We start from the raw sequence: 135,938 nt of genomic DNA, 5'->3' as shown, positions 1-135,938 counted from the left end.
CTGCTATAAATGCTAGCTTGCACATCAGTAGCTGTTGAACTATCAGGAAACATACAGCAGAGTAAGGACCCAATTTGGGCTGCTAAGGCAATCCTTCCCAACCCCAAGCAGCTCTTTTTCTGCGCAGGTAGGTTAGCGGGGAGAGCAGGGCAACAGAGAGACTTGTGATGGCAAAATAAGGAATATTTTGACTCTAGTGGATTATTACTTTTTGTTTCAAAGGATATTAAACAAGATTAAAGTCCAAATAAGGTAAGCGAGGCATGGAATGAAATCAGTGCAGTACAATAAATGTACTGGGCACAAGGGAAGTGAATAGAGAGAAATGTATTACAACATATAGGAATCTAAAAACAAAAAACAAACAAACAAACAAAAAAACAGAGAGCTCTTGCTCTTTAATTCTTGTGCCCTTTGCTGCTGTGAACTAGAATGGGGCCTGCAGTGCAGGCCGCAGCGGAGGCCGCAGCGCCCGCGCCGAGCCGCCGCTGACGCCCACGTGCCCTCCCCATACACAGGGCTGCTCTGCCATAAAACACCGGCCTACTGCACAAGTCTGGAACGAAAGGGTCTGTCTCAGAGCCACAGAATGGTTGAGGCTGGAAGGGACCTCTAGGGATCATCTAGTCCAACCCCCCTGCACACGCAGGATCACCCAGAGCACGTGGCACAGGGTGGCATCCAGGCGAGGTTTGAAGATCTCCAGAGAAGGAGACTCCACAGCCTCTCTGGGCAGCCCAGTCCAGGGCTCTGTCACCCTCACAGTCAAGAAGTTCTTCCGCACATGGGGGTGGAACTTCCTATGTTTCAAGAATTTCAAATAATAATCTTTAACTGTTGCTTGATGTGCTGTGGTGGTCATTGTGTTAGAAATGTAGAAGTTGTCTGGGGTTAATTTTGTTACTAGTCCCTTATTAATAATGCCTATATTTTATTCCCACACCTAGTGGAGAAAAAAACAAAAATCCATTTTTCAGAGTACCAGCATTATCCATCAGAGGTCACCCTATTCAGTGACAGTCTCAGCTGCAACAGCTCCAGGATCATGGTCTTCAACGTGAACTGGCTGTTTACAGGTTAGATTCTGTACATCTGAGGCTTTTAGAAATGGAGAAAAAAGATTTATGATAATTGTTCATATGAATCCCTATTCTTAAATGGCTGTTCAGCATAATGCAGCAAACAGGAGGAAAATGTACTTCAAGCATGGTCCAAAATATTTTTTTCATATTTTTTACATGTTCTTTATATTTTTGCACTAGAAATAAATTGAAAGTTTGTACAATTTCTATCAGGGCAGAGAAAGCATCTTGCCAAACCAGGTGAGCAGCATTTAAAATTCCTTGCTTTTTAATACCAGAAAAAAAAAATCCATGATAGATTGCAAGGCCATGCCAGAGCGACCACTGGCATGCTCAAATCATAATGAAACAGAGAGAGATGCTGAAAAATTGACTTTGAATTAGGCCGTGTTTATGAAATTCAAAAAGCTTTGAGGTAGTAAGCAGCTTTGTTACAAGGATCTAGAATGACAGAAGTCTGTGGTATCATTTTTGACATTTAATTCTGGTTTATTCAATGATTTCAGTAAAGCAGATGAAATTATTCTCAGAGAAGAGCTTTGCACCTACAAGTACTGCAATTTAGACCACTTTAATCAAGTGAAAGTTTGCAAAAGAGGGGGTATGTACAGCAGAATTTTATTTTACAGCAAAACAGAGGCACGCTTTCTGTGCCTTTGGTTAGGCAGCAGTGACTACCAGCAACATGAAGCAGATACCCTAATGAGCGGAATGCTCAAGTTTCTGTATTCATCAATAAGGGGGTTTCTCCACAGTTTGGCTGAAGAGCAGGACAAAGGGAGGGGAGACTGAGTGGAGCCATGAGCCGAGAAGGACAAAAAGAGCCATCTGCAAGGAGATGGGGGCCTTTACAAAGGAGGGAAATAGGGCAATTCCCCCACATTCTTCAGCAAGGGGGACAAAGGAGTTGGTGAGCTCAGGTGAGAACAGATGGCGGGAGGCCGGAGTTCGGTGTAGGCGGGCCGGGAAGGCTGTAACTTCTGAGTACCTTGGCCAATGGGGAAAAGGAGAGGGCTTCCCTTGGTCGGGAAATTAGGATAAAAGGGGGGGCTGCGTCCCCCAGCAATTTGAGAGACCCCACAGGGATATGCCTGGTGGACTCTCCCTTTACTCGAATAAAGTTTTAGGACTCCTCTGTCTCCTTTTGGACATTCAGTTCTTGACAGCGAGATTTTCCGCACAAATGGGGGCTCGTCCGGGATCCTTCCACCTTCTGGGAACGGCAGACGGCGATTGGAGTCAACGGCGCGCCTCACCATAGCTCTTGGTGATTGACTCCCTTCGACGGCAGCCTGCACCGGACGACTGATTGGGTTCCCGAGACTGTCCGGAGACAGACGAGAAGCGGATCGGGGGATCCGCAGGTAGGACCGGGAGGGGGTCCTCAAGGGGTCTGACGGAAGGGACTAGGTGTGACAGAAAGGACTAGATCTGAAGGAAAGGACCTCTGGGTAGCGCTAAGCCCGACGGAAAGGGCTAGGTCTGACGGAAAGGACCTCCGCGTAGCGCTAAGCCCGACGGAAAGGGCTAGGTCTGACGGAAAGGACCTCCGCGTAGCGCTATAGTCTGACGGATAAGACCAGGTTTGATGGAAAGGACCATTGAAATCTCACTGGTGAGTACTATGGGACAGTGGGGAACAAAAGGGGTGGCGACCCCGACATGGGAGTCCAGGGAGAGCAGCGAAGGGAAGGCAAAAGAGGGGGCTGGGGAAAGGAATGATGTCCTCAACTTATCCCCATATAGTCCCTTGGGGAGACTTTTGGGGGTTTGGGATAACTTGTGCATTCCCCCAGAAATAACCAAGGAACTAATGATAAAATATTGTTGTTTTGTTTGGCCAGAATATAAATTACCAGAGGGATTTAGGTGGCCCCCTGTAGGGTCGGACGACGACCCTAGTCTTTGTCCGGTTTTGTGCCAGTATCTCAGTGATACTGAGAAGGGTCTCATCAAGAAAGAATGTGTGTCAATACGGTTAAGGGCAACATCAAGAGGAAACTATGTAACAAAAGAGAGGCAATCTGCTGAGGGGTTGGAGTTGATGGCTGGATTGGGAATGTCAATTGATATTGTGGGGGATGATAAAGAAGTTAGCACTACTGTAACTTTGTGCAAAATGTCTGATAAAGCTAGGCTGAAGTGAACTTAGAAGTGTGGGCAGTTACAGTCGTCCCGCAAGGATACACCAAGGCACCGGTCCTATTTGGACAAGCCTTGCAGAAAATACTGAAGGAATTTATCCCAGCCCCAGGAGCCAGGTTATTGCAGTATGACTTGCCCCTATCAGGTGAACAAGAGAGGGTGGTGAAGGAAACTGCTGTGAAGTTACTCAATTTCTTGGCCCAAAAAGGGTTTAGGGTGTTGGGAATATAAATATATATATATATATATATATATATATATATGCATATTATATATATATATGGGGCATATTTTGGCTGGAGGTTTAACCCAAAACAGCCCCAATGTTGTGGTATGGACATGAGAAGAACAGAGCTTTAGAAAATTAAAAGATAAATTGACCAAGGCTCCGGCCTTAGCTCTTCTGGACACAGAGAAAGAATTTGAATTATATGCAGACGTCAAACAGAGCCATAGCAAGGGGATTTGAGTGCAAAAGCATGGAGGCATGAGAATACCAATAGCTTATTTTTCTAAAATGTTAGACCCAGTGGCTAAGGGGTGGCCTTATTGTCTGCAAAATTGTGCAGGTACGGTCCTAATGGTAACTGAGGTCCGAAAACTGACCACAGGGGGATCCCATGTTGTCAAGGTCCCATACCTGGTCAGGGCCTTGCTACCTGAAGGGGCTTCTGAAGCGAGGGAGGGTTTAACCCAGCTTCTTGTCTAACTGGTCCTGAGGGAGAAGAACCAAAGGAAATCCATGACTGTATTATATTTAAAGCAATATGTGGCCAGAATACTTTTTCTTGTGAAGTCTCTTCGACAGGAAGCCCAGCTCGCACAGCGCCTCCCCTTGGATTTTGCAGTCCAACCACGGGATTGGGTCTTGGTCAAAGAATGGAAAAAAGCACCACTGCTAGCAAAGTGGTGTGGACCTTATCAGGTATTACTAACCACAGAAACATCAACCAAGACAGCTGAGCATGGATGGACTCATCATACCAGCGTTAAGATTTCCAAGACTCCAGAAGTCTGGACTTCTCAGTTGAAGGAAGAGGATGGAAAGCCCCGGCTGACTCTCCGTAGATCTGTACCGCTGGCTGGGAGTGGGTCTGGAAAATGAACTCTGGGTTGCTGGGTCTGTGGGAGTCCAGGAGGATATGAAGACTACTCATGGGTACTAGACATACTGAACATAGGTTGCAGGTTGTTAGTTAATAACCTAGTTTGTAAAAACAAATATTGTCCAAAGGAGGGAAAAAAAAAAAAAGGAAAAAAAAGAAAAAAGAGGAGGGATTGAGCGGAATGCTCAAGTTTCTGTATTCATCAATAAGGGGGTTTCTCCAGAGTTTGGCTGAAGAGCAGGACAAAGGGAGGGGAAATTGAGTGGAGCCATGAGCCGAGAAGGACAAAAAGAGCCATCTGCAAGGAGATGGGGGCCTTTACAAAGGAGGGGAATAGGGCAATTCCCCCACATTCTTCAGCAAGGGGGACAAAGGAGTTGCTGAGCTCAGGTGAGAACAGATGGCGGGAGGCCGGAGTTCGGTGTAGGCGGGCCGGGAAGGCTGTAACTTCTGAGTACCTTGGCCAATGGGGAAAAGGAGAGGGCTTCCCTTGGTCGGGAAATTAGGATAAAAGGGGGGGCTGCGTCCCCCAGCAATTTGAGAGACCCCACAGGGATATGCCTGGTGGACTCTCCCTTTATTCGAATAAAGTTTTAGGACTCCTCTGTCTCCTTTTGGACATTCAGTTCTTGACAGCGAGATTTTCCGCACAAATGGGGGCTCGTCCGGGATCCTTCCACCTTCTGGGAACGGCAGACGGCGATTGGAGTCAACGGCGCGCCTCACCATAGCTCTTGGTGATTGACTCCCTTCGACGGCAGCCTGCACCGGACGACTGATTGGGTTCCCGAGACTGTCCGGAGACAGACGAGAAGCGGATCGGGGGATCCGCAGGTAGGACCGGGAGGGGGTCCTCAAGGGGTCTGACGGAAGGGACTAGGTGTGACAGAAAGGACTAGATCTGAAGGAAAGGACCTCTGGGTAGCGCTAAGCCCGACGGAAAGGGCTAGGTCTGACGGAAAGGACCTCCGCGTAGCGCTAAGCCCGACGGAAAGGGCTAGGTCTGACGGAAAGGACCTCCGCGTAGCGCTATAGTCTGACGGATAAGACCAGGTTTGATGGAAAGGACCATTGAAATCTCACTGGTGAGTACTATGGGACAGTGGGGAACAAAAGGGGTGGCGACCCCGACATGGGAGTCCAGGGAGAGCAGCGAAGGGAAGGCAAAAGAGGGGGCTGGGGAAAGGAATGATGTCCTCAACTTATCCCCATATAGTCCCTTGGGGAGACTTTTGGGGGTTTGGGATAACTTGTGCATTCCCCCAGAAATAACCAAGGAACTAATGATAAAATATTGTTGTTTTGTTTGGCCAGAATATAAATTACCAGAGGGATTTAGGTGGCCCCCTGTAGGGTCGGACGACGATCCTAGTCTTTGTCCGGTTTTGTGCCAGTATCTCAGTGATACTGAGAAGGGTCTCATCAAGAAAGAATGTGTGTCAATACGGTTAAGGGCAACATCAAGAGGAAACTATGTAACAAAAGAGAGGCAATCTGCTGAGGGGTTGGAGTTGATGGCTGGATTGGGAATGTCAATTGATATTGTGGGGGATGATAAAGAAGTTAGCACTACTGTAACTTTGTGCAAAATGTCTGATAAAGCTAGGCTGAAGTGAACTTAGAAGTGTGGGCAGTTACAGTCGTCCCGCAAGGATACACCAAGGCACCGGTCCTATTTGGACAAGCCTTGCAGAAAATACTGAAGGAATTTATCCCAGCCCCAGGAGCCAGGTTATTGCAGTATGACTTGCCCCTATCAGGTGAACAAGAGAGGGTGGTGAAGGAAACTGCTGTGAAGTTACTCAATTTCTTGGCCCAAAAAGGGTTTAGGGTGTTGGGAATATATATATATATATATATATATATATATATATATATATATATGCATATTATATATATATATGGGGCATATTTTGGCTGGAGGTTTAACCCAAAACAGCCCCAATGTTGTGGTATGGACATGAGAAGAACAGAGCTTTAGAAAATTAAAAGATAAATTGACCAAGGCTCCGGCCTTAGCTCTTCTGGACACAGAGAAAGAATTTGAATTATATGCAGACGTCAAACAGAGCCATAGCAAGGGGATTTGAGTGCAAAAGCATGGAGGCATGAGAATACCAATAGCTTATTTTTCTAAAATGTTAGACCCAGTGGCTAAGGGGTGGCCTTATTGTCTGCAAAATTGTGCAGGTACGGTCCTAATGGTAACTGAGGTCCGAAAACTGACCACAGGGGGATCCCATGTTGTCAAGGTCCCATACCTGGTCAGGGCCTTGCTACCTGAAGGGGCTTCTGAAGCGAGGGAGGGTTTAACCCAGCTTCTTGTCTAACTGGTCCTGAGGGAGAAGAACCAAAGGAAATCCATGACTGTATTATATTTAAAGCAATATGTGGCCAGAATACTTTTTCTTGTGAAGTCTCTTCGACAGGAAGCCCAGCTCGCACAGCGCCTCCCCTTGGATTTTGCAGTCCAACCACGGGATTGGGTCTTGGTCAAAGAATGGAAAAAAGCACCACTGCTAGCAAAGTGGTGTGGACCTTATCAGGTATTACTAACCACAGAAACATCAACCAAGACAGCTGAGCATGGATGGACTCATCATACCAGCGTTAAGATTTCCAAGACTCCAGAAGTCTGGACTTCTCAGTTGAAGGAAGAGGATGGAAAGCCCCGGCTGACTCTCCGTAGATCTGTACCGCTGGCTGGGAGTGGGTCTGGAAAATGAACTCTGGGTTGCTGGGTCTGTGGGAGTCCAGGAGGATATGAAGACTACTCATGGGTACTAGACATACTGAACATAGGTTGCAGGTTGTTAGTTAATAACCTAGTTTGTAAAAACAAATATTGTCCAAAGGAGGGAAAAAAAAAAAAAGGAAAAAAAAGAAAAAAGAGGAGGGATTGAGCGGAATGCTCAAGTTTCTGTATTCATCAATAAGGGGGTTTCTCCAGAGTTTGGCTGAAGAGCAGGACAAAGGGAGGGGAAATTGAGTGGAGCCATGAGCCGAGAAGGACAAAAAGAGCCATCTGCAAGGAGATGGGGGCCTTTACAAAGGAGGGGAATAGGGCAATTCCCCCACATTCTTCAGCAAGGGGGACAAAGGAGTTGGTGAGCTCAGGTGAGAACAGATGGCGGGAGGCCGGAGTTCGGTGTAGGCGGGCCGGGAAGGCTGTAACTTCTGAGTACCTTGGCCAATGGGGAAAAGGAGAGGGCGTCCCTCGGTCGGGAAATTAGGATAAAAGGGGGGCTGCGTCCCCCAGCAATTTGAGAGACTCCACAGGGATATGCCCGGTGGACTCTCCCTTTATTCGAATAAAGTTTTAGGACTCCTCTGTCTCCTTTTGGACATTCAGTTCTTGACAGCGAAATTTTCCGCACACTAAATAAAGGCACGAGGTTCACTTTGCTTTCAACTCACACTCCTCCTGGTACTGCAAGGCACCAAAAACCCTGCTGTTCAGTTCTGCTGGTTCATTTCTTTATTTTAAAGTGCAGAAGCAACAGGGAAAGATGACCCAAATTGTACAATCCTAGCTGTGGGATAGATGAAAGAAGCAAAGGAAATATATACTGTATTTTCTCTGGTTCTACAGACCACATGTAGCCTGGAACCAGACTATATTGTCTTTTCCACAGAGAGCGTTGTCTTTGAAGCCCAGTCATTCTTTCCACACCCTTGTGGTCAGTAAAAGGCAAGGTAAACTATCCTAGCAATTGTCTTCGGTACAAAACTGTGGGAAAAGCTTGCAAAAGGCCATCTGCAAGAGAATGAAGAGCTGCATGAAAGTTCTTTGACTTGGAAAAAGAAAACTCAGATTTTAAAATGATTATGGAAAATGGTGACAATTAAGATTTGAAAGAATGTGTAATGTCTGAGTTTCAGAAGTGAGCTGGCTTCACATTTGAGAGTGGAGAAGGCTGCTGGCTTTTTCTACCCTATCCTATTTTTTTTTTCCTTCTTCTAGTGCTATCTGAGGCCAGATCCTAGGCTCAGCATTTAATCAATGCAAATCAGTATTTCCACCCATGAGAAACAGCAGCTTAGATCCAATTCCCCAGTTATTATTTTGTAGTTAAATTGTAAAATCACTGAGATGCATCAATCCGGATTGGATTAATGTAATGCCAGGCAACAAACAGAACTAGATCAAAATTCCTGCCTTTGATCCCTCCCCAGCCTCCAATCTCCAAGTTCTCATGGGTCTTACATAATTTCAAAAATTATTTACAGCTCAAATATTACTCATTTTGAAAGACCAATTAATAAGCATTTTTGGTGCTTCAGCTGAACATTCGTCCATAAAAAATAGGAGTTATAAAATTGTGCTTTGTGTGGCAAAGATCTAGGACACAACACAGACGTTTCTGCGAGGCAAAACCTCAGTGTTCATTGTTAATCTCAGCTCTTAGGTACACACAGAGCGGGCAGAGTAAATCACAGAGATTGGAGATAATTTGAAAAGTGGTGCTTATTAGTATGCTTTAAAAAAGAAACAAGCAGCAACAGTGAATGCCTCCCTGGAAACACTGCAAGAACCACATGAAGGGCTGCATTCAATGCTTAATTGCTTTATTGGCTGGGCAGAGAGCTTCAAAATATTGCGTTCTTAAGCTTTTATTAAGATTGCAACACATTAGGGAAACAAAGACATCTATCATCTGAAAAATAATACGTAACTCCTGATGCCTCACAAATAGTTTGTCTTTATGTTTGAGGGGAAAAGTACTGGCCGTGGGGTGTATGCCCCAGGGTAGACTGACAGGCTGCCTGCCCAAAATGAGGAGAACAAATGGTTGCTATTACAAAATATTGTATATCTTTTCATTATGTTCTTAAATATATTTCCAAGTATTTATTTTTATGAGAGTTAAGTTGGAAACACATTCAGATCATTCTTTTGGAACATGAATGCCCCTTTTCGCTGAGGTTCCAGATCTGTCTTCTTTTGCATTTGTCCCTCTCAGTCTTCCTCAGATTTGTGACATGGAAAATTTCTAAATCTCAGGTGTATGCATTAGAGGTGCTAGTCTAAAACTAAGCTAGTTTTATTAGGCCTCTGTATCAAGAATTCAGTTCATTTTTTACAGTATTAGGAATAAAGAGAAAGCATGAAAGAGGCAATGATATTTAATGCTATACTGACAACGAACAGTAGGTTGCAGTACTGAGGAAACTTTTTAGCAACATGATATATCCTAACAAAATAATATTCTATTTTTTAAAAATTCTGTGTTTAAAAAAATAATAATAATAATCCCTCACTATGAAAAGGCAATTTATGCACCTCCAAAATTGTTTTTCACAAAGTTAACACAGATCCTAGAAAAACAAGTGACACAGAACTCGTAGTTTCACGTTTCACTTTAAGGTTTCCTTACAGGTTTTTGGGGATGTTGGTTCATGTACTTAGTTGCTACAGCATTAATGTGATTTATAACGAGTCATCTTTTCAAAAAGTGAGGGCATGCTGTTTAGTAAAAAATGCGCACTGCTTAATACTGCCGCACGTTACCAATATTAAATATCACAAGAAAAGAAAATGCCAGCATTTTACTGAAGGCTGAAATACCAAGATCAGCTTGGTCATTGCTTCTCACAGGAAGGGGACAGCCATGAACCACAGACCTGAAATCATTTCATATTTTGTTTGTCCTTGCTGAGCAGGTGGAGAGCTACTCTTCATTGGCAAAGCTGTATAGTTACAGGTAGTTCAGCTTTTGGGAGACCTGTGAGTAGAAAGACAACTGGTAATTGTCAAGAACAAACCAAGTGACAATGCTGTGCTTTAAGAACAGAAAAATAACGGACAATGCCACAGGTAACAACATATTACACTTAAGACCGTTTTCTTAAACTATTTATCTAAAATGCAAATACTTTTTCCTAATTACAATGCAGCTAAACCTTTTGACATTCTGTGATAGTATATCACTTTATTATTACTAATCCTAGAAATCTTTCCAGACAACCATTATTGGTGCCAGATTTCGTGCTCATTATTAAACTATTTGCTCCTAAAGGAAGAAGCATAGCTTGTTTATTCTGGGACAATAAAAGGTATTTCTGAAAACAAATGCTGTAACAATAACATATGACTATCTTAAATCCTTAAGACTTTGTGTTAAAAATTAAATAAAAATTTAATTATTTTATACTCATTTGCTATATAGCTAGCTTAGGGGATGGGGGGAGAAGAGTTGATTTAACAATTAGCAATTTCTTAAGAAGTGGAATTTTCAAAGTCCCCAAGTTGATTTAGTCAAATGAATGGGGGGTAGACACAAAGGCCTTCATGAAAAATGCTACACTCTGTATGTATTTGAAATGCTTCAAATGGCTTTTAAGACCACTCAAGTTATATGCAGAACAGACTTGACCAGAGGTTAGAGTGCCATTGACAGTGTTAAAAGACTTTGCAAGCACATTCCCCAAGGACCACTGAAATGGAAGCTATTTTACACCATACATGTAGTCCTGAAGATGTGGCACGTTACCAAAGGGAACTGAATTGCGGAGGCAAGGAGCCGTGCTACGACAGCTCAGGGGCCTTTTCTGGAAAGTTCCATTGTAGAAACTGGAAGCAGGAGAGTCCCAAAGAGCTGCGCACAGTGGCCACTCATTTCTTGGCCAGTCTGTGCATTAGCTGCCTCTCCGTGTATTCACACAGTCTTGAAGCTTGTTGAGAAGTATGCTTCAGAAATCCCAAATGAGGCAGCTTTACAGCTTTTCCAATGTTCCTTTTTTTTCCCTCCAGAAATTTTAGCCTCCAGCAAAAACCTATCTGCTGCTGTCTGTTTTCAGCTATGATTCCTTTTGAAATAGGCTTTTGCGGTAACTGAGTGCTTGGTAACAACAAACAATCACTTTAATGGCCTTATACATTTGGACAAAGCAAGAGATGTATTTTGGTGTGTGGCTGCTGAAACGATTTGACAGGTAGCTGCTGCCAACAAAACTGAACGCAGTGCAAAGGGTGACTGTGAAGAAATGATCAGTTAAGGCAGCCCTACTGTCATTTTTCTGAATTATTGGGAAAACTTTGGATAGGAAAGTGAATTGGAGAAGCAGAAAGGTAATTTTTATGACGTGAAAGGTGCTTTTTTGTTGTTTTCTTTTTGTTTGTTTCTTTGGAAAGAAATGCTCCTCCTTCCTGAAATAAAGGAGCAATTCTTGAATCCTGACCATCCTGTTCTCCTCCCTGCAGGCCCTTCTCCAACCATCTGAGGTGATGGTTCGCTGGCAATTACTCTATGCTCCTGGATCATCAACTTAACCCCGGGCAAAGACCTGCAAGAGCCACAAAGCCCCTCATTTGTGGCCTCTTCAAGAAGCAAGTATAGACGCCCCTTTTTTGGGACACTTAACTGGTATGAGTGGCCTAGTGAGCCGCTGCGGCATCTGAAGGAAGGATGGGTTTGTCCCAGGACATGTCTCTTTTTCAGATTGCTGAATATGTATCTTACGTAAGATAACCCACAACAGGATTATAAAGTTGAAAACAAGTGAGCAGAATGCTAAAGTTTCTGTATTCATCAATAATTGATTTGAGAGATATTCCTTGGCCAGATGGGGACAATGTGTTTATTGATGGGTCTTCAAGAGTAATAGAAGGGAAACGGGCTACAGGATATGTTATCATTAAGGGGAGGGAGCTGCTAGAAAGAGGAAAGCTGCCGTCTACCTGGTCAGCCCAAACTGCAGAACTGTATTCTCTAATAAGAGCCTGTGAATTACATCAAGGCAAGCTATTGAATATCTTTACAGATTTTTAAATATTCATATGGGGTGGCACATATGTTTGGAAAACTGTGGGAAGAAAAAGGTTTATTAACTTGCTGAGGAAAGGCATTGGTGCATAAGGATCTGATTGCTCGCCTGCTGGAGGTGGTGAACCTTCCTAAAAAGGTCTCAATAATTCATATCAGGGGACATCAGACAGGACACTCGGAGCAGGAGGTAGGCAATCGATTGGCTGATGAGGAAGCTCAAAAAGCAGCACTCCTACCAGAAGTATCTAAGATCCTCCCTCTCCTACCGGTAGTCCAGCCATTACCAGAAAATATGTCTTTTCCACCAGAAGAATTAGAAATAATTAAAAATAGTGGAGCAAAAGAAAAAGAACATGACTGGTTTACAAAGGAGGGCAAACAATGAGTGCCCAAAGCCCTAGCCCTACAAATACTGAAAGAGCTTCACGAAGGAAGCCATTGGGGCTCTAGAGGGCTGGCGGAAGCCTTCCTTAAAACGTATGCTGCCCTTGGTCTTTTTGTTCTGGCAAAATGGGCCATGGAGGGCTGTCTGATTTGTGCTAAGGCCAACGGCCGAGCCGAGCCGCAAGAGAAGTTGCAAGGGGAGGACGACCCTGGGCTGTATGCCCATTCCAATGATGCCAAGCAGACTTTACTGAGATAGATGCCCCGTGTAGGGAGACTTAAGTATCTTCTGGTAATAGTATGTCAGTTGACAGGATGGCCCGAGGCATTTCCAACTGCCTCAGCAACAACTGGATCTGTAATTAAGGTGTTCTTAGAACAAGTAATTCCAAGATATGGGTTGGTAGAGGCAATAGATTCAGACAGAGGCACTCATTTTACAGGAAAGGTCCTTCAAGGTGTCATGACTGCCCTAGGGATTCAATGGGACTTGCATACCCCTTGGCATCCTCAGAGTTCTGATAGAGTGGAAAGGATGAACGGGAACATTAAAAAGCATCTTTTAACATTGGTGTTAGAAACTAAGATGCCGTGGACATGACTTCTCCCATTAGCTTTAGCAAGAATAAGAGCAAAACCAAGGGGAGACATTCAGCTGTCCCCCTTTGAAACAATGTTTGGGATTCCCTATCCTGCTAACACCCAAACTGGCCGGGAGGTGGAGATAAGTGATATATATATTTAAAGCAATATGTGGCCAGAATACTTTTTCTTGTGAAGTCTCTTCGACAGGAAGCCCAGCTCGCACAGCGCCTCCCCTTGGATTTTGCAGTCCATGATATCCAACCAGGGGATTCGGTCTTGGTCAAAGAATGGAAAGAAGCACCACTGCTAGCAAAGTGGCGAGGACCTTATCAGGTATTACTAACCACAGAAACATCAATCAAGACAGCTGAGCATGGATGGACTCATCATACCAGAGTTAAGATTTCCAAGACTCCAGAAGTCTGGACTTCTCAGTTGAAGGAAGAGGATGGAAAGCCCCGGCTGACTCTCCGTAGATCTGTACTGCTGGCTGGGAGTGGGTCTGGAAAATGAACTCTGGGTTGCTGGGTCTGTGGGAGTCCAGGAGGATATGAAGACTACTCATGGGTACTAGACATACTGAACGCAGGTTGTTAGTTAATAACCTAGTTTGTAAAAACAAATATTGTCCAAAGGAGGGAAAAAAAAAAAAGAAAAAAAAAAAAAAGAAAAAGAGGAGGGATTGAGCGGAATGCTCAAGTTTCTGTATTCATCAATAAGGGGTTTTCTCCAGAGTTTGGCTGAAGAGCAGGACAAAGGGAGGGGAGATTGAGTGGAGCCATGAGCCGAGAAGGACAAAAAGAGCCATCTACAAGGAGATGGGGCCTTTACAAAGGAGGGGAATAGGGCAATTCCCCCACATTCTTCAGCAAGGGGGACAAAGGAGTTGGTGAGCTCAGGTGAGAACAGATGGCGGGAGGCCGGAGTTCGGTGTAGGCGGGCCGGGAAGGCTGTAACTTCTGAGTACCTTGGCCAATGGGGAAAAGGAGAGGGCGTCCCTCGATCGGGAAATTAGGATAAAAGGGGGGGCTGCGTCCCCCAGCAATTTGAGAGACTCCACAGGGATATGCCCGGTGGACTCTCCCTTTATTCGAATAAAGTTTTAGGACTCCTCTGTCTCCTTTTTGGACATTCAGTTCTTGACAGCGAGATTTTCCGCACGCAAGACACCTGAGTCCCTAACACACAGCAAATTATTGGAGAAAGTTGTGGTTATACTACATTTCATATGAACGTAGTATTAAACACGAATATGATGCATAGGAGTTTATATATTTGGGATACTTGGCCTTCCTAGTCCTTTTTTTCCCTCGTAATACAGAAACAGCCTCTAAACATTTCCTTTCCCCTTCTCTCCATTCACTATATTTCAGCCCTGTGCAAGGCAAGGTTTCCATACGGGCATACCACCCAGCGCAGGAAACACCTGAGGCTACCGACAGCAAAGCTCCCTGGAGATGAGGATGCCCGTCTATCCGTGATTTCCAGGCCCAATCCGGGCAGAGAGATGGGATTGCGGACATGCCTAAGAGCACAGACTGGAATTCGCGGTCGCGCCCCGCGCGCTCCCGCCTCCCTCCCTCCTTGGCCGGGCGCGCTCCTCAGCCCCCGCCGCAGCGCCGTCCCCACGGCAACAGCCCCTCCGCGGCGGCGCGCGGCATGCTGGGAGTTGTAGTCCCGCTCCGCGTGCGACCCGCGGGCTGCGCGGCCGCCGGAACTCGCCTGCCCATGAGGCGCCGCGGGCGCGGGGGGGGGGGGGATGGCGGGCGCCGCCGTTGCCAGGCGAGCTCGGGCACGTCTCTCCTCGCCCCCGCCGAGCGCGGCCGGCTCTGTGGGGAAAGGTGAACGGCTCAGCCTGCCCCTCTGGGCAGTTCGTTTGTCCTTCTCCTCCGTTGTCTCTGAGGACAAGTGTGATCTTCTTCTCCTCGGATCTAGCCGCCTCCTCGCTGCGTCTGCAGCCACGTTTCTCTGCAGGGGCTGCTCTCCTGCTGAGGGATGGGTGCTGAGAAGTGGTGGGTGTCTTGCAGCAGCCGACGCGCAGCAACTGCTCTTGACGGCTGGTGATGCAAGTGGTGCTTCAGGAGAAGGAGAGGAGAGATAGGGAAATGTGCTTTATTGGGGGTGTCATTCGAAAGGATGACTGTAAATAAAAAGAAATAAATACAAGCTCCCTAACTTCACAGGGAATTGGAGGTGTTTTTTGTGACCACAATAAGGGAGCGTAACCTTGTTTGAATTGGACAGTTCCTCTAGGTTCCACAAAGATACAGTTTTGGGCACTCGGGAAGGAGGGGAGATGGGGTAATATTACCAGATTTATGTTGGATGTTGTGTGTGAATCGTCTTTCCCTCAGTAGCATCTCATATGTGACTGATGATGGCACTGGATCTTGCTGGAAAGGCTTGGAGGACTTGGACCACTCGGAGCATCACAGCACTGATTCAGATAGTGCTGGGACCCCCCCTCCCCTTTTCTCCCCTCCCCCCATGCTTTGCATTTTAAATATACATGCATCCGGCAACTCCAATACACGTTTGTTTGCTTTTCTTTCAGTTCCGACCCTGTAACAAGTATCTTGGGAAGAACAGCGTTCCCTTGTGCGAGGAGAGAAGACGGTGCGGTGCAGGGCGTGCGGCAGGGCGGCTTTGGCAGGTGGTGGTGACGCACGGAAGTTACTTTGCCTTTGGAGAGAAAAGGCCTGCCTGCTGTTTATGTAGGTGTGTTTTTGTTATCTCCCCTCTCCCGCAAGAAGTTGCCTGGGCTGCGCGGCAGCGGGGAAGCAGCAGCTCTTCCTCCTGGGCAGCAGCAGATTATGGTGGCAGCAGAGCAGTGAGAGCGGCAGCAGCGGCAGCAAGAGTGGACCCGATCTGCGACCGTGTTTTCCACTCAAGACCATCACTGGAAAGTGCAACCTGAAGATTCGGCGGCTTGGCGGCAATCGATCGCTACCGTTTTAAAGGGGAGAACCCTTAAGGAGGAAGAAGCAAAGGGAGGAGGGGCAGCGCTGGATTTTGTGCGTGCTGGTGGGGAGAGGGGATTGGTTATCATGGCGGATCGGACAGCTCCTAGATGTCAGCTCCGTCTGGAGTGGGTTTACGGGTACAGGGGTCACCAGTGCCGCAACAACCTGTACTACACGGCAGGCAAGGAGGTGGTGTACTTTGTGGCTGGAGTCGGAGTGGTTTACAACACCCGGGAACACAGCCAGAAATTCTTCCTGGGACACAACGATGATATTATCAGGTAAGGGGGCACACTTGTGGTGGGGTGGGGTTTAAAGGGAAAGGAGGAGAATGTCGAGCTGCAAAAATACCCCCTCCTTGCTTCAAACACCTCAGCTTGCTGCTGTCGTTTTAAAGAAGCACAGATTTGTTATCAAGGGTCTGTGGTGAAGCTCGATATCTTGTTGATTATTATTTCTGTAGCAATGCTTCAAAATGTTTTAAGACAGAAGACAGTGTACAGCCAACTACACAGCAGAAAGGCAGGGGGAAGATCGTAGTGCAACAGTGCTGCAAAATTGTGGATCCAGCACCTGAATCTTGTCGGTGCTGGGAGCCAAGTTCATTAATTCTGATGTCTAAAAGAAGACAACTGTAGCTTTCCTTACAACCAATAAAGCCCAGCACAAGAGAACACTCAATCTGGCATATAGCTCTAGCCAATCCTGAAAATTTCACTTAAAATTTAGCTGTTCATACTCCAAACAGAAATTACAAGCATGCTAGTGCAAGATGGCTACAGAAGCACAGATTTTGCTCCTGATCTGTCCATTTTTTTGTCTTTCAAATACCATCTAGGGAGTGAGTTCAGTCCCTGTTATTGCACTACAGATACCAATTCCACTATACCCAATGTGATAACCTTACAGAAACATGGTTACTGACTTAAGCTCGCATTTTAACAACTCCATCCAAAATTCAGAAATGACAGCAGTAAAATAGAGAATTTATGTTGGCCCTGCTACTTCACGGCCGAAATCTGAAGCTAGAATATCCTAGTAAAGCAAGTTGAGCGGCAGTGACCCTGCTCGGAGGCGAGCCGAGCGCTGCCCTCGCCACTCACCTGCGCTCAGAGTGAACGAAGGGTTTTCATGGTGATGTGAAAGCAGAAGAGTCCCAGGTGACTCATAGTGCTGCAGCACTGGGGAAACATCTGCTGAAGTCGCCTCGTATTCTGACAACCCGCAACAGAATCACGGAGTGGTCGTAGCATCATCCTGGAGTCTTGCTTAAAGAAAACTTTTGTCAGGCAGAGCTTTTGGCTGCTACGCACACTGGTAGCATTATTGTCCTCCCCTTTATAGCCTGTGTTAAGGCAATAGCATTTCATGAAATGCTGTGGAAGCACATAGAAGTTTATTACGGCTCTTATCAGTTGCAGAAGGGTATTAAAACAGACACCTCAGATACTCAGTCTGCTTGCAGGTGTTTTAGGTGCATCCACAGTATCTCGAGAAATGCAATTGTACGTATGTACATGTAGTACATATAACAATTTGTGTATTTGTCAGCTTATATGAATGCTTATTCAAAAATAGCAAGGTAATTTGTCAAGACATACCTACATATATCTACTGTTTTTTGGTTGGACACTGATGCCTTTTTTTTTTTTTTTTTAATGTTCCATCTGCTGAGGAAAAAGTGGTTATTTTACTTCATACCCCCTCCCTCAGCCCCAAACCCATCCATATTGTATAACTGCTTTGCCTTGTCCATGTTAGGAGATTGCTTTTGGCAATGTCATATTTAAAATGTAGAATGGGAACAGAAGCAACATGAGTGCTTGATATGTGTGCCTTGACACTGTCTATGCCTGTTTCTATTCTCTTAAGGAAACTAGCAGTCATCTTGTCAAATTAGCAGATGTTTTGAGGGCTGATTAGGTTCAGGTGTTGTTCAAATAATACTTCTGAAAGGTGAATTTCATTTTTGATCCATAACAAGCTCAGTGTTCTGTAGACTGAACGTAATTTCAATTGTGGATGAAACGTTTTGGCCCAAGAAGCATTAACAGTGCCTAAGTAGGAGTTTTCTTCAGCTCTCAGTGGACAAGAAAAGTTAATGCCACGTGATTTTGAAGGAAGGGGAGATCTGTTGTTTGAGTCCCCAAAACGTTGCTAGAATGTTCTGCTGCTTACTTTCATTAATGGTTAATGTTTTTATGCCTTTCGTGTGTCCTGTAGTAGTCCTTACTGATGGAATTGCTGTAATGATTTTAAATTAGATGGTTCCTTGTATGATTATCCCTGATGTGGCTACCAGGCATCTAAGTTGTTATATTGCAGGCATAACTGCTAGCATCTAACATTGGCTGTTTCTATATAGAAGGCTTTCAGTGAAAGCTGCTTTATGGGAAGGAATTGATGAACCCATGATTCAGAGAATTGAGAGTCTGTACATTACCCCGAAGGGTTGATTAAAATCATGATTGTGGAGGATTTTCCTTGGATAAAAGGTCATGTGTTTAAAAATACTTTTCCTGTGTTTTCACAAGTGTAATGGTCCTGCCTGTTGCTTCATGTTAAGCTAATGCATTGGACACAATCGAGTTCTGTGTATAATAGGTTGTATCAGATACAATTGGGAATTAGAGTTTTCAAGAATCATACCTGAATAATTAAGTTCTGTTTGTCTGAAGGAACTTAACTTACTGGACTCATCTAGATCAGGTAGATGTTCAAAGTATCAACAAGCGAGTTCTGTAGCATATTACTTTTGTGGGAGGAAACTGGATGGTGCTGAGTTTCCAAGCTTGGTCTCATTTTAGCTTGATGATGAGATGCTGAACTGACTCATCTAGCTCTGAAAGTGGCCCTGCTCTATTCAGGGCTTGGACTATGTGACCTCCAGAGTCCCCGATTCAAAATAAAGATTTTTCCCCCCCTCTTTTTTTTTAGGCAGTCACTTCCAGTTACATAGTACAGTTAGTTTTGCATGTTATTTAGTTATAAAGTAGTTAAAGCAATATCAAATAGTTAATTATCAAAGTATTGATTAGTTAGATTAGTTAGTATTGATTATTGATTGTTATCATTGTAAAACAGAATCAACACATGGCTGAAGTTAATAGAGTTGGTTCTGATCTTTCAAGACTGCTGATGTATTTTACCTGGAAACATAGTTCCAGATAAAGATGTTATTTATAAAGTTTTCTTTTTTTTCCCTTCTCCCCCCCTTTTTAATAAAAGCTTTGATTGTTGAACACAATGTAGCAGCTCAGGGGTGATGGAGTTAAGAATATTCCTTTTTTCTCTCCCTTAGTCTAAACTGTAAAGTATGTCTATACTGCAGACCACAAAACAAACACATGCTGCTTGCATGTTAGCTCTTTGGTGCCTTTGATTATTCTTGAAATGTGGTCTAGATGAGGTAAAGTTAGCACAGCTATTCTAACATTTTAGTGTAGGAAACCTGGAGTAGATGTATCCTTATGCGTGTGACGTTCTCCTTGAATTCAGTCATTTGTGCTTTGCAGGTTTAGGCTTCTGAATGTGTAATAACAACATATGGGGATGGTTTTCCTTCTTGACGAATTTAAGTGTGCATTTGCAGCAGCTCATTATATTGCCTGTAGATTAATGTGTTAATGAAAACCTTGCAATTCATGCAGTGCCAGTTACTTCAGTGAAAGATGTTTAAGTGTTGAATGCATGTTTAGTGTAATCACTTGCAATGCTGCATTATTAGTTTTGACAGTAATTAAACAATTTAAACAACAATTTAAATAGAATCATTTGCAATATTTCTCATTATCATTTAATATACATTTGACATTCTTTTTCTTTTTTAATGGTGATTTGTAAACACAGGTTTCTAATCTTGGGAAATGTGTGCAATAGGGCTAAGGTAGTTATTGCTTCTACCTGTTGTCTGTTTGTGAGATTTCCTGTGGTATTGATCAGTTTTGAAATAGTCAAGAAAACTGAACTCGGAGAATATCTTTGACATTTTCTCAAAGACTACATCTGCACTTTTCATATGCTGCAGTTTGTTATAATGACATGTGATTTCTGAGTTACCTTGACAAATGTTTTGTATCTGGGATAATGTAGTATTTTACATTTATAAAAACTTATTTTTGTATTCTATCTAGCTTAAAAGGAATCACCTGTGAGGCAGGGTGCCACAAAAGATTGCCCAGTTTCTCTGCAGTCTTCGCTGCCTAGAGATGTTAACCAGAAGGAAAGACTATTATCTGTGTATAATAAAGCATGTTATTTATGTAAGTCTGGTTACAATGTAGTAATAATATAGGATTTATCAGAGTATCACTTAAGTAGGCTGGTGTGTGTGTATTCTACTGTGCTGGCAGATTGAGATTAAAAAATGTGGATGTGCCAGTGGTGGCGGTGGGATTTACTGGGCTGGGCAGCCTGATTTGTTCTGCAACTGATCATTTCGGGGGACAGGCTGTGTATTAGGACATGAAAATGTGTTTTCTTGTCTCAATGCAGCCTGAAGAAGAAATGTAATAGTTGAAGTAATGTCATAAACTGTGGAGTATAGTAAATACAATTCTGGAATAAATAATGCGATGGCAGAGGGATACCAATAAAAAAACTTGGTGTTAAAATATCTTAATTTTACTTAATACAGATCATACACTTATATCCTCCTATTATAATATTTGTGTTTATGTAATGATGTTTATGTTGAAGGGATGTAAGATCCTATAAACTTACGTACAGTTCCCCCATTTTAATGGTAAATGCAAGTACTGTAATGTTTGATATAGAGTGGTACCGGAGGTGCTGTGGTGGTTTTGTCTGATAAGTGCATGGAAGATGATACTGTCTGTCACTTGTGATAAAGCTCGGCGTCAGCGCCAGCAGGTGCACGTGCAGGACTGCCGAGATCTAGGGAGAGACTGAAGGGTGGCAACCGAGCCATGCAGGATAGAGAAATCCCAGCCCTGCTCCTGGCGTGGTGGCTGGCCATTACAGTTCGAAAGAGGGGACTTTGGAACAGCCAGGCTGAGACAGTGTTTAAAAGTTTGCTTTTTTTTTTTCTCCTTTTTTCTCTTTTGTGTGTGTGTGCTTCTCTTATCTTGTCACTCAGGGTGACATTTTTATTTCCCAGAGCTTGTGAACTTTCACTTTAATTGGATAATTCAAGCTCTCTTTGCAGCCTGTATTAGCTTTTTAATAATTCATTTAGATGAAGTTAATTTGAGCAACTTCAGTCTAAATTCTCTTAAAGTGTCAGCTGAACAGATCAATCAGTTTACTACCCTGATACTTGTGTACAGTTGCTGAGCATGTTACACTTCTATATTTCATTCCATGTTTACAAGCTAAATTTTACTGCGGATGAAGTATTTCCTTAGTATAACTTTTGACAAAGCACATGTGAGCCTCCGTGGTTAAACATGATGCAGTTTTACCTGTTACTGAAGTGAGAATGGACTAAACATTGAATTCATGAAACAAAAAACTTCGTATATGCAAAAAAATGTATTGGATAATTGAATACTTTTTCTACATAACTTTAAATGTTGTAATTGATATCTGTGTATACTTGCATGCACTTGAGACAGTAGTTAAAGGAGTTTCATATTACGGAAATTATTTCCCATTCATAGTTCCCCTAATCAGTTTACTGCATCTCTTGCAGTAAGCAAAATGGCATTTATTTAATGAATTTCTCATTTCATTCATTTCTCCCTTATATTTGCTCTGCTCCATTGCTGTGTTGTATTTAGGTTTGTAGTTTTTACTGGGACATAAGTTTCCATAAAATACTAGTTTCTTAAATGCACTGATTAATGTCTCAGACATGCTGAAAATATAGTTACAATATATATATATTTAATATATAGTTCATTTAAAAAGGCAACAAGCCTTAGCAGACCTTTGTGGCAATACATCTATGTCATTTGACTACATTTTCTGAACAGACTAGTGCCCATACATCCCAGGGATATGTTGGTAGCTAGACTTTATTGCCTGCTTATTTGTAAAGGAAAAGTGAAAAGATGTTTGTTAAAATCCAGGCATGTTTTTGAGCATTTAAACCCTCAATTTGACTTAACTCCATATCAAACAAAACCCTCTCATCTAGCGAAGGGGGAGATATTTTTCTGTCTTTCCAGAAATTCCTAGGATCTTTATCATGTTTTTTTATCTTGCAAAAATTCAAAAATAGTAAGCATTTAAGCCTATATCAGTTAGCATATTAAATTTTTATTAGATACATGTGAAGCAGCTCATTATCATCCAGAACTGAATGCCTTGTGTATTAAATATGAAGTCTTTGATATTCTTACATTAGAATCTTACAGTTAGAGTTCTCTGCCATATTATTTTACAGTTTTTGCCATTGCTTGCAACATTTTGAATTTTAAAATTTAAATTAAGCCTTTTTTTTAATTAAGCATGCCTTGAATTAACTCTTGCAACTCATTAATTTGATTTTCATTGCTTTATTTCAATTTGATTAAGATGGCAAACTCTGTCAAAGGGAAGAATGTTATGCTACAGTGGGTCTAATGATAATCATATAGGAGACTATAATATATTTTAAATACTGTGTGTATGTGTGTAATACACTCATTTCACATACATATGCACACACCACATTATATGGATAGACAGCATAAAATGTTGGGCTTTTTTGTAACTTTCATTGTAAAATTTTTATAAATACTTACTGGCCCAGAATCTCTTTTCTTTACAGTCATCAGTAGTTTTTGCTACACCCAGGAAAGAGATTAAGTCAGTTTTTGTCGGAAGAGTGTTAACTGTCTTGCAAGAAGTCACAAAAATTACTCTAAATTCATTTGATTCCTGAGAATGCTATTGCTTAATAAATAAGAATTTATTTTTCTTCTAACCATATGCAATAACATTATCATGGTTAGTTATGAATGCAACAATTGCATATACTTCTTCTTTTTATTGGATTAAGTAATTTTATTTAGGTTTGCAGCTAGTTCAGTTTAACTAGCTAATTCCCAGGAAATCATCAGTTCAGAAGATGAGGGAGAAGTTGCGGGACAGTTTTGTTTTACCAAATTCTATTGTAAAAAGCATACAATAAACTGCATCATGGATCAACTTCCATGAATAGTTCTTCCCATCTTTTTCCATTGTCAAAATGGATGTTAGATTTATCTAGGCAACTTTCAGATATTTCTTTTCTTCTAAGCCTTGATAAGGGTTTTCCAGGAAAAATCACATAATCTTTTGGCATGTAATGGAAAAAATAAGAATGTGTATCTCAGCAGATAGCACAAAGTAAAATTAAAAATTCAAACTTTTGCTTTCTGGGACTTGACAAGTTTTTTTGCCTGCTTAATATTGTTATATAGTATTGTTAAAGAAATACCATCATGCCTTCTATTATGCATGGCTCTTTCCTCCCCTTTTACATTTTCCATGCTTCTCTGTTTAAGAATTGCCTTCTATACCACCTGGAATGCCATTCAGAATTAAATTAAACTTTTTTTTTTGTTTGTTTCTTTTCAATCTGCAAATCTTCTATGTATAGAATTTCGGATATAAATTGCATCAAAGATTTCAAGTGAAAATAACTATTTAAAATGAATTTCAAATGAAAATGTATTTGTGACATATTGTGACTGTAGTAAAGAAGAACAACAGGTTTTGACAAAGAATAGATTCTGCTTAGGAAGGCTAGTTCTCTTAATTTGCCCTCTTCAGCAGAGAGAGAAGAGCTTTTTGAGAATTCTGAGCATTTGTGTTAGGCTCAGTTTTCTTCCTACTTCTTCAGAGGAGCCTCTTTTTCTCCGCCAGAGAGGAGCTTCCAGACAGTAAGGCTCCTTAGCCCAAAGTGGGCTTGTGTGAGTATTGCTGGAATCCAATGGTAGTTAAAAAGCCTTTGGCTTCCTGCTTTCTTCTTAGTACATACGCTACAAATTTTGCAATAATGATTTTAGAATTGAGTGATGGCAAAGCCTGAGTAGTCTGACAATCCGTGAGAGCAAATAAAATTAAACAAACATAAGCGGTCTGTGTGACATACTGTTTGAGACATGAGCACTGCACGAATGATGTTGGGATAAAAGGAAAATGGGCTAGGAGCTCTGGAAGTTTTGCCAGAGATTTATTACGAGGATAGGCTGGTAGCAAAGTGACTGTTGACCAGTCGACAAAAGAAAGAGGCAGCAGCTGCAAAGTATGTTGAAGAGCAGCCTGCTGGCAAAAGACTTCTGGAAAACCTGATTTCACAGAATGGTTAAGGCTGGAAGGGACCTCTAGAGGTCATCTAGTCCAACCCCCCTGCTCCAGCAGGGACACCCAGAGCACATGGCACAGGGTGGCATCCAGGCGGGTTTTGAAGATCTCCAGAGAAGGAGACTCCACAACCTCTCTGGGCAGCCTGTTCCAGGGCTCTGTCACCCTCACAGGAAATAAGTTCTTCCTCACATGGAGGTGGAAATTCTGTGTTTCAAGTAGCACCCGTTACCCCTTGTCCTCTCACTGGCCACCATGGAGAAGAGTTTGGCCCCATCCTCCCTACATTCTCCCCTCAAATACTTACACGTATTGATCAGATCTCCTCTCAGCCCTCTTTCCTCCAGGCTAAACAGGCCCATCTCGCTTAGCCTTTCCTCATGCAATAGATGCTCCAGTCCCTAAATTGTCTTTGTCGCTTGACGCTGGACCCTTTCTAGAAGCTCCATTTCCCTCTTGTCCTGGAGAGCCCAGACCTGCACCCAATACTCCTGGTGCAGCCTCGACAGAGCTGAGCAGAGGGCAGGATCCCCTCTCTCGACCTGCTGGCAACACTCCTCCTGATGCAGCCAGGATCCCACTGGCCTTCTTGGCCACGAGGGTGCATTGCTGCCTCATGGCAACCAGGACTCCCTAATCCCTCTCTGCGGAGCTGCTTTCCAGCAGGCCGGGCCCCAGCCTGTGCTGGTGCCTGGGGTTATTCCTCCCCAGCTGCAGGACCCTGCATTTGGCCCTGTTGAGCCTCATGAGGTTCCTCTCTGCTCAACTCTCCAGCTGTAATTAAGCTGTAATTGCCACCTGTGAAAGTTGCATTATTTTGTAACGTGAGGCAGAAGCGCGTAGGTAAAGATGCCTGAATGGGTGGTTGTCAACTGTTACTTTGAGTCGAGCTAAGCGTATGGAAGCTTTTACATTTCTGCTATAAAATATTTTGAGAAATAGTTGAAAACGAAGGTAGTTCATTGCTATTCATGGTATCTAACTGCTTTTGTACAATACTGGTTGCATTAATTGTATTTTAGCTGCAGAGATGACTGCTAATGAAAGCACCTTGAATACTGAAATGACTGATGTCCCAGCCTGCATAGCAGCCTAAAATGATTTGTATCCTTTCCATTTTTATCATCTTTTAAATTACCTATCATTTCTTAAGTATTCTTTCATTAATTTATTTTCTTAGTTACAGAACATTTTAAGCAAAGGAACAATTGTATAACTAATTATGCTGAGAAAATAAGTAGCTTCTCCCTTTGAGATAGGACTTTGTTTAGAACTTAGAGTTTGAAAGGGGTTACATTTTTTGTTGTTTTCATATTTCTCTTGGCTTATATCAGATTTACAGGTTTCCTTGTTTTTTCCCTTGTAAATAAATTCATTTTTTGGCATGAGGAATAACTTACTGGATGCAAGTAAATTAGTTTAATATAATTTGCAGAGTGAGCGAGGTATGAAGATACCAGCTTTGCAAAATACCTGTCTAACACATGCTGAATTTTGGCAGCTTTCTCTCAGACATCACTGTTGCATAACAAGATCAGGAAGGGGCAAGAAAGTGTTCAAAGAATCATAAGTAGACAGTAGTGTCACAGAAGATTCAAAGGAAAATAATTCCTTTTTTTAAGGCAACAGCAAACACAAAAGTTTCTAGTGTTGGTGCTTTCTTAAGGCTCTTAGCAGTATATGACCTATTTTTTTAACATTTGCAGTGTAGGTACAGGCAAAAATTTGTAAAATATTATTTCTTAAAGTATGGCAAAAGGCCACAGTTTTCAACCCGTGCTCCAAGAGTTGTAGTTATTTCAGTGTACTTTTAAGTGAACATTTTAACAATTTTTATCACAGTGCCGCTTACTGTATTGTCAGAGGAATCATAAATAATATAAGTTGTACAGAAAATGTGTGGCTCACTTTAGCAATAAATGCCAAGAACAGGACAAGTTTTGGAGAAGTGATCTGATTTTTATTTTTTTTTTAAGGTTGATACTGAAAAAATAGGTAAGGTGCTGCTTTTTGTAATATGCATGTAGCATAGGTGCAGTTCCACTGTCATACTTTCATGGAAAGAGGATTTTTTTCAGGAAAACTTTATTAAGTAGAGTGACAGCGAGAGAGAATAGGAGAGCAAGTGTGTGCCTGAACTGCACTGTGTCTGCACTGGGTCTTCTGTAAAAGCCTGTATTTTTTTTTTTCATGCTCTGAAATGAGTTAATATCTTAAGTCAATAAAGCAGAGGCTTCTATCCTTAGGACCCTTGCAGACAGTTAAATCTGTTCCTGCTTCCCACACCAGGTATAATCTAGTGCTCTCATCTCTCATCATGTTGTCAGATTTGGAAGCCTGCCAGGATGAACGCAGGTGATTAGCTCAGTTTATTGAAATGGGAGCCTAATAGTCCTAATTTGGGTTTGTGCTTGAATATCCTGCTCGGGTGGAGCCCCCAACTATCGCATGGACTATTAGTAAAAGCCACTCCTCCATATAAGGGTAGAGTATAATACTTTTATCTACTGAGATAGAAGTAGATAGAAAAGATGGTATAACAAGGAAAATACACAATGTTCTTCATAAGAACCTGGCATTTGGGGAATGAAAGCTGCTTTCTTTCCAGATGTAGTGCAGAAGGTGGAAAAAAACTACACCATCCATAATACCCTAAGTCAGAGAGAAAACAGAGTATCAGAAAATGGGCAGTGAAACATAATTTGGCAGACTGCACCTACATGCTGCTATGCAGGAATATAAGTGTGTGAAACTCTTCAGCCTCACTATAATATAAAAACCTGAAATACAGCAAAAAAGCTTTTGTTGAGGCTATAACAACTGCTCTCTCAAATTTTATACAAGCTAGAATTCCAGATTCTGCTTTGAATCATTCACCTGTATAAAACGCCCATGGAAAAGAATGCAGTAGAGTATGTCAGGCTTCACTGGCTCTCACAAGACGAGCATTCCTGGAGCCCAAGGCAGTGGAGTAGCAAGTGGCCTGCTCCCACAGCTGGTACCTAAACTGCCCCTGAAACACGTGGGGGATTCCTTTGGCAGTGCGCGCTAAGACTTGCCAGGAGCACAGCTGCTTGTGCAGCAAGCAGGCTTGGGTCTCGTCCTCTCCACCGGGATGCTTCAGGAGAGTGAAAACTGAATTTGCTAAAATGCTCAAGAAGTGGCTTTAAGCACCTGGAAGCATATCTCCTAAGATGCTTTGATGCAAGAATAAACTTGGGGGGGGGATTTTCAAAGAATGTTATTCCCACTAAAATCAGTGGGAACTAGTTAATCCCTTTCAAACTACCACAAACCCCAGCTGCCCAAGTTACTTTTGAAAGTGGAGTTTGTTCTTCAAAGTCATCTAAAGAGTTTTCAAGCCTTAATTCTTTGTTAGTATTTCATATAAAGAGCAAATGTGGGATAATTCAAAATTCAAATGCAATGTATCAGGATATATTTTATTCATAAGGCTCATTAGATTTGAAATTATTTCAGTTGAAAAATATAGAGCAGAGCCAAGTACTTGAAGGTGTTCATTCAGTGACGTGAGGGCAGAAAAGGCTTAGTCAGGAGTCTGAAAGGGAGAAGTAACATAAAACACTACAACAGAGAAGTAAAAAAAGTCCTAGAGACTTAAAGGTCAAACTTGGCAAATCCAAACTGACCACAGTATAAACTTGGTCAGGCAAATGCTAATTTGATTACAGGGGATTGCTTTTTATTTGCAACTTACTCTATTTATATTGTATAGCAATTTATTTTAAGGCAGCTGGTTTACAAAATCCTGTCAGAATTGCCTGCCTCAAGATAGGCTAACATTAACTCAGATTGTCCAGGTAGCCTTGGAACAGCCTGGCAGGAATTAGGAGGTTTCTTCCCACTACCTAACCGAGCTGCTGCTCAGGACACCGAAGGCAGGAGCAGAGGTTCGGTAGGTCTCCAAGGAGGGCTCTTGCAGGAGGCAGTTTCCACCTCTCCCAAGTTAGCTGCCTAAAATAACCTTGAGTAGAGGTACTAAACTTTTACTTCATAGGTTTTTTTCCAACTATCTGTTTTGCAACCAGCACAGTAGGAGGGTTATCTGATTCAAAGAGCAGGCTAAATTTGCAAACCTTCATCTTTTTTTTTTTCCTTTGCTATTTTTCTTCTCTTTCTGAAGAGTTATCATAGTTTTCAGCCATCCCTGTGGCTCTGTCGGCACGGCCTTATGTGCTAACAGATGAATTGCTCTGTTAACGCAGATGGCTCATTTAAAAACTTTAGAGTAAGTTAACCTTCAATTTGTATAATTTCTAGAAATACTTTATAGAGCTTATCTATATGCTGTGATTAGTCATAATGTTAAGACTACTAAGGCATAGATCTTTAAATGTAAAATGCTTGACTGTGAAATCTGAAAATTCTTTACATTTTCTTCATTTTTTTTACAATTTATTAATGTAACTGCCGAAAAATTAAATTGCCGTGGTTCAGTGGATATGGAACCTAACTCTGAATTGCGTATGATTTTCATGCTGACAGTGGAGCTCCTCTACTTTCAAATATCAGCATTAGATGTCATTCAAATTAGACTGTCAGTGCTTTTCAGCATGTTTGTGAAAGATGCTGAAAAATCCTGGTGTGTGTAAAAATTTCAGTTTTAATTATGTATATGTTATATAGCTCTTCATGGGTGTGCATTAGTAGTGCTAGCACTGACTGAATAATCTGAGGAATGCATCTGGCTGGAAGCTGTGGCACTGGCAGAAGGAAAAAATCTGCCATATTAGGAAAAATGCAGGAGAAAGATTTATGCCTCCTCCACTGTTCCCAGAGTAGACTGGTTGGGCTCCGTTCAAAGCAAGTGAAAGAGATTTCAAATTGTGTAAGTCTAAATAGTAGATTTGGGGAGAGAGGAAGAGATTGACTTTGAGCTCATAACTGGAGCTGGTTATGTCAGGAAACGTGAGGTCTATCAAAATTTGTGTGACCACTATTTAATTGTGTAAAAGTCTATCTGGAGACAATATTTTAAATGTAAACAAACACTATTTTTTGTACAAGAGAGCTGGTATAATGTGAGATAAAATATGATTTTTCTCTGAGAGAGAAAAGCAGTGGATAGAGCAGTGTCCAGTTATCTGAGCAAGGAATATTTTGGCAAGCTTTATCAGAATGTCTGTGTAAGTGCTTGTGTCTGCATTCGTGTAGTTTTAGAATTATGTTTCAGTTAGCTATTAGACATGGAGATGGCTCACAGGATAATTTAAGTTATGAATAACCATGGTATATTACTTTTCAACAGCAGATATAGAGTAAATCAAGTATGAATATACTGCTGCTAAAGAAGACAGCTCTTTGGAGTGCACTATTTCTTGCTGTATTGAATAGTTATTTGATGGAATTATTGTGCATGTGGTGTGTACAGTGGATTGCATATCACATTTTTCCTGTGGTTTTCTCTACTTTCCTTTCTGAAACTGTGGGACTCCCCACTGCCTCGAGGTAAATGTTCTTTTACCTTGTCATTTAGTTTGGCATGAATAACTTTATCCATGATGACAGTTAAGTGGACTGCCCATGCTCCTTCTGCCTTCTCTTTCCCTATTGGCTATAACTATTCAATCATCTAAGCCCCTGAAAACTAAGCATTTCCTACAGCTGTCACAGTTTATTACCAGGTGAGCTATGCCTATAGCTATACCTGTAGCTCACGTGGAACACTGATCCTTCTTAGTCTTTTGTCAGGATTCTGCTATTCTCTGTGTGTTTTTGAATGAAATGTTTTGACTAAACTTTTTGCATTAAATAGCTCTAGTTCCATGTTTCAGCAATCTGCATGGATAACTGACCTAATTACAGCCACAATCTATGCAATTACGTGCTATTTCTAGTAAACAGGAATATGACTATCCTAGAAATATATCAGTTCGTAAGGTAATGAATTTGTCTAGGAACCTACTCTTTTTTTACTGAGCCTCCCTTCAGCTTGTGATTTACTTCCAAAAATCCTATTTCTCCCTAATTTTGGCTCACTAGTATCAGAACTGTTGACAACAAAACTCCATTCTCCCTCTTCTCTCACTGTTTTGTTTCTATTCAGGGAAGCTTTTTGTGACTGAAACTTTAGGCACTTTAGCACAGGAAGTAGTTACTGTGTCAATGAAAGGTAAGAATCTTGTTCTAGATTTCAGAAAACTGAATGTTTATGGCAGGAAAATGAGCTTCATTACAGTATCTCTAAGTATTGTTACCAGATCTGCAAGACTGGAATGTTTTTCTTCTTGACTCATGTCTCCTTTTGTTTTGTGCATAGATCCTTCCTGAGATCAAAGCAGCAGCAATCACAGTGCCCGGCCCCTCGCATCTCTTGGGCTCTGCAGCTCCGAGGAGGTGCTCAAAGTGCCCCTTGGTGTGAGCTGCCCGTCTGGGTGGAACAGCTGTCTGCCTCTGTCCTCGAGTGACGGGGTAATACAAGCCAAGGACTGGGAAAAGCAGTTGTACACGACCCTCAGTCATCACTGTGTTCCTCAGGCCTGGTAGTTCAGGAGAAAAAGGCAATTTTGAACCTTGTGCATAGTGTTGTGCAGAGGCTGTTCTGTATCCTACTGCTTGAAAGGATTATTCTGCTTCCTTGTGAGCCCAGCCTTTGCTGAACATGTGTTCCCACCTACAAATTCACACAATTATATCTGGCAAAGTATCCAATAGGCTTCATGGCATCATACGCTTTTGGAAAGACTTTGTGTTTGCTGCTTGCCTACTTAGCAAAGCAGACCTGCTGCACAGATGTGCAGCCTACCAAGAGACCTACACAGGGAGTGCAAGGGCTTGCAGTTCAGTCTTGCTTCACCATCCAAGATCACATCTATAATATATGCCTGTAAAGGCTGGTAAGGAACTGAAAGATTAAACTGTCATTTTTTTTTCTGTAAATAGAAAAAACTTTTTGCATTAAAACTCACAACTACAGTAGATTTGATTCTGGTAGATTTTTTGCCTTTGTTCACTGTGACCTGAAAATGACCAAACGCAGATTCTAAGAGACTAAGAGACTTCAATGTATAGACTTCTTATTACATTCCTAAACGAAGCCTATGACATTTATCAAGGTTTGCACTTTTACTAGAATTATGAAGATTATATTCTAGTCATTGGAACTAAATATATTTTCGAAGCCTGTCCACTCCCAGAATGTGTATCAAAGCATTTATTTTTAATTTTAGTACTACCTGAATTAAGTGGAGTAATAGCACATTTTGAAAAAGTCATTTACAAAAATACTGATGTCATTTTAGCTTGCTTTAAGGAAGGTTTCAGGAGAAACATGAAGCAATGAGAAAGCTTTGTGTTGGCTTATCAGAAGTTGGGATACTTCTTAACAATGAAGATTTTATTTTTAGTTCTGTCTGAGTTACAAACTGGATTAACAGTATCTTTATGTAATGTCTGTCCTACTATTGGGTGATAGAGTATTTTGCATTAAATAATACTGGATAAATGCCTAAACATTTCTTAGTACAGGGACAAGGACTTGTGTCCTGAGTGAGTATCCTAAATGGCTGTCTATAGATTTTTTTTTCACTTTGATTTTCATGCTCTCTTATCTATGGATCAGTATATTTTAAAAGAGAAAATTGATCATGACCACACTCAGATAACTCCTTAGCCTCTGCGCACTTTCTCTTCTCTCCTGAGGGTAGTAGTCATCACTACTACTGGGTTACAGTGTCCCTTCGTTCAGTTTATGAGGGTACTAGACTCAAAGCGTAAATTGCTAAATAGTTGGAACTAAGTAGAGATATTCAATACTGGAAAACCAGAGGTTTTTCTGAATGGTGGCAGAGTAGAATTTTAGGCTGCTAGGAATCATCAAAAGTTAAAAGAAAACATCTATTGGACTGGCAAGTAGGATTCTCTTTCCCCTCTTGTGTGATAGAAAAAGAATTTCAGGTATGTGATGGGGAAGCAATAGTCACAGGCATGGCTTCTGCTCTGGGATTCGCTCTGCTGGCTTTATAATAAAGAGCATAGCGTATTCATCCTCTCTGAACCACAGACAAAACAGCTTCCCAGCAGAAAACGTTACATGCTGCTCAGATGTGGATGTTTGCGGCTCCTCATTCTTTTTTCTGAAGAAAGACTGTGGCATTTTGCATGGCCTTTCCACTCACAGCTGCTGTGGTGATTATTCCTCTGGGAATATTAGCATCCTTTTTCTGGCGTATTACATTTCATTGTTCTTGTGGCTCCCTTAAATCAATTAGGTAGAGCTGGTTTGCAGTTAATTTTTGGAATACACCAAACCAAACAGAAGAGCTTTAATGGAACTAAAAGCAAAGCATGTATGTCTCTTTCCAGTTTTGTTCCTGGAATGATCATTGATGTGGCACTTTCCAGCTCAATTGTTCATAAAATATGCCAATATATGTTAACTTATTTTGAATTTTTTTGCATATGCCTTGGTTCAGCTGATTCAGAATCCAGCAAGAAAACCCTGAGGTGCTTTGTAGAAAAACTGGCACGAGATCCTAACAAGATTTAAACATCATTCATTGTGAGATATTTAATCTTTATTTTTTTGTAATTAGAATTATCATCATCTTAAAGTATACTTCTTGTCTTGATTTTAGTGTTTTTAAGTATTTGTCCATTGTGCTTAGAGTTTAACTGCTTACATTGTTGTAAAAAGCAGGCTGAGCTGACACAGTGAATAAAAATGAGTGTTTTTGGCCACCCTAAGGGAGATGACTTCCTGGTTATCAATCAGCTCCCATGCAGCTGCAGCAATCTGCTCTGACTGATGACCCCGTGGTCACCTCCCTAAAGGCTGCCTCCAGGTCCCTCCTCTCTATACGGTCGCAAGAGACATTCTCTGCCTAATGTATGGAAACTTTTCTTGCTTGCTTGTTTCCTCTTAATTCTGTTCAACTTGCTGTTGTAGTTTCTTCCAATTAACATGAAATAATATCCCTTGGATAGAACAATTACCGGGTATGAATCTGCATTGTTCCACCAAATCTGTATGAATCAGGTGCCGATTTGCCTAGCTAAATATGTATATTTCTTAAAATGAGATTTGGTTGATTGTAGCCTTTCAATGTGAGCAAAGCACCATTGTGCCAAGGGGTTACTGACTTCTTTACTACCAAATAAAACCAGGAAAGGCACCATTCTCCAACCTTGAGACTGAGTGGCATGGCACAGGTTGCCTCTACATCCTGGCATGTTTTCTTCCCTAAAAGAGGGTGACAGCATGCAGGCTACAGGAACACACTAGCCTGAAAAACATTTTTTAAAGCTTAATTGGGGGGGGGGAGGGGGCGGTTTATACCCTGTTTGTCCGGTGAAATTCTAAGAGGCAAAAAAAATATACTTTATGTTGGCTTGTGTGGTTAAAGTTTTTGAAAGGGCTTCTTTCTTTTACTTGGTTAGAGAGTGGGGTTTATAGAGTACTGTACAGAGCAGCCTCTCTCCTCATGGAGAACTCCCCAGGCAAGCTGCCACTGAATGGACCTCTGCACCGGAGTAAACTGGAGGAGATAACAAAGCCTTTTTTTTTTTTTTTTTTTTTTACCTTTTTTTTTTGTTTGCTTCATTCATTTTTTTAAGCAAAGCATAAAACCCAACTTACATAACACTGCAGTAAATGACTTACAGGAAATATTCAGTAATATCACAGCAAAAGGTTAAGGGTTCAAAGGCAACTCATAAAAAGAAAGTTCAATTCATAGAGTTTTGTGGTTTTATCTCTATGGTGTAGGGAAGGCTACATCAAACTAATTTCTATACACTTCACTGGTGATTTGTGAAGAAAAATTGAAGATGAGCTCAAGAACATTTATACTTCTTGAAGGAAGGAAGGTTTTTAAGTGTTCTCAACTTTTTTATGTAGTTTTTAGTATTTTTAGACCTTTTAGTAGCAAATGTGGGTCTCTGAATACTTAGGATTGCATTTGTTATCCAGTATACTAAAATACAGCAAATACAATAGTTTGGCTGAATTTGACTCAATTCTGGAAGAATGACTTTTTTTTGAAATACTTTGAATCACTTTTTCAAATTGACAAAAGCTACAGATTGTATTACACAGATATAGTCATAACTTGCCTACAGTTTGTAAAGGCTAACTCTAGAAGAAAGGAATTTCATGGGCAGATTTGGCACCTGCCATTGTTTGTAATAGAAATACTTACATAAACTGCTCTTAGAAAGAATGTGTATTTCCTTTATTGTCATGGTAAAGAGGGAGACTCTAAGCTTATTGTACATATGTCATTATCTTTTAGTTAGGTTTTTACAGGCCTTTAGAATTTGTGGTACTGCAGTAAATAACAGCTGGAGGGAGGAGGGTAAAAGGCTTTGTTAATAAACTTCCAGCTGTTTGATAGTAATAATGTGGAATTGCACAAATTTTGGGTTCTCTCTCAAGTTCTGAGAATACAGGAGCCTTGGCAGTCCCAAGGACTTCTGTGCCTGCTCTAACCAAGAAATAAGGTGTCATTAGACCTTTTTACTTCTGGACTCCATGTTTATCAGTCCCTGAACTCTCTGCAATAGTTGTTTCTGAATGCACAAATTCAGAAGTCGTAAGCTGTTCAGATGAATGGACAGTTAAAATACCTGAGCTTGGACGATCTGTAACACGTCTGGATCAGCTGGAAGAGGGAGTGGAAAGACGTTCTAGGTTGGGTGCAGAATTCCACTGTTAGTCTGGGCTCAGAGAAGCTGCTATGGAGCGTTTGTGTCTGGATTCCAGAGACTCTGGAAACATTAATTAAGCTTATTTATGCTTTTTCAAGCAAAAACAAAACCTAACATATTTCCCATTTTTGTTTGGTGCAGAAATTGCAAAATCATTCCTTGAACTTTATTTTTTTTCCATTAAAAAGTAGGTCTTTCCCTACTTAGTAGTTCTAATCTAACGTGGTTAAATTGTAATTAAAGAAAACATCCTATTTTGTTTAGAATCAGAAGTAAATCAGCTGATGCAATGACTGACAAAACCTATGGTAGAAAGGAGAAAAGACTAAAGATACGCAGTGGAAAATGCAGAGCAGCACTAATTTCTAGATATGTTCCTTTGGTATTTTACTGTTTATGCTTCTGGACTTAGCATATATAGTAAAAATGCATTTCTGGTGAACAAATCTGTTAACTTTACCATGATGTTGCAGAAACTCATCATAAGAAGTATAGCAGAGTGTGGTGAAATCATGTCCTATTTTTTAGAAATTAATTGGTATTCTCTTTTGGTACGAACTTTTTTGTTTGAAATAATACTGAGGCAGCTGCTTTTTGTTCATTAATAAGCTATAGCTGGATGGCATTCCTTTATGTAAAGCAGCTAGAATAGGTTCTATGAAACTAGATGAATTCCATTACATAAGAAATTTAGCTTGTAAATCTCCTGCAAGATATGTACTAGCAGCATCTTTTCACAGTATAAGCTCTCCCATAAGCAATAGATATTTGCTACTTACAATTTTCAGCTTGTGTCAGGCAACATAAATCAAGCTACCAGCCATGACACTTGTATCAGTAACTGAACTTCAGAAATGAAATTGTTTTATGGTAGTGTTGTATTTAAAACTTTTTACATTTGCATTGGTAGAAAAACTGAAAATTTCTACCAATGGAAATTGGTAGAAAAAGGGATAATGTCTTTGTTAAGACAATCTCTGTCATTATTTGTTCAGCATTCCGCACAGGGAACAGCAGTTCCCTACGCTCATTCTCCTTCTGTTTCTACTGTTGTTCAACCTCCAAAATACAAACAGACAAAAAAAGGTAATTAGCTCAAAAAACAAAGAGAGCATGAGCTTTCAACCAACTACATCTGCCACTCTAGTAATTTTGTGTCTTTGCGGTTCTTGTGGAGCAAAGTGCCTTGTGGAGCAAAGAGAGTTTTTATAATGCATGGGCCATCCCAGACAATTAACCATGCTGATTTAATAGAGGTTGACCAAATTTTAATTCTCCTTAGCTGGGCTACATCCGCAAAAGTAACCAGTGCTTCATGGCAGCAGAATATGGACTGTTGGCATGCGGAAAGTACAAAGTAAACCTGAATCTAATCATTCTTCTAACACAGTAAAACTCTTTTAACGCCCTCAGTGAGATCTGAGGATTATTCCATGTGCAATAGCTTGTTTTTTAAGAATAACAAGATTGCTGTTCTTGGCTTTGAATTTCTGTGAGCTGATGAGAAATGCCAGCTGACAGCATTCAAAGGAGAATAAAAGCATTCTTAGTAGCAGTGAAAACTACATAGTCAAGGATGTCTAAAAAATAATGTTGTTTTCCAGTCGCATTTAGATTTATCACATTTATGATTTCTGTAGACATCTATTAGAGACTCCTTTCTGCATAAACAAGAATTATCACCTGCTTCTTACAGCTGAAATGCAGCTCAGGATTTGTTGATTTGATATACTACGGAATCAAACCCTGCTTTTTTCCATTAAACTGCTTAAAGAAAATGTTTAATGACAGGATTATCATGATGCTATCTGAGCAGGACATGGCTATAATAATATGCTTTCATCACATTTAAAATAAGAACACTTTTCTTAGGCCTAGAAGCTCTATTTCTGCTGATCAGTTGAATGCAAACCTATGCAAAGTTATTATGAACCCAATGTGAATTTTGAAACAACAGCCTTTGATTTCTCTTAGATCACATGACTCGTTGTAGATCTGAGTATACCTAGGAATTTTCAACAGGATGAGGAGAAATCTCTTAGACTAGCAATTAAAGTAGGAATGATCCAGAAAGGTTACGATGAAGCCTTTTTTTTCTTGATCGGTGTTGTATCCCTTGTTTCTTCTCGAGTTTTTTCTTTTCTCTGGGTTTTTTTTTACTGCTTCTTGTCACATCTTCTCCTATGTTTTATTCACTTTTTGTCTCCCTCCCTCTTTGATCCCTTTTTCTGTTAGCTCTAGCTATTACCTTTCCTATTTCCAAAATTTCATTCCTGCGTCTTCTTTGTCGGCTGTATCTGCAAATGTTTTGACTCACATTGTGTCTTGAGTGATCTGCAGAGCTATATTGCTGCTGGCTGGTAACTATGCAGAAAGCAGAGGAGATCCAGGAAATCCCTAAGCAGATAATTACGGAATGAGCCTTAGGAAGGAATACCTTCCGCTGTGCTGTCAAGCATAGACCGCATCTGCAGCCGCGGTCGTGCAGCATGACTGGCACCATCGCGCTGTGGGCATTAATTAGTGCGCAGATATTCGCTGTTCCTTGTGACCACTAGCTTTAGAGCTGGTTGGCTTAATTCTTGCCTGATTTACAACCATGTTTGTACATTTGGGAGAAAAGGCACAGCTGCATTTAGTCCATTCCTTTTTGTTTTAGCCCTAGAGTGTGATGAAATCAGGAAAAATAGTTTGATTACTAGCAGCAATGCACAGCTGGTATCATCTGTTCTGGCTGCAGTTTGAATCTAGCATTTCAACAGAGTCTGTCTAATAAGATGAAGAGACGCAACAATAAAGCTACAATATATGTTAGCGAACACAATTTCTTAACCAACAGATTATATCTTCTGTCTGAAGTCAACAGAAGCATGGTTCTGATGTGGAAATTGCATTTTTAGTCGGAGCGTTCAGACTGGCCTTAAAATTATTTATGCTGTCAGGATGTTGAAAGTTTAGTTTCCACTGGACAATGCTAAGTGTATGGCCTTGTATAATTGGTATTTCATTTATTGAAAAAAATGAACAAATTAAGCCAATATAATTGCTCTGTCAGCTGTTTTTACCTTAGCATCACGTGACATCCGTGATATTTTACTATTAATTTTATCTCCAAACATTTTATATTGGCCATGTAACTATGATAAACATAAAATAGTGAAGAATGGAGTGGCAAATGTAATGAACTAAACTTTTCTTTCCTGTCCCTCTGTTTTCAGCCTACAACTCCTGCATACTTTTCTTAACAACTGATTGATTCCCATCTTACTGATTTTGCCAAATCACAGTGTTTACTTCGAGATGTAATAGATACCATGTACATCTCTCCTGGGTATCTACTACACAGCACTTAGTCTGTTGTCTCTCTCTTTTTTCAGTAGATGCTAGCTAGCATTTTCAGATTTACGTATTCATAATGGATAATGATTATGTATTGATACAGAGAGCAATGAATGAGACAACACGGCAGGAGGTTATCCCGAAATCCTGCAGGTATCTGTAAAACCTCTTCCCTCTCATTTCTAATTTGCAATAGGGTTGCTTACTGCTCTGTCTCTGCACACACACGAAAAAAAAAATCAGACCAGAAAAGTACTATAGCTGTTTTCACTAAGTCCCACGTATGTATGAAACCATATCTGACTCATGTTTGTCTAGCAACATCTCCCAGCTTATCACAGCTTGCACCAAGTCCTCTCTTTACAGTGTATCTTTTGCTCTTTACTCAAAACAAGTCATATTACCATGTGACATGTGAAAAGCTGGGCTGCTATGTTCTATATTTACCATTTTCCTCTTCTTAACTGTCATGCTTTTATATTTGTGTAATTTGTGGGGGTCATTTCAAGTATTTGCATCAGGCTGAAGTCATCAGCATGGGTACAATTTTATTACACTTAGATGGAAACTCTATACATGTCTGTGAAAGATAAGTAAGATAAATAAATAAGATAAAGATAAAGATAAATAAGATAAATAAGATAAGTAAGTAGTATGTGCTAGCTGAATCTGAGAACTGCACAGCAGTGTGCACTTGGTCTGGTTCAGCTAATAGGAAAGACTGCATGATTTTCCCTGACTGCTTGATATTCAAAGCAGTTCATCCGTGAGGATAGTGACAGTTGTTTCTACTGAACTTTCAATATCTTTCAATGTACTTTAGATACTTTAACCTTTTTCTTGTCCTTCTTCTCTTCCCTGGCAGATACTCAGGGTTGCAAAATATTTGAGATGTATAAAAGATAAATAGACATGAGAGAAAAATATTTTATCAGAGCACGGTGTGGCCTTTGTGTTACTGTGTGGCGAGGAAGCAGCACTAGGACTGTACTGCAGTGCCGTTCCCTTGCATTAAATCTGCCAAAATTTTCTTTTTGTACAAAGGCCTGTAACTATAAATCACAGCTGGCTGCAGTTGAAGTGCAGAACATTTTTCCTGAAAATACTACATTTAAAAAGAAATTGTATTGTTTTCTTTATTGTATTTCTTTTCCCTTCCGTTTTTGTGATAATAATTTTGTGAGAATTCTAATCTCCAGGTTAGCCCTTAAGTCTGGCCTGTGTGTCCCCTCTGTAACTCAGCAGCACTGCTGCAAATTCCCTGTTCTGCTGGGTTACGTCTGCAACCTTATGGGCCTGAGCTGTCAGGTCTTGAAAAAATATGAGCTGCTAAACAAACCGTATTGAAATGTGATGGAATGAATCCATAGGCTTGAATATCAAATGCTGGCGCAGGGGGCATGTCAGCAACGTTTGTCAGAGGACAAAGAGGAGTGGTAGGAATGGCTGTGACTTTGCGTGTCGCTGCCACCATTACACCCCATGTTAGTTCAGAAAATGAGAGGGAAAGTCCCTATAAAAATGCCTCCTGCATTCCCAGGCTGCTTTCAGCATGCTTTGGTGTAAACTGAGCTATTAATGCGCGTGCTTCAAGGAGCTTTACTAGGTCCAGTTTAGCTGCATATACATGTTAAAAAGGATGAAACTTAGGTTCAGTTTAATGGCCAGACTGACTCCGGAGTGGCAAGCTGACTGCAGCGATCGTGAGTGCCGGAGCGCGCGGCCTTCAGTCCTGATGGAAGTAGTCTCCTTCCTCGGGGAAGCAGATGGGAGCTGTCTGAGGCAGGAAGCACGGTGGAGAAAGGTGCCTTCCATAACTCACCCTGTGCGGGGAGCCAGGGCAGAATTATAAATAAATCCTAGAACCTCTAACCGCATCACAGCTCTTCCTACACATGCAATACATAGGGGGAAGGCAAGCAGTAAAGCAGTACTAGACTTCAAAAATGCCTTACTTTCGAGTGATCTCAAACGTGTAACTGTCTATACATCTGCTGCTCTGTGTTCTGAATGAGCAAGAATCTGTAGGGTTTTGGGGTTCGAGGAGACTTCCTAGGATTTTCTGTGAACTCCCATGCAGGGCATCCTGTGATTTCCACTCCAGTAGGAAAGGATCCTCATGATTCTTTGTTTTATTCCTGTGGAGCTTTTCTGCAGAAGGAGGAAAAAGTCTTGGAATTCCTTCATATGTGATTTCTTATATTGCTGTAAGTCATTTTTTTCAGGTTTTGGCATTAAAACATAAATAAACATGTTCTGATTTGAGATGGTAACTTAATAGTGTGTGTCTGTACTTACTACATAGTCAACTGCTCAGTTCCTTAATTCCCTCTACCGACTAGTAATAGATTTTGATATAAAAAGGGAGGATTTATATACCGTTCCTGTTAAGCGAAGCCTTTATGTCTAAACCAAAAGGAGGTCTAGTCCAGTTGTGCATTGCAGAGAAGAAGGTGAAGAAGTGACCAGAATGGATACATGGATACATGAAGAGTAGTCGCTTTCTCCACCAATGAAGTACAGCTACGTGTGAGATGAAATGAATCAGCTTTGGGCAGTTCACAGCACTCTTTTTAAGTAAAAATGTTCAAAACTGTAAAAAATGTATTATTGGAAGGGTGAAGTAAAATTGAGTAGTTTGCTTACAAAGCCACACTCTACTTATTTCTCTTAAGATATTTTCCATATATCCTATAAAAAAGTACTGTTTGAAACTCTTTTTGGGAAGGCATATTTTATATAAATAGACCATTGTATCTGCGAGGAAGACAATTAAATCACAGTTCTAGATCCAGTCTGTGCTCAAATATGAGAAATACAGAATTAAGAAATTATAATGCATTTGTAACTAAAGTTACTTCCAGAAATGGTTTAGAATTTAACACACTAGAACTGAAAGAATTTTAAGTCAGTTCCAGTAAGAGATTTTGTATTTCTCATATGTGGTAGAAAAGGACAGATGGAGAATGCGCTGCCACCCAGAGGGACCTGGACAGACTGGATAACTGGGCAGTGAGAAATCTTATGAAATTCAACAAGGCCAAGTGCAAGGTCCTGCACCTGGGGAGGAATAACCCCAGACATCAGTACAAGCTGGGGACCATGAGGCAGCAATGCGCCCTCGTGGCCAAGAAGGCCAATGGGATCCTGGGGTGCATTAAGAAGAGCGTCTCCAGCAGGTCGAGGGAGGTGATCCTGCCCCTCTACTCAGCCCTGGTGAGGCCACATCTGGAGTATTGTGTCCAGTTCTGGGCCCCACAGTACAAGAGGGATGTGGAGCTGCTGGAGAGAGTCCAGCGCAGGGCCACAAGGATGATCAGGGGCCTGGAACATCTGCCCTATGAGGAGAGGCTGAGGGAGCTGGGCCTGTTCAGCCTGGAGAAGAGAAGGCTGAGAGGGGATCTGATCAGTGTCTATAAGTACCTCAAGGGAGGCAGTGAAGAGGATGGTGCTGGCCTCTTTTCAGTGGTGGCCACTAATAGGACTAGAGGAAACAGCCACAAACTGAAGCACCAAAAGTTCCACAGGAACTTAAGGAAAAATTTCTTAACAGTGAGGGTGACAGAGCCCTGGAACAGGCTGCCCAGAGAGGTTGTGGAATCTCCTTCTCTGGAGATCTTCAAAACCCGCTTGGACGCAGTCCTGTGCCACGTGCTCTAGGTGACCCTGCGTGTGCAGGGGGGTTGGACTAGATGACCTCTAGAGGTCCCTTCCAACCTTAAGCATTCTGTGATTCTATGATTTCTGCTTGAGTCGGTGCTGATCTGCCCTGTTCTGGTAATCAGGCCCCCAGTCAACCTTTCTTCAGTATTATTTGGTTTTAAAAAGGTGTTTACCTTTTACTTCTACAGAAAATATATGAAAATTGTTGTGTTGCTGTTATCATCATCATAGAAACATATTTGTTATATTGGATATTAATGCTGTGCTTTTTTATTGTAGTGATTTGTGTAAAACATCTTGGAGAAAGATATTTGATTTGATTTCCATGCTGCTTTGTATTTAGACTGAAGACACTGGGCTCACTTTCTATGTTGCGGATTTGTTCCAAAATGCTACTATACAAAAATCAAGTCAGTTAAATTATTTCATTGTTCTTACTCAGTAGGTAAGAATATTTCACAAACATTTATATTCTTATTTTTCAGGACAAGTATGTACTGTACTTGAGTCTCTCACAATAAGCAGGTGACATTATTTTGTGCATTTACAAGAATTAATTATGCATTCACATGTGTAAAAAGTAATAAAGTTGCGTAAGTTTGTGCATTTACTCTGACCACAGGATCATTCAGCAGGCTCGATCTGACTGAGCCATGCACGTACATGAGTAGCAATATCTTTCATTGTCAAGAGACTGATGTTCATCAAGTGGTGGTTGTGTTGTTTATGATTCAGAAGGAATTTGGTCAGAAGAAAACTCTTCAAATTCCTGCTGAATTTTCTTTGTGCCATTGCTCTCCCTTTCCACAGTATGATCTGGTAGGGCTTGTACAGTTTCTTCTGTTGCTCCATGTATTTTTTCCCAGATGAGACTCCTAGATCCTTTCCTTCTCATTGTTCCCTCATTCCAGCAGGTCCCCACATTTGTTTCTATTTAATTGATGATCTTTTTTGTTCTCTCCATCTCTGTATTTCTTTGCTCCTCTTAATTAGGTAGGTTCTTACTATTTGTTTTCTGTGGAGAGATGGGTGTCAGGCTGCAGCTTGCCTTTTTTTGCTAATATTATAGGTCTCTGTGTCCAGTGAGTTACAGTCTTCCCTTTCGATCCTCCGTCTGAGCAGAAAAAAATCGTTTTGCTCTGTGCAATGAGGAATTCCTAAAAACATGTTCATTTTCCTTGCTGTCACATAGAGACAGCTCTGTCCTTAGCACTGTGTGAGCAGCAAAATGAGGCTGAAAGGATCCCCAGTCTTCAAACGTGCCTGCTGGCCTGTCAGAATCTTGAAAGTGTCGCCTCATTCTGCACTGAACCAACAAGAAAATACCTACTGGCACGTAGTGGCCTATTTCAGTATAAGCTTGGAGCTTCCTAAAGCATTTAAAAATGTGTTTTTTCCAGAGATATTTTTGCTATAGAGCAAAAGTCTAAGAAAAACCAGAGCTGCTTTATTTATCTGCCCATCTTGCAAGAGATGGATGGCAACTCTAACCATCTTTGAAAAAGAGATTGTTTGTCAGGTGGGACCTTCAGAAAAGTAATTTTGGTTTGCATGAAAAGTGCATTTGCTTAATTCAAGCATGTTCATCAGAATTCTTAATAGAATTTTAATAGTTTCTATTGATATCTATTGTGTAAATAATTTTCATTTTTAAGACACTTTTTAGATGAGCAGATAATTCATGGATCTTACAGATGTTACAGTAATGTACATTTCTAGCAGCAAGATCTAAACATCTGATATAAACACTCTCTGACTGGCTTATATGGAATTTACGCTTGGAAAGTTTTGTCCTGATACATTTTGTCATAACAGGAAATCAAATGCTTTTAGAGAGACCATAGACAAAAATCAGTTTATTTGGAAAATAAGTAATAATAATTAGTTTATTTGGGAGATATCTGAGTACTTAGGTTTGTGTTTCATACTTACTTACTGATACCATTGTGTAGACTAAATGTTTATAAGAAGCCTATGTGATTTGAGTTTAAGACCAATTGGATTTCTCCTACAGTACTGTAAAGCATCCCATGCTGCTAAGACAAGGTGACAAACTTGTGTGCGGTCATTAAACCACGGCTAGGTGTGAAGGAGCCCTGTACAACTGAGAGGGTTCTCTGGAGGGAAAAGGGTTTTATTGCACAGCCCAAACATGATATTTTCTGATTTATCTGTTGTCATCTTATGTGTAATTTCTGGCATCTGTGTGATAGTGAGGATGAACTGAACTATAAACTTTAGCTGTAAGATGTATTTTTTGTGCTGATATGGTTAAATTGGTTATGGTTAACCATGACTATAGCCTGCTGAATGAACCTGTGACCGTAGTAAATGCACAGTAAACAGCATTGGAGGAGCTGGAGGAGCTGCTACGTAAGCAAGTACAGAGGAGAGCTCCTGCGTCATTCCCTCTCCTTCTTGCATGCTCCGTGGCTTTGCTTTCTGGGCTTCCCCTTTCATTTTTTCCTCCGCTCTATCCCACCCTACCCCCAAAACCTATTGCTGAGGAGCCCTCGTATATGATTTTTAAAAAAGACAACAGATTTAACAATGTCATACATGTAGTTTGTATACTTCCTGGATAATTCTTCCTGGATAATGCTTGGATAAGCTTTTAGTGCTGCCTGCCTCTGTGTGAGACGAGGAGGAGAGGTATGTGTCAGGTGGAGCTGTTCCCAGACCTGTAAGCAAATCCGTGCTAGAGAATTCACACCCAATCTACTCCTCTTTTGCAGGAAGTCAGACAGTGTTAGGTTTGCTGTTTCACAGACATGTGGACCTGTAGGCTAGGGCATCTTTGAATCAAGAGTGGAGAGAAGGAGGAGTAAGATACTAAGATCTATTTTTGAGCCAGTTACCTAGAGTTTTCTTATAAGATGTTTCCAGGGAAAAAATCAGTTTCCATGAAGTGACATCCAGGGACTGGACACGATCCCCCCGCAGCAGATGCAGTCTGTGTGCCTTCATCGGCAGCAAGAGTGAGGGAAATAGGATGGGCAGACAACCTATGACTTTAAGGGTACTAACACAGATGACAATAGGTGGTCTTTTATTCCACTTTTGTGTAAAGGTTAAAGTCTTTCTCCCCTCTAGCAACACAGTTCTTCACAGAGGTTTCTGTGGTTTCAGGTACTCTGGAAGATTCAGATAATTTTGATGAAATGGTCAGTGAATCAGCTTGAGACCTGAAATGACCAGATAGTTGGTTACAGAAATAGTCAATTTATTATGACACTCATAAATAGAAAATATGCTTTGAAAGGTGATTTGTATGGTTATAAAAGCAAATGTTCAGCCTTTGGTGGCATCAAGGATTAATTAGCTAATGCAAGTATATTACTGCGAGCCAAAAGGCATTTTTTACTTTGGTTACCTTAAGCTTTCTTGATGTATTTCAGTATTTAGGCTCATGGAAAAGTCAAGGTTGGAAGGTGTCTCTGGGGATCAGCTGGTTCAACTTTCTGTTGGGAGTCTCCGGAGAACATTTGGTCCAACCTTCTGTTGAGAATAGGGCCTTAGATTAGATTGTCCAGGGACCTGTCAAGCCAAGCCTTGAATATTTTCAATGAGGTGAATTCCAGCATTCTCTTCACATTTAATCTCATCACCCAAATTTTTTACAAAGATATTTAATGGCGCAGGATCCAGCATCAATCCCTGAGGAATTCCGCTCATTACTAGCTGCCAATTTGATTTGGAGCCGTTAATCACCGCCCTCGGAGCCCTGAAGTTTAGTCAGTTTTCCTCCCTTCTTGTGGTCCATCTGTCCAGACCATATCGTACCAGTTTGTCAACAGGATATTAGGGATCTCTTACAATGATGTAGAAACTGTGGATATAATTTATGAAGATATAATAGGAAATATTTGAAAGAAGACACTTTACGTAGTAAAATATACCTTTTGAATAAAAATAATGGTAATTATTTTTATGTGTGGAAAATGTCTTCCATTGGATACATTTTCAGGGAGTTATGCTAAGAACCACATGCAAAACAGAATATTTCCTTTATAGCTTCTTGGATGTATCTGCAGTCCACTTATCAGTGCAGCTTTTGGGACAGCACATCAACGGTAGGGAGATGCCATGCAGATTCTCCAAAGGAAGGTGAAAAAAATACATGCTGTAGTGTTTCTTTCACTGTTGCTTGGAAGAATTAGTCAGTAGATGGGAAGCAGTTTTTGCACCTAGAATTTCGGTGGCCGACTTTCTGAAGTTTCACTTCCTGAACCATGGCAAAATCGCTCATGTCTTTTTTGTTCTTATAAGTCATTCATTGTCTATAATTCTCTGCTTGCATGACCGTATGCTTTATGAAGTAAAAAAAAAAAAGTAACCTTATCTGCAGTTTAGGAACAATTTAATACAAATTGCACAGTTCAATACTCAGTGTAGAGATGTTGTTGAAGTAGCTTGCATTCCAAATCTAAACTATTTAATATAGTTCCATCTCAGTTTTTAAACATGAGATTTGTATTTATACATATATAAATGTATAGATACTATTACAGACTCCCAACCCACGTCACCCCTCCAAAAAAAACCCCATCCATGTAGACAAGAAATAAACACTTTAAGTCTCTTGAAATTTGAAAGTGGTTAAAAAGAAAGGAGAATCTTGGAGTGGGGATATTGTTGCAACAGGAATTGTGGAGGTAGTAAGAGTTTACCATCTGGCAAGGCCCTCAGACCAGATGGGTTCACTAATGACTTTCAGAGAGCGTTTTATCAGATTCTACCGGAACACATGACTGGCATGCTTAATTATCCTAAATGAAAAGGGTTCCAGCCTTGGACACGAGATTCATAATGGTTGATGAGGGAAGGAAAAGGACATGTTCCCTAAAATGCCTTTTTCCAAGTAGTTCTTTGTATTGGTAAAATGTAATGCTAATACTGCCCTTTAGTATTTCATCTTAAATGGATTGTATGTTTTAAAAAAGTGCCTGTCAAACAATTTTATTAATAACATTTTTTTGGAAACATGTCTGAGTGCTTCTGGAATTCCCAGTTTATGTGCTACACAAGTACTCGGCTGCTTGGGACAGCAGGCTGCCAGAAATGTCCCTGCTTTTTTGCCTTCCTGGTAGGAAGGGGACAGCATGCACTTCCCAAGCAGTTGATCCCTGCCCTGTACCTTACATGTGCATCTGCTCTGGGTATGTCCTTATGGAGGTTAAGACGTGTGGGGAAGTGATTGCTTGCTACCAACAAGCAGGATCAGCGGCAATAGTTGCTACTTTTAGGCTGTTTTCTGCCCGAACTCTTTAGCAAGACGTTGTCTGCTTCCTTTTCACACAGACTGGGGAATGGAAAATGTTTCATGGATAATTTCCTCTTCTCACCCTGCTGAGATCCTGAAGGATACACTGTGGTCAGTGACAGCACTGTTATGCCATGGTCATCCTTGGGTCATCTTCCCTTGTGGAGCAATTCTCTGATCTCGCTGCTCCATGATAGCAGAGCCTTTCCTAGTACAGTTTGTATCACGCGCTTGTGGGAAAAACATTGAAATTACCTGCATTGATTTTGAGATAAATGTTTGTGATTTTAAGAGAAATGTCTTATTTTCATACTTTTCTGTTAAGTGCTGGAACAGTTATGTACACCTAGTTCTGAGAGTAAGCCTGCAAATGTACATCCAGCGATAGCAGATAGGAGTGTGCAAACTCTTCCGTGTGAGTTGAGCATGGGAAAAACAGTTTGGGGAAGCAAAGTTGTGTGGTAGGAGGTGCTGGAGTGAAGAAAATTATGATTTGGTCAAAGCTGTTGTGTCTCCAGGGGCCCATCCTTGAACAGCTCTGACATACCCTACTGAGTCTCAGGCAAATATCCATAAACAAGTTGACTGGGATTTGCAGAAAATTGTCTGGTTGCATAATAAGGACTTTTGTATTTCTAGCCGTTCTTCTCATTGAGAGGAATGAAAAAATCCCCAATAATGTGTCTTCTATATCACATATTGCTGTAATTTGAATATATAATATATTCTAATTATGTTTTCATGTTCCACGAATTGTCATAGTGTTTCAGTATGTTCTGGTGATGCAGCTGGTGATATGATAGCATTGTGAAGGGTTTAGATATAGGTAGGGTATGTGCTTAGAAGGGTTGAAGACTTGTAAACAGAAGCAGTGAAGGATATACTGCTTTTTAAAAGCTGGGGAAGGGCACAAAACATATGCCAGCAGGAAATAAGATACTCTTAAGACATAAACATATTGGGTATGGATATGTTACCCATAGTGGAAAAAAGTGATACAGTTGCACATGTGATTTTATATTTTGATTGGCATGGAGACCATATATACAGATATTCAAACAGTCACTGCCATTAGTTCTTGAAAGTAGACTCCATTTCCTTGCTCTGTTCTGCTTGCCAAAAATAAATACATGGTTATCTAACAGCCAGACTGAACGTGGGCCGTTAGATTGCATTTTTAAGGCTGTTAGAGCTGAATGTGCTTAGAAATTCTGAAAAAATCTGACTGCTTATTGATATGCCAAAAATTGATATTTGTTCCTAAGTTTAGATACCCCATTATTTCAGTTCATTTTCAAAAAAAGGTAAAAAAAAAACAAGAGTTATGTTCAGTATGGACTCATTTATCTTGTAAGAAATGTGTCTTGTAAGGAATGGAAATAGGAAATGTTAGATACGAGGTTCTAGTATATGAAACCAATCCACACAGAACAGTGGCAAATGTAATTAAGCTGCAATTCCCATTCATTCTAGTGACATAGATTAACTCAGCTAATCTTTTCCACCTGTTTTCTACATTCTTACCATTAAAGAGAAGTGTTCTGATGTAATTACAGGTATCACAGGTTAAATACGGTAGTCACCCTTTATTCCCCCTAAAGGTTTTAATTTGAGGTGAATTATCTTACCCACAGTCAGAAATTGAATCCAAACTTGCAAAGGAAGTAAAACATGTGAGGACTTGCAGGAGCACAGTTTTGGTTCTCTATATCCACACTTAAATCTTGTTCTTACAAGCATTTAAGTAGTACAAGCCAATGAAGCTACATTTTTGTGTAGTCTAAGTGTGGAAAATAATAACAATTAAAATTTTGATTAATCAAGAGAAAAAATCTAAAATTATAAAACATTTTAAAGTTGGCTACTGTTTATTTCATAGAAATTCATAATCTAGTCATTTATCCAATGTACATTTTTCTAATATTTGAGATAGAATGGTATTATTGGGCACTGTGTTGTAATTGTTCTTATTGACTGAATTGTTATTTAATATAAAAAAATTGGAATACTTAAAATTCATTAAGTTTCTTGATGAATTTGATGAAGTCTTCTTAATAATTAGCATTAGCTACTCCTGGGGTAGATGAAACCTGTAGTTGCTCTAAGCCATCTGTTGAATGTCAGTTTATTAATAGCATAATTTGCCTTACTCCATATGTAGTTCACATTTTCAGGCATCGCTAATTGGTTGTTAGAAAATGAGATGAACTCAGTAAATTTTAGTTTTCCTTTGGAAGGAGGTGGAAATCTGAGCAGATCTGTATAAATATGTATGACACTGTTTTTCAAACATAGGAGTTTGGTTGTTTGCTCCTCTGAGGTCACGGTCTTTAAATATATAACAATGAGAAAATTTCTTGCATATGGTTTTTATTCATTGAGAAAAATACACTTTACTCAGGCCCTGATCTGTATTTTCGGAAGACAGATTCAGCATATTGATGGTTGGTGTGTAAAAGAGGAATAAATTGCTGAAAATTAGCCTGTGAGATGTTAAATGTTAAAAATCTATGAAAGATTAAGGTGAAAGTCTATGTGAGCTTTTGGTTTATCAATCCAACAAAAATACCTAAAAATTCTCTGGGTGTTATATTTTCCTTACGTTTTCTGATTCAATGTTATTATTTGATAAATTGTACTGTGCTGCTCATTTATTTACTTTCACTATAAACTAATATATTTAACTGAGAAATACAGTGATGTGATAGACTGAATTTTGAATAAAGTTGGTCTGATCAGTCCAATAAATCTGAAGGAGCTGAAGTGAAAAATGAATGTTCAGTTTCATTTTTACATTTTGGACTGTTTTATTGATTCAGAAAGTGAATTGCAATTTGAACTGTGCTCTCTTTCAGCCTTGCAGTTCACCCGGATAAAACGTTAGTAGCCACAGGGCAGGTTGGGAAGGACCCTTACATCTGCATCTGGGATTCCTACCGGGTACAGACTGTGTCTGTTCTTAAGGACGCGCATACCCATGGAGTTGCCTGCTTAGCTTTTGATTCAGATGGCCAGGTTTGTGCATCTTCTTCTTCTGTGTTTTGAGTTTTGTTTGATTCCTGACTCTAGGAGACATGCACATTAAAGTATTCTATATGTTTAGGTATCTACATGACTGTAGTATTGAAACTCCTACTACAGTTAATTTTTTAATGCCAGTGTGGATTTTAAGTACTGCAAATACCTGTCTTTCAAGGAAAATATGTTTTAAATTCAAAATCAAAGCCTTTCACTGAAGTAAAATAGAATCACTAGGTATTAGACAAATATTCATAGTAGAAATGGCCCTTCATGGCTCGGATATAATAGTTTCACCATCCACTTATCATCTGCTGTTCAAAAAGATCGATTCCTGGCAGAATCCTTGCAATCCTGTGGCTTTTTTGGCCGAGGGACTCTACTAATCTCCCTGCTAACTCATTGGGTAGGGTGCCCAGTCAATTTAATGGAATGAGGGGGTTAGTAAGCAGATTGTGTGGCTTTTACTATATGATTATATGGTATTTTGAGACAGAATTAAAATAAGAATAAATAGTGGACTATTCACACCTAACCACATTGATTTTTTTTTCTAGAGGAGAACTAGTAGGGTAAAAACATTTGAATGTGAATGAAGTAGGAGGAAAGTATGTGTAGGATTCACATAAAAGAGAAACATTTCACATTCATAGTTCTGTGAAAATTAGTTGTGAAATGTTGTCATTATTGATACCTGAATGTGTATTCTTGTATAACACTGTGGTCACACTTTACTGTTGGTTGTAAAATATCTTTAAGAACACTCATAAGATTAGCTAATTCTTACCCAGGTCCTTCACCGTACAGTGTGGTTCTCGTCTTGATTCTCATGTCTTTGTGTACTTCAAAATTAAATCTCTATGGGACAGAACTGCATTTAGATGGTTTGCTTAAAATCATGCGGTGGACAGTTACCTCTGCTTCTGTTGGGAAGCGTTTTGCCATCAGATGCCTTGGTACACTTCCACTGAGCAAATGGTGATTATATTGCACTTTCTGAGATCAGAATTGGATGCATGAGGTATAAAATAAATTTTCATATGAAACAAAGTTTTGTTTAAGAAGCATTGGCTAACCTGAATCACTTTACATGTCAGGGTTACATTTCCTCATGAAAAATTGGAAACAGCTTTCTATTTTGAGCCTAGTTTTCAACCATCTCCCCCTACATTTCTTAAAACAATTCCTTTGAAATCTCATGTGCCACTTCTAATTAAAGGCAAGGTGTTCCTGGGGAGCATAGAGTAAAAAATCAAATTAGAAACCCCCCAAATCAACAGACCAGAATTTCTAATGCAGTATTCTAAGATATTGTTCATTCAGAAATACTTGCTCTTTTTTTTTTCTGAATTTTAATTTTAAAAGGCCTATGGGTAGACTTTTTTAACCTATTTAAGCACCAATTGAGAATAAAGAGTCACCAAAGAGACCAATTGTATTAGACAAAGGTGCAGGCTCTTCTGAAAATCCTGTAAGTACCTAGCTTTAGTTAAAAATTGAACTTACTGCTGTGTTGACCTTGCAGAACAGTCACATTCTGTTTATGTACATGTTGGAGAAATTGCAGCTCACTCTGGAAATGAAAAGTCGCCCAGAACACTTCCATATCTGGAGAAAGGCCAGTGCTGGAAAACATAAATATTGATAATGCATGTTGACTTTTATCTGCTCTTCCTGGCTTTGCAGGAGATGCTGCCGTGCTGAGCCAAAATTGAAGGGCACAGTAGAGAAGATGCCAGCAGGGATGTGGACTTTGAGTACGTGGAGTTCAGGGTGTCTGGTAGTGCCACTGTATTTAGACAGCACAGCCACCCTAGGAGACTGACAGCTTGTGGCACGACTAAACACACTTCCCATAAATTGCTCACACCTTAAGCTCAAATGCATATTTTTCATACTTCTCTGTTGAATGTGTAGCAATATCTAAGTTGAGTTCCAAAACATAAGTAAATTCAGCAAGAATTTATCATACAGATGCACCGGAAAATACATTATCTCTCTCTTACTTCTGCCAGCTGTCTACTTTCTAAATTAACAGGGACTAGGGAAGAGCATAGGTAATTCTCTTACTTTTGACCTGAGCTGGAGTGCCATGAAGTTTATTTGCCATTGAGCAGTCTATGCCTACTCATGGCTTTGTATGTACTGATGAGAATGTAAGATGTTTTTCATGGAACCTTCACTGATTCTAATAAATTCAGCATAGACTGATTTTCCCTTCCATTTTATTTTGGTGCTTTTCTTTCCTTTTGAAGAATTACAGTTATTATTTCAATTGGTGATGTGATAGGCTAAGGTATTTAAAATAATTATTTAAAGTATATCCAATTCTGCTTCTGAAACAAAATGAGTACAAACCAAGAATGGTAAACAAAACTATTTGGAAAAAAAGTGAGTGCTTTTATTTTACATTCACTCTTATTATCAGGTTAGTAGTTGAAAGTGCCAGAGTGCTGTGCACCTGAAAGAAGCACCTTAGTGCTTTTCCTGGTAAAAAGCGTGTTTGGTAACCTGAGATCAACAGCCTGTGTGTTTAGAAAAAAATCAGACATTTCAGTGCTTACTCTAATGAATAAATGATTAACATGAATATCTTGATGGTGCCTTAGCAATGTAGTTCAAATACAAGCATATGCAGTAAACTGAGCTGCAATAAATTGATTTTTGAGTTGATTTTTTGTTAACTGGATTATTGTTTCTTTTTAGCGTTTAGCTTCAGTGGGACTGGATGCCAAAAATACAGTGTGTATTTGGGACTGGAAGAAAGGAAAACTACTGGCAACAGCTACAGGCCATTCAGACAGGGTAATTGTATAAAAGGTTTATCTGAATTCTGTCTGGGAGTTATAAACATATTTTTTAATAACTTTTGTTTATATCAAATTAAAGATAACTTTAATTCTACTAGCTTTTAAAATATTGAACAAGCTTTTTTTTAAATAATGCCAGATGTAGCAGAAAGCACTGTGTTGGTAAACAAAATACATGATGGATCCTTCAGCTGGCTGTCTAGCAAGCCTAGGGAGGAAATACTTTGTAACTGTACACTGATTAGGATGATTTATAGCTCTTTATACGAGATGTGAAATGCTAGCTCACTGGACAAAGATAATGTTCTTTTTGAATACATCAAAAGGACAGTTTATCCTCAAGGAAAGCTTAATTACCTCCCTTTTATATTTTCTTAAGATAGTTACCTGTAGGGGAAATGCAGTTCAGAAAAATACTCCTTGTATGTCAATTATCTTCAAGTAAATGATCCTAATAAACAAAAAATAGACACAAGAAGTGGGCAGGTCTGGGTTTAAAATGCTTCTCAGAATTAGAAAATGTTTGAACAGTTTTCACATAGGCAACAAACTCTCCACCATATATTATCACAAACATCCATATGTTAAAATATATTATGAGTACAATCTTACAACTCTTTTTCTATGCATGTTATAATATACTATAATATGTTTAAAATGTTGCAATATTCACTACATATTTTGGAGGATATGTATATGATAGAATATGCATAAGCAGGTCTGCAGGCTAAACCTAAACTTATCTCTCTATCTGCATCTTATACATCATCTGGCTAAATTTGTTTTTTTGTAGGAAAGCAGCGTACTCTAACATACCAAATGAATAATGGGCAAGTTTAAGATAATATGTTCCCTTAAATTGTTTGAAATCATTGAATCATCCTTGTATGCTGGTATAGATGTAAATGTAACTTTAAAGAAAATGACAATTTTAATTCTGTAAATTAGTTTAGATGGATGATATTCATCTATCATGTCACTGAGGTCTTTTTGCATTCAAACTGAATTAGGTACGGTACCTTTTACCTAACATGGTGAGTAAGGACAAATGTAGAAGTGTTTCATTTTTAAACCTGAGATCACATTAGCTTACACTGTAACTCCCATTTCATTTGAGACAGTAAGTTTTATTTATACAAAAATAGCTTGGCAATCTGAAGTTAGGAATGAAGTGTGGTGGCAGAACTATGTGAGGAACCCAACAAATTTGCCTTAATTCATGATCTTTTTTCATGAAGAAAGTTCCAAGTTTACATATCGTGCTTTCATTTTTAGTAATCTACTCTGCAACATAAATGATGCTTAAAAATGAGTCTGAGTCTAGATACAGTTACTATATAATTCAAGATATCAGTTTATCATATTTCTTAACAGATATTTGATATATCCTGGGATCAATATCAGCCGAACAGAGTTGTTAGCTGTGGAGTAAAACACATAAAGGTAAATAGCTTTTACTGCTTTTTATTTGTTATTTGTCTTGAAAATAATTTGTCCTCTTTTATAAGAGGGCTTTAAATGTAATAAGATTTCCCTAATCTACAAACCATTTATCAGAACTTTCTGTTTGCAGCCAATTTAGAAATTCAGTGGTGACTGGGATGCAGAACAATGTAGGAAGCAAAGTTGAAAGGCATTTGGTTCAAGTCTTGTCATTACATACACCTAATTTTGGGAGGCCCTTCCACTGCAAGTCTTCAGTGATTTCTGTCTTTAAGCTTCCCAAAGGGTCACTGAATAGTTGCAGGAGAAACTGTAGAAGTTAACATTATGAGTTGTAACAGCTGCTGCTTGGTCTATAATGCCACCAGTGTTTAAAGAAATACCACAGAGGAAGTATGTAATACCTGTAGAATTGAGATGAAGAGGGGAAAACTCCAGGGCCCCACTGTTCGCTTCCTTTAAGTGCTTTTCTAGAGATGACTTAAGGATAGACTTGGATAGATACTGCAAGTCTAGGATAAAGCAATCTCATGCCTGTTAAACACTTAGAGAGAAATAGATCTGTTTGCCAGTATTCCCTCCAGGTTTCTATTTTCCTCCTGCTTTAATCAAAAATAGTCCTAACAGATGGCAGTTATTTCACATGGCCGAGATGGAAGACCTTTAACTAGAAGTTCAGGAAACAAGCTAACATCTCTAGTTCTGGCTAATGAGAAGCTTGTGCCCTTAAAACTACCACAGCTTTCAAACCGTAGGTGGTTTTGGCAGAAGTGATACCATCTGCTGTATTTCATAAGCTGTTTTCCAAAACCTGTCTTTGTTTGGCACCTGTTTTATGTTTAAAATGGCCGTAATTACTCTGAACATACATAATGCCAAGCAAACTGGTATGTACATATAGATAAAGATGTGCCTTTAGATAGATAAGTAGATCTGGGCATGTCCCCTCCTAGAAGAGGGAGGGTGAGTTGGATTGCTTCATGATGAGATATTCCCCTGCAGCGATGCTCAAGCAATAGCCTACATACTTGCCTTCCATTATAAAACTGGGGGAATGTGACAATTGCTTTAACTTACAAATAACGAAAAGAGCAGTTTTTGCCTAAAATAATTGTAATTTTGTCCAGACTTTTGCCTGGTCACTCTTACATGCTTCTTTGCAGGATGTCACTGTGTCTGAGTAGAAGTGAAGCAAGCCACACCAGGCGTCCTGCTGCTTGGTAGTCAGCTCGAGTTCAGGCTGTGGAAGGCCTGGAAGTTCAGTCTCAGGTGGAGCAGGTGCTATTGCGTGAAGCAGAGAGCTGCCACCATCATGTTTTCAGTATGAATCCAGGAGAGGAATTCAAGTGGAACAGAGCTGAATCTGTGCTGTCCAGAGTTAGGCAATTTGGCTTCCAAGACAAGCAGGATTTGAATTTTTTGTTCTTTCTCACATACAAGTCTATGCAGCTCTCCATCCAACAGATGGTTTCTCCATGAGTGTAGCTTTGAGGGACATATCCCTGCTAGTGCATTAGAAAAAGGTAGAAGTGTCTACTCAGATCATCTGAGCAATTAAGTTATTTTAAAATCCACTATGTTACTATGCCAGGACTGTAGCTGTATTTGTAGTTTTGCAGACAAGTAAAATGGGATGTTCGTGACTTTAAGTATGCATTTTAGTAGACACCACACACCAAAACATGATAAAATATAGTGAGAGAATGAGAAGGGGGAATGTATCAAAAGTGAATCAGGAGTGTGCCTCACTTTCACACACAATTTGATCTTTTTGCTTTGTGCTTAAACTCACTTCATCTGCCTGGAATTTCCCATTCTCTGCAAGCAGGCACGTTTTTGATAAAGAGCAATCTGATAGTACACCTGATGTACAGCTGTGACTAACATGAATAAGTTGAAATGCCGCAGAAATTTTATTCTAATTTTTTCTAAACCTTTTACGTTTCACAGTTCTGGACACTATGTGGAAATGCACTAACAGCAAAAAGAGGAATATTTGGTAAAACAGGGGATCTCCAAACTATCCTTTGTTTAGCATGTGCAAAAGAAGATATCACATACTCTGGTGCTTTAAATGGAGACATCTATGTTTGGAAAGGGCTAAACTTAGTCCGCACAATCCAAGGAGCACATAGTGTAAGTTGTGTTTCAGGGTTAATTTCTGAAATGAACTATTCATTGAATTGAAAAAGAGCTTGAAGGAGCTTGAGTATCTGTGTAGATTCTGTTCTGTTTCAGGTTTTAAGAATGGCTAAGAGTGTTCAGCAATTGAGAACTTAGGAAATTCTACACTTTGTTTACATGTTGTGAGCAGATGCTGAGCTGATACTGACAGAACTGTTGATGTTCATTTACGGCACTGATTTTATCAAGCAAACTAAATCTGAAGTATCATTTTAACACGTTAAATAGCTTCAGATAGGAACTTGACCATCATTGGTAACCAGATGTTTTTAAAGACTTTCTCTACTAAAATTCCCAATGTTCAAGAGTGATCCTTCATCAAAGCCTCAGTGTGTTTTATCTCTGAATTGCACATGGACTCTCACAGTTATTCTGACCATAATTAACTCCAGTGAGCTTCCGGCATTGGTTTTTGGACAGAGGGGAACAAGAGTTTTTCCTCCAGGGACTGATGTGAACGAGTTATCTCAATAGCTTTTTTCTAGAATCTTACCAGAAACAACACTGTGACCTTGACTGTTTTTGCTGACATGCCAGTATTTTAATATTGGCAGTGCATCAAGAATCACAGTAACTCCTCAGATAGGTATGAGGATCTGTGAGAGTAATCCCTAGCTCATGAAAGTGGTGAAATTGAAGTCAGTGGGATATACTATTTGCACAACTATAGTATCATGGCCAAGTTGAGATTTCATGCAAAAGCAATAACACAGAAATCTCTGAGGCAAACAATAAGCCCCTGTAGCTTTTCTGCAGACTTTTGTTTAGATTCATTAGAATGATTAAATTCAAGCTCTTACAATACAATGCAAAGGCGACTCTGAAAACAGGGGGGTTCTTTTCGTTGTGTTGATTTTCAAACAGTTCAACTTCTCTCTTTTCATGAGTGGCATTTCATGAAATAGTCCCATGTGGTACATCACTGTCATCCACAGTGAGGCACTGTCAAAAGTGAGGAAGAAATTCAAACTGTAACAAAAACTTTTCTTTCAACAAAGAGAATGAATTAACAATCTTTCAGTTCCTGTTAGATTCCAAATGAAGCCTGAACTGAATTCGTGAAACAATGTCTCAGTCATCTCCGTACCTGTAAGAATATTTGTATTGCTTGTTTATTTGTTACTGTTTACTCTGGGTAACTATTTAAGTGTTCTATTATTTAATTAATAGTTCTTTCAGTAATATTAACTAAACAGAATTCAAATCACAAAAATATGCTATATCACTGATGTTTGTACAAAACTTCCTGTATGTATCACTACAACGGAGAGCACTTCAAATAAAAGTGTCCCCCCAGCTAGTTTGTTTGCTTACTCAATGGATGATATTTTTCTGCATAGCAGTTTCTAGCCTTTAACAAGAGTCTGTTCAAAAACATTTGCTTTGTGTTTGTAAATCAATCATAAAGAACTTTAAAAGTTGTTATCCTGTTGGTTAACAGGCTGGAATTTTTAGTATGTATGCTTGTGAGGAAGGTTTTGCCACTGGAGGGAGAGATGGTTGCATTCGTTTATGGGACACCGATTTCAAACCAATTACTAAAATTGATCTCAGGGAGACTGAACAAGGATATAAAGGTAATGAGCTTATCACTTTAATAGGTTTTGACACAACTAGATAATGGATTATGATATAATTTCATTTAAAGTGTAAACGTGTCTGCATATTGCTGACGTTTTACTTAATGACTATATCTATATTTTAGATCTGCATTCCTTTTTTCCTTTTTCTCTGTCAATGATGTAGTCGGATATAGCCTGAAGAGATTTCCATGGTTCAGAGTATAAACAGACAGATGATTGTATTTGCTTTTCCACACCATGCAAATACAAGATGATAAGTAAAACACAGTTAATCACAAAAAGATAGGTGAAGGAAGTTAAGCATGCTTTAATTAATTTAATTAATTGCAATTCATTTAATTAATTGAGATTTCTGTAACCTGCTGCTAAGCATCTGAGCACTCCATTAGGTTCATTTGGTATGGTAGCATTTGGCATATTAAATAGAGGTTAATGGTATAGCCTTGGCCATCATATTTGTAGTACCTAATCAGATTTCCTATAGGCTTGGTTATCACTCTGTTCCACTTTCAAAGCACTTCTAATCTCTCTCGAGATTACCTCTATTAAGCTCTACTAACAGTGTAGTCTTTCAGGAGTTTTGCAAACCGGTTAGACTGAGAGTAGAGCAGTCTGTCTGCTGGCCTGCAGTTGGTGTTACATGCTTTTGGAAGCAGACTTTTTTTATAGCTATCTTGATTTCCTCTGCTTCTTAAGATGTATTTGTTGGCAGTTTTTCTGTCAAAACTGCCATTGGAATAGTCAACAGGCCACTAAAAAGGACTTTTTTTCCTCAGTTACTTGTATTCCGACATGTAATCTAGTAACAAGATCATTATGTTTTATTTTATTTTCGTCTTACTTAAATCAGATTGGCTCATAATTGTAATGATTGCAAACATGTACATAGGATGTACATTTTGGGTGTAGGCATATCCAAAAAGCAAACTGCCAGTAGCCTTAGCCAAACAATTCCTCTACTCGTTTGCCTGCAGCAGTTTACCTGAGTATTGTCCTTCAGAACTGGAATTTAGTCCCCCAAATAGACCCAGCTAGTTGACCACTCACTGTATAATTCTGGTTTAATGTATGTTTTTACAACCAGTGTCGTAATGCTTAACATTCATTTCTAGAAAAAAACAGTAGTAGTTGCTTATGAGCATTTACAGTAGTTTAGAAATAACAGCTAAAAATTAGGGGAAATAAGTTTGTGTATGTGGGAGAGATGGATCCTGACTCTCTTTGAAACTCCCGAGGCCAAGTTCTGCCCCCAAAATGGAAACAATCACTGATGTAAATGAAACAAGACCGCTAAAAACGTGGTTAATGATGACTCTAATCTGGATGAGTATGAACAGATGAACAGTCTGTTCGTAACAGAGTAATTTGTAGGCAGAACCACACAAAGACGACAGTGCTAGGGCAGGACACTTGTGCGTGTTCCACCTCCATAGTTCCTTGTGAGTGATTCTGGAGGGAGCTTTATACCCCTGTTTGGGAGGAACAGAGGAAGAACAGCTCTAACTCTTCCTGGAATGTGACCACATTTAGTACAAAACTGATCTTAGTGGACTTCATTTCGTTCTAATTGACTTTTGCTACCAGAACTTTGATGGAAAATTATTGCTTCATTACTTCAAAGTAATGACTTACATTAAAAAGCCGTAATTTAGTCATAAAGAGCATCTACTCCTAGCATGCTCTCTGCAAAAAGAATGTAGCTATTCTACAGATTGTCTAAAGAAAAAATTGTGGTCTTGATGGAAGTTAAGCTAAATGAAGGAAGTGCTAACTGAAAGAAAATTCTCATTAGAGACGCTAGTTAATAACATGGAGTTAATAACATTTGAGCTACTTGGACACCTTCTTTTTTGCTATCTACGGTCTTTTTTCTTTTCTTTTTTAGTCCTGTTTTTTTTTTCTCTCTCTCACTGTGTTTGTCAATGTAATGCACCTCTTACCTGCCTAATACATTCCTATTATACCTCTATTTTTTCTGCTGTCGTGAGTGTCATGCAGTGGTCATCACTTCTATTTAGTGCTTGTGTATTAACAGATTTTGGAAAATCTGTTTCATCATCAGCTATATCAATGGCACTGATTACTTTAAGCATTTATTAACTTCAGGCAGTGGGGGTAACCCCCTAACTGTTAACCTATGGCCTTCTGTCCCTCCATTCCAATTGTTTCTTTCCAAAGCAGTTGACAAGGGCAGTGGCTTTCAAACTCACAGTGTCTTTGGACATGGAGTGCCATGGAGGGTTTTCTTCTGTAAATACTAATTCATTGGTCATCTTTACCGAGGAATGCAAAATCACTTTTAAAAATAGATCCATCCCCAGGAACAATTTGATCATAGGCATGGCTTTTTGAGTTAAATATGCATGCATATTAGTAAACATCTGTTAATGGAATACTTGCATGTGTGCAATACTTCATAGAAAACATTTAATCTATTTTGTATGCTGAGGCTAACCAATACCTGTCTTCTACTTAAGATGAGAACTTCATTCTTTTGTGTCCCTCATTCCTTTGGTGTTTTTGAAAAGAAGACCAGTAGGAATTTAGAAGAGTCCCAAAAGGACACTGTCAAAGTGAAAATGATACTGGAAATTAGCAAGATGGTAAATGAAGATTAATTAATCCTTCTTAGGAGACAATTTTTACAATATATTTTATTTATGTGACCAAGATTTAATTGCATTGTCTTCTGTTCCAAAAGATATTAAAAGCATGACATGGTTGACCTTGACTACATGACAAATGGATTTTTTATTCACTAATTTTTCACAGAATCTAACCCTATTACCCAAAGTTTAAAATGTTAATGTAATGGAACAGAAAATACAAAATACTGTAGGCAGTCAACCAGTGAATGCTGTAAATTCATTATTGTTTTGCTTAAAGTGTTCTTCCTTTTCCTCCTTATATAGGAGGAATGAGTTAGGTTTTTTATTAGTGATAGCCTTGTGTTAAAGCTCTAAGGACGATATATAGAAATAAAGAGCAGAACTAAAGGATAGTAAATCTTCTACCTTCTATCATAAATGCCCTGCACATTCTAGTAAGCTATTTAATTTTTTTTTTCTGGTCAATATGTAGCCCGAGCTATTTCTAGTGGTAGAACCACTTAAATTTGAAATGCATTTAATAAATAAATATCCTAAAAATGTAAAGTACCATAAAGAGGAGTAAAAGCAGCTTCAGTCAGAAACCTTATGTAATCTGAAATTAGACTATGTTTAAGTCATGTCAAGTAATTCCCAAGTTGTACGCAAAGCACAAGAATTTGATCCCTTGAGATGCCAGGCAACAGGAATGATTGCAACAGGAAACCAGGATTGAGTCTTCTGTCTCTTGGCATTTCTTTTTCTGTATAATGGAGGTAATTCAACAGAACCATGTTGAGATTAAATCAGCAGCAACGCATCTTAGACCTTTAAATCCAAAGCGTGACAGTTGTTATGAATTAACTCCTGAAGTCAATTTGATCTTCACTGTATTGAGTATCACGTTGTCTCATCATTGCCATTAATCTGTCTCCTGTCAGGTTTGTCCATCCGAAGTGTCTGTTGGAAAGCGGACAGACTTTTAGCAGGGACACAGGACAGTGAAATATTTGAGGTGCTAGTAAGAGAGAGAGATAAACCCATGCTGATTATGCAGGGTCATTGTGAAGGGGAGCTCTGGGCCCTGGCGGTCCATCCAAAGAAGCCTTTAGCTGTCACCGGCAGTGATGATCGGTCTGTACGGTAAGGCTAAAACTTGTTTTCCTATATTCATTCATGTACGTAACATTTTAACCAATACTGATTTGACATATTTGTAATTTATTTAAAGGCTGGTGTCACAATGAATAAGGATTTGCAGAAATTTCATTACAAATGTTCTTACCTTCTGTTATGATTACATTAAGTCAGTTCCTTTTTCTTTGTATTCCTTGACATCATTGGCCCTCAGATGCATGCTCCACACATCATATAAAACTAATCAGAATTTGTGGTTCAATTACTTAGGTTTAAAACCCATGCTGGATTTCCGTACCCCACTTTCAGTATTTATTCATGATTGTTCTGAACACCAAGGGTAGGTATTTAAATGGAGAACGGTGTTTCTTTTCCATTATCACTGTACAACAAATCTAAAACCTTAAAACATTTGGCCAAAGATTTACACAGCAGCTATTTGACTCAGCCAGAAGTGTTTAGATATTTTCACCAAAAAAAAAATTCATTCAAAGTGCAAGAAAATAAAATGAATGAAAATGCACTTTTACCGCTCTAAAAGATCTTCCAGATGTTTAGTGGTAGGACATGTCCAGCCTTTGCAGTAGAAATTCGAATTTTGTATATGTATTGCAGAAGTTGTCACAGTGTCAAGGATGTTTCTTTTCCTATCCCTGTTAAAATTTGGCCAATTGATAAACCTCTGAAAATGTTTAGTATTTCCATATGCTTGGGAAAATTTGAAGGTTACATTCTTCTAAGATTCTGCCTCTGCTGAACGTACTCCATACCCACACAGTGACTGTGAATCATCTCAGCCAAGCATGGACACTGCCTGTTGCAACTAATGATTTACCTGAGGTTCAAGACACTGAGCAAAACTTTTCTCAGCATTGCTTTTCCTGTCTGCTAGAGGCACCGATAGGGCCTGGGGAGTCTTTTGGAAAACCATTTGTCCACAATGGTCATCTTATCTCCCTGTTTCCTACACCTTACTATTATTTCTTTCAATTTGTGAGCCCTTGAAGACAGCGGTGTCTCTTCTCTTTGGGGTTGTCTTCACTGTCTTGCAGGCAGACACAACTCTTGCTGCCTGCGTTCTGCTAGGTGAGCCAGTTCTTGCTGCAAAGCTGCCATTAACTTGCTGGTGCCCTCAAGGTAATAAGCCAGTCTCAGGATTTGGGCTTAGTGTCATGGAGCTCTTGGGCAGCCTGTGGTAATACAGCTCTTGTCTTAGTATAGCTGAGGGAAGACTCTAGCCAAATCTATTAGGGTGGTGATCAGCGGTGCCCAGTCTAGTTGGAGGCCTGTAGCTAGCGGGGTCCCCCAGGGGTCAGTCCTCAGTCCAGTCCTGTTCAGTTTATTCATCAATGACCTGGATGAAGGCACAGAGTGCTCCCTCAGCAAGTTTGCTGATGATACCAAACTGGAAGGAGTATCTGATGCCCCAGAGGGCTGCGCTGCCATCCAGAGGGACCTGGATAGACTGGACAACTGGTTGGTGAAAAACTTTATGCAATTCAACAAGGCCAAGTGTAAGGTCCTGCATCTGGGGAGGAATGACCCCAGACACCAGTACAGACTGGGGACTGACCTTCTGGAGAGCAGCTCTGCAGAGAAAGACCTGGGTGTCATGGGGGACGAGAAGTTGACCATGAGGCAGCAGTGTGCCCTCGTGGCCAAGGAGGCCAATGGGATCCTGGGGTGCATTAAGAAGAGTGTCTCCAGCAGGTCGAGGGAGGTGATCCTGCCCCTCTACTCAGCCCTGGTGAGGCCACATCTGGAATATTGTGTCCAGTTCTGGGCCCCACAGTACAAGAGGGATGTGGAGCTGCTGGAGAGAGTCCAGCGCAGGGCTACAAGGATGATCAGGGGCCTGGAACATCTGCCCTATGAGGAGAGGCTGAGGGAGCTGGGCCTGTTCAGCCTGGAGAAGAGAAGGCTGAGAGGGGATCTGATCAGTGTCTATAAGTACCTCAAGGGAGGCAGTGAGGAGGATGGTGCTGGCCTCTTTTCAGTGGTGGCCACTAATAGGACTAGAGGAAACAGCTACAAACTGTAGCACCAAAAGTTCCACAGGAACTTAAGGAAAAATTTCTTAACAGTGAGGGTGACAGAGCCCTGGAACAGACTGCCCAGAGAGGTTGTGGAGTCTCCTTCTCTGGAGATCTTCAAAACTCGCTTGGACGCAGTCCTGTGCCACGTGCTCTAGGTGACCCTGCGTGTGCAGGGGGGTTGGACCAGATGACCTCTAGAGGTCCCTTCCAACCTTAAGCAATCTATGATTCTATGATTGTATAATTACATGTGTTCTGTGGTCATCATGCATGTCCAGCTGTAATGTAGTGGTATATTGTGTAGCTGCAGGACCACTGAGTACTTCTGTTCTGGCAGAAGATCCCTGCTCTCCTTGTCTGTCTTTCTTGAATAATCTGTTTCTGTTCCCTGCATTCATAAGATTTATATAGAATCCTATTTTTGTATGAATCAATCTGAATATTTATAGGCTGTTTTTCTTCTGCAGCACTGTTGTGCCAGTGAGAGGAATAAGCCAGCAGTAAAGTTTATGTCAGCAGAAACTCTGGCTTTTTCTGTGTGTGAAGTGGTTGCTAAATAAGCCTCTTGGGAGACTGGAATCAGTATGTGCTCCAATAAATAAAATAATCTGTCAGGTGTATGACAGAAAAGGCTGGAATATTTACTAAGAAAACAATGACCCTATTAGGTTATTTTTTTTAATGAATCATTTAAGTACATAAGCAAAATTGCCAAAGAGTGGTAAAAATAGTCTTTACCTTAGAAAATACACACACTGTTTTGTACAATAAAAGTTTATTAGATTAACTTTTTCAGAAGCAATGTGCAGAAAAATTGCCAGACAAGCTACATTTTCACTTTTCATAAGCAAAACCAAATATTGTGTCAGTTTTGTGCACAAATGCCTGCACATGTGTAAAATGTGCTTTTTTGGTGCAAAACATAAGGCTGTTATTTGGAGTTATTCTTCTATTCATTCATAACTTTAATTTACAAAGCGGATTATTCGGCTCACACTTGCCTGTGTAGCAGTTACTCTTTGACATATTGGACAGTGTGATCTGTGGCGAAGCAACTGTTTTGGAGGCAAACTTTAGCTTGACATTTCTATTGCAGTTATTTCCAAATCCTTTCTGCTTCACTCCCTGTTGTCCTGGGTACTCCTAGCCTCTCTGTTGCCAGGCTGCTGAGAGTCTTAAATCTGAACCCTCCTTATGTTTTGTCTCTGAAAACATTTCTAGCATCCCACTTTTTCTTTTTTTTTTTTTTTTCACTTCAACCATTTTTTTTCACAGAGAAGCCTTTTTTTTCCAGGTCATTTATGATCCTTGCGTAGTCTCAGCTGCAAGCCAGCATCTTGCAGGAATTCTTATTCTAGACTGACCCTACTAATACGTTCCTGGCAACGCCCAAAGGTATTCTGCTTGAAAAGAAGTTCCTAGGTCATAGAGTAGCATCCTTTCTCAATACAGGCAATCAAATAACCTAATACTTTTACTAAATTTATCAAACTCTCTCTCTGCTTCCTTGAAGGCTGCATCAAAATGTTACTCCTGCAGTGGCAGAAATGTTGCTCTTCTTTTCTGGCTATATTCATGTTCTATATGTGCTATTTGTTCTAGTGCTAGTATGGCTCTTCAGTATAACTTGTTCTTTTTCGAGGATTATCCTACTGATGTATTTTTAGATGCAATATTATCCCTTCCCAGCCTTTATTTCACCGAAGTATAAAAGTTAAACTGTTTTGTTTTTTAATGTGATACGATCTTCCTTCTCTTGAACATCATAGTAATCTTTCCCTGTATCTGTTCCTGGTTTTATTTGTTTTTCGTGAGAGATTTTGTAAAGAACATGCCAGCTGAGGTCTCACTTTGTGTGCTATTGTTTTTTTTGTACCTACAGAAATAACTCCCAGGATGTATTTTAGGATCAAAATTCCTTTTTCCTGTCTGCAACTCATTCATGGAGCATAGACATTCTGTGATGGAAAGATAGTGTGAAATCTTGTTCCCTTTTGCTGATTGCACTTTGGTACCTCAAACTTACAGTGCAGGTCTAGACCTAAGAATCTGAAAGAATGTGCTTTGGAATTCACATGCTTAAGTTCCATTCCATTTCTTATCCTCAAGAAATATCCGTTTCTTACAGTATGATAAATCAAGATCTGGGTTCCTCTGAGCTTGCTGTCAATAGCAAATTTAATGAACATTCTCATCTTTTGTGCCAGTGTCTTTAGTACAAATATTAAATGTTATTCCAAACACTGTACCTAGAAATTCCAGCAGAATCTTCCATCTAGACTAATTGTTCCTTTTCTGCAAAGCTTGCTATAAAATTTTATCCAGCACTGTATTACAGTTTTGTACTAATCACCATTTTCTTGAATTTAACAAATAATCTACTATTTAATAAATATTATTTTATTAATTTTTTAGAAATACAGTAGATTTACCACAATACCATCAAATAAAGTTAATTGGGTAGTGCTGACTTAACCTGATGTGAAAAAACAGTTTGTAGTGATATGGAAAACTCCCTTCAGTCCCTAAATATAGGTGAAATATTTGATTTTCCCCATTTGGGGCAATTGGTTTTTATTGATTCTATTTATTTAAAATATTGCAAATATTGCAGCATTGTCTACTAGTTCATTCATGGTTATGGCAAGGAAATTTTCCCCATGATTTGAATGTTTACACTCTTTGAGTATTCCTTTCACTTCCAATGAAAATTTCAGACTGATCTGCATTGATCCTCTCTGTCTACAGAAAACTGCATTTTTTAATTATGCACCTAGGGAATTGAATTATATCAGATAAGTAGAGTCTGAAGATGATACATAATCATTGTGTCATTTAGCTTCGGGGTCTTCCTTCCGCTATCATAGATATGTGTTCAGATCTAATATTAAACCCCTGCTACAACTGGGAGCAGTAAATATTCCTTTATTTTGAAAGAAATCTGGAAGTTCACCTGAAGGTGTCTGAAAGCTTACTTCAGTATCATAGTATTATAAGAACAATACTATATATATTGATTGAGGCAGCCATTGTATACCCTCTTTCTTTTCTAGGTTGATAAGCAGTTTTCAGGTTTTGCAAGTAAGTGTCTGTGTGTCCCTTGACTCACAGATTTCTCAATAGTCGGACATTTCATTTTTACTCTTTATGATACTGAAATATTGTGTAGTCAGAAATAAATCTGCTACTGCTCTCAATTCCCTTTAATGCAGATTATGGAGTCTTGCTGACCATGCCTTGATAGCTCGTTGTAATATGGAAGAAGCCGTGCGCAGTGTGTCTTTCAGTCCGGATGGATCCCAGTTGGCACTTGGAATGAAAGATGGCTCCTTCATTGTTCTTAGAGTAAGGTAAGATGGCGGAACTTGAACACGTAGGTTTTTTACACCTAGGTGAATAGAATGAAGAGAGTCATTGACAGATACCAGTTCTTTTTCTAGCTTTTGCTTTAAATGTATTTATAACCAATGAAAGCAGAAGGAGCTTTAAAAATATTCTGATTTTTTTCATATAAAGTCTTCAGTGTATATATATTCTGTCTTCATATTTGTCTGAAATATTTGTGGATTGTGTGTTCCCAAGTCTACAGCTTACATTTTCACTATTGCTTCTTGCAGAGACATGACAGAGGTAGTTCATATTAAAGACCGAAAAGAAGTAATCCATGAAATGAAATTTTCACCAGATGGGTCTTACCTTGCTGTGGGTTCTAATGATGGCCCGGTAGATATCTATGCGGTTGCTCAGCGGTACAAAAAGATCGGAGAATGCAACAAATCCTCTAGTTTTATCACTCATATTGACTGGTCTGTGGATAGTAAATATTTGCAAACCAATGATGGTGCAGGACAGAGACTGTTCTACAAGATGCCTTGTAAGTAGCTCATGATATGGACAAGAGAACTATGGTGTGAATTTGAAGAGAGCAATATGATATAAATAGTAAATCCAGAAGCAGTTTCTTGAATGGAGCTTACGTAAATAACTACTGCTTATTTCTAAAATCTGTATCCACCTTCATTTTTGGTTAAGTAAAAGCTCCTTCTGCATTTCTATTCATGTGAAATTGTATGTTTTTACCTACCAATTAACTCTTTTACAGACTGACTCACTTGAGAACTAGATTCCAGTTCATAAATGACTGCCAAATGATGTCTGGCCCGGTAGCATTTCCTTCAAATGATGAATTAGGGTTAGCGATAAAAACATTTTTGAAGGATTTAATTACTGGAAGTGGGAGAATGGCTTAGGTAAAATTAAAGCGTTGATGTTTTCTGTGTTAAGATTCACTCATAGAAATGATATGCTACTGATACTACTAAACTCTGACAGTCCAAATGCAAGCCCTGAAATCGCGGCCAAGATGCAGTTCAAAAAGAACAGAAGTCCAGAACAGTTGTGACTGCAGCAACACAGCCAAAACCACAAGAAAGAATTTAGAAAGTTTGACGTGATTTGGAGATGCCACAATGTGGTATCATCCATCTTATCTCAGTACCTTTTCCACCACTGGAACTCAGTGTCAAATGGAATTAGAATAAGAATATAAAATTCATAATCTCTTGTGATCTACAATAACATTTATTTTCACATCATAAATGTAAAGAAGAAAAAGGAAAAAAAAAAAAAGAATCTGTACCAAACGTATAATATTGAGGATTTTTCATATATTTATATGAAAAGGCATGTTTCCTTAGTTGTTCTGGACCTCAGCTGCAGTAATATATATGCCCTGTACTTGACACCTGGTGCCTGAAATCCTGCTTGTCACCTCTGAGAAATAAGAACCCTGTAAAAACATTTTTAATTCATATGTAACAACATGATAAATAATTGAATTGTTCTAATCTTTATTTGAAAATGTCTTTTAGTAATTAGAAGGTTCTATCAGAGAAAGGAAAGGGCACTTCAGGAATAAAATTTTGTTCTCATTTAAGCTATTTCAGCAACATTCTTAGTGTGGGGAGTCAGGACTGTATTTTTCTCATCCAAAATAGATATTAATTTTGAAATAACATGACTGGCCCCGTCTTGTTTCTTTGATAGGCTTCCAGCTTCTAGCATGTTCTCAGTTCAATTCAAAATCTATCTTTCTATTGACCTTAGATGGAAATATTATCTTCATCAGAAGTAAAGTTCAAGTGATTTAGACCTTTCTTCACTGTCATTACAGCATTAATTTAAATTTGAACTGTTCAAGTTCAACAGGATTGACTTAAAAGTTTCCAAACTCTTAACTTCCCTATCCTTTTTTTCTCTATAAAGAACAAGAGTGGTTAGAGAATACATGGGCTTTAAGAAATGATGGTGGTTTTGATAACTACTAATGACTACCCCATTGATAAAATCCAAGGCACATTAAATTGAGCAAATCCATTGCATATTTAGAATGAGAAGCTTTTGTTGTGTTTTATAAACATTTATAGTAAAAGCCTGGAATAGTCTATCAAGCAAGAAATCCACTGGTAATCCACTGATAACTTAATATCACTCTGGAATGAAACTTAAAAACTTCTGTTTTATTTATTTATATTTAGCAGTTCTGAAAACCAAAGAAGGGTTATTATGAGTTAATTTCGTCTAGTTAAATGAGCTTAAATCAGAATGTTGAATCTAATAACTGATCCAATTCCTATTTTCTTGAAGCTTAGTTAAATTTTAAAATGAGATTGTATTTTCTTTTTAATTGATGTCTCATGAAATCTTTAAAATGTTTCTGTGTGGAGTCTTAAATCTGGATTGTCCTGTAGAATTGCAAAATTGATAATTGATTTTTTTTTCATGAGAATGCTTGTTATTGTGTAGCATTTCCCTTCAAACATGATATTGCAGTCAGGTCCTCTGATTTACATCACTGATACATACTTATATTAGTAATAGCATTACTTTTGTCATGAAACAGATACAAATGTTTAATAGCTAATTCTTTTTCTGTTATATTCATTGTCCTGGTACATACCAAACATTAAAAATTATTTGCTTCCATAAAGAGCACTCCAGTTTATCATAAAGCCATAGTACATCCAGTTAGATATAAAATTGTCTCCGTTCATAAAAAGTACCACAGACTCATCCATTCCCCAAAAATTCAAATTTCAGTGATATTGTACAAGCAGAACTAACAATTGCTACATGTGATGTTATTTAAAAATTTGCCTTAGTATTATTAATCTTATAGCTCTTGCACTTAAATGTGTTCTAGGAATTCCTAGTACATAAATGTCCTTATGCGGCATTATAACACTTAACTTGTGATATGCTCAAATACCACAAGTGTGAGATTATACTCATAAAATTTTGAATCATCCCTTTTGTGTATTGAAGCTGAAAAATAATTAGAAAAATGTATATATGTATTAGAAAAATAAATAACTTAAGTCAGGAAAAGTGGTTAACTGAAAAATAGATGATGAAACAGTACATTCACTCACATATTTTCAGCTGGGAAGCACCTAACTAGCAAAGATGAGATCAAAGGAATCCACTGGACGTCATGGACCTGTGTGATAGGATCTGAAGTGAATGGAATTTGGCCAAAATACACAAATATTACAGATGTCAACTCTGTGGATGGAAATTACAACAGTTCAGTGTTAGTGACTGGAGATGATTTTGGACTGGTTAAATTATTCAGATTTCCATGCCTAAAGAAAGGTAAGACAGTGCTTTGTATTTCTGAAGAATGCAATGGTAAGCCTCCTGTTATATGTATATATTGAACTAATATTATGCTTATACAATAATGTAGGCTCTAACTTTGTCAAAATAAAAAATAATGAAATTAAATGTGAGACTAAGTTTTGCAGATTCTAAGGTGATTATTTAGTGTGTGTGAGTGTCTGTGATGTTTCCATGGCATGGCTAATGATTTGTGTTTCTGTAACACTTTTTATAGAGTAGTTTTTAATGAGAAGATACTTGTCACTTTGCAATGCAGTTCACTTGCTTTTTCTTTATTTTTAGACCTTTGACATTTAGTCGAATATCCATGTTTTACCATCTGGAAAATATCTGCTGTTACAAATGGGCTATTACTCTTGCATAATATTGTATATAATATCTTGCTAAAATTGTCCTCCAAGAAGTAATCCCAGGGCATGGTTAATGTGCCTGTTTTTTTGATAAGAGAAGTAAAATTCTATCCCTTGATTTTTTTAAAAAAATGTTCACCTTGTCATATTAGCATAAAATATTCAGATTATTTTGTGTGCTAATACGTTTTTACCTTTAAAAATGGAGACTGTGTCTTCATTTATCTAACACTTGTAGTTCTATTAAATTGGTAATATAGAACAATTGTTTGTATATAATGCTGTAATTTCAAGTGTCACTGAAAAATGACTATTAGCTGTTGCCTATACTTTGTATATTCTTTTATTTCCTAATTATATGATTTATTCTGTAAAGCTTGGTAGCACTTTTTAATGTGAAAGAAGTAAACAAATAAGCCAAAGTTAGCTTTTATCTATAAATTGAAACAAATCTTATGCAATCTAAAAGAATTCGAAGATTGCAAACATAGGTATATGCAGGTGCATAAATTATATATGTTAAGCACATATGTGTCTTTTAATTTTCAAATGTATATTCTGGTTTGCTTTAAGTGTTACTATAACAAAATGACAGACCATGTAAAAAATGCTCTATGTGTGTTTCCCAAAATTGGAAAGCCTGTCCTTTCAGACATATTTTGTCTGCATATAAATTACTATTTTCAATGGAACCATTAACTGCATCAAATAATTGGATGAGTTAATGTTGACTTTCTCTTGAAATATTTCTAGCAGAGATCACTGATACAGGTTCATCTATTTTCCTCAGTTACGTAATATTAAAATTATGTATTAGAATAGAATCAAAGATTCTGTTGTAACTGTAAATTAAATAGAAATTCTACTCTTCTTTCTCTATAACTTTCTCTTTAGAGGAATCACTGAACAGGAGCAGCAAGTGCTCCTCATCAGTGCAGACCACATTGTTACAGGCAGTAGTTAGGTGGCATAATGGTATTTATGTGAACACAAATAATATGGTGTTTACAGTCAGGTTTTGTATCCGTATTCTTATTAAATACAACACTTGCTACGCCGTAAGACGGCTGAGCCTAAAGCCTGTCCTTCTTCCTTAGGCCTTGGGTCTGCGCAGAGCCCTGAATCCTCGCTGTTCCCTCAGACGGAGGCAGGGTGCGTTTCCCATGCTACCTGACTACGCTCATTAAAACGGACTTTTTTTAGTAACCGCTGCCTGCGGAGCAGCTGTGTGTAGCCGGCAGAATGGGGAAACACGCTTAATTGGGAGATGTCGCTACAGGATGCTTAGAAAGACCTGTCATAGAGCAGCAGCAGGAGGTGAAGTATCGGAGGCAAAGAGGTAGCTTAGAGCAAAATCATGATGATAGACATTCATCTCGAAAAATAAGCAGGTGGTTCAGAAAACTTACATTCTGTTTAGAAGGGAAGAACCATCTATGTTGTTCAACAAGATACTGTTTCACACTGACATAAGGTGAAGTCTGGATAGGAGCAGTGAATGTGGCTGACAGCAGGTGCAGCGAGGCAGTAGTCACACAGCACTTAAAGCTTCCAGGAGTCTTGCAGGAGATGAGGAAGAGAACTGTGAAAAACTTGTATAATTCAAATTAGTATGTGCACATTTCACATTACTATTAGTGGGCGTTAGGATGAGAAATTAACTCTATATGTATCTAGTATCTTCCTGCCGACATACATGTACTTGAATGAAAACTGTTGTGAATGTGTAGTTTAACATGTGTTCTTCAGGTTTTACATTTTCAGAATGACCTCAGTAAGACTTTACATCATATCAAAACTGCATCAACACCAGATGCACTACTGTAAACCAGCAAAATTTATGCCAATAAAAATTTCAGTAACTTTGATGTAGTTTCACTGTTTGTTAGTGCATGCGAATGTAGTTCTGTATGAGCTGTTTAGTTCATACGTGTTTGAATCTCCTCATCTCTTTTCAGCTGTTCAACTCTTTTAGGATACTTTTGCACTGCAATATGTATAAAGATTATAAAACTAAATAAAAGAACCTTTTGGCTTACCATGATCTTCACTGTTTAAGTTGATATGAGTATATTTTCTGATAGTGAGTTTGAATTTATGTGTAAACACATACTTGTGAGTAATTCACATTAGCATTAATGGACATAAAAAGAAAAATTTTACTCTTTATCTGTATAGTACTTCCTGCTAATGTTTCATTTTTTTTCTGAAAACTGAAAGGAGTATATAGTTCATTATTATTTCATGCCATTTCTTTTTATATTATAATCACTAGCAGCGCTAGAATATCAAAACAATCTTTTCAGGCATTAAAATATTTTATAACTTTTTTTCAGTTTTTATACTTATTTAGACTATTTCCATTAAAAGTCTCTAACTTTTTTAGGCACAGTGTTTTTTTTTTTCTTCTTGCATACTAACAGTTCTATTTCTATACTTCAGGAGCTAAATTTAGAAAGTATGTTGGCCATTCAGCACATGTAACCAATGTCCGTTGGTCCCATGATTTTCAGTGGGTTTTAAGTACAGGAGGTGCTGATCACTCTGTTTTTCAGTGGAGATTTATTCCAGAAGGTATAACAAATGGTATCCTCGAAACAGCTCCGCAAGGTAAAAATGATCTCTTCTGAGTATTTACAGTACTTTTATCTTTACAATATTTTTTTAAAAAGAAAAAAAATGCAGCAGTTTTTTCAATGAACAGAAAATGCTTTTATGATAAGTCCTGGAAGTACTTTTCATGTCTTAATATGACCCTTTACTTTTTATAGTCTATTATTTGTTTCAAGCAGAGTTCATTAAAAATTCTTCTGCAGACACCACTATTGCATGTTTAGGAATATGCTGGTAATATTTGTCAAAGCATATCAAAAAAGATATTTGAGGGGAGACTACTAGATGAAAGTCAGTTTTCCTAAGTAGCCATCTAACTTATCTTCAGAAGTCTGACTACAAAAGTTAATAATTACCTGTTAATTGCGAATATGATAGCTGTTCTTTAGAACTTTTTTTTATGATGTTCGTGATAGCATATTCTACAAAAGCCAGATGAACTACATCATGTCAGTTGTTGAAAACTGGAATCCCTTCAGCAAAAGAGCAAAATATCTCTCAGAATCTGCAGAGATTTGTCATAAACCTCTGCTATAGCAAATCTTTAGAGAGGGAAAAAAAAAAGAAAAAAAAAAGACTTCATATTTCTTTATGTTTTCATTCCAAAGCCTACATACAGAAAACATTATCCTCTCAGATGATGGAAATGTACTAGTAACTGCTCAGTTCTTTCTTTTCCTTCCTTCTGCCCCCTCGTGCCCCAGGCACTGAAACAGGGAAAAGAGAGATGAAAGCTGACGCATTCAGTCAGCCCATATGATTTGTACAAGCTACTTAAGCTTCTGAAGTTGTTACATACTGTTTTGCATATAGTCTATATTTTATGGAAATATAGTAGTGTTTTGTTGTGAAGAGATACCTGTTATATTTGGATTTTTTTTTTTGTGCAGAGGGTAATGTTGATTCCTACAGTGAAGAATCAGATTCTGATTTGTCTGATGTGCCAGAACTAGATTCTGACATAGAGCAGGAAGCTCAAATCAACTATGATCGTCAGGTAAGTACAGATATACAATATACGGCGATGTAAATCCAATTGTCAGATGGGTTATCATGACTGTTCAGTGGAGTTATGTAAAAGAGGTCTGCAATTAATTCAGCGGCCTACTTTAAGGCTATTATTTTGACAGTATTCAGCTCTCGATGCAACAATATTCATAAAAGCAGAGTTTACTTTAGCTGAAGATGAGAATTTGGAAGGGTTTGAAGAAAAAGTGTTGGTGAGTATAAAACCATATATTAGAATACAGAACGTATCTGAAAGAGCACAACTTTAAAACACAGATCATTACTATTTATTCCCACGAGAGGTGCTGGAGAAAACTCTTCAGTCCCATCAAATACAGAAAGATATTTTTCAAAACAGAGTTTTTGTATGCTAATTTCAGCACATTTGAAGTATTCAATCCTCTTAATGAGGGCCAATATTATATATTCTTTGGTGATAGGTTCTTTTTAATTCCCAAGGACAATATCCAAGAATTAACATCTCCCTAGGTTTTAGAACCCAAGTGTTTGAAAAAATCATTGAATATACTTTTTTTTTCAATTTTCAGTACAACTGTTTTCTAAAATAAATTAAAATAGATTGGTTTTGTGTAAGAAGAAAACAAATCAAATGAGGATTCTTTCCAATTCTTGAGACATAGTATTTTCTATTCTGTAGTGTTAAACTGATCTCTTAATATTGCTTTTTGACCATTATTGTATTATTTTGATTAAAGTAAGCACCTAATGTATATTCATTATCTTTTGATTTTAAAGTTTTTGAAATTCGGTTTAATTTTAGTTGAACTTAGCAGAATGATTCAGCCAGGCTCACAGGTTGTCAGGGTATAACACTGATTCTGCTTTGGCCGAAGAGGTTAGACTTGTTTAGAATTTTTGGTTGCTTCCGTAAATAGGAAAAAATTATAACAGTTTGAAATTGACTGATGTAATTCCATTTATTTACAAAGAATAACCCTATTTTCCTAACATAGTTGGAGTTGAACAAGATGTTTTTTCAAATTTCAAGTCCTACTCAGTGATCTCTTAACGCTCCCCTCTGCCCAGAAAAACTCGCACTTCACAGTTATCTTTTTCCTCAGAACCATACTGCAAATACATCTCTTTCTCTGAGAATTTTTGGTGATTTCTTTCCCAGTACCTTGTGTACTTCTGCATACTTCTGCATGTGCCTTTAGTCATCTTTTTCACTTGAAGTCTTATCTTCACTAAAATGGCTTTCATTACATAGCTTAGGTTGTGTCTTGTTTTGTAAGAGCTCCATGTTTCGAACTGTGGCTTTTATTTCTTCAAAATATCGTAACAACTTATATTCATCTTAACTAAATGACATCCTATACCCTTCAGCTTTGCTGAAGTGTCAGGGCCTGAGCACATTCCTCCTGTTCTGGACATTTAGCAGTTGCTTAAGGCCAATCCCTGGTACGAGCTGTCTTGAAGAATGAGCTGGAAGGATGTCACGGCAGAGGCTTCCTCCAATTTGCTTCACAGCAGCTTTTAAGCTAAAGCTCCCTCCCTTGGCCTCTGCTGAGCTGCATTGCAGCTTCACTGCAGCCATGCTTGTGCGTGATCACGTATCCCACCGGTTTGGACATGGCCTGACTTTCTGCCTTGATCTTAAACCTGCCTTGTCATGATGGCCAGTACCTGGCAATCGCTGGAACTTCAAATCCTTCGAGACCAGTAACTGTCCTTGGTTACTGTCTTGGAACCAGATCGTGAGTTACTCATTTGACTTCCTAATTTGATGTTGGACTTGGACCTCATATGGGCTTGTCTAGTGACCTGGACTCTTGGCTGAACATGGTGTCTGTCAGCAGACCTGCTGTGCCCACATCCCTGCACCTTGCCAGCGAGGCAACCTTCTCAGCTGGCTTCCTTGTCACGCTCAGCTCCTGGCTCCCTTTCTTTCATGAAACAGGTTTGCCTCACTGCTCCTTGGCATGGGGCTTCACCCAACCTGCACCATAACATTACATTCACACAGCTCAATTAAAAAACCTTATTCAAGTCACAAGCATAAGGTTTAGAAACTGCCACAATAAATCACATTTTATCTCTTTTTAGGTGCATGGATTATGATTACTTACTCCCTTTCTGCAGGACTTCTACCTCATTTGGTATGCAGGATCTTTAGTGCTTACGTGACAAGAAGATATTCAATCCTTTTTCATACAACAGTCAATTTTATGGCCTTTGTTGCTGCCAAACATGTCTCTAAAGGCAGAAGTATTACTTTTCTCATTACTGTTACTATTCTATTCATTATACTGAGTGCTTTATAACATTGATCGGTATTACAGAATATATGGAAATACGGTATTATCCTTGTTTTCAAGGCAAAGAAACAGTAAACGTTGGTATTTATTCTGCTGCCTCTCTTATTCTGGCTTTTATCTTAAATGCCCAGCACCTAATTTTCACTGTCATTGTAAGTAGATTGTGATCTGTCAACTTGAGCTGTTATTTATTGCAATGGTGAAAGGTCACAAATCCTGCAAACTAGAGCTGGGATCCCTTACTAGGAGTTTAGTATACAAAAAAATGCACAATAAGCTGCTCAGGTTCAAGTTGGTTTGAGTGACTTGATCACCAACATGGAGGAGCCTTATAGAAGACCAAAGGATCATATCTAATGTTTCATGCTTTAGCCAAGTACAAGCCTTTTTCTTTGTCTCACATCATAGATTCTGCAGTAAATGAAGGAGGTCCTTCAGACAACAGCTTATTTTATCTCCTTATTTCAGAGATAAAGCAGAGGTTTTGTCTAATTTTCTTCTCACTGTCTTGTATATTCCGGGTCTCACTGGAATGCTTGTCCTGGCCTCTTCCTCCTCTTTCTGCTGAATTTTCTTCTGCCTTCAAAACAGCATCCTCCTCCACACTGTTTATGTGCCAAAAATGACATCTGGAATTAAAAACTAAAATGCAAAAATAGCTATAGGAAGTTACAAAGCAATATTTCGAGCAGATTAATGCATGACAAAGTGCCCAAGTTAAAATAGAGGCTTTTACAGGAAGTGTGAGGCAAGTTTAATCATAGGTTGCACTTTGTATCTTATCATAGAAAATCATTTGCCAATTCATTTGAAAACTTAAAAACATTAATCGTCTTTTGAAAAGTGTTTTTGTAGTTGTTTTTGTCTTTCAACTTTCAACAGCTGAAATAGTACGAAGGTTTCTAGTAATTCAGATGCATTAGAAAGTGTTAATCCTAATACTGTGTTTCATGAGTAGCATCCACTGAGGAGCAAGAGTAAATGGATGAAAACACTCAGAATAGACTACAGTACATTTGAGTGCCAGACAAAATATGTCAAGGCTGTAATGACCTACCATTTCAAAAGCTCATCTCAAATTATATGAACATCTGTCTAGTGAAAATCCAGTACTCCATTTCTGCAGTAGATAGATTACATGGAATCCTGTGAGAACAGCAATTTCATTGTCCGTTTGCAGAAAAACAAGAAATATAGATATGGAAAACAAATAATTTAAAGCTGCATTTCATTATTATATTGGATTGTATGTGGTGCCACAGCCAGTTTAGCATTGCCATGGGGTTTCAGCATTATTAAAAGATAGAAATGTAAAATATTTTATATCCTTACTGTATTTACAAAACTGTGATTATACTTCAGGATTCTGGAAACATTTACAAATGACTTATGTGCTGTTGGTTGCTGTGTATTTCACCATAAACTCTAGGTATAATTAATTCATTAAGTTCACCTTTGAGTGTGTCTGTGTGTGTGTGTGTGTGTGTGTGTGTGTGTGTGTATATGTATATATACTGAAGCACAATATGAAAATTAAAAGATGCTTAAAGATCCAGTCAACACTTAAAGTCCTGTTTACAAAGTGACACTGGAATCTTCTAAAATAAGTACATACTTCCACTTACGCCCCAGGCCACTCATATGTGAGAGGACTTCACTGTCCGGAAAAGATTTTTGTTCTGTGGGCTGGGGATAGTGGCTTATGCTGTGTTGTATCTGCTGAACATCACATTAAGATATATTAAATTCTCATACTGAAAAGGAAGTTACTGATTCCTGTCCATATACAAATATGTAGAAAACAATAATATGTAGGAAACAATAATTGACTTATTTATTCTTTAGGTTTACAAGGAAGACCTACCTCAGCTGAAACAACAAAGTAAAGAGAAAAAACATTCTGTACCCTTTCTTAAAAGAGAGCGAGCACCTGAAGACAGTTTAAAATTGCAGTTTATACATGGGTATAGTAATATAATACTTTTTTTTTTTTTTGTCATTGGTGGTTTATCCAGTGTTCAGCTGAGCATTTTTCACTACTTACCCATAAATTAATTTAGTTCGTACTTGTAATTTTTGGACTATCAGTGATAGATTAAGTTGTTTTTTCATGGAAAAAAGGAGAAGATTATAATAGAATAGCAACATAAAAAATAAGTAGTAAAACAGTATTGCATTTTATAAAATTACCTTTTAAACTAAATGTAGACTGTGATTTATGCTTTCTGACTCAAAGTTTTCTGATAAGTTGATTATGTTTGCTATAATTTGTAAAAATGCTTGATGTATACTCAAACCCAAGTCACTGCGAAACTTATCTGGATATAAATGTACATGAATTTCATGTTCTTTCAGTGAACTCTGTACACAAGGAGTTTGGTGCATTTCATGAATGCCTGCTCTTAGTGGAAGCAATATCTCTACCTATGCGCTATGATATCTTCAAGCCAGCAAGGCTGACACCTCAGCTGCACACTTTTCAAGTCAATGCCCAACTTGTTTGCCCAACTTGTTACACAAAGTACAAGAGTATTTTTGAAATAATGTTTAACTTGTTTTGTATTTACTTCAGCTATAGAGGCTATGACTGTCGGAATAATTTGTTCTACACACAAACTGGTGAAGTAGTTTATCATATTGCTGCTGTAGCTGTTGTATACAATAGGCAACAACACACCCAAAGGCTGTATCTTGGTCATGATGATGACATCCTCAGTCTGACCATCCACCCAGTGAAAGACTATGTTGCTACTGGTCAGGTGGGTATTAAAAACAATGATGTTGGCAAAATAGAAATAGTTTTCCTCTGTGATTTATAATCAAGAAAAAATGTGGTTCTATTCAACGTTTAGTGGGGCTTTCCCTACTAAATATCAGTAAACTGCATATTGGTCCCTATGTGCCTGCCAAACTGCTTGCGAACTTGAAAGTTTTGGGACTCTTGAACTCTGGAACTACTTGAGACTTGTAAGCAGTTTACCATCACAATTATATGATTCCTAAATAACAGAAACACTAGAGGTCGAATGCAGTGGCCTTGCAAAAGCCTTTTAATCACCTTGAATCACCGTTTCAGATGTAAATGTGGGAGTTTTATCTCTGTCCTAGGAATTTTTCAGGTTTCTTTAGTCAATATTTTTGTACTGTGGCAGCATTCGGAGAGATAGAGGTTTCCTTATGTTGGGAACTCTACTGCGGAAAGTCAGGAAAAGTGCTTGGAAGTATTTAAGCAAAACAGGCCAGTAGCTGCTTAAGACTGTTTCACTGGTGGTCTTCCACATGAATTAGCACGTCAACAAAGCAGGGCTAAATTATAAAGGTCCTTAAAAAAAAAGCATTGAAAGTTTAAACGAAACCACTAGACAGATCTAAAAATAAGAGTTATTTCGTCAGAATGATGACATGGCAGTTTGAATGGAAAAGTCTCAGTACTGGAGGCTGGCACTGTGGTTGTTCTTAATCAAGATAATTGCCTAGATGGTGGTGTCAGTGCAGAGAATAATCAGATGCTGAGCATTTCCTTCACAAAGAAGTGGTGAGATTTGGATTTGGACTCAGCATAGCTGTGTAGCAGTGAACGGTGGGCAGCTGAATAAAAGGTGACACTCACAATCTGAATGACTAAGAGGCTAAAATTGCCCACATTGATGAGAATTAGGGAATTAGAGCTAGAGAGCTAAAAGAGTTCCATTTAGGAATGTTGATTTTAAATTGATGGATGGAGTTCTGTTAAGAAATATCAGAAGGAATGAAGATTATTTTTGTTCAGAGGGAGACAGGTTTGGAGTTGATAAGAAGAACTCTTGATATACCATCATAAAAGAGAATTCAACCATTTATGAACATAATCATTCCAAGACAGACTGTAGACATAGAAAAACAGAGCAAGAAGTACAGTCCTTTCACATGATTAGTCAGGAGGAAAATGAGGCGCTAACTGAAATTATCCTAGACATTAGGAAAATAACAGGAGGATGCTATTTCAGGGTTGGTAGACTAGGTGGCCTTTGGGATGAGAGAATATGGCTGTTGTTTTGTGGCTTTGAAGGAAGCCAGTACCTACTCAACAAGGATGAGAATACAGCTCTGTGAGCAAGACACTTCGACTTTTGGGGAAAAGGTAGAAATCAGTTTGGAGAAAGTATGAATGTGAGAGTCCAGACACTTTCAGGATGTCAAATATAGGAATATGGAAATATTCCCAGAAAGAGAAAGACTTTCCATCAGACAGAGGGAAAGCTGAGATCAAATGTTTGTTATGATTCTTTTCATGTCAGGGAGATAAAGAAACCTCATGAAGCAGGGTATGAGGAAGATTAGGATTAGATACACTACTGATGGGTATAAGGAAGCCTTTTAGTCTCAGTGACTGAGAGAAAATGGGAGAATGAGTGCTATATGTATAGATGCACAGAATAGAAGGAGTAGAAGGAAAGCGGAGTGAATTGGGGAAATTAGCAGTGAAAAAAGTGAAGACAGAAACTGAGGAGAACAGAGAAACTCCTTTTATCTTGAAGAAGATAAAATAGAACAAATGGAAAAGTAGTTACCTCTGGAGTGTTTTGAAGTTATGAGAGTGCTAATTACTGGTATTTGTGTGCTTTGAACTTTTATGAGCAAATATTCTGACTAGCCTTCTCATTTAGGTTGGAAGAGATGCTGCTATTCATGTTTGGGACACACAGACACTTAAGTGTTTATCACTGCTTAAAGGCCAGCATCAAAGAGGAGTGTGTGCACTGGATTTTTCGGGTAAGCAACAACCAACATTTATCTAAATGATTAATTAAAAAGCAATCCTCAGAATTAAATTTTTATTTGAATAGCTATGAGGATCGCTTTGTTATTCATATAAAAGGACCTTTCTACAGTGAAACAATGTTGACATAAGAGCTTGCCGATAGCTTTGATAAAAAAACAGTTTGTGTAGCAAAATCAATCATGGAGCCTTTTCTGTGTCAATCAATAATCGATTTTTGTGATGTCTACTACATTGGCTGCATACATGGTGATATAATCATTTAAAAATGGGCAAAATGGTCATTTGAAGTGTATAAATGACATGGCAGTGGGTCTGTAGACTTGTACAGTTCTTCAAATTTGTTAACAGAGCCCACATTATTCAGTAAGCTTACAGAAAAAGTAAATATGGCAGTTTGCTGTTTCTCCTAAATGCCTTTCTGAGATGTATGAATTAAATTGTCTCAGTTCTCAAAGGGTAGTTCCTGCATTAAGCATTGAAGAACATCATTATGGTGCTAACATAACATTGCAGCATTATGGTGCTAAACATTTTATTTTTTAAGTGTAGAGAGGGTTTCCCATCCTGCAGTGTTCTGCTGTTTATGGTGCAATGGTCCAACCTTTGGGCCATTTCACGTTAAGAGGTAAACACTTTTATGTCTTAGTAGGACAAAAGTGAAGGCATCAAATGGATAGATAGGATGGTTTCAGTCTCTCTCCCTAATATATGAACAGAGAGAAAAGAATGAATATCTGTAAGGAATCTGACCCTCACTGCTTGCAGTCTCACTAGGAGGCTAAATCCCATTTTCAAATGTAACTTAGATAGTCTCAACAGACCGTAACTCACTTAAGAAACCAGCATAAAAGTTATTGTGATGCTTTGAAAATTTTTATCCCTAGCCACCATATTTTCACTATCTAACTACATCTGGCCACATCTAACAGAAGATTTAACCAAAACCTGCAGTGCTTCTTTTTTGCTCACCTGGACAACCAGTGAATTTGGAGACCGCCTGTATGGTACCTGGAACGCTGCCTACATTAGATTAAATCTGTGGAAGACTAAGTGAAGCTATCCCTAATTTGTGCATGCAGCTGATCATGATAGTTTCTAAACTGCTCAGTTGGATGGAAGTGGGGCACAACTGGAAATGCACAGAGATACAACCACAGACACTTGAGCACTTCAAAGCGTTCAAACACTTCCTTTAGAAATGTGTTAAGAATTCCTTATGTTCCCAATTGCATGTATAAAACAGGACTATAAAAAAAAGTTTTATTTCCACTAAGTCTATTGAACTGACTCATATAACAGTATAAGAATAGGACTCTTGGTGTTTATCCCAGAGATGAAATTCAAATTTGAAATTGCTGCTCCATTCTCTGTAGTGTGTAACCTAGCCCTGAAAGTAGATTTGGTACCAGAAGAAAGGCAAATGGATAAGGATGATCTGATAGAGTATTTGTAGATGTTCATTTTTTTTCCCATTCAGATCACTAGTCAAACAAATATTAGTGTATTTAGAACATATCTTATGTTTTATATTTTCAACAGAAGATAGATTCCTTTGCCAATAGTTATGGCCTGTCAGTTAGAATCCATGTACCTTTTTAAAAGCATAAAGCCTAAACTGGACATGTATTCTGTGGATTCGTATAAAAATATTAAATCTTTTTTTTTAAGTAGCAATCGTTGGCGTCATTATGGCATTGCTTTAGGTCCCAAGAATATGCATACTTGAAGTGCATAACTTTTCCATTGCCTAGTAAATGGCTTTAGTTACAGTCCTGGGCACTGACAGGAATGGATAGGTGTCCCAGTATGCACCTAACTGCAGGATCAGAGTGCTAGTTTGGTCGTATGTAGCCAGATTTCATTGTTTTAATAGTAGGTATTTCTAAATCTTTCTACTTTCAGGTCCCACTGCTTTAAAAAAAAAGCACAGATACCTTAATTGACTAAAAAAGTCCTTGATCCATATACTGGTAGCTGACTCAGTATTTGCTTTTTTCTCTGCTCTTTCTCACTTCCCAAAGGTTATGCTATTTCCCACTACTGAAGATGGCATACCAGGCTGGATCACTTTTGCAGGACCATTCTGATCTCATAGTTCTAAGCTTAAAATTGTATTCATGCAATGTTTGGTTGTGCCCTCTGGTGGTTAATTTAACATCTATAGTTTGGGATATTAGTCAGAATGTTTGGCATGTAATAGTGCATAAGATCACTGTTCAAGTGAACAAAGTTTAAACTGTATTTTTAATTAAAAAAAAAAGTGTTCCCTTTTCCATAATTGATTTACCCTTGAAAATAATTACTGTTGACAAAATACACACATATACTTCTTTAAAAATAACACGTTAGTGGGTATATATTATAAAATCATAGAAGGGAATCATGGAATTGTTAAGGTTGGAAGGGACCTTTAGAGATCATCTAGTCCAAACCCCCTGCACACGCAGGGTCACCTAGAACACGTGGCACAGGACTGCATCCAAGTAAGTTTTGAAAATGTCCGGAGAAGGAGACTCCACAACTTCTCTTGGCAACCTATTCCAGTGCTCTGTCACCCTCACTGTTAAGAAATTTTTCCTTAAGTTCCTGTGGAACTTTTGGTGCTTCATTTTCCGGTCGTTTCCTCTAGTTCTGTCGGTGGCCACCACTGAAAAGAGGCCAGCACCATCCTCTACACTCCCTCCCCTGAGGTACTTGTAGACACTGATCAGGTCCCCTCTCAGCCTTCTCTTCTCCAGGCTGAACAGGCCCAGCTCTCTCAGTCTCTCCTCATAGGGCAGATGTTCCAGGCCCCTGACCATCCTTGTGGCCCTGCGCTGGACTCTCTCCAGAAGCTCCACATCCCTCTTGTACTGTGGAGCCCAGAACTGGACACAATACTCCAGATGTGGCCTCACCAGGGCTGAGTAGAGGGGCAGGATCACCTCCCTCGACCTGCTGGAGATGCTCTTCTTAATGCATCCCAGGATCCCATTGGCCTTCTTGGCCACGAGGACACACTGCTGCCTCATGGGCAACTTGTCGTTTACCTGACGGCCAGGTCCTTCTCTGCAGAGCTGCTCTCCAGAAGCTCAGTTCCCAGCCTGTACTGGCGTCTGGGGTTATTCCAAGAGTCAGGTGCAGGACCCTGCGCTTGCTCTTGTTGAACTTTCCACTGGCACTTGTTGAACAGGTTTCTCACTGCCTCATGAGGTTTCTCACTGCCATATCTTTCTCTTGCTGAATCTTTCAGATCAGCTTTTTTATTCTGCTGCAGCTACCATAGGGTAGCATATTCTTACTGTCTCCTTTTTTTTTTTTCTTTCTTATTAACTTTTTATGACTCCTTTTTTGTATCTTTATTTTCATTATTTTTCTATGAATGCAGTTTAGGTTTCCTATCTTGTATTTAGACTTGATCTTTTCTTGCCTATATATACTCCTTCCTTTAGTTTAGTCCCAACACTTTTCCTCTCTCTGCTGCCTGCTGAAGTCCCCATTTTCCTTCTTGACTTGCTTCTCTTAGAACTTAAGATGCTGAATACTGTGACCCATTTCCTCTGTAACTATAAGGACCTATAAAGTCTTCTGACCTCTGAAGTAGTCTTAGTGAAGTAGTCATTTATGCCAGTGACACTCTTCCTGTTCCTTGTAGTTAAATGTGCTTAAGTATGGAGCCCTCAACAGCTATTAACTGCTGCAAAATGCTAAATCCTTGCTTTCGTTCACACCTTTGGCTCTCTTCCCAGCTCTTTGTTGCCTCCATGTTTATCTTTAGTTAAAAAAAAAAGAAAAGAAAAGAAAATCAGCTCCTTCTACAATTTATAAAGTTCAAATCTCTTATCAAATACATCAGCAATTACATTTCATTTTTTTTAAAAAAATCATGAAAGTAATTTGTCTTTGTCTCTTAGAGATAAATAATGATCTTTTTTATCTTCATTCTATGCACATAGCAAGGACTCCAAACTATGTTCAAAATCCATGTGAAATTTTGTTCTTGCTTTTTTTTCTTGTCATTATCAGTGTTCCTGTTTCTTTCATACAGTAGAAGAGATGATAGCAGTTAATCCAAGTTAAGCCTTAAAGCATTCCATCTTATTTATAGATTCATTTCATTTCCTATTAACTTTAACCCTTTGTATCATTATCCAATAATTAGTTCTTTCACCATTACAAAAAAAAAACTGATAATAAAATTTCAACTAAACTGTAACATGATTTTGCAGCACTTGGACTTTATGAAGTTGACTTTAATTGGCTTGTTTAATCAAATACAGTAACAACATACAGTAACATTTTGTTGCCTTTGAGAAAGGTCAATTGTTTGATAAGGAATAAGAATATAACCAAAACATAAGTAGGTCAGATATAGAAGCAATGCAAGATGATGAAGTCAAAGAACACATTTTTTAGACAAGAACAGTGTGTCTGGTAATGAGCTAGTTACAAAATTAAGCAAAATGTCATGTTACTATCTATAACAAAACCCATTCTGTTGATGATAAATGCAATACAATCTTTACATCATTGCAGCTATAAAGAGGCAGCACAGGTCATCAGAGAATCACAGAAAGGTTGAGGTTGGAAGGGATCTCTAGAGATCATCTAGTCCAACCACAGGGTCATGGCGAAGAACAGTGCTCTGTGAGCAAGACCTCTGATTTCCAGTTTGAAAGGTCATCACCAGGTATCCATCCTGGTCCTAAGTACTGGAGCACGTATCTCCTTTCAGCATGTATAGACTTCAGTCATCCTGAGAAGTTAGGCATGCTGATGTGTTTCTCAGTTCAGATGTCTAATAATTCGGCCGGAAGTCTACTTTAGAAACTGAAGGCCAGCAGTGAACCTGAATCCTAAACTCTCTGTTTGTTCTTTTTCTAGCAAATGTTCCGTCTCGGCAGATGAATAACTAGAATAAAACTGCATCAAGAAATATGTGTGAGGAATATTTGACTGCCATGAAAATATGCTTAAGATAGTTATAGAGGTATCTTAGAATATATTTTTAGATATGATCTATTTTTCTAGTCTAATTATGGCTAGCTGTATCAGCAAATTCAGTTAAAAACTTGAGTCTACACCAATTCCTATTTATTTTTCATCACCAAGCCAAAACTTGGGTTTTTGTGCAGTTGTACTGAGGAAAGCAAAGATGAAATCATTAACAATTTATTGCCCAGCATTAAAACTCATTTGGCCTTTACACCTCTGCTTTACCCCAGATTCATCAGACTGCTCATTGGTCTCTCTAACTGGTTTATGCCTGAGTCCGTGCATCCTTTTCAGTGAATTAATCCTCAATATTTTCATCTGTATCTTTAGGTTCCTTTTCAACATTCACATATATGATGTTACTTGAAATAGAATTAACAAACATGATGAGAGCCTTTAATTTCTTAGTCCTGAACTTTGTTCATTTGATGAACTTTGTTTATCTGCCCTTGAACTTCTGTTCATGGCATATGGAAAACTTTTTGCACCTCCTGTTTGGTATCAACAACTAAATTATTAAAATAGTAAACTTCAAAATGATTCAGTGTTACAGCAGATGTGGAAGCAGTCCACGTGGAAAAAATGGTGGCTGTGGCCTTTCCTGACAATATTTTTAGTTTTATTTCAAAGATTTGAAATATTATATTGCACATGTACCCATACATCTTTGCAGATAGGGTTTATTTCCTGATTTGCACTATTTTATTTACAGTTTTTATTTCCAGCTGACATCGGAACAATTTGTAAAGTTCCATTTTACGTTTGTCACAGGGATATCAACAAAGATAAGGCAACATTCTTCTCTTACTACTCAGATACATAACTTGGAAACAAATCCATTTCCCAGAGTATAATCTGATAAACAAAGGTAGGCACAGGAGGTCTAGACAGTGAAGGAAACTTAATTTTCCTCCATATCTGCAAAACATTTGGAGATATTACACATTGCTTTGCTAAGACCAGCTGACCCGTGAAGTAGTCATGCATTTAATATGCTGTGAAATGTCTTCTATGGTCAAAAGACTGAATCTGCTAGTTAGGCATAAGGCTTGGTAGCTTTCCCAACAGATATGTAACTTCCAACTCTGCACAATTTAACTACACTTTTTCTACATTCGGCTTTCCCACCCCCACGGTGAGTGGAGAACCACTTTTCTGATTGTAAGTAAGTGCTGCGTCTCTTTCACATTCTAAAATACCCAGCTTCAGTTATAAAGCATCATTTGAAATGCGATGTACAGTATGTTGGTTTTGTACATTACCTGTTATATTTTCAGTTAAAACCTTAGCACTTTTAACATTAAATGTTGCTTTTGTGCAGCTGATGGGAAATGTTTGGCATCTGTTGGGTTAGATGATAATCATGCCATTGTGTTTTGGGACTGGAAAAAAGGAGAAAAGCTAGCAACAACCAGGTAAGAATGCAACGTGGTATGAATGTGCTCTGTGATTACGTTTTTCTTAATAACATGATCCACACATATTACCTGGATTATAGAAATAAACAGAAGAAATATCTGAACACAGTGCAGTGTTTCAGAGCTGTATATCCATATTAAAAATCTTGGATCCTGTGCACTATTTCTACCAGGAGTTCTCTAGCTTTCCTGTTGGGGTAGCCAGATTAATTTTGTTTCTCAAGTAATAATTTTAAAGCTCACTTAATACTTTTTTCCTCTTTTATCTCTTGATTCAGGGTATAAGTCATAAGAGATGTCGTATTGTCCTTCATCCACTAACTAGATGATATGTTGGGTAACATCAGCCTACTTACCCTTCTAAAAAGAAAGATTACCTCTAACAGAAATAGATTTATTCAAGATATATTCATTTTGCCTTCCTTCTGAATGAGATTTTTCTGAGATATTTCCTTTTGCATTTATTAACACAAAGCTTGAATATTAATCCCGTAGTGCTGAAGGAGTTTTTGCTTTTTGCAATTGTTTGAAGAGACCAGTGTTGGGAATGTTTGGGTTATAGTTTGCATGTTTAACTTTTTTTCTTCTAAAATCTTGAATTGCTGCAGTTTTTATTTGTATTAAACTAGTTGTACATGCAAGAAGATTTAAAGTGTTTGGGAATCTGGTTTGTGTCTTACCCTCAGGCAAATCAAAAGTAATGTTCAGATCAAGATACTTAAATTGTGTAGAACCAATGTACGCACATGTTAATGTACCAAATGCCTTCAACTAATGTCTGCAACTATGTAACGTTTAGCATTTGTCAGCTAGAAATGATTAATATAGCAATAAATAAGCGTCTGTAAATAACATTTATTTTTAGTGTCATGTGGTGACATACTCCAGAATTTTTGAATGACAGTACTACCTCTTACCGCTATACTGTAATTGAAGATATCAAGTTTTTAATTCATATACCGTAAGCTATATTCACTACATAATATTCACTATATGCCTTTATAATTAGACAGCAAAATTTTAAATCCTGCTAAAAATTTGCAGTACAGGTCTTCCTTAGCAACAGTCTTGTCTTTGTTGTAAAACAAGACATTTTAATTTGCTTTCCAGTCCTAGGCTTACTGTCTCTAGACAGATGGTGCTGCAGATTCACAAGCTGAGAAATACCTTACATGTTTCCATGGAGAACTTCTAAGATCTTAAAAACAAGATTAAGGACAGGCTGTAGAGGCTATGTGTCGCTTTTTGCTCATGGTGGAGTTATATAATTACATACTTGGGATGTTTGAGTGCATAAAAATATTAATACTAAATGTATCTACTATTATTGCTAATATCTAATTTTCAAAATATGTAGGATTCTTGCAGAGAGCACACAATAATAGTTTTCTATCTAAAATGCTCCAATTTATATTATTATTTATTTTTAGGTAGTGCCTACAGGCCAGTCAGTCTTTCTGGTTAGGACAAAAGGAATATATATATAAAAGAGAAAAGAATGTGTAGGAGAATTTATATCTAAATTTTAAGCATTACTAAAAAGAAGAATTCATCTAGAGGATAAAATCTGAAAAATGATGCATATGTTCACAGTGTACAAGCATTTGTTATGTTTATTTTGTAGCTATTTGATATTTTTGTGAATATTCTTTCGCTTAATATTCTTAAGGTGAATTACTTCAGCTTGATGTCTTAGTTTCTCTTTCTCGTCTCAATCTTCCGGATATATTTTCATTTATTTCTTTCAATTCTTCACTAGATAAATCATATATGTTAGCTTTATAAGCTGTCTAGTTTCATTAAAATCCTTATGGAGTAACCATCTGCTGTTAGAATCAAACCTCATCCGAGTTTCCTTGGCCGTCTTTTCATGCCTTGCATGCTGACACAGAGCTGGTTCCACATGGTCAGAGCGTTTTGTGGTAGTGGACAGCAATCCCCAGGGGAGCTGAGGGCAGGGAGTATCAGATTTATTTACGATGTAAATCAGTGAACATCACAGTGCTCCTCTTTCTTCATTCTCTGCAAGCAAGTGCTCTGTGTCAGTCCCATGGCAGATAAAGCCTATCCAAGCCGACTGTTACTGCAGATGTGTTTTCCAGTCTCGCTGTAATGGGAGATCGGTGTGCGCGCGTTCGCCATGCAGTGCAGGCCTCGTGCCTCAGCACTCGCTGTGTCCCTCAGCACATCCCCAGTAGCTTCTCTGAAGGGTCTCAGGCTTGACTGAGCATCAGGTTGAAGGCGAGTGAAGCTTTTTGTCAGCCTGTAACCTCCTCCTACGGCCTTCTCCCCACAGCCCCGACCTCTCCCTGTCCCGAACGAGATCTGAAATGATCCTGTAGCAGCGGGCAGACGCACTTCTAGCTGTGTGGCACTGCACTGCCTCGGATGACCACGTCTGCTGCCTCCTCCCAGGGCGTATTTTATAAGGAATACCTGCACCGGGATGAGATTAACTTGATTTAGGGCTTGTGGCAGGCACGTTACGATTGTGTGGTCAAGGCAATATGCCCTGCCTGACCTGAGAGGCTGAGTGTCACTACAGCAAAGTAGAAGTACAGGAAAAGGAGGAATGGCAAAAAGCAGTGCTTCAGGCATCAAAGATATAAAGTGCTGGGTTTTGGCTAGATTTATTCACCAAAAGAGGACATTAACACCAAGAGGGTTATCAGAATCATGTAGTTCTTCAGATCTGCCAGATCTGGCTGATAAAAGTGATATGATCACGCTACAAAACCTGAGAATTTCATATGCCAAAGAGAATTTACAATGCCAAAAGAAAAAAGAAAAGGTAGTAATTATTTTTATTTTGAATAAAACACTGAAATAGAAATAACTACTACTTTGCATCTGATTTTTTTTTTCAATAGTAAAATTTAAACTTACAAACTCCCATAAAGGCATACTCCAAGAAGTGTGACTTTGATTACCTGAGAAGTAAATTTGAAGGTGCACATTCTGCTGAACAAGCTGGTTTCTAAATTATCATTTTAGAATTCATTATTTTAGTTATCCTCTTAAAACACAGGTGCTTAGAGCCTTCACAATTTTTCTTGACAGAGAAATTATTTTAAAAATAATTATAAATGGAGTTCTTATCTATTTAAATATTTATTTTGCCCTTTATAGCTTGCCTTAATTGCATTGACCTTTGCTGCCTTCCATTTCAGGATGACCTTTCATAGTCTAATGCAAATACTACATAGGCTAAAGTATGTTCTGCCAACTCAGTAGGTCAGACTCCCAAGGCTAAACTCTTCTGGATTAGAATTATGGCTTAGCCTCTTTTTGCTAGACGGGGTAATGGTGGCAGAGATAACGTAGACATAGGCTCTGTGCCTGGTCTACCAGTCCTCCTATTCCTATAGAGCCACAGAGAGCCATGTTTTCACCAGGAATATGATGCATAATCTAATGATATGATGAATACTCTAATGATAGCACGAGTTGCTATAGTTAGATTCCCATTGTTAATGTGAGACTGTTTCTGATTAGTCCAATACATCGTATGCTTATTAAAAAAAAAAAAGTTTTAAATGTTAAGTCATCCCTTACTGTGTTTTTTAATTATAATTTTTATTACAGGGGTCATAAAGATAAAATATTTGTAGTGAAGTGTAATCCACATCATATAGACAAAATAGTCACAGTTGGGATGAAGCACATCAAATTTTGGCAGCAAACAGGTACTGTAGCAGAGTATTTTCTATTTAATTTATTTGAGGATTTATTTCTTATAGAGGGACATCATGTTCTCAGTTTAAAAATTAAATGTTCAGAGTATTTTTGTTGCAATTAAACATACTTTCACTGCTGTTTGCCAAGTTCTCTTATATTCATTTGCATTAAGCAGTAGCTTACTCCAAGAATAATGCCTTTGCAAAGGGACATGTTTTGATACAAGTTTTGCCCAGTAGAATTGAATGTAAGTCTGATATAAATCTGAAATATGACTGAAGCAAGAAGAACCATTTTTTATGTTATTTTGGTGCTTGAATTTATATTTCTGTATAAATGCATTCAGTTTAATGTGCGCATGTGGCTACTTCGTGCTTTCCACAGCAAAGCAGTGCTAGTGGCTTTGGCAGAGTATGGTTTTCTGCAAATTCAAATGGGGTCAAATCCTGCCATTCATTTTGCAAATCTACTGTCAAGTTGTCATACTGACAGTGGGCAACTAAGACAAACCTTGGATATCTTTTGTCTAGTTATCGGCACTTCTGAAAAGAAAAAAGAAGGCTGGCAGGAATACAGAAAATGTTCTGCCAGGTGCATTAGTTCTTCTATACAGTTCCTCACCAAAATTCATCAGCTGCTTGGAAATAATAATCTGAGAAATACAGCCTGTGCTGCTCTAAGGCTGTCACCACTAGATGGACTTTCCTATGTTATGCTTTTCTCTTGTGCACTGTATTTTCAGAATGTCTGCCATCTACTGCATCTTAGAAAGAAACAAGAGGTGATAGGGTCAAGATATTTGTCTTTTAAAGCATTGTGGCTATGAACTGATATAATAAAAATATAAAAATACTTACATACAATACTTACATATAAAAATACTTACATACTTACATACATATATAATACTTACTTAATACTTACATATACTTACATATATATACCTTCTGTTTATATTTCAGGTGGAGGCTTTACATCAAAACGAGGAACATTTGGAAGTACTGGAAAATTGGAAACTATGATGAGTGTCTCATATGGGCGAATAGAAGATCTAGTTTTCTCTGGAGCTGCTACTGGAGACATTTATATCTGGAAGGATACTCTGTTGCTTAAAACTGTGAAAGCCCATGATGGACCTGTATTTGCAATGCATGCATTGGATAAGGTATTTATCATCTTATATGATCCATTCATCTTCACTATTTTTATTGCAATATTGGATTTTAGAATGGTATAGCTGTATCATGAATCTCTCAATTAAGTTACTCGGGTTTTGTGCATGAGCATGAAAACAATACATTGCTCTACATTACACTGACATTGGAAGTCCCATAGTCAACAAGACTGCAACAGAAAAACAAGGTGCGCTGAATGAAACTGAATGTGACTGAAAACACAGAATTAAACAAAATCAAACAACAAATAATTAGTTGTGATATTTAGTAAGTATGTACTTCTAAGCACCAGATTGTATATAATTGTTACGTGACCAGTAGCTTTGTAACCTCTCAATATGTAGAATTTGTTTCTCACTGCGCTCATGCTTTTCATTTTCATGTTTGTTAGCCACAGGAGAGTGCCAGGTTCCATGCGTTGCCTCTGCAACCTGATCCCACAAAATATTTATTCATTATGGATTTCCACAGTATGAACCATAGATTTCTTTATGCATATATATATATATATATGTAAATATACAATCGCTATATCTTAGGCAAGTAAGAATTCAAATATTCAAATGTTTTGTTTTTCTGAGATTCTGGACACCCAAAGTAGCATCAATATATCCTTAAAAGAAACTCTGGAAAAATATATTACTGTTATTACTATTATGATATATTATTACTTATGTGATATCATTACATATGAAGACTGGGGTTAAGTTTTTCCACTGGAAATGCAATGGCAATTTGAGGATGATGATAATGCAATATCAGATTCAGATTCCACTTTAAAGTTATAGCTTGAGAAGAATATTATTGGCTATAAACATTAAGATTGGATACTTGTGGCTCAGTCCTATCTGACTCTAAATGATTGCTCCTAGTTTTTCAGTCAATTTTTCTATGGAATGTTGGCACTCCGTTTTCTAAGCATCCTCCTCTCTTATGTAGTAAAATAAGTTGACCTGTGATTTATGCTGTGTTTTGCACTCACTTGGCATTGATCAAGAGAATCTGCCAAAGGAATTAATCAAAGAATCAGTCCCAACCTATTATCAGAGCTAAGTTTAGAACATCTGTTAAGTTAATTGAATTTGGAGTATCTGCAGATACAACTAACTTACCACTTCTAAGGATGATGCATGTACTTCTCTATGGCTTATTTCCATAGGCAGAAAAATATTGTGGTCCAATATTATTATTTACAGTAGTATGCACTCTATTTCATTATACATCTTTATACAACAGAACCCTACTAAAACAACTTACTAAATCTTCTCCTCTTACACTTCGGCATCATAGGAATTGGCTCCAATATTTTTTATTGGACGCAGGAGCAAAGCATGTAGAGGAATTTATACTGCATTTGATCATATATTCTCTTGAGAGTGCTAGTGTTTATATATGTTTTTCATATACAGGGTTTTGTAACTGGTGGAAAAGATGGAATTGTGGCCCTTTGGGATGATATGTTTGAAAGGTGTCTGAAGACCTACGCTATTAAAAGAGCAGCACTGTCTGCTAGTTCTAAAGGTATTTATCTTTATCTCACTAACGAAATGGTTTTATAGAGAAATGCCACAAGCCTGTTAGTTTAACTTTCAAAATCTGTTCTGCATTTACCAGCTAGCTTCCTTAAGAGGCCAAATTTCATGCACTAAGAGTAGGATTCCTATGACGTGGAAAGACCCATTTTATTGTACTTCCTCAATGATGGATTATTATAAGCCATCACTGTAAAAGTTTGTAAAGATGTACAGGTAATCACAGGATTATATCACAGATTATCTGTATACTCACAGATAATCACGGAGTTCACATGAGCATTAAGCATATGAACGCATAGTCAGTGCATATCCACAATCCAGAAGAGAACAAACCCCCTCCTTTGAACTGTTAATTAAATCCATGTATTAACTAGCAGTTTTATTAGACAAATATATCTCATGTTTCACAGTTAATCTTAAAAGATTTTAATCGTAGTTGAGGTAAGATGTATAAGTTGTGGGTAATATGAGTCTCTGTTTGATTTTGCAATAAAACTTAAAATTAGTGTCTTTGTATTCTTCAGGTTTGCTTCTAGAAGACAATCCCTCTATTCGAGCCATCAGTCTGGGACATGGGCATATACTAGTGGGAACTAAAAATGGAGAGATACTTGAAATCGATAAAAGTGGTCCTATGACTCTACTTGTTCAGGTACAATACTGGTTTTCATATCAAAATATTCCCTGGAGGAGTACAAGGCATTCTAGAGTTCCCCAGTCATTTTCTTTGTTTTCATTAATCCTGTTGGCCACTATTCCTTTTCTTGCTCAGGCAGAATTTAGTGCTTATTTATATAAATGGCTTTGAGATTCACTGTTGTTACAGATTTCTGAAGGTGAAATAAAGAGTCCACTAAGTTCAAATGCTATTTAGGCTTTTTAGACTTTTTTGTTTAGGAGCCAGAATAAGCATGAAAAATTAGAGCTAATGCAGTTTATTTATTTTATTTTGTCAGTATATTTCAATTATAGGAATAATATAGCATAGTCTGAAGAATCCTCTATTTTTCTTTCTGAAAAAAATATTTTAGCAGCATTGCATCTGTTGCATAGCATAGAGACATCTATTTGCAACACATTTTATGAAGATCAGTTAGCAAAATTCTCTTGTGTATGTCCACTGATAAATTCGATGTTGCTTTGTTTTAGTATCTTCAATAACTCTGCTCTCTGTATGTAAAAAAAAGTGTTCATCTTTCACAGTTACAATTCATTACATTTTTACCTTACATTTTGTATAACTGGCTAAATTAATATTGTTTTATAGAAAAATATTGTGTCTTATCTTTAATATTATTTCCAGTCACTTCTAATCAAATGAAGTTATCTTTCAGATTCATATTCTTGCACAGTAGCCATAGTAACCTAAGATATGAAAAGATGTATTCTGCATTTTATTTTTAACTTGTTAACAACCTCTGCAATCTCATTCTCGTGTACTTCCCTTCACTTGGATAGTGAGGTGGTGTGATACTAAAATTACCCTAAAATTACCTGATTCCTGTGAGTATTCTGATAAGGAGATGAGAGGTACCTGCTTCTGCATAGGGCACTTATGTACTGAGAGTTTTTAATAACTGTCATCCAGATAGTAAATTACATGCTCGCATGTATCAGTTTGGGAAAAATAGAAAATATTTAAGATGTAATCAAGATGATTGCCTTCCTTTTTGTTTTGACAGAATTTTTGACAAAAAATAGATGCCAGGTACTAAACTGGAATCCAAAATTCAAAAAGAGTTAACCTTGAAATGCAGTTGTATGGAAGTGAAGAGCATCCAGAGACAATAGCAAGAATAATAAAAGATGTTGAAAACTAAGTTCTGAGGAAAGACTAAAAGAACTAAATATGTGGACTTTGGCCAAACAAGTTCTTCAGAATGTAAAAAATTGCCTAAACCTTGCAGACAGATTAGCCCATATTAGGGCTTCAGGATACGATCTTAGCTTAGATGTAACTGTTTCCTGTACATTCATTTCAAGTTTGGCAGAGGGACCATGTGTATAACAGGGATTACAGCTAGTATTAGTGGATGAAACTAAGAAAAAATGTATTTCAGATGGTTACTAGACAAAACAGAGACATTAAGGTCTCTCAATGTGGAGATCTTTGAGAGGAGGTTGTGAAGGCTCTATCACCGAGATTTGTAAAAGGACATAGGACAAGTGCTACAACACATTGTATATATAGAAATACATTATTCTCTCAAACATTAAATTGTTTATTTTAGGGACATATGGAAGGAGAGGTCTGGGGCTTGGCAGCTCATCCTCTCTTGCCTGTCTGTGCAACAGTGAGTGATGACAAAACACTACGAATCTGGGAACTTTCTTCCCAGCACCGCATGCTGGCAGTGAGGAAACTCAAAAAAGGTAATCCTCATTTGGCCATCTACTAATGTAGAAATCATACTACTCTCTATTGTGGTTCCATCTTTGCTCTCAGTGCACATCAGAAGCATTAATTAGGTAGGAAGGCGATGTACCTGAAGAAATTGGAGACATAAGAATAAAATTGTCCTTGGCATGTGTCAAGTCTGTGACAAGGGTGGAAAAAAAATAAGATTATAATACATCTTAATGAATAATGATGAAATGAACTTTAATCAATTTTCCTGTGACTCCAAGGGGAATGATTTTACTTCAGAATCATTTTCCATCCTAAGAATATTTAAAGCCAATTTTAGTTTGTTGCTGATATTGGAAAATTTTATTACAAAGACAAAAGTAAACTGTTCTGCTTGTTAAGCAAAGTTAGCATTCAGTGGCAAAACAAGCATTAGGTGTTCTCTGAAAGTAACTGGTCACTTGTCTGAAAGTGACCAGTTGTCTTCACCTCCCTTTAAGTAAAAATAGATGAGCTATGTTGAAATGTTGCCTTCTCAAAACTGCTCTTATTTCAGGTACTCATTCGTATTCTTCAGGAAATTATAGGATGTTAATTCAACATGCTTCATTATCAGTGACAGATCCAGAGCACAGGAACTCTAACTAGCTGAGAAAAAAAAGCAGAGGAGTCAAATGTTTTAGAGAGGTGAACTCAGGGATGGACCAGAATAGCTCCATGAGGGGATATAGTCAGAAATATCATTGAGCAAAAAAATAAGTGGAGGAAGCGTAGCACTTGTGCATGTTAAATGTCCTCTATCTGAAAGGAACCCCTGTTTTATCATATAACAACAAAGTTTTAAGTCGTACACTGTAGTACGCTTAAAGACATGCAGTTATGCTGCTTATCATGGGTCTTCAAATTTCTCAGCCGGACCCCTCGCTTTATATTTTCCTTTTTGATATTTCTACGACTGTTGTATTTACAATGTAGTTGGAGGGTGCTATTTGCGCCTACACCCACTTCAAGATGGATCAAATCACCATCGTCATCTCAAGAACAGCTAGAGAGTACATTCCTGCTTAAATCAAGTAAAATATCCACAGTCTTCCTATTACATAATGTATTTGTTTTAAGAAATAACAAGTCTATTTTTAAAAGTATATATTTGATGCAAAAACCTTTCAGTTGCAGTTTATAGATGGTTTTGGTGATCCCAGGTTCATCAACTGGAAGATTCCATTTTCTGATTCCATTTTCTAGGTGGAAGATGCTGTGCCTTTTCTCCTGATGGGAAAGCCTTGGCTGTAGGCTTGAATGATGGAAGCTTTCTGGTGGTAAATGCTGACACTGTTGAAGATATGGTCTCTTTCCACCACAGAAAGGAAATGATCTCAGACATAAAGTTTTCACGAGGTAAACAGTTAATAAAATGAAAGGGCAATGTTTATCCTGAAATGTGTTTGTTTTTTTCTTCTAGGTATAAAACTAAATGTTCAGAAGATAGATTGTATATCCCTAATTGGAATCTTTTAATGAAATTTATAAAGATGGGATTGGGGTTATTACAGCAACAAAAATGTGTAATGATAATAATATTACAGTTTTGATAACCTTGGTGTCTCCTCTTTACAGAATCAGGAAAATATCTGGCTGTGGCTTCCCATGATAATTTTGTAGATATTTACAATGTGCTTACCAGCAAAAGAGTTGGCATTTGTAAAGGTGCATCTAGCTATATCACACACATTGACTGGGACTCAAGAGGTAAAACGTTTGACCAGATATGATAATATATATTTATATTTTTGCCTGTAAAAGAAAATATCAGATAATTTTTCTTAAACCAAATAAAAAAAACTACAAATGCTAATGTAATGCTTGCTCAACATGAAGCACCATATGGATTCAGTGCAATTACATTTATTGGTGGAATTCATCCTCGCTTGTAGTATTTGTACCACAGTACATGGTACTTCACAGTGACAACACATGGCTAAAATGTCACTTATGGGTGTAATACTGCTTTTCTTTGCCCTGTTCTTTTGTAGTTTTGTAGTATGTGGCACATTTTTTCTTTTCCACCTTTTATGTCCAATTTCCTTTCTTCTTTGCTGAGCATTGCTGCAATGAAGTTAGAGTGACGGCTAATAAAATTTGACAGGACTAATGGCGAGCTCAAGAAAAGTGCAGTGCAGGCTCACTTGTGGTAGCTCAACTGCTTTCAAAATTTGTTCAGGTTTGCGTGCCATTCCTGATCTAGGAAGTTGTCCTGAAATTGAGGTGGCACTATGTGCTCTTTTAAAACCTTTATAATCTAACTACTAATAGCTGCATATATAATAATAGCAATTTGTCCGATAAGATTTATACACCTGTAGTAGCCATTTTCTTAGATATGTTACTTGTTCAGATATAAAGTATAAGAAAACTAAAAGTTCTCCATGTCTTTAGGATATTTATTGTAACAATATTTAAATTAATATTTAATGATATTTATTACATTTGGAGAGGATATGTTGATTAAGATTTTTCATAAAAAATGACTTTTTCACTGTCACTGACAGTGAAAAAACGACGTTTCACTGTCATTATTTTATTTTATTCCCCATTTTCTGATAGTTCTTAGAAGATGAGGACAATATTCCTTACCTTTATACTGTTTGAATTCTTCCTGGCATACATGTTTATTTCTTCCCTTTGCCTCTATTTTAGTAATAGCCATAAAGGCAGCAGATTCCACCTAAAATGATTTTCTATAAAGTAACTGGTTATTTTTCTTCTTCACAACAAAACAGCATGTTGTAAATCACAGAATCATTAAGGTTGGAAGGGACTTCTAGAGGTCATCTAGTCCAACCCCCCTGCACACGCAGGGTCACCTAGAGCACGTGGCACAGGACTGTGTCCAAGCGGGTTTTGAAGATCTCCAGAGAAGGAGACTCCACAACCTCTCTGGGCAGCCTGTTCCAGTGCTCTGTCACCCTCGCTGTCAAGAAATTTTTCCTTAAGTTCCTGTGGAACTTTTGGTGCTTCAGTTTGTGGCCATTTCCACTAGTTCTGTTGGTGGCCACCAGTGAAAAGAGACCAGCACCATCCTCCTCACTGCCTCCCTTGAGGTACTTATAGACACTGATCAGATCCCCTCTCAGCCTTCTCTTCTCCAGGCTGAACAGGCCCAGCTCCCTCAGCCTCTCCTCATAGGGCAGATGTTCCAGGCCTCTGATCATCCTTGTGGCCCTGCGCTGGACTCTCTCCAGCAGCTCCACATCCCTCTTGTACTGTGGAGCCCAGAACTGGACACAATACTCCAGATGTGGCCTCACCAGGACTGAGTAGAGAGGCAGGGTCACGTCCCTCGACCTGCTGGAGATGCTCTTCTTAACGCACCCCAGGATCCCATTGGCCTTCTTGGCCACGAGGGCACACTGCTGCCTCATGGTCAACTTGTCATCCACCACAACGCCCAGGTCCCTCTCTGCAGAGCTGAATAGTAGATAATAATAGAATGGATAGGTGAGCACCACAGTTATTGGTGGTGCTGCTCTTGAGATTGTAGTAAATAAACTCCTAATGTAGTGAATTAATGGATTAAATTGTATGACCTGTGTTGTAGAAGTCAAGTAAGAGGGGCATTTTATTTATGCAGGCGCATATTACATTCTTGGTCATCAGTGATTCCCAGGCTGAACACAGCTCATGCAACAAAGGACCAGATGCCCAGCCAAAATAAAGCAGTGGGAACTGCACTAATTCAGAGCAATTTGTAATTTAATCTAGTGTTTCACAGTAAATGAGTGCTTTCTATGTAGTTATTCAGTTTAGTTATTGCAGCACTGATCCTATAATAAATATGCAAATTATTCTTTAATTGCAATCTGAAAAATTCCCCAAAAAGCCTCTAATTTTTTGTTGAGATTTATGAAGAAGGGATTTACAGCAAATATTGCAAAACCAAATTTGACTTTCTGTTGCTTCTTTGCTGATGCACAAATACTTTCTAACATACCATCAAAGTTACCTGCTGTACAATATTTGTCTGAGACTATTAAAATTCATATTAAAATATAGTTTGCTGTAAACTGCCTAAATATATACTAGTTAGGCAGTGCTAAAGAGACGGCAGCCTACAGTATTTTTTAACTTGTTGCACACCTGTCTTTAAAAAATGCTGTGAAAATGAATAATGCAGATGTGAAATATGTTTTACTTTTCGTTAGTATGATCATGAAAGCGCTAATAAAATATTACTTATCAGAAGAAATTCTTTGCTGCAAGACCGTAATTTTTTTTACCATGCAAATACCATGCATGGTATTGAAAATATCACTTTCGTGGTGCATCAAGAGTATAGGATTCTCCAGAGATTGATTTTTAAGCATCTGACTGCTTTTGCTCTAAATAACACTGGATGATAATTTCTTATCTTACCCCCATGGATCTCTTCCTTCAATTAAAATAAAGTTCATAGTATTCATAATAATGAATAAAATTCATAATAAACTCTTATTTCATATCCAGGAAAATTATTGCAAGTCAATTCTGGTGCCAAAGAGCAACTATTTTTTGAAGTACCAAGGGGGAAAAGGCATATTATAAGAATTGCTGAGGTATGAATTATGCTTATTGGATTTTTTATTGTAAAAATTATTTTCCTATTTTGTTGGAAATTAGCATATTCTGTCTGCAAATTGTATTTTTTTCTCTTAAGGTATTATTTTTAAATTGGTGAAAATACATAGAATTGCATAGAAGTATGTAGAATTTGAAGTATGTAGTCATTTTGCCCTTGTAAGCCTGTTAGTATCTGTAAGCTCATTTTTGTATGTTTAATGGCAGTCATTTCCCATGACCTTCCCCTGTTTTCTGTGTAGTCACTGTGCATACGGTTTATAAACCATCTTTAAAGAATGTGACCTGGCTTTTAATGATGTTGATTATTTTTAATAAAGAATGATTCTACAGGATTTGCTATAATGTTTAGCACCTCAGAAAACATTTAAGGAGTTTTGTATCTAAATGCTCTACCCTGGGAACAGCAGGAATGTTTTTAAGGATTTTTAAGAGTTTAGATGAAGATCATGTGCTATTTTTACTAATTAGATGGAAATATTTTCAGAAAGTAAAACATTTTACATTAATATCAGAGAAAGAAAAATGTAAGCATTAAAACAGTTCGTACTGGCTGTGTTGTTAAGATGATTTCATTTGGTGAATTTTTGATTGCAGATAGAAAAGATTGAGTGGGACACCTGGACATGTGTTCTTGGTCCTACTTGCGAAGGAATTTGGCCCATGCACAGTGATGTCACCGTTGTAAATGCAGCTAGTCTGACCAAAGATGGAACATTATTAGCTACAGGAGATGATTTTGGTTTTGTGAAGCTTTTTTCATACCCAGTAAAGGTAACAAGTGGTGTTTATTCCTCTGATTAGAAACTGTACTAGCAAGGCAATTAGGGAAGACACTGTTCACAGTATGTCAGGCTGCTAATGTGTGAATTCTTTGTGCTACAGGGCCAACATGCAAAATTCAAGAAGTATGTGGGTCACAGCGCACAGGTAACCAACGTTCGGTGGTTGCATAATGATTCTGTGCTGCTGACTGTAGGTGGTGCTGACACAGCTCTGATGATCTGGACCAGAGAATTTTTGGGCATTCAGGAGAGTAAGCTTGTTGATAGTGAAGAATCAGACACAGATGCAGAAGAAGATGGAGGTAAAAAGGCTTGTATAAAACACTTCTTTAATTTAATCTTCATTTCAGAGAGACTCAGATGTTTAGCGTGAAGTGGATGAGAAACCTTCATGACTAACTACAACTCTTCATTTGTTGTGCTAAAATTCAGTATATGGAGAAGTCGGTTCCCTTCCTTCTATTTCTGCAGATCTTGTTTTCTATTTTTCCACTGTGAAGCATGGGTAGTTCGTTTTATTTCATGTTTTATTTTTCTAAGGTTATGATAGTGATGTTGCAAGAGAAAAAGCAATTGACTATACTACTAAGATCTATGCAGTAAGCATCCGAGAAATGGAAGGGACAAAACCCCATCAACAGCTGAAGGAGATTTCAGTGGAAGAAAGGTATGTCACCCAAAGCATTCATTTCCAAACGAATTCTATGATAAATTTCTATGTTGCATTCTTTTGAATCTCTTCTCATTGAACTAAAACTAGTTCTTAAAAACATTAGCAAGACAGGAACTTTAAAATTCACAAGACATTTAGAATAGTGTTCAGATGGATAAAAGTTTATATATGTAAATAAAACACCTTTATTCATGATGACTTCTAAGCAGCATGGCAGAGGAGATGGAAGCATTTCACTGAAATGTAGAGAGTTGGTAGTATGGAATGGAAGACAAGGGAAAAAAAATTGCAAGAGCTGAATTGTAGGGGAAAATGAAACAGGATGATCAAAACAGCACCTGAGTATGGGGGATGAAATGAGCTGCAAGGGAAGAATACATGAGTCAAGACATGAGGTTAGATAGGGGAAGCCAGAATGTTGATCAGTGCTAGAGATGAGAAAGGACGATAAGGGAAAGAAAAAAGGTGATAGCTAAGGCATAGAGGGCTGAGAGCCCATGGAACTTATACCAAGGTTAGCAGATGAGTAGAACGTGTAATTGGGACAGGACCGCTGGGAGAGAGGAGGAGGATCTGATCGATAGCCAGTCAAGTCCATTCTCCCCATGTTCTTGAACTGGATCTAGGTTTTTTATATCTCTGTGAAATGTCCTGTTCATTAATATAGTTGTGAATAGCATGGGTGTCTTACTTCTTTTTTGGGATGGAACTATATGAAGGATAAGAGCCTGTGAGTGCTGCCAATTACTCTATGAGCTCAGATGAATAGAAGCCTATGCAGAAGGTCTATATGCATGAATCCAACTGAGGACTCAAACTGTGATTCCATATAGTTTCTTTTGATGGAATTTCTTTTTATTTCTTTTAATTTATATTTTTCTATTTAAGTTTAGAGAATTACAATAAGAAAAATTAAAGTTGTAAAGTTAAACATTAGCAAGTCCCAGATGTCCATGATATCTTGATTCAACCCCTTTATGCATTTGTATTTAGAAACTGCATTCACACTGTTCACTGTTTGTCTCCCCCTGTTCTCTTGTCTGGACTGTAAGATCTCTGTACATAGACTGTCCACGGGCTGTAGCAAAGTGCCTAGTGTAGTGGGAGGGGAGGAGCTGAGGTCCTTCCTTTGTTGCCCCTCTTACTCTGCTGTAATGAACAATTGCTACTCAGGGCTTTTTTCCCCACATAGGTAAGGAATGAAGACACTAGTCAGAAAAATTTTCTCGGTTAGATCCTACGACACAAAACCTCCCTACCTTACAGGCAAACAACACAGCTCAGTCATACTATGATGGAAGACATTATCCAACATTTTAGATTATCTAGGATTTCTCTGTCCTCCAGTCTTTCTTATCTGCTTCAGTAATATCCCCAAATTTGCTTTAGTTGCCCAGCATATTTGTTGGTTATTCTACTTCCTAATTAAGACAATATTATCATATTTTCTAATTGATTTTATTTAAAAAAAAAGTATTCACTAATTTACAGCATTAAACAGATGTCTATCTTTTCTGGTCTTTGAAATACCCAGGGAAGTAAAGCTGTCCAGAGTATAAATTTGTCTCCTGAAAATAATAAAAATATATTTTGCTGTAACAAACATTCAGAAGTTCACTAAGGAGACTGTTATTTCCACATATTTGTTGAAAGGGCTGCTGAGTAGAGTAGGAGAGATTAATCCCATACTGGTATCTTAAGAAGTTTAACATAGTTGTACTACTAATAATCTAACCCAAGACCATACAGCATTTAAATGATTAAATATTTCCAAATGCAGTGTGCACGTTGTAAAATGAGACTTCAGCTTACATCTATGCTGAGTCTTTAACTGTTAAACATATGTCAACATGGCGTGTGAGGAGAAAGAATTTAAAGCGTAGCTGCTTCTCCTCCGTTTACGCGGAGCGCAGGGCGCAGTGTCGCAGCAGCAGGCGCTGGCGCCCTGTTCTCCGGCTGGAATCCTGCCCCGGTAGAGCACAGCGGATCCAGACCAGGGGACACAGTGCCTCGGGCGCATGTGACGGGGCCTGCTGGAGCTGCGGGTGGCGGGAGCAGAGCGCTCCGGAGCGCGCGCGCATAGCGGCCTTCCCGTGGCTCCTGCGCCTCCCGGCGCTCCTTGCTGACGCGTGGCAAATAAAACATTTTCACGGGTAGCCTCGAACTCTGCCTACCCCTTTTCCTTTTGTCAGCTGTAAAACACATGATTTATAGAAACATTGCGTGGTCACAGCTGCAAGTCAAAATAATGTAAGCAGTTCTTTGAAGAACCATGTAACACATAGTTACATTAAGCAGCCCTGCCTTTTTTTTTTACTTGACTACTCCCAAATTTATGGCCACTTTCGAGATTTTTGGTTTAAAATATTTTTGTTGTCCTGATTTTCAAGACATAAAATGGAGTTAGTAATGCTTCCTAATCTTGTATGCTCCTTTTAGAAAATAATTTATGTTTATAAAGCTCTTAAAGACTGCAGTGCTGAACATTGTTAGCAGAAATTAATGATTAATATCTTTGTATTCAGTGATTGCACAATATGAAAACAAATACTCAGTATGAAAAATGATAAGAGATGCTCAGTAGTCACATTTCTGTTAAACAAAGGCTCCTTCCTTTGTTTTTTTAATGTCTTCTTATAAATGCACATTTTATCAAAATGCATTCACAACAGCAGTTAACATCAGTTGTTTTTGTAGTTGGATTTGGAACGGTCAAATTCTAGCTAAATTAGAAATTCTATTTCAGTGTCCTGGCCTCATTATGCAACATATTCACACAGTCCTAATTAACTTCTCGATTCTGGTCAGTGAGATTTAGGCATATTGGAAGTTCATCGCGGGTTTAAACATTCTTCTGATTAAGATATATTTTTATATTTGACTTTTCAGTGGACTGTCTACATACCTGAGGAACTCATTAGAATATGGAAAAAAATCACAATAAAAATATTTTTTAAAAAGCTGAAAATTAGGCACTTAAAATGACATCTGTTTCCTATTGACACCCATTGTTCTTGAAAATCACAACATGCAATTGAAGAAGTTAAACAAAAATACTAAGACACTCAATATGAAGCATTTGTACTGCAAAATATTGTCCTCCTTTTTAATTTTTTTATTGCAATGTTTCGACAAAGACATGAAGAAGATTACTGACTTTTTTCGATAAAATCTTAAACCATCACTATTTCTTCTCACCTTCTTTTTAGACTATTGCCTTCCATTTTCTTGCTTACTCATGTAAAGACTTTGTTCCTCCATTTTTTCTGTGTAGTATCTTGTATTGTTTACATCAGTGTTTTGAGATTGGCTTCAAAAAGGAAAAGATTTAATTTTATTTTGGGGGAATGACTACCTCTGAAATAAGAAGTGCCAAGGGCACGATGGCAAGATGTTTCAGGCCAGTTACCCTTGTCCATTCCAGCTGCTTTATTCTGCTTTGATGATGCACAAGCAATTGTAAAATGAGTTTAATTGACTGATTAAGCCAGGCTTAAAATTTTTTTGTACTGCTGAAGCACCCACGTTATGAGCATAAGCAGCAGCCCTTTCTGCAGCATTTTCAGAACTATTTTCAATGCAGGACTGGAAATCCAGAGGCCCTTTGGGTCAGGAGGAAGTTCTCCTTCTCTGAAACCTGGCCATGTCTCTGCTTCGTGATGGAAGCAAGTAGCCCATGCAAGCAAGGACCATCTCATTTGGGCACATACACTTCATGCTTCCCAATTTTTGAGTCCCTCCACGCTCAGGGTCCTGCACTGCAGAAGCTCGTTGCTGGGGACGTGCAGGGCACCCCCTCAAGTGAAGAGGCAGGTTGTTTCATTCAACCTATAGACAAGTCATACAAAGTACCCCAGGATGAGACAAATGAAACAGGCTTCCATTTTGCCACAGTAACACTGATAATCCATAGGGCAGGGAACACGTGCCTTGTGCACTCTACTCTTGCAAAGCAATAGTAAAGCCAGAAGCTCCTCTACTCACTGCAAATGTTTCCACGCTACCCCCTCTCTTTGTGGCTGGCAAGCCAAATGAATAGGTTGATCCCTCCTCTGAGGTGGGATAGCCTCTGGTTTCTGTAAGTCTGTTGGTAATGATTTTACATGGAAATACCAGTCAGGTTACTGTAGCCCATATGAAGGAGAAGTCTCTCTCAGCACAAACTGTAGACTGAAGAGAGCAAAATGGGAGTTTCTAACATTCTCCCTGTGTTGGTTCTTCTTGCTGTTTAACTCTCCATATTTGGTTCTTCATGCTGTTCATATAGTTGTCAGTATTGTATTTCATTTTAAAATAGCTGCAATAAATCTAAGCGTGCTACCATATACTGCATTTTCCCATATTTTCTCTAAAGAGTTCTCTAATATAGAGTCTCTAAAACTATTCTTCACATCTTTTTTATGTCCTCTTCAGTTTCGATTATTTCAGTGTAATCACCTCATCTCTGCTGTTCTGATAAGTTGGTTAACAGATCACGTGCTTTCCATATATGGCTTATTAGATAAAGATACATTCACTTCACTTGCTTTATCTGATTTTTATACATTACTAGAATTTATAATCAAGAAATTAGAAGCCAAAAGTTAATGGCAAAATGTAGGCAAAACTGCAGCAGATGAGTTTGTGCTTGGATAGGACTTTAAGTTGTGAAAGTACTGATTTTTTTAGTGCATTGAAATGAGATTCATGTGTTGACTACTGCAGATGTCCATGACTTCATTTTTTGGCCACAGTTGTACCAACATGTGCCCTGTTCATGCAGAACCTTGAAACAGCATGCACTCAGTTATGTCTGCTTCAGGGAAGTGAGCTTCCTAATTGTGCCAGATCTCTTATACTCTAAGAACATGAAGGGATGGAGCAGCCCGTCTTGGGAAAGAGAGTCAGAGGACAAATTTTAATATAATGTGGGATACAAGATAGCTGTGACTTTGGGCCGCTCCTCTTTTACTACCTACCATGGTGTGTGCTTAGCTAGTAAAGTACGAGCTAACAAGATGGAAAACAAATCCCTATATTACACTGGCCTCCTTTACATCTCCAAAGTATCGGACTCCTAAGCAAAATGGGAAGATAATATAATGGGCATTATATTATAAAGGCATATTATAAAGGGCAACAAACTCATTTATAGATAAACAGGGGGATAATATCGATGTATTATCTTAGAAGAGAAAACAAATATTCTTTATCATATGTGCTTCTCCTGACTTTTTTTAGTTACATACTGAAAATAATGCCATGGAGGAATGTAGAAGTTATATGATAGATTATATGATATGATTATATGATATGATTATATGATATGATAGATTTTGCTTGCACGGTTTGAAATAAATGATGGTCCAGAGCAGGCACTTCTTGAACCCAACAGAAATATGTTTGTGGGGTACCCAAGGTGTAAGAGCTTTGAGGTTTTTTTCTTGTGTAGATTGTAGTCCATGAGCGATTGAAAAAGTGTTGTTTATAATATGACTTATATTTTGTTATGCATGGGAAGGATACTAACATATCTACCATTTACAACACTACCTGCAGCCCAAATGTTCTCCATATATTGTTGATGGAGTATTAGAATGGGAGAGATGAGGCTGAGAAACAATTTTTAAATACTTTTTGGTCTTAATAGTTGGTGCATTTAGTTAAGATAATTATTTGTTGTTTCTCTCTCCTCTCCCTAACCTTCCTGTTTTTCTTCTTCCCCCTTTCCATGTCTGTCCTACTCTCCCCTCCTCCTTTTTCTCTTCCTTTTTTTGCTCCTCTAATTGGCATCCTCTTCCTTGCTCTGCCTACATGACACAGAAGCAGGGTGCCAGTCAGAGGGGCTGCAGGAGCAGTCTCCCAGTGTGGGAGCTCCAAGAGCAGAGCTCCCACACCACGAGGCCACTTGGTCAATGGTGGGGCTGTCCTGGACACCCCCAGGCAATTGTAAGCCATACTGTGTGTTATGCAGGAACTGCACTTTATTTAAGAAAAGCTCTAACTTTCGAACTGGGACCATTTTAACTGTAAAAGAATTTGTATGATAAGAAGTAAAAGAAGCTTGCGTGATGACTGTATGTTACTAATATGAAGGACAAAATTATATTTGCATTTTGCATTCTACTAACTGCTAGCGTATATCCAGCTTTCATTAGTTTGATTTGCATGACTCTACTTAAAAACTCTTATAATATATATGGTGATGGAAAATGCTTTTAAGCCAGTTGAATGTGTAGAAAACAAAAGCAACATTAGCATGTTTGTCTAGTTTTCTGTTTTCTTAACACGCTGGCTTGTCTCACTTCCTGCAACTGATCTATCTCAGAGCCTGTTCTCAGTTTTTCTGTATTATATACATCACCTGTAAACATATGATCTGATAAGAGGTTGAATTTTCTCTCTAATTTGTTGATTTATTTATTATTTTGCAATAACATGGGCTGAATTATCAGTCGTTTCCAAAAAAGAGCACCCACAAGCTTTTGTGCTGGAATGTGAATTATTAGACATATGGTTACAAATTGGTCCATGCCCTTTTACATGCACACTTTGATGGGTGCAATGTAAAAGCTTTGAATGTGAATTCCAGTTGTATAGGTGGGAATTATTCCAGATATATACGGAGAAAGACAACTGTGGGGTTCAGAACATGACTTTGTATTATTTCAGCAGCAGGCTACTGTTTGAGAATGAGTAGCATCTTTTGGAATATTCCCTGTTGCTTTTCTCAACAGCTAATGTCAAGCTAATACATCCTGAATGGATTTGGCACCACACTGGTTTCACCACAGTTGTCCCCAAGGCTTGGACACATAGTGACTAATGTGACTGATATTTTACAGTGCTTGCAAACCTGCTGAGCTCAGAGGCCATCCTACTTCTCCCACAGATCTGCACACAGCTGGCCCAAAGGTCTCTCTTTAGTGTGTGACACTTAGTGGGCATGGAATTGACAATATTGTCCCAGTGCACAAAATGTTACCAGCATCTCTCAGAAATTTAGATTTTGCCTGAAGGTACGTTGCGGCATCTTCCTTGAAGTTAGTCTTCTCCAAAAGGTGGAGTGGCCTCCCAAACAGCCTCCTCAGTGCTATACATTATGTAGGACAGATCTATATGCAATAGGGGCAGCCCTATTCCAAATAGTTATTTAGACAAACAAACAGCCTCACCCAATGTTTTGAACAAAGAACTTGTTTAAAAATAGAGTCCTTCAGATTTTCATTCAGATCTGATTATGCTTCTCTTTAATCTGCTTTTCTGCTTGTTTCACATTTGGGGACTGAACTAGAATGACATGTGAATGCAAGAAGCTTCCCTTCTTACAAAATATGAAAATGGCTATCCCTGCCATACATTCTGCAATACCTTGTTTTTTTTTTCTTAAAGAGTGCATCAGCATACATGGGAAATCATAAATACTATGACCATGTTAAGCCCTTTCCAGTGCAATGCTTTTTTTTAAATTACTTAGGTTACAGTTGGTTTTCCCCTCTAGGCTGGTTTCAGTTTTGCTTTGATCCATTGTATTGAAGAGTAGTTTCATACTACACAGTATGAAAATATCCTGTCTCCTGTTAGCTACAAAGCATAAATGAAAAGTAACCGCAAGAAAAGCTGTACGTAATGCACTTATGTATGTCCATTCAGATGGGGAATCTAAAGAAGGCTTAGAATTTACAAAATCTTTTAATCACTTCTTAAAGTACTAGGAGTTTTACAACAGTTTTAGGACATTTGATAGTGCCTTCCCTGTCAACTCCTGGACATGTATTTTTTAAAACTGCTTTTTCTTCTTTTTTTTTTCTCTGAAATTAACAGTACATTTTTTTAAATCTGTGATTTTTAATAATCTGAATAAATTTACCAAGACTGGATCATCCTACCTCTGTCAGACCTTTCCTCTCTTCTTCAGAGCAGTCTCTTGCCTATTTTTATTTTTATGTAATAGCAAAATATGTGCTCTCTGCAGTTAGCAGCCACCTGCAGGCACACCTTAGTCTCCCATTTGGACTCTTTTTAGCCTCTTCCCATTTCTGATGGGCCTGGTCTGTCACCTTCTCAGTATCAGGACATTTTTGTCCATCTGTCTCTGCTTCAAACTTCACTGTTTGTAGCTTTCATGCAGTATCGTTTCTGAAGACCCTGTTCTGTTCCCATTAGCTGCACTCGGAACAGAATACTTGTGTTCTTGCCAATTTATCACCCATGCAGACAGTGGTTCTCCTCAGACAGTGACTGTGCTATGTGTTCTGAAATCACGAAGCGGTTATCAGCGGTTATCTCTGTCTCACAGAATTTCCTATAACCCTTTCTCTGATCTGCTTTCTTGTCTAAATGCATCAGCGTCTCCTGCTCTGGCACTCTAAGATCCTCAGGGTGCTTCACCCTTCCAAAACCCAATTCCCTCCGGCCTCTGCCCCCGCTCTTGTTCCAGTCATGGTCCAGGCTCCTCTTTCTGCTTGTAAATCTTGGCCAGGTGATTATCAGGCTTATTGGTAGGTGGGAGTAAATGAGTTATCACTTACACCTTTTTACGTTTCTACAATAAGACCCATAGAGACAGTGGGTCTGATTTTTGTCAGTTTAAATCCGGAGTTGCTTCACTGAGTTATACTGGTGCGTACTGATGTGAACATGTAATCACAATAGTCATTAGTAACAGAAGTTTTATTTTCTGTATTGACAGTATCTGAAGAGCTGGAAGCCCTCTGTCTCTGTCTTAGCTTTCCTGGAACTCATTCATCCCATAAGTTAACAAAAGCACATTTATTTTAAATTATTGGAAAGAAACCATTAATACTTTTATTATGTTTTAACTTGCTTTCCTTTGGAGGCAGGGAATTGTCAAGTAAGTACTAACACACAGCACAGAAAAGGCACAGTTTGCTGTGAACGTACAATACAGATTGCATAGGTCACAAAGGGCAAATAAATATGATTTGCTGATGTAGAAATTTCCTGTCTTGATACTGCCACCTGATGTATCAAAATAAATTAGCTATAATCACAGACTTGTTAAAAGTGAAAGTGAATTTGATGATGTTTTACATATCTCCTATTAAGAGGATAATAATGCATACACTGAATGCATAAATGTGTGCATATATACATGCATATGTGTATATAAATGCACACAATATTTGTGTTTGTGTGTAATGTGAATATATATAAAAGTATATGTGTGTATGTGTATGTTTCCAAATTGAATCTCATGTTTACTATCTAGAAATTAGCCATCATACCATAGTGATAGTGTTATTCTGCTTTCATCAAAACTTTTGGCTTGCTCTTGTCATAAACTTTAACGTAGGTGAAGAAATGATCCATTTAAAAATTACACTAAAACAGAAAAAAGAGCAGGAAACATACAAGAAAACTTATTTTCATAAGTGCTGATTCACAGGCCTTAGTAAACCTGAGCTGAAATGGCTTTTACTGTTCTGGCTTCACTTAATGGTTTTACCTCAAAAGAGAATTATGCTTTGTATTAAGTTCCTCATCCTTTCTCTAGTGGTGATTGCACCACTATTTGGTCCAATTACCACTGATGATTATATAACATGTCTTGATTGACCAGTTTCAAAGAAAATAAAGGTGCTTGTTTCCCTGTGAACAAAAAGTACAAGTTGTCCCTGTACACAAGTTGGCCCAGTAGCGAACAATTATTAGGCTAAATTACGAGCTGAAATAGGCTGGAAAACAAGCATCCATTGTGGGAAACTCTCAACAGTGCTTATGAGGCTGTGAAGTTTCTACCAGTTACCATCCCTATCAGGCATTTGAAAATGAGTAAGTCCATGGAGTCACATTCTCAGTCCGATATAAAATGTGTGGGAAGCATGGATACAGCTTCCTATTTTCTCCCTCCCTCCTGTTGGATCTTTAGTACAGAGTATACCAAAGGATGCCAGGGTATGATCTTCTGAATTCGTAGACTGGTGCACTCTTTAATTTCTGTTTTAGTTCTTGCTGGCATGCTTGAATAGCATGTTTTGTGCCGCAAAGGAATGATTGGTCAACTCTTAAAATGCTTGTGCATGAGTGAAGTGGTCAGAAATACACCTAAACTGTATTAAGTTTCTTACTTGGCTTTGTTTGCTGCTTACAAGGGGATCAAGGTAACTCTTCACTTTTAATGACTTTTAATGTCACAAGATCACCTGCTAATGTACTTGGCTAGTCCTTAGTGAGTTCGTTTGTCTGCTTCAGAAGTGGGCTAGTTCGTTTACTTGCAGCTTTGTTTTGTCTTTTTTAGAGTTCAGACTTTTCACGCTAGGTGCTGTTGTGATAAGTATTCTGGCTGTGTAGCAGTAAGTGTCCTAGATGTGTACTCTAATTGCTGCTTTTTATACCTCATAAAAATTATCATTCCAGAAAAATCAGCTCCTTTGAAGCAAAAATAATTTCATTCTGCAATTATTTTTTTGCTAAACAAGAATTAATGGTAGTTACTCTGTAAGAGTCAGCCTGCAAGTACAGCAATGGAAGATTGAACTCCCTGTGACCCCTTTGCTTTTGCACAATCAAATTTTCACAGATAGTGTAGATCTAGTCCTCACATTTTAAAAATCTTAACCTGTGGAAATACATGCCAGATTCAAGTACTAATTAAGTAAACTGACGACAAGCATTTCCTTTTTTTTTAGTTACAGAATCCCACTGTTCTTTCACGCTGTCTCCAGAATCTGTAATGGGAATTTAAAGGCTTGAAATGTAGTTTCTTATATTATTAGCACCAACCTTCGAGTGAGCCTGCATTTAACCATATATCTCTTTTTCAGTCTTTCACTGTTACTATTTCTGCTCTAAAATTCTGGCAAGATTCACCTCCTAAGTCAAAGATGATCAAATAAGATAAAGAATCTGGGCCAAATTTCTGCAGGCTGATTTCCCTAATAACAGAATGTAATTTTATGGCAATTTTTATGTTAATGGGGTAAAAGTTTGGCCTCCTGAATAAGTGTTATCAGAAAGGGAGAATCATTACATGCAAATTAATACAATGGTCTTATAAAATAGTGGCTGCACAGACAGCACTGGATTTGTAAAGTGATGAACCTGTGATGTAGAGGCTGAGGACCCTCTGCTCCTCTTAGGTTTTTGCCTCTTTCATGAAAAGAAAGCAAAATGGAAAACAGCAGCTGGAAGGCCTCCTTCATGTTGCCTTCCAGCTGCTGTTTTGCATAGCAGTAAAGATTATCTGTCTTTAAAGACCATGTGCATGAATAGAATTTTATTTCAATCTTGTTGCAATTTCTGTTTCAATCAAATATTCTACATTTGTCTTTTTATTTACTTTTAGCACCTGTAATTACATAAAGGTACTCTGAAAGCCTTAATCTCTTTCAATGAATGAGTTATACTGTTTAAAATGTTATGATTTTGTCTGTAATGAAGCATCATTCAATGGACAGATTCCAATAATCTGTAATAGGATTTTGATCAGATTTTAATTAAGTTACGTCAAGGTTTTGTGATGGGTGTTTCCCAAAAGAAGTGATGTTGGGGAAAAGCCAGTTGTAGGAATTCTTTTAGATCATTTCCAAAAGTAACCATTTTCCCACTGATTTAAACCACTATGGTTTTAAAATTCTCTTGGTGTAGTGTGGTCTGTTCTGCTGCTCATCCACACAATGTACATCAATGTTATTTCTGCTCTTTATACTAAAATGCCTATGACTATAGTCTGTCTATTGTAAAACTCTTAAGAATTCCAGGCATTGAGTTCATGTATTTTCAGTTGGCCCTTTCTTGTACATATACAAAATATGTCTTATTGTTTTGAAAGTTTTATTTGCTTTCAAACATCCTGATTGTCTTCTTTTTCAAATATGTTTGTTTCAGGCCACCAGTTAGCAGAGCTGCTCCTCAACCTGAAAAACTGCAAAAGAACAATATCAACAAAAAAAAGAAACTGGTTGAGGTCAGGCTTAATATTTTTCATTTACTCTAGAAGTAATACCTGCTGGGTGAAATTCACCCATATTTTGAGGGCTGCCAAAGTCACATTGATGTCTTTTGCTAGGCATCTGATATGCTTTGCTTGCACCGACAGTAAATATGTATAGTCATATAAATAACTAGTTACAGGTATAACATCATTCTGCCTTGAGGATGTTTGTGTGGGTCTCAAAATAGATGCATATATACCTCATGCACTCCTGCCTGAAGTCTTTTGAATGATCATGGGTTTTCATCTGTGGCCTTAGCTTCATCATGTTACCATGTGAGTATAGAGAAGTGAAAGAAATTTCTAGAAAGTGCTCTCAGCACTACTGACAAACACTATAAAGCATGATAGACATCAACTTCTGTCAGAAAGAATCCAGATTTGTGTGTTTTGAAGCTTATTTATAATTCTATATTTCTCCAAACTCACTATTTCTCTCTTAATTTGTCTCTTAATTCCAGCCTATCTTGGCCGAAAGTCCTTCAGTTTTCTTGTGGAACCATTAATGTCTCTTGGGCTCTGCACAACATAGTATGTCTTTATAAAGTGTCTTTAGCAATGTGGTAACTGCCAGGGCTGGCTGCTTCCTAAGGGAATGTGAGCTGGGGGAAAAGGATGGTAACATGGCCAGTAGGGAAGGGACTTCACTGACCAGGACCCAGTCCCTCAGTACACAAGTGAGGTAAACAGGGCAGACCAAAGGGCTTTGACTAGACCCAACCAAGAGTCTGGATCATAAAACGATATGATGAGGCAGGTTCAAGGTCCAAGATGGATGCTAGGATCATGTCCAAGAATTGCCAGGCAGGTCCATATAGAAAAGACAGGGTCACAGTCAAGCTGGGCAAACAATCTGTGCATTGTGCTCCCCTGGGGGACCCCGCTAGCTACAGGCCTCCAACTAGACTCTGCACCGCTGATCACCACCCTCTGAGCTCTGCCATCCAGCCAGTTCCTAATCCACCTCACTGTGCACTCATCTATCCCACACTTCCAGAGCTTCCCCAGGAGGATGTTGTGAGGGACGGTGTCAAAAGCCGTGGTGAAGTCGAGATAGACGACATCCACCGCTCTCCCCTCGTCTATCCAGCCGGTCATTTCATCACAGAAGGCTATCAGGTTAGTCAAGCAAGATTTCCCCTTGGTGAATTCATGCTGACTACTCTTGAGCACCTTCTTGTCCTCCATGTGCCCGGAGACAATGGCCAGTATGAGCCGTTCCATCACTTTTCCAGGCACGGAGGTGAGGCTCACTGGCCTGTAGTTGCCTGGGTCCTCCTTCTTGCCTTTTTTGAAGACTGGCGTGACATTGGCCTTCTTCCAGTCTTCCGGCACCTCCCCCGTTCTCCAGGATCTTTCAAAGATGATGGAGAGCGGCTTAGCTATGACATCTGCCAACTCCCACAGCACTCTGGGGTGCATCCCATCAGGGCCCATGGATTTGTGGGTATCGAGGTTCCTTAGATGCTCTCTGACCCAGTCTTCCTCTACCCAGGGCAGGTCCTCCTCTCCACCAGCTTCTTCTCTTGTCCCTGGGGCCTGGGACTCTAAAGGGCTGCCCTTGGTAAACACCGAAGCAAAGAAGGCATTCAGCAACTCTGCTTTTTCTGTGTTATTTGTAACCAGGGTGCCCATCTCGTATGCCAGCGGACCCACATTTTCCCTGATCTTCCTTTTGCTGTTAATGTATTTGAAGAAGTTGTTCTTGTTATTTTTAACGTCCCTTGCCAGATTGCCTTCCAGCCGTGCCTTAGCTTTCCTTGTCACATCTCTGCATTCCCTGGCTACGTTCCTGTATTTCTCCCAGGGGGCCTGTCCTTTTTTCCACATTCTGTATACCATCGCCTTCTGCTTGAGCATTGCCACAAGCTCCCTGCTCATCCACGCAGGTCTCCTGCCCCCTCTGCCTGACTTCTTACACACAGGGATGCACTGTTGCTGGGTTTGGAGGAAGTGCTGCTTGAAAACTAACCAGCTCTCTTGGGCCCCCCTTCCTTCTAGAGCTCTAGCCCATGGGATTCTTCCAAGGAGGTCCCTGAAGAGGCTAAAGTTGGCCCTCCTCATGTCCATCGTTGCAAGGCTACTTACAGCCCTGCCTCCTCCACGTTGGATCCTGAACTCCAACGACTCATGGTCACTGCAGCCGAGGCTACCCCCCACCTTCACATCTCCTACAAGTCCCTCCCTATTTGATAGCACGAGGTCCAGTAGCCCACCTCTCCTCGTCGGCTCCTCCACAACCTGCGTCAAAAAGTTATCGTCGACGCTCTGCAGGAACCTCCAGGACTGCCTGTGCCTGGCTGTGTTGTCCTTCCAGTTGATGTCGGGGTAGTTGAAGTCCCCCATGAGAACCAGGGCCTGTGACCGTGAGGCAATATCCAGCTGCCTATAGAAGGCCTCATCAACCTCCTCGTCTTGGTCACGTGGCCTGTAGCAGACACCCACCACAGTGTCTCCCACATTAGCCTGCCCTCTAATCCTTACCCACAAGCTCTCAACTCGCTCATCCTCCACTCCCAGGTTGAGCTCCATGCATTCCAGTTGCTCTCTCACATAAAGAGCAACTCCACCACCATCCCTCCACCAGAGGGATGTGGAGCTGCTGGAGAGAGTCCAGCGCAGGGCCACAAGGATGATCAGGGGCCTGGAACATCTGCCCTATGAGGAGAGGTTGAGGGAGCTGGGCCTGTTCAGCCTGGAGAAGAGAAGGCTGAGAGGGGATCTAATCAGTGTCTATAAGTACCTCAAGGGAGGCAGTGAGGAGAATGGTGCTGGCCTCTTTTCAGTGGTGGCCACTGACAGAACTAGAGGTAATGGCCACAAACTGAAGCACCAAAAGTTCCACAGGAACTTAAGGAAAAAAATTCTTAACAGTGAGGGTGACAGAGCCCTGGAACAGGCTGCCCAGAGAGGTTGTGGAGTCTCCTTCTCTGGAGATCTTCAAAACCCCCTTGGACGCAGTCCTGTGCCACGTGCTCTAGGTGACCCTGCGTGTGCATGGGGGTTGGACTAGATGACCTCTAGAGGTCCCTTCCAGCCTTAAGCATTCTATGATTCTATGGTTCTATGGCCAGGAGTGGGCATAACAAGATAGACCTGGCCTGAGCTGCCCATTGCCAAGAACTGGCGTGACTGTGGCACACTGGAAGAGCAGCATTCCACCAGCATAGCTGGGTCAAGGACTGAAGGTCCTGACTGAGTTCCAGGGCTCATGGACAGCAGGAGTGGATGGAGGTGCAGAGGAGGCTGGTCAGGGCCATTAAGGCCGCATGGGCCTGACAGTGACATAATAAAAAGTCACTCATTTATCTCTTTGCAAATAACTGACTGATCAGTCATATCTAACAAAGGAGCTGTGATGAGCCTCTTTTTTTTTTTTGGTGTCATCCAGATGGGCTTGTTGGTGAAAGATAAAAATTTGTTCTCTTAGGTAATGCAGCACGTAAGAGCCAAGATAACTTCTATGGTGACAAGCATGCATTTACCTAAGGACAGATTCCTTTCACCTATATCATTGATAAAGCAGTTGTCTTTCAAATTTGGCTTTCATGACCTTGAAAGGCTTGGCCTTACAAGTACAAGGCCTTACAAGTGAGTTTCCAGACTTCTCCTGAGGCCTCTTTAGCTCTGAATCAGACTAATGTATTTTCAGATGGAGCATCAGCTGAGTAAATATGTTCAAGCTCTCTTTTGTGCAAGATCTAGAAGAGCAGAGACCTGATACTGATGGTTTGGGACCTCTTGATTTAGTTGTGAACTGTATATCCGTCTACTGGTGATTCTGACCATTATTATCCAAAGCAGGGAGATTCAGGTGCCTAAACATAGGGACATGATGCTTGTTTAGATGGCTTTGTTACACTTGATCAGCCCTGCCTCTCCAGGAAGATCTGTGTTTTCCAATAGGTCCAGTCCAATGCAGAAGTCTGAGCTCTCCTAGAGCATCTAAACTGGCATCAAATGTCAGTGTTTAGCTTAGGGAATCTCACGCCATGTTTTAATTCACCGTAATAAGATATACAAAGGCCCTAAGGACTTTACCTGCTTCCTGCAGCTGATGATCACTGATGGAACTAAATACTTTTTGTATGTTCTTGTGTAGCTGACTGTCCCAAATGTAAGGCTGATTTATCTCAAAAAAAACATTTAAATGAACCCCATGAATATTAGAGTGTGGTGCCAGCTGTGCTATACACCTTTCCTATCAAAGGGAACATCAAAGCTTGTGTTACTTGCCCTTCATTCAACTTTTAGATCATGCCAGTATCAGCAGTCTGCAAGCTTATTGTGTTGACTAATTCCACCACAGTGTGAACTGCGTTCGATTTCCTGACCCAGAGCAGAACTCTAGTTGTTGTTTAATCATTTAAGGTGACACACCTTTGGCCCCCTGTCCTGTCAAAGGTGTTGCTTAGCAGTCACCACTGACACCTGCTCCAAGAGAGAGGAATGTTTATTTGCCCACAGGAAAGATGCTTCTCAGAGCAGTCATGGTTAGCATGTGTTTAGGTTGTGACAAAGGGCACGGCAGCTCCTGCCTCCAGGCAGGGAAGCCACTCAGGACACCACAGCTCACGTCTGTGCTCGCACACCTGAGGAGTATGTGCATCTACAGTGGGACCCACACTCACTGTCTACTCCCTGTCTGCATTTTCTGTGGAAATGTAGTCAGAAAACGTTCTTTTGCGCATGCAAAATCATGCACGTGATTTTGAAAGATGAAATTTGCTTATTTATTTTGGAGCATACTTTTATTTCCCAAATTGTAGGCCCTCGTCTCCACATCCCACTTCTAGAATCTCCATGTAATACACTGGAAAAAGAGTATCTCTATGGACAATTAGCAACAATTGCTTGGTCTGTCAATGTCAAATTTTTCAAAGCAAGTTGTAATTGTGTTTGGGCCAGATCCATTAAGTCTGTCTTCTGGGCTATAAAAGCTACTTCAGCAACAATCCATGAACCATTAACTATATGTGAAGACTTTTACAACAGAAGTAAAGGTTTTTGCAAATAACTGATACTCTATCGTGATGTTAAACTGTGATGGAAAATTTAGTAAGACAGGACTTGAATATATTTTGCATGAAAATTAAAAGAACCAAAATATTTACAGCTGACTGATATATGAAAGAAATAATAATGTAAAGGTCGCGCCTTACTTAACTGACTGTAGTTTTGTAGATGGTCTGTGAGAATGTCGTGCCTTGGTGAAGTAGCAGAACAAGGATAAATAATTATTGTTTAATTATTCTGTTGTCTCTGTAAAATACTCGTGTCTTGTGTAACTACGTAGGATTTCACTTATGTGAAGTAAACTTCACACTTCAAACTCTGTAATCCCCTTGCTTTTTCTTTTACTTCACTGTCTTATTTTTTCTTTTTGTTTTACTTGATCAGGAGCTGGCTTTAGACCATGTTTTTGGATACAGAGGATTTGATTGTCGCAACAACCTTCATTACCTAAATGATGGTGCTGATATTATTTTCCACACAGCTGCAGCAGGCATAGTTCAAAATCTTTCTACTGGTAATTCAAGATGAAACAATATTTTGAAATAAAAAACACTGTGAAATTAAAACATTTTTCCTTTTGATAGAGATAACTTTGTAAAGATCCTGTAAATTTTTCACATTTTGCGTCTTGGTAAGTAATGCAAAACAGTTAGATGATTATGATACCAGGCTGACGAAGGTCCCTTTTTGAGTTCATTCTGTAGAGCCATCCTATTCCTTTCAGCGGTGATGAGATTCTACTAGGAGGTGTAATAAAAACCTGTTTCGTTTCTGCAGTTGCACCTTCTTAAAATCCGCTCTGAAGACATTGGGGTGGCTCTCTGAGAGAGCCTAGAATTTGAAAGGTCTAGTACTCCCCAAAATGTTATGAGTAGTAACATCCATTGTTTCATTTTGAACTACTTGAGCAAAGTCAGACGCAATTTTGATGTGGGCAAAATGCTCTTTGGAAAGGGGAGACGTACTGCCTACCTTTTGGATAACAAATAGAAAAGGCACCAAAACTTCTCTGTTCATGAGCTGTAGCACCAACCATATTCTCCAACTATCTCAAGAGCCAAGGATTAAAGGAATTGTGGCTTTGTTTTATTCCCCCTTGGTGCCACAATGAACCAAACGGTGACAGCGGTGCACCAAGGAGCTCTGCTCCAGTGGAGAAGGAGAGGGATCAAAGGTGTCACCTCTGCTGATCTCTGGGACATCTTGTGCTAGCAGAGCTGCCCCGGCCCGTGGAGCTGGGAAGCTCTGTCCCGCTACGCTCCTTGGCTCCATAGCTTTGAGGGGACAAGACAGAGCGTGAACTTCAAGGGGCTTCGCTCTCCACTTGTTCTGCTTCCCCTGACGTTTTTCAGTTCAGCAGGGCCTTGTGTTTGCCAATTTTGTCTCTTTTTTCTGCAGTTACAGGATGAATCTTGGGCTGATTTTTGGTTCTCTAGGCATAGCTAGTTAAGCAAATAAACATTTTATATATGCATGCTCATGTATCTGCTCATCACACACTGGTGTCTCGGAATGAGAGCAAAATCGCTCCTTACCTGTTTATTGCCCTACTGCCACCCATCCCACGAGGGAATACAGCACAAGCATGAGAGTGGCAACAAGCGGCTTGTCATAGTCTTTGCTTCAGTAATGGTGCTTTCCTTGATACTATTGTGAATAAAAACATGTTTGAATTTTATTAGGTAGCCAGAGTTTCTACCTGGAACATACCGATGACATTCTCTGCCTAACTGTGAATCAGCATCCAAAATATAAAAATATTGTGGCTACCAGCCAGATCGGTAGGTTACTCTCTGTATTAATAAAGTTTTACTCAGAAATTATCAGGGGCTCTGCTTTATTTTGGGCTTTTCGCTGTAGTAATTTTACCAGGATTTGTCAGTGCTACTGTCTTCAAATTTTTCCTTTAATTTTAGAGATAATCAAGCTTCAGAATTTTCTTATGATTTCAGTCTACCTGCCACAGTTTCATCTCTAATTGTGAGTCATTGCATTTTAGAGTGCAAGTTGCTTGCAATATAACCATACCTCAGAAAGCAGATTTTCATAAGCTGCATTGCATCATCTGATTAACCTGTAATGATAAGATCTCTAGAATTCCCCTTTTCCTTCTTGCATCCAAGACGCTGCTCAGCACTAAAATATTCAGCAGTGAAAACACTATAATGAAAATTTCCTACCCGGAAATGCAAAAGCTATACAGAATAGGAGGAAAAAAAACAAAATCAGAAATCTCAAAAGCAGTTATAACATGCATAAGGGCTAATTCTGAAATCATATCTATTTATACATTTATTATTTACCTGAAGAATTACTAATGCCTTTCAAAGGAGTAAATATAGCATGGAAAATATTGGATCATTTGTCACAAACCTTGGGAGAGATCTGTTGTTTTTTGCTTGAACCTGAAATAATTAACTTTATTAAAAATAGAGAAATCATTCTAATTTATATCACTCTGAGCGGAGACTCAAGTCTCTAACTTCTGTAATAAAGTAACTTAACATTGCAGCAGGAAAATGCTACTACATAAACACCTTGACAAACTGTCTTCCCCACCTGTACTGAGTGCTGTCCTTCAAATATGAAGGCACTAAGTCTGTATATATAGCCAGAGTTTAAGAACAGAGCTATTTGTTAGCTTTGTGAAATGCAAATTCAAAACACTGATTTCCATGACAAGGAAAAGGTGACTGTTACAGTCTCCTTTCCCTGTTCTGTCAGAGTTCAGTAAGAGCCCATGAAATCAGTGTTTCTGGTGGTTGGTTGATACTTTGTAGAGTTACTCATTTTAGTAATTTTGAAAAACTGCATGTCTTTAACTTTTCTTTTAAATACCATTTTAAAAACTGAAAACTGCTACATATTGTTGTTATATTTGTGTATAAAAGACACTATACCCAAAACAGTTCAACAATATTCCTGCTTTTTTGTTTTGTTGATTTAATCCATATCCATTTTCAAATTTTTAATTTTGTTTCCTTCTGGTCCTGATGCTGGCACTTCAGCATTAGAAACATGACTTATTTCAGCTATTGTTTTCCCTTGGTGCTTCCTCATTTGCCATTGCTCTCACAATGCAGGTGATATGACAGAATTTTCAGGTAAGGCTGATTTGTTTGTGAATTTTAGTCAGCAGAATTATGTAAAAGTCTCATGTTACCTCATTGTATCTGTGTGAATCGCGGATACAAGTGAAACATCTACGGACAGTTTCTTTTGCATGACATTCTTCATAAATGTTATGTTGTTCTTTCAGTACTTGTCTTATTTCATGAAATACAATAATTTGCCCCTATGTTTCGCAAGCTGTTCTGATTTTTTTGAGTAATGTTAATCTTAAAAGAAAATTGTTTTGAGTGTCTGTTTAGGTGACTTGTTCTTGAAAAATGCATATTTCACATTAAAGCTTTCCAGGTGCTGAATTAATTCTCTTTTAATGCATCTTTTTGCACTTAGGTACAACTCCCACAATTCATATATGGGATGCTATGAGTAAGCAAACCATGTCAATGCTACGTTGCTTCCATAGCAAAGGAGTCAACTATGTTAACTTCAGCGCGACTGGCAAACTTCTAGTTTCGGTGGGAGTTGATCCAGAACATACTATCACAGTGTGGAGGTGGCAAGAAGGTAACTCTGCAGAATATTTTGTCTTCAGCCTAAAACAGACCTATGCACAGTTACTCACTTTTCCTTTTGAGACCTTGGGATAGCTTTGTATTTGAGTATCATCACTCCCTAGAAGTCAAAGAATCAGTTATAGAATATAGCAACATATTAGGAGTGGCTTAAGAAAATATAATTTAAGTGTCTCTTGTAAATAGAAATAAGGAGAAAATGTCATTTAATATAAAAATCCATAAACTTAAGGGAAGTGTTTTCTTGTTAGTCCTTATACACTTAAACTTGAAATTCTGCCCAATAGTTAGGCCTTTGGGAAGTCATTTGAAGACAAGATTTAGAACCTTCAGAAGGATGGGTAACACTGGAAGAAACCCAGGAGAGGGTTTAGATTCCTAAAACAGGATTTAGGCAGAACTGAGCATCCTAAAAAATGTCTGGTGACCTATGCTGCAGTGATGGAGAGGAAAGGGGAAGCATCTCCGTTCACTAGATGCTTGACTTCAACTCTTTTTTAAGAGTTCTTTCTCCAGACACCTATGTCCAGGTGACACCACCATCACTTGAATAGGAAGTACATCCTCCTAATTGCCTTGAGCTATTACATCCAAGAGACGTGTCTGGAGAGTAGCTGACATCCGTTTACAGAGTAGGTCGTTGCTGTTGTACTTTTAAAGTTCAGTTAGAGCAGAGGTGGCAATGCTCATGTTTCATATGGTGGCCTAGCCACCCCAGGAATGGAAAACTCGGATTTAATTCCCACATTTGCCCGTGTGGCATTCACATCTCTGGAAGCATGCCTTTACCACCTGGTCTGTTTGACCTGATGGGCCAGTCTGGGTGTTTCAGGTAGAGACAACAACTCTTGAGTGTCAGCTGCCCTGTGCTTTTTAGCAGATCAAGGCGCTGCCGATGTTACTCAGAAGTTCTGGGATCTGGTTATTTCACTGCCCATTGAGCAATGTAGTAATAAGATGAATTATGCTATGAATATTTAAATCTAAATGAGTCATGAATATCTAAATCAGGTCTAAATGCATATTTCCTGACACTATTGGAAGTGATGCAATAGCTATGGGCAAAGGATCTTGCAGGATGCGTGAATTTGGATGTTTGATACTGAATAATGTTGGCATATGCTTAGCTTTCCACATCTGGGACACAATTCCCTAATTCAGTAGTAGGTCAGTTTATTTTGTAAAATCATATCAGAGGTTTTTTTTTCAGGTAAAATTAACTGTGTTTTTATCCTTTCCTAATTAAAACAGGGTCTAAAATTGCCAGCAGGGGAGGACACCTGGAGAGGATATTCGTGGTAGAATTCCGCCCAGACTCAGACACGCAGTTTGTGTCTGTTGGGGTAAAACACATGAAGTTCTGGACATTAGCTGGCAGCGCTTTGCTTTATAAGAAAGGAGTCATTGGTTCCATGGAAGATGCCAAAATGCAAACCATGCTTTCTGTTGCCTTCGGAGCAGTGAGTTCAAATTACTTGCTACAGAACTTTATGATACATTTTTATTAAAACTGCAAGTGTGAATTTCCTTTTGTTAAAATCCACTACTGTACAAACAGTGCAAAACCACTAAGCTCTTGCTTAGTAATTGAACTTTTAATTTAAGACCTGTGCTCCTTCAGACCCTTATGTAAGTTTGCTGAAGTGGGCAAGGTTTCTCTGTCAGTGAACATACCTTATTAATGTCTGTGCGTTGTGTCCAGCACAGTACAGCAATGTACAAGCATCAGCTGCTATAATTTCTGCTTTTGTGCTTGGCTAGTTACTTAGCACTTCAGCAATTAACTTTAAAAACTGTAATACTGTAAAAAAAAACTGTAATACTGCAATAATGCAATTTTGTATAGAACTTTTTTGTATAAAAGACTCTGCAACCTTTTTTTTTTTTTTTTGCTGGCAGTATTTGTGTGACATATGCTAGTGATGCAACTAATGATGACATTCCATAATGCTCTTCTTCTGTATATTAATTAAAGAACCATATCACCTTACTTGTGACTTCATAGTTTAAGGAAGAGCATGTGTATTAGCAGTACAAAAGGCAATGTTACTGTGATACTGAGGTCTGAAATGGCTTCTGCTTCTGCTTCGCCCAGAAACCCCTTACAAATTATCTTTGCAAAGGCTGTAAGTTATATAAATTGTCAATTTTAAGAACAAATCCACATTCTTGGGGCCAAAAAAGTGACTTTGTTGTCAAAAATTGCTGAACACCCAACAGTTCTTTCTACATTGATGGCAGTTGGAGCAATGCAATGGACATGAAAAACCCCAAAAGTGAACATAACATTAAAAGAGGAACAAATCACTTTGTCCGTATTTCCCAAGTAGACATAATCCACATGATATTTTCTAAAATAATAAAACTAGCTTCCTAAAAGGCACATCTTCAAAATAAGCAGATGACCTATATACCTGTAGCATATGTCATTCATTCTGGATAGTTTTTTTTTTTTCCCCAAGTATGTGTCATTGAATCCCTCTGGAAGTTTGCCTCCCATGTCGTAAAAGCATTTTTATTTTACTTCTCCACAGGGCAGGATCCAGCAAATGCTTGACCTGCTGCTGCTTTTGTACGGGTCAGTTCTGTCAAAATCTTCTGAGAATTTCCAAAAGCACTTCTAGCATCCTCTTCTGACCACTGAATCAACTTTACTGACACAATCTCTAATTCACCTTTACTATTTATTCATTTGTACAGTTTTATTTTGATAAATAGCAACATAAAACATGCAGGCTTCAAAATTCCCCCTTCCTATGATAAACTAATATTCTTTACAGGGAGAAATACAGTAGAAGACTGTTATGCCCGGGACAATTCTATGTTCCAAGCAGGAGCTCAGAAAATTTATCAATCTTCAAAAGGTGCAAAGAGAGTGGAGAGTTCAGGTTGAACTGGAGTAGATAAAAAGCTCTTAAAACTTCCTGACAAATGACCATGCGTTGTTGTGGTGCTAGGTTAAGCAGATAAGCAGTTCCCTTTCCTCTCCTGTTTGAACTCAGTTGACTACTAATACAAAAGATATGTGATACAAAATTTGGCAATACAATTTAAACGAGGTCTGTTTAATGCTGCAGTGAACATTTCAGGCTTGGATACAGCCACTTGCAGTTTTCATTTCAAAGGACAGCCAGCTGAAACAGGGAACATGCATTGCCATTTTTACTGATAACTATCATTTCAATTCAGAGTCAGTGAGCTTAGTTGCCTTGGTCAGACCATCTTCAGTTCCTTCTACGGTCATGACTTGGCAGGTGAAAACAGTCTCTGTAGTTCCTGCCAAAGGCAAAAAAGATGACAGGCTCTTCATTTATGTAGAGTTTTCCTCTACTTCTTTAGATATCGCTAAGTTTTTTTGCCTCTTTACAGTAGTTTTGGAATTGTGATCGTCCTACAGCATTTTGGATCACGTTTGTGCATTTCCACCAGTATTCAAGCAGCAGGCAAACTGCTCCGCTTATGAGAGGCAGCTCCAAAAAGAGCATTTGCAAAGCAGGCAGTTCACTGCTCCTGCATTCCTGATGGAGGAGGCCATTCCCAGACCCCCAGCAGTCCTCTACTACCACCAGTCATGGCTGCCATGAGAAACTGTGTGCCATTACCATGGTACCTAAAGTAGATATCAGGCTGGGTGAAATACTTCTCCAGTTATACTCATAGAATCATATAATCACAGAATGCTTAAGGCTGGAAGGGACCTCTAGAGGTCATCTAGTCCAACCCCCCTGCACACGCAGGGTCACCTAGAGCACGTAGCACAGGACTGCGTCCAAGTGGGTTTGGAAGATCTCCAGAGAAGGAGACTCCACAACCTCTCTGGGCAACTTGTGAGGGTGACAGAGCTCTGTCACCCTCACTGTTAATGATTTTTTCCTTAAGTTTCTGTGGAACTTTTGGTGCTTCAGTTTGTGGCCATTACCTCTAGTTCTGTTGGCGGCCACCACTGAAAAGAGGCCAGCCCCATCCTCCTCACTGCCTCCATTGAGGTACTTATAGACACTGATCAGGTCCCCTCTCAGCCTTCTCTTCTCCAGGCTGAACAGGCCCAGCTCCCTCAGCCTCTCCTCATAGGGCAGATGTTCCAGGCCCCTGATCATCCTTGCAGCCCTGCGCTGGGCTCTCTCCAGTAGATCCACATCCCTCTTGTACTGTGGAGCCCAGAACTGGACACAATACTCCAGATGTGGCCTCACCAGGGCTGAGTAGAGGGGCAGGATCACCTCCCCTGACCTGGAACTTGTACTGGAACCTCATGTACTTCCTTTTCACAGTGTTGAAGAAAATACTGCTTGCCAGTCACCTACAGTGGGATTCCCACTGACAGATACCAAAAGAAGGAAGAAATGTTGCTCAGACTTCAGTAATGGTGCTTCTTGGTAGATCATATAGCCTGACTGCTGTCTCCCTAGCAGGACACAGGACAGAGCACATGTAAAGCAAAAAGATATATGTGTATCTGATCCCCAGATGAGATGCATGAGGTGACCGGCCTGCATTAGATACTGTAATATTTATAACATCTCAAAGAAACACCATTAGAGTGCAGTAATTAAACAGTCTTCTCAAAATAGATGCTTTTAATTTCCACATTCATTTCACTGATGACTTTTCTCAAGAAACTGAGTAACTGAAGTTTTAATTGAACAAAATGTTAAGATGTTTATTATATCAGAGGTCATTACTCTTTGTTACAGAATAACCTTACATTTACTGGTGCCATAAATGGAGATGTCTACGTCTGGAAGGATCATTTTCTGATTAGACTTGTGGCAAAAGCTCACACGGGGCCCGTGTTTACAATGTACACCACTCTTCGAGATGGACTCATTGTTACAGGAGGAAAGGAGAGACCGTAAGACATGTACCTTCCTAAAGCGCACACCTTCTCTCTGCCTCATGGTTGTTGTTTTTTATGTGCTATCCTAGATATAGGCAACACTTCCCAGACACTTCCCAGACACTGTAAGGTCTCTGCAATGTCAAAGTTTCAATATATCTAACACCAAATGTGCCTAGGCATCTTTTTAAGTAAAGGACTAATGAACAGGTCACTCATGGGTCACAGAGATGCACATAGACACAGAGGACAAACTAAACCTCAAATTAGCAACCGATGTGAACACCTTGTTGCCTCAGCTCTTGCAAGCCTGGCAGGAGTTTTGTCTTAGATTTTAAATCCTGTCAAACTGCAGAGTTTCCCTCTCATAACAGAGACTTGCTGATTAGTATGTTCATCTGTTTACCACAAGTAAGAACATATTTGCTGAGCTTACATCAGTGGCAGTGGTTTGAGAGTAAATGACAAGAGAACTGTTTGCTTTCCCTGCAAATTAGATATGATGTAGTTTAAAACATGAAGTGTGATAGCGTTAGCTACCATATTTTTGTTTTCTGCTTCCATTATAGAGTAGTAGGATGTCTTTCAGCACAGGAAAAGGTGATTCAATGTATGATTTATTATTTAACTAATCGGAAAAATACTGATGGGATTTGCAAATGTGAGTGGCTGTAGCCCGTGCAGGAGGAGACGTTATGTAACTCAGCATGCTTCTTTGCAGCACTAAAGAAGGGGGAGCTGTAAAGCTGTGGGATCAGGAGATGAAGCGGTGCCGAGCGTTTCAGCTTGAGACCGGCCAGCTCATTGAGTGCGTGCGCTCCGTCTGCAGAGGGAAGGTGCGTGAGCGTTGGGGCCCATGCCCTCACGTCGTCCCTGGGAACGGTTGGATAGGGGACATACAGGGGAAGCCTTTTCTGAAGTTATAGGAAGAGGCGTTGGCATCTTTCCTCATGAAATTGCCTCACTTGTCTTCCCTCTGCCCAGGGATCACATTTCTCACAGTCAGTGGCCGCCTTCCCGTGACAGCCAGCAGGGAGAGGGAAGTGCCTTGACGGTCCCTAAAGGATAATGCCAAGTATAGGGACAGACTTCACCAGGAGAAGACCCCATCTCATCCTTTCCCTTTCCAAAAGCAATTTAGGTACCTACTTTACAAGGGTTGCATCCCATAAACTGTGCCTCAGTTAGGCAGACTGTATCTGAGCTTTTCCTTTTTTTTTTTAAAGTCACAAAACCCTGCCCCTGAGCCCTGTTTGCCCCTGAGCATTACAAATTGGCTTTAAATTTTGATAAACAATAAAGATGACGAGGTAACTTGAGGTGGTAATTACACAGCTTTAAGTCATACCTGTAAGTGTTGTCTCTGACGGAAGGCATGTGTGGTGATGCAGAAATGTTACTTCATATAGTGAGGGTCTGTTCAACTTAACACTTTGTGAAATGGCCTCTGTTTAACGCTGAATATCAGACCTCAGTGGTTTCACATGGTCTTTGATAATCACAACACTGAGGAGTGTTGTTTTACATCTCTAATTAAGGCACCATTACCAACTCCAAACTGTATCTGTTTGTGCTTTTTTTTTTTTCTTAAATTTTGGCTGAGAAAGCTTAGGCTGCGATTGTTTGGGTAGAATAGATGTAAGGTGCTCAGAGACAGTCTGACTGAGCCCAAAGCCCTGATTTTTATTACTGGCCAAAAGTTGTAGCAAGTCCCCTCAGCAGTATGAGAATCATGTTCTACCAAATCATGTGTAAACACTATGGTTGGAATAAAAATAATGGCAAGACTGAAGTCCAGCACAGTTGCTCAGCAGTGACACCAGAACATGGTATCACCAGATGTGAAACTATAAAAGTGTTTTACTGGCCTGTTTTTAAGATGCTGCATGAACAAACAGGAAAGATTAAATCAAGTTATCTCTCTCACAAGTATCTCTGCAATGCATCTATATTTTACTACTGATGTTACATCCATTTTACTGACAATGTGTAGCTCACCCTCTTTTTTGGCTACAAACAGGGGAAAATTTTAGTAGGAACAAAAGATGGGGAAATCCTTGAAGTGGGAGAAAAAAATGCTGCTTCAAACTTGCTGATTGACTGCCACATGGAAGGGGAGATCTGGGGTTTAGCAACTCACCCCTCAAAAGACATATTTATTTCTGCAAGTAATGATGGAACAGCAAGAATTTGGGACCTATGCGACAAGGTGAGTATCACTATACTGAAAGCTGTGTCATTGCAAGCAATACTTTTATATAAGCAAGCATTTTCCAACTCTAAGATGTGCTCTCCTCCAACCACGTATGCACCTTCAATTTTTTTTTTTTAAAAAAAGTTTGTCAGTAGTAACAGAAAGTATCAAAACTCATCTTGCAAGCTCAATTGGAAATGGATTTTTCAACCTTTTCAGGAGAATTTTATTCTTTCTGGTGTCAAAATTAAAGTCAGCCTGCAACACAATAGATGCAAGCTTGAAACTGCTGTTTGAATTAGATCTATATGTAATCTATAGATCTGTATTTTTGTTGCATATTGCGCAACATACACACACATGCGATGTGGTTGTTTTAAGTGAAATTTCAGATTTAGAGGAAACTATACACAGTGTGCTTTTTATAATTGGCTTTTATACTTCATGTTTGGAAGCTTTCCATTACTTTTGTTAATACAGAAACTGCTGAACAAAGTGAATCTAGGTCATCCAGCAAGATGTGCCGCATATAGTCCCGATGGTGAAATGGTTGCTATTGGCATGAAGAATGGAGAATTTGTTATTTTACTTGTAAACAGCCTTAAAGTTTGGGGCAAAAAGCGAGATCGGAAGTCTGCAATTCAGGATATCAGGTGTGTCAGAAATTTAAGTTGAAGTTCTTCAAATACACAGCCCTCACTTAGGGCAAAGGCCATCTAGTTGTAAGTTCTTTTCTAGATTTTGGTAACTCCAAATTTGTTGAAACCTGCATGAAATGCATTTACTGATTGACTGCTACACGGCTTTGCCTCTACCTTATGCTTATCTATCCTATATACCACACACTTTTCCTGTGTTTAATGCAGGTATACCCACTTGAATACAGTTAGAAATTCGGATATTATGAACCTCTGATCCTGGGAATTAATTTTATAACTCACTTAAAATTGTCAGTGCAATTAAAATCACAGATCTTTATGCTTCCTCACGGAGGATTATGGATACTTTGCGCAGTGTGCTGTGCACGTCATGCAAATGGGCTATCAGCATCTGTTAAGTGCATATGGTACTCTGAGCCTTTCTAATCTGCATATCGAGCATCAGAGTTTAGTCTGAATTGAATCTTGCAATTGATTAAAGATTTATGATTGTTTTCCATTAAGAGATATTTGAATTTTTTTCATCTGAAATAGTAACTTATATCCCCATCTCATGTTTTATTGCTAGGATCAGCCCAGATAACAGGTTTTTGGCAGTGGGTTCCCAAGAACATACTGTAGATTTTTATGATCTCAGTCAAGGCACGACGCTAAACCGGATCGGCTACTGCAAAGACATTGCCAGTTTTGTCATACAGATGGACTTCTCAGCAGACAGCAGGTACATCCAGGTATGTTTGGAACTTTAAATACATCTCTTTGAAGGTTGTGTAAGGAAAGGGCTGCCCACTACAAAATAAGTTGTGGCCTGTAACCGCAATATGAGAAGAGTTCTCGTCTTTTTCCCAAGTTTGGATGCATGTGATACCTGACCTCATGGGAGATTTCCTCCACAAGTTTTCCTGCTGCTATAAACTTAGTAAGATTGGGTTGAGATAAACCAGGTGATATAGACACCTGAAAGGAAGTGACTGGTGTTTTCTACGTGCAGGTATCAACAGGTGCCTACAAGCGTCAGGTTCATGAGGTACCATTGGGAAAGCAAATAACAGATGCTGCATTAATAGAGAAGATCACCTGGGCTACGTGGACAAGGTGAAGCCCTGAGGAACCGCGTTGTGCCTGCTCGGGCTGCCTGTGATACGGAGCCAGGCCCTTGGTGTCACTGCCGCGGGTCCGGCCCTCTGCAGGCGGCCCGTGGCACCCGGCCCTTCCCCAGCCTCACGCACTTTCACTGAAACAAACACGAGGCCAGTTGGTGCCCTGCTTCTTTCCAGAGGGCGCTATTAATGGCGAGGATGATGTTATTTCATATCTCCACAAGGGTGAGCGGCTGCGCGAGGCGTCGCCCTCATGCTGCTCCGGGTCTCCCGCTCCTGAGGGAGACGCGGACTGCTCCGCGGCCCTCCGGGGCTGCCCTGTCCCACGGCTCTCGGTGTAGCAGGCAGGGCTGGGTTTGTTAAGAGAGTAGTTGTGGGCACCACTGAACTGTGTTTACGGGAGTGGACTGCTATGCAGTCCTCTCAGGATAAGTATGAAACTATGGCTGTGCCCTTCCTGGGAAACTGGAGCCGCAGGAAAGCGCCAGTGACATTGAACAGCGAGGCCAGGCGACAGGCAGCTGTCCAGGAGAAAAGACACGCGCGTCCTCCCAAGCAAGGCAGAGCGTCTGCCCTGAATTACTTGTGTTGAAGGATTCTTGACAGACTGCGGGAGTGGGGCAGCTTCACCTGATGTTTAATGTGCGGATCAATATGAATAATTACAAAGCAAACAAACCCCTCCACTAAGGGAAAGACAGACAGCTATTTGGGGAAATGCTCTAGAGCACAACACGAACCCTCTCCCTCAAGAACTTAGGCCTAGGAGATGAGACCCAGAGTACAGATCTGCCTGAGGGAGGGCGGCTGCCCATGCGGAGGGGCCAAGCGTCACTGCACAGGCTGGAGCGGTGGATTCACCGGGGTGAGAAGCTTCATGCTTTTGGGCTTAGGAGTCATGCAGAGGAGAAACACTCCTGTGATGGCGTCTGTTGAGAAAGCACGGCGGGGGAAGGGGAGAATGCAGACGTGTCAAGGGTGAAGGTTCTTGCTGCTGCTCTGTGTGACCTCGCCATGCTCTGGAGAAGAGCTGCAGCAAGTGGGGCTTGTGAACTAATAGGTGTCTTTTCACTTTCCTTTGGAACAGCATTCTCGGGGACGAAGTCATTGGCATTTGGCCACGAAATGCAGATAAAGCAGATGTCAACTGTGCATGTGTGACCCACGCTGGCTTAAATATAGTCACAGGAGATGATTTCGGTCTGGTGAAATTGTTCGATTTTCCATGCACAGAAAAATTTGTAAGTGACTGTCTTAATCTAAGCTATTTACCATTCCCTGTGTTGATTCCCTGTGTTTAAGGAGGCCAAACTGCCTGGGCCAGCAGGTCCTGGCCAGACTGCCCCCAGGCCGTGCTGGCTGTGGGAGCAGCTCTGGGGGCAGAAGGGCTGTCCCTGTCCCGTGCAGGTGGGGGCAGCTCTGCCAGCAGCCAGGGAAATCCAGCCAGGGAGTGAGCTCCCGCGGCACAGCCAGAGCTGGCGAGCTGGGGTCACTGTGGGCTGGAAGAGACCAGTGTGGGTGGGAATGCGCTATTGATTGCTCACAAGGCGACTTAGTCACTTTGCACTAGGATTTCCTGAACATGGCCTTTTTTTTTTTGTCCCACAGGCCAAACACAAGCGGTACTTTGGGCATTCGGCCCATGTTACCAACATCCGCTTTTCTCATGATGACAAGTATGTTATAAGTACAGGAGGAGATGACTGCAGGTAACAACTTTATTTTTGTGATTTACAAAAATGTTTCACATACCCTTCAATGCGAAAGCTAAGTTAACAGCTTTGTGAGCCCATTCTTCAGGGGTGAAGCCTGTTTTTTAGAAGCGTGACAGTTTATTTTGCCTCTCTTTTTCCCAAATTGCTGTAGCTTTCTGTTCACTTCCACACAGTTTGCTCCAGCCACTTTGGCCCCGCTCACAGCGCGTCATCGTGGGCAGCGATGACAGCTGCTGAGCGACCTCGCACTCGGCTGTAGGTGCCTTCGGGGCAGGTCGGCGGTGCCGCGAGCCGCCCCTCGGCGCCCAGGCCCCACATGGGCAGGACCTGCCACGCACCGCGGTGCCCTGGCTGCTCCCCGCGAGTCTCGTGGGTCACCCACCTCAGCCCTTGTCCTTCCACAGCCCTTTGAGCGGAGAAAAGAAGTAGGCAAAAAAGAAACAGAAAGTGGAAGCACCCAGGAGGTGCTGCTCCGTGCTGCAGCACACGGACACGTAGGGCCCAGCTGAGGCCACGGAGGGCCTCAACAGGGCCAGCGCACGTGGGATTACAGAGGCTCCTGTTAAGGCACTGCTGCTCCCTGAACAGCATTGCAAGCAGATCAGCTGCTTCACATGTCTGGGCCATCTGGGTATACATTTTCCTGCATGCAGTGCACTGTTTCTTTCCTTTTTTTTTTAAGCTCATCTTCATCTTTTGCAACTGAGTGCATTAATCCCTGCGTGCTCAGAAAAACCCCGCCAAAAAAAAAAAAAGCCCAAATCTGATCTCCGTTGACAGGGTGCGACAGTGATTTTTGTTTTCGTTTCTGAGGCCAGGCAGATGGCACAGCTGCCCTCTGCCCTAGCAGGTCATTGCAATCAGCGTGAGCGACAGCTGCCTGTGGCCATGGCGCAGCTGACACGATGTGGCCAGGATATGGAAAAAAAAAGAAATCTGAACTCTAAAAGAATTAAATACTGAAACAGTGACCTTGACACATCAAGGGTGTTCCTTTTTTTTTTTTTTTTCGCAAATAGGATTATTGCGCCCCATCAACCCTGCTGTAGCTGTAGCTGACACTCTATCCAGGGGACAGAGCGGCAGCTGGAATTGCTAACGCCCCTTTTCGCAGTGCTCTCAGTAACTACCTGCCTGACCTCGCAAGCCTGCCCACACTAGCCAACCTTGGCAAACCGATGCGGCGGCCTCGGGGGCGCAGGGGGCTCCCCGCAAGCGATGCAGCCCGCGGTGCCGCCAGCGCCCCGCGCGAGAGCCTCGCTCGCAGCTGCCACCTCCAGCAGACAAAGGCGGCAGCCGGGGCCGTCACTCACCCAGGAATAACCGGGCAGCGCCCTCGGCGCGGAGGGCAGCGCAGGAATCCGGCTGAGCAGACGGACAGATTTAGACAGAGGCATTTGGAGGAACAGGGGGCTGCGCCAAAGGCTCCTGAGGTGGAGAGAAGGGGCAGAGCTGGGGGGACGAGCGTGTGGGCCGAACGCCCGGGCCCCAGGCTGAGCTGCCCCCGGTGCTCAGCGCAGACAGGGCCCTCACGGAGCACAGGGAGCAGAGCGGTGAGGACCAGACCTGCACAGGGTTAAACAGCCAGTGCAACCTTTATAAACAGTGAAACGTGGCCACAGAGCAGCAACAAGGCAGGCAATAACAGGGCACAGGCACTAACAGGAAAAAGGCAGGAAAAAGCTTCCAAGCACTTGCTAGTTACACATGCCTACGAGGAAGATACAAGCCTGTACCTTCTCCTAAATCCATCTGGTGGGGCTGAAGGAACCCCAGAAATCAGATGTTTGCTTTTCCCGGTTTGGAAAAACCTTGGGGTGTTTTTGTCTGGGAAGGTATCGCACAGCGAGCGCTCAGGAAATGCTGCTGATCCAAGTTGTCATGTGGGAACAAAAGGACGTAGGCACCTAAACCCTCACCCTGCAGCCTAGAGGTTAATAGGTGAAGT

The 135,938-nt window shown here is 39.4% G+C and overlaps 1 protein-coding gene across 1 annotated transcript; it reads left to right on the top strand.

Annotated features, from left to right (window-relative positions):
- Positions 1 to 16,100: 16,100 nt before the first annotated feature.
- Positions 16,101 to 133,988, top strand: EML6 (EMAP like 6). The gene is made up of 41 exons (XM_088531445.1): positions 16,101 to 16,315; positions 50,058 to 50,217; positions 52,927 to 53,025; positions 54,405 to 54,473; positions 56,424 to 56,609; positions 58,099 to 58,234; positions 61,770 to 61,971; positions 67,214 to 67,351; positions 67,619 to 67,875; positions 70,443 to 70,655; positions 73,475 to 73,642; positions 74,536 to 74,642; positions 78,778 to 78,896; positions 79,505 to 79,691; positions 81,579 to 81,684; positions 87,990 to 88,083; positions 91,672 to 91,772; positions 92,727 to 92,929; positions 94,349 to 94,460; positions 94,999 to 95,126; positions 96,706 to 96,847; positions 98,067 to 98,219; positions 98,439 to 98,570; positions 101,325 to 101,413; positions 102,033 to 102,209; positions 102,321 to 102,522; positions 102,761 to 102,887; positions 114,723 to 114,801; positions 120,229 to 120,358; positions 121,527 to 121,625; positions 122,928 to 122,948; positions 123,304 to 123,477; positions 124,737 to 124,945; positions 128,180 to 128,337; positions 129,044 to 129,158; positions 130,343 to 130,531; positions 130,997 to 131,169; positions 131,744 to 131,906; positions 132,167 to 132,270; positions 133,363 to 133,516; positions 133,884 to 133,988. The coding sequence occupies exons 1-41, from the start codon at positions 16,119 to 16,121 to the stop codon at positions 133,986 to 133,988; spliced, it is 5,877 nt and encodes a 1,958-aa protein (XP_088387571.1). The 5' UTR covers positions 16,101 to 16,118.
- Positions 133,989 to 135,938: the final 1,950 nt, after the last annotated feature.

The sequence above is a fragment of the Tinamus guttatus genome, unplaced genomic scaffold (genome assembly GCF_059628265.1).
Source record: "Tinamus guttatus ecotype Peru unplaced genomic scaffold, ASM5962826v1 Tinamus_guttatus_pri_ptg000033l, whole genome shotgun sequence".
Taxonomy (NCBI): domain Eukaryota; kingdom Metazoa; phylum Chordata; class Aves; order Tinamiformes; family Tinamidae; genus Tinamus; species Tinamus guttatus.
The sequence above is the reverse complement of the archived record's forward strand: the minus strand, read 5'-3'. Positions and strand labels throughout refer to the sequence as shown.

Coding starts and splice junctions, on each gene's coding strand:
- EML6 (XM_088531445.1), top strand. CDS start 16,119: ATGGCGGATCGGACAGCTCCTAGATGTCAGCTCCGTCTGGAGTGGGTT. Junction 54,474..56,423: donor GTGGAGTAAAACACATAAAG/GTAAATAGCTTT, acceptor TACGTTTCACAG/TTCTGGACACTATGTGGAAA. Junction 79,692..81,578: donor ACTATGTTGCTACTGGTCAG/GTGGGTATTAAA, acceptor CTTCTCATTTAG/GTTGGAAGAGATGCTGCTAT.